Consider the following 144,179-nt stretch of genomic DNA (forward strand, 5'->3'; position numbering starts at 1 on the left):
ATGGCCCCTGCCACCGCAGATGGGTCCCTTAGCCAATGCTCTGCTCTGGAGTGATCTCTGAAAACAGACAGCCCCTGCCTCATGAAAGGGAGAGCCTGGGAAGAGGCAGCATCACACTGAAGGGATATGTCATCGGGAGGGCCAGGGGGCTTCCCTAGCGGCGCAGATGATCAAGAGTCTGTCCGCAATGCAGGAGACTGGGGTTGGATCCCTGGGACAGGAGGACCCCCTGGAGAAGGGCATGGCAACGCACTGCAGTATTCTTGCCTGGAGAATCCCATGGACAGAGGAGCCTGGCGGGCTACAGTCCAAGGGTTCACAAAGACGACACGACTGAGCGACTGACACTTTGCTCACTTTCACTAGCAGGCAGGACGATGAAGCGGGGGAGGAAGGGATCAGGGAAGGTGGTTCGCAGGTGGCGACATTTCAGCTATGACCTGATAGATGAGGAGAGGTTCACTGAGCGAGGGGTGGAGGCGACAGCGTATCGGCAGAGCAAACGGTATGTGGAAAGACCCAGGGGCAAGAGAGCGTTTGGCAGGAACTGAAAGGAGGCCTATCTGGCAAAGCTTGGGAAGCAGTGGGGACTGACTCTCAGCGGCTCCGTGGCGGCCTCTGGATGGTCCCCTACCTGTAACGCGCCTTCATGATCCCACACCATCTGGCCCTGCTGGCCTCCCTAACCTCATTCTGAGTCAGTCTCTTCTGAAGAGGGTAAAGCTAGTTTGGGATGGAGAAGTCTGAGTTCCCAGAAGAGCTCATCTACTCGGCATGATGATGTTCTGGGCCTGGTCTCCCTGTGGGCAGGGGACATTGCTGGGTCAACCCTGGTCTGGAGGGAATAAGCTGACCCCTGCAAAACGGTGTGGGCTGGGGCTGGGGGTGGGGAGTCGCTCCGGAGAGAGGGATCCACGTAGACTTTGCTTCGGGGCCTCTGCTCTGCACCTCCTTTCGTTGTTCTCAACCTTCGGGAGAGCCTCGGCAAGCTTCACAGCTCTGTCTCAGCTCTTACTTAGAACACCAACTCAAGAGCAGTGCCCAGAGTTGGGGTAAAGCAGATTGGGAAAGATGGGGAGACGCTTTGGAGATGCCAGGTTTAAGACAACCAGTGGGGCAGCAGAGACTGGGGGCTTAATATTTGTTATTTGGGTATTAGAAGGGTGTCTGACCTCTGCAGGTGGGAGAAGACAGGACACCTGGGTTCTTAGCGCATAAAAACCCACCTTTCCTGGTGCGTGTGGCTGGACCAGCCAGTATAGGGTCGTGGGGAAAAGGCACCCCCTAGAAATGCAGGAGCCGGGCAGGGCCCTGCAGATTGAGGATGACAAGTGTAGAGAGGCATGGGGAGTAAGAGAAGGAAGGCCAGAGCTCTGCGTATAGTCCTACCACCGGGGTCTGCAGGTGATGGAAGATGTTGGGGAACGCTACCAACGGCGCCGTGTTCCTGAAGCTACTCTCACTTTCACACAGATGTGAAAATCCTCAGAAAAGCTCGCTGGGTTTCATAAGTGAGAGGAAAACGTAGGGTTTGTCTGACCCTGATGCAGCTAGCAGAGGAAAAAGCAGGTTAGAAGTAACAGATAGCCCTGCCCTTGAGGCCTGGTGCGGGGAGGGGCATGGGATCTCTGCAGGGGCGGGCAGCCGGGTGCCTGGACAGGGGTTGGCAGTGGTGGCTTTGGGTGAGCAGAAGCCCCCTGGGCCTCAGGGTCCCTCCTTCCCTTCCCCGCTCCCCGGCTCCGTGGCTAAGTGGAGAGTTGGACGTGGTTGTGGGCCAACACCTTTATTCCGCCTGTGTCCCAGGTTCCCCAGGGCCTGGGGGAGAGGCTCGTGTGGTCTGGGTTGCAGCCCAGAGTCAGTCCAGGACAGGCGCATGGCACACCTTCTGGAGAGGCCGGAGACGTCTCACCAGAGGGTGTCATTTGGTCTGGGCCTTTAAATCCGCTTCTCTGCTGAGGGACGGCAGCTGCATCCCGGCCAGGGGGTGGAAGCCGGGGACCTGCTCTTGCTCCTGGATCTGGTCTCTCAGGCGCTGGATCTCCAGGCGCTGCATCTCGATGATTCTCCCAGTTTCTTCCTGCACATTCAGCCTCATGGTGGGAGGGACACTGGGCAAGTCCTCGCTGGACACTGCAGGGGACAGGGCAGGGTTAGGGTTGGGAGGTCTGTTCCCGGACTGCTGCCAAGGTTTTCGGAAGCGGCTTATCCTTCCTTCCCCCACCAGCCCCGACCCCCACCCCTGTACACGTTCATTGAGCACCTACTATGGGGTAGACACTCCCTCCCAGACACTAGGAATAAAGAGAGGAGCCATTTCACCGTCTAGCAGTGGAGAAGTAAAGGGGCACGCTTTGGAGTGATACGGCAAACGTAGAGCCTGACCTCAGCCCGGCCGCTCTTCTGACCCCCCCGGTCTGCCTGCCCTGAGGTCCCTCCATGCGCACTGTGCATCCCCCACGCTCCCCCGGAGAGAGGGTGCTGCTCTCCTTGTTGACGCAGCTTGGCCTCGAAGCTGCCTGTCCTCACGTAAACCTGCTCCTGGAGATGCCTCCTGCTGTGGTCACTCACGCATGTTCCCTGAGGATGTCCCCGGAGACTCTCAGCCCTCCTCCTGCCTCTGTGCTGCCATCCTCCTGAGCAGTGCGGGTGTCCACGGCTCATCCCACTGACGGCCTCGCAAGGCCCAACTCTCGGCATTAACGTGCTTGGCCTGCCCACCAGCTCTGTACCTTCCCTTCCCTCGTCACGTCCAGGGTGTTTCACCCCAGTGCTCCACTCTCCTCTTCTTCGGCTGAATTTAGAGCTCACCTTCTTGGACAGCTCCATGTTCTACCCACCAAATGGCCTCCTCTTAGATTCACTCCCTTTTCTGTCCAGTTAGACCCACGGTGAGTCTCTTCTGTCATCATGACAGCAACTTCGGTATTCTAGATGCCTTGTTGCTCTGCTCCCAGGTACCCTGCCTAGCCCAACCCCGAGATAACCCGACCATCCAGGGTCTCCAACTTCACACCTGGCCTGCTGCACACTACCAGTAAAAGTAACACGTGAGATTCAAATTCTCGGTTTCCAGAAGACGGACTTTATGTACATCAGCAAACTCTCATACCCCACAGTGGCACTCAGGAACTTCAATCCCTACTCCAACTCCTTTCTCCCACTTAGAAAGAAAATTGTGATAAAGTCTATGCAACATCACATTCACCCTCTTAACCATTTTTAAGTGTACTGTTTAGTAGTATTAAGTACATCCAAACTGTTGTGCAACCAGTCTCCAAAATTCTTCTCATCTTGAAAAACTCAAACCTCATACCCGTTATATAGCTCCACGACTTCCTAGCCTGCAGCCTCGGCAGCCACCATTCTGCTTTCTGTCTTTCTGAATCTGACGACCCTAGGCACCTCAGATCAGAGGAATCTTACGGTACTTGTTCTTTAGTGTCTGGCTTAGCAGAATGTCCTCAGCTTTATCTGTGTTACATGTCAGAATTTCCTTCCTTCTTAAGGCTGAATAATATTTCATTGCATTCTGTACCACATTTTAGGGCATCCCCAGTGGCTTAGCAGTAAAGAATCTGCCTGCAGTGTAGGAGCCACAAGAGACTCTCAGGTTCGATCCCTGGGTCGGGAAGATCCCCTGGAGGAGGGCATGGCAACCCACTCCAGTATTCTTGCCTGGAGAATCCCATGGACAGAGGAGCCTGGTGGGCTACAGTCCAAAGGGTTGCACTGAGTTGGACACGACTGAAGCAACTTAGCACGCACCCACCACATTTTATTTATCCATTCATCTATGGATGGAAATTTGGGCTGCTTCCACCTTTTGGCAGTGAATAACACCACTGTGAACATGACCCTGCTTTCACTTCTTTTGGGTATAAACCCAGAAGCGCAATTTCTGCTTCATATGGTAGTTCTATTTTTAATTTTCTGAGGAAAACACCGTATTATTTTCCATGCTGGCTGTACTGCTTTATGCTCAGATCAGGAGTACACCAGTGTTTCCATTTCTCTAGATCCTTGTCAATACTTTGTGTTTTCCAGGGTTTTTTGTTTGTTTTGTTCTTTCTTTTTGGTTTGGTTTGGTTGATAATAGCCATCCAAATGAGTGTGAGGCAGTATCTCACCGTGGCTTTGATTTCATTTCCCTAATTGTTAGTGATACTGAGCATTTTTCATGCGCTTGTTGGCCATCTGTGTATCTTGTTTGGGAAAAAAAAAGTGTCTGTTTAAGTCCTTTGCCCGTTTTTCAGTCAGGTGGTTTTCTTTTTTTGAGTTGTAGGAGTTCTTTACATATCCTGGACATTGACCCCTTATTAGACTTATGGTTTGTAAATGTTTTCTCTCATGCCATAGCTTGCCTATTCACTCTGTTGACTGTGTCCTTTGATGCCCAGGAGTTTTAAATTTTGACAGTCTCATTTATTATATTTTTTTCTTTTGTTGCCTGTGCTTTTGGCATCATATCCAAGAAATTATTGTCCAATCCACCCTCTCCTCTGCTCTTAACGAATGACTTTGCCACCTTCTTCACTGAGAAACTATGTCTCCAGCTCCCGTACCACAGTCAAGCTTCTCTGTCTCAGTGGGAGAGGGGTCTCTTTCCTATCCACTGCCGACCCCTTCCCTGGAGGAAAAGAACAGATGCTGATGGCCAAGGAAGAGAGAGATTGCTGACCAAAGAGGGAGTGGTCAGCAGTGGCCAGAAGGCAGCCTTGCCTTGGGCCTCTAAGTGGTCTGATGGGGCCAGCACTCAGCACGCATCCTTTCCAGGTGAAGTCTGGCTCCTTCTCTTTCTGCCTTTGCTCCTTCTGTCTTCTCTTCTGCTGCGGCTCCTAGGTTCTTGCTCTTTCTCGGCTCTTGATTTCTTCTAGACTCTTGACCTTTTATCCCCGCTGTGTTGCTCAGTGTTGCTGGTAACCGTTTCCTCAGTCAAGCCCTGGAGCCCCGGGGAGAGTAGCAACCCTGGGAAGGTACCGCACACAAAGGCCTATCAGCCTATCCACCTTCTTGGGCCTGCATCACTTGCCTTTGCCTAGTTTAAAACTTTTAATAAATGAACTGGTTAATTTTAAACAACTTGGGAATGTGTATTTGGGGGCTAACTTGTTTTGGTGGCCCCGTGTTCAAAATCAGAAGCCAGCCTTCTTCAGTTCAAGGCAGACAATTGGTAATACCTGTCTTCAACTAGTAGAGATGAAATCTCCCTTGAGTAAAGCTCTATGAAACAAGTGACATGATGTTTGATTAAAGGGCGGAAGTAACTGGGTTGGGGCTGGAGAGAGCCAGAAAGCAAGAGTGATAGGAGTTGACACTTGTTTGAGGTGGGGAATGGATTTGTGGAAATTTGTTAGACTTTTCTCTCAATTTCTGTCTATGTCTGACAGTTTCCACTGTATTGGGTTGGCCAAAATTTCGTTAAGACTTTTCTGAAGCGCTGATGGAAAAACCTAAAAAAAACTTTTTGGCCAACCCAGCAGCAATAAGAAGAACCTGGCTGTATCATACAGCATCCTGAGGAGGTCTCAAGTGGTTATTTGCTAGACTGCTCGGGCATATTTGAAATATTTTTTAAAAGAGAAGTTTCGCAATTGTTCACAGACGCATCTATGCATCACTTCTAACTGAAGATGGGTTCACCTCCAAGAAGTCAGGTTCTCAGCTATGTTGACACATGTGGTACTCTCGTGTCAGTTCTTTAGAGCTGATACTGTTCTTCTGGTTCTACTCACAGAGTTGACCTCTTAACTTCTCTTCAACTCGAACAAAAATGGCATGTGAGACACTTCTATATATGTATCATACATACGGGCTTCCCTGGTGGCTCAGTGGTAAAGAATCTGCCTGCAATGCAGGAGCTGTGGGAGATGTAGGTTCGATCCCTGGGTAGGGAAGATTCCCCAGAGCAGGGCATAGCAACCCACTCCAGTATTTTTGTCTGGAGAATCCCATGGACAGAGGAGCCTGGCAGGCTACACAGTCCATAGGCTCACAAAGAGTCAAACACGACTGGAGCGACTCAGCATGCACACACGATTTTATATAAATTATAAGGCTTAGGTATTATATATAAGGCTTACGTATTATATATAATACATAAGACTCCATGTATTAGGTTTCTCACAGAATTTAGTACCAGAGAAAGATTTGCTTTTCCAGAAAAAACGTCCTTTCTCCATACAAGAGCTATATAAACTATTACATTTTTCTCCTTTTTGTCTTGGCTATCAGAAATTCAGAGGAACTTTATAACCGCAATAATTAACTTATTTAACATTTCTAGGGTCATTCTTCTCACTCTCCCTTTAAATAGTTTCTGGTCCTTCTTTTTGCCTGTATTTTTGTTGTACAGGTCCACAATCCCTTACCCACAATTGTAAAATGCTAAAAACTTAAAAAATGGAAAGCATTTAAGACTCATGAACTTGAGTGTGAATATTCATATGTTTCTCTACAGAAAGACTAATATGTTTGATTTCAGGGCACTGCTCCAGACTCCTCTAGGGATGTTATGTGATGTATAGTATATATAGTATATCCTGAATTCTGAAACCTTAGCTAACCCCAAGGATTTTGGATTTGCGAGTGTTTGAATGCGGTAGAGTCCTCACAAAGCCTTTGGGGAGCGGGCGTGTGGCATGGAGAGGTGCTCAGGAGGCTGTGGGGTGGGTGTGACCTGATGCAGGAGGAAGCTTGGGAGAGGCAGCTTTGGAAGCCAAGAGGAGACCTGTTTGTGGCTGCCTCTGTCCCCTGGATCCCAGTGCCTATCTTTCTTGGCCACTGGTGACATTACCTGTCTCTGAAACCTCTGGTCGAATTTTCTTGGTCAGTTTCAGAGCTGCTTCAAGGTCATAGACTTGGGAGCGGGTGAACTTCAGCTCTCTGCGGAGCTCATTAATCTCCTTGATCAGGGAGACATTTTCCTATAGAAAAGGAGGAGGAGAGAGTGAGTATAGATGGGTAAGTGATCAGTGGGCACAGGACCTCCCCTGGTCTGGGGCTGAGGGTGTAGTGAAAAGGTCAGGGTTGGTCCTGGATCTAGATTACATCTCTGGTTCCTCTGGTGGCATGAGTCTTTATTCTGGCTCGTGGATTGGTCTCTTGAGGTATCAGCTGACTCACCTTCAGCTGGACTCTGGCAATGTAAGATACAGACAGTATGCACCATTCCCATCCATCCAGGCTCTTCCCATCAGTAGCGACAACAATGCTTTTCATGGATTTAACACACTGAAGTTTCATAATAACCCTCTGCATAGATTCTGTTACGACCACAGAATGCCGAGAAAACCGAGGTGATATAACTTACCCAAACTATACAGAGAGAGGTGATATAATTTACCCAAACTATACAGATGACGTGTGGCAGAGCCAGGATCCTGACCCAGTTTGGCCCCAGAGCTCAGAGCTCTTCGGTGCTGTACTCCACTTTGCTTTTTTCCATTCATTACTTGAAGAGCTTGGGGTCTGGTGAGGGGTCTGGGCACACTTTAGTGAGGTGGCCACCTTGCTGGGATGGAGGAGTAGGACGCAGAGCAAAGGCATTTAGCCCTGCCTGAGTGACCAGGATGGATTCCTAGGAACTGAACTGAACGGACACAGCAAACACTGGCCAAATCGACCTAAGACGGACCAGTTCCAGAAACACGCTGTGCTTCAGCTTGGGATTCCATCTTCAGAGTGGCGAGTGGGGAGTCTGAGCCCAGAGGACAGGGTGATCCTGAGCCAGTGGGATAAGCCTTCTCTGCTGGGAGGATGTGAACTGCAGACACCCTGGCAGGCCTTCCCTCCAGCGCCTCTTCATCTAAGCAGGTCAGATCTGCCTTCAGTTATAGTATATCACTTAATTTCACTATTCCTCATTTTTAAAAAAAGTTCTCCCTCTTGGATGAAATGCCCAATTATTGCCACTCCTTTGTTCTCTCAGGCTCAGCTTTGTGCCTATTTTTTGATAAAGTCAGCAGGTTTTCTCCTCATTTTTAACCCCTTTAAACAGCCCAAACCTTGGAGATACATAGCCCACATTTTCTTTCCAGATACTCTGTTTCCTCCCTGCTGACTTTATATCATGACATAATGAATTAAATATGTATTCATTGGATTCTAAGACCTTGGACTCTGCCTGACCCGTAAGAGGTTCTTAATAAATGTTTGTGGAAGGGATAAGCAAGTGAATAACTAATGCAAGATGCCAAGTTGAAAAAGATGAATGTTCCTAATGGGAAATTATAAATCAAGGGGTAAAGTCAGGGGAGACCAGATAGAAAGGAGTCTTCAGAGAGCCCCAGGGAACCCCTGGGGACACCAGCCTGCTCAGGGGCTCTCTCCACACTTCTTCTTAGTTGATGTCACTTAGTTTCACATCCTCTGCCTCATTCAATAAAGTAATAGTTATCAGAATAAAGATCAGAGACTAACAGTGCCATTTCCACAGTTCTCTTCAGGAACATTTTAAGGTACTTCTTCCTAGGCAATCTCTATTCATCATGTCACTCAACCCTGTTGACTTTGTGTCTGAACTGAATTTAGTGTTCATTCATCACCAGCTCTCAGCATCTCTCCTCTGCAACTGTGGTGGCCCCACGTGGAGCCCCTGCCATTCCCTCCACCCTGACAACCCTGTCGCCATGACTGGGACCTCTGGCTGCAACCTTTTGATATATGCATTTCTGACCCCACTGCCATCCCTGGACAGCTCTATGAGACTGGCCTCCTAGACGGGTCTCCAGAACATGGCTCGGTCCTCACTAGAGCATCACTGAGGCCCAGGACTCAGCGCAACCTGATTCCTCTGCTCTGTTCATTCATTCATAAAAATGGGAAGCCTATTAGGTGCTTATTATGCCAGACACGGGGGTCCAGTATGGATCCAGTGTAGAGAAGTGAGTGGGGGGTCACCAGTGTAAGCAAGCTTCCTTGTGGAGGCAGAGGGCAGGGAAGAGTGTTTCAGGCCCAGAGCTAAGAGGGAGCAAGCACTGAGCCTCCCAATTCTTTATGAGCTGAGCCACGAGGGAAGCCCAAGAATACTGGAGTGGGTAGCATATCCCTTCTCCAGCGGATCTTCCTGACCCAGGAATCAGACTGGGGTCTCCTGCATTGCAGGTGGATTCTTTGCCAACTGAGTTATCAGGGAAGCCCTTGATGATGATAACAACAAGAAAATAACTTCACGGCTGACTAGATTCCTGCACCATATCAGATACTTTGCATACACGACATCATTTGATCTATACAACCACCTTACGAGGAAGTTGTGATGAGATTCAGTTTCAGCAGAGGAATCCAAGGCTGTGCATGGAGGGCAGAGCTGGGATTCAGATTTGGTTGTGTCTGCCCACAGGCGCCTACCAGGCTCTGCTTTCTCACCATTGATGTACATCACCTCCGGCCACACTTCACACAGGATGATGGCCAAAGAAGCTCGGAAAAGTACAAGTGGGGCTGCCTTAGATAAAAGTACCAGACGGCTTTCTGGGGTGGCCCATGTTCTGAGGAGTCCAGAGGTCACGCTGAGGTCAACTGTATACGCCTTGAGTAGTTTTGTGAAATTACAACATGAATGCAACAGATTTCCTGAGCCTTCTGTTCCAGATCCCTCCTTGGTCAGGATGGTCTACAAAAACTCTTTTAATCCTTCAGAGCTACCCCCCCTCCCCCACTGCCCACAGCTCCTCTGGTAGGGAAAATCTAACCCTGATCCCCTGAGCACCAGGACTTGGGCTATGTGAAAGAGACACACTCAGGGATGCCAAGGTCTGTTTAGATAGAAAGCCTTCTGAACGAAGAGGCTATGCCAAGCTGTCCAGGACTGCCTTCGGTTGAGGACAACGCCAAAAAGCTCCAGATGGGAATGACATTGAACTCCAGACTCCCAGGAAGAAGGGCATGGAGAGGAAATGCCTAGAGCACCCCCTACTGGCCTACCTTGGGTTGACATCTTTAAGAATACAGCAGCGTCTGGTTAGCGTGCAAAAAGTAGGCAACAGATTTATTCCAGAAACTTGGGAGCCCCGCGTCCAGCGGTGCCCTTCCTGAGCCCACAGCTGGTGGGGTCGCCAATTGCCTAAATGCACAAGGGAACCATCTCTTTGTTTCTCTTTCAGCCTTCCTCTCACATCCAGCCTGACATTTCTATGTATCATCCCTACTCTGAAATGTCTTCTGACATCACAACCTTCCCTCCCAAGGCCTGGCATCTCTCTTTAACATGAGAATCATCTTCTAACGGGTTTTCCTGCCACCTGCCTTTCCCTACCGGTCTTTCCCTTCTGCCCATAGCGGTAACATTTCCAGAACAGACAACACCCCTACCTACTTAAGAAAACTTGGGTGGCACCAGCTTATAAGATAAACTGCATGCTTCTTGGTGTGACACAAAAAGCCCCTTCAATGTGACCCTAAGCTACCTACCATTCCCGCAGACCCTTCCTCCTTGCCCCCATGCTCTGCGATAAAGTTAGGTCAGAGGATTCCAGGGTCCCCAAACACCCCAAAGGTCTCACTCTTCTCTGTTTTCAGGTTGTATCCTTGGCCTGGAAGGTTCTTCCTCCGTTGCTCCTTGACCCCTTCTACTCACCATTCAAGGCCTAGCTCAAATGCCACGCCCCCTAGCTGAAGCCCGCCTCTCCAGTGCGCTGGCCAGACTACATGCCTGGTGTGGAGGAGTGACTGCTTGTGTCGGCCTCCACTCCCCTAGGGGAGCCCCATGAGAGTAGGCAAGTCTTCACATTCATCTGGCAACCCTCCACGGTCAGCTTGTAGCTTGGCATGTGAGAAGCTCGCAAATATGTATCCTGAATGAATAAAGTATGTGTCCTAGATATTTGTATTCTATTGCAAATCCTATTTTCATATCTGCAAGCATGCATGAGAATAAGTGACAAGCGCTCCTGTCTGAACATACAGATGAAACACTGACTTCATTCTCTGTGTCTTCTAACAAGTTCTCTCAGATGCCATATCTGCCCCAGCCTTCCTCGGCTCTTTGAGACTTAAGTGTCAGGGCCTTGGTTCCTGTAGACGAGTTCCTTACAAACATGTATCAAGGCAGCGGGTGCCCCAGGCCACCAGCTGGGAGGTCTGGAATTGGCTGCCTCCAGCTCACAGGTACCCCCAGTCCATGCTGTGATGGACTTCTAGGCTCTTCTACTGGATTTTGCCTTGGTTTTTGAGTATGTCTTTTGCTCAGGAGAAGTGAAGGAAAACTGCCTTTTTAGAACCCCTGTTTCGTACAGGGCCAGTGCCTGACGCTTTAGATTAGTTAGCTCATTCAATCCTCGCAGTCACTGGCTGAGGTTGGCATCTTCTCCTCTTTGTACAGATAGGAAGGTGGCTCCTGGAGAATTTGAAGAGTCGTCGCCCCTCCCCCGAACCTGCCAGCAAGAGTGGCTAGCAGGAGGATAAACTGGCTCTGAACTGAGACAAGGCTATGGTTCACCACCCCAATACCTTGCCTGGCCCTTAAGATCAAAGAAGGAAACAATTTTTATCATCTAGAATAGAGGTTTTCAAAGTTTCTTTTACGTCTTCCAAACAAAATCCTACACAGAGCCCACTGAAATAAGCAAGGAGTCTTCCTGGTGGAGGGGATGGTGGGGCCCCAGAGCCCTGCATCCTGAACCCCTCTTGCCCCCTGCGGTTGTCTGCGGCACTTCGATGCAGCATGCAGGTGTACGATGCTCTCCAGGGAGCTCCTTGTTGACGGCTTCTCTGCCTGCCATCAGAGTCCCCTGCTTGGGTGCCCTCTGCTTCTGCTCCCCGGACTCTCACCCTGGCTCAGCAGGGGTGGGCAGGCAGTCCCTGGGGAACGGGGGAGCCATAGGGGGACCTTCTGCCAGCCCTGCGCAGCCTCCTGCTGATGCTCTTACTCTTATCTATCCTGTGGTCTCCGCCCTCTTTCCTTTTCCTTCTTCTCCTGGGATTGATACTTGCTTTGGGGGCCTGGTTGGCACAGAGAGAGGAACCTAGCCCCTGGTGGACCCCTTAGGCCTGTGCTCTGGTGGTAAATCACAGATGAGTTCAGCAGTGTCACGAGCTGACAACCTCTCCTGTAGTCACCCTGGTCCCCCTGCCCTGCACGCTGCATTGCGGCGTCCACGGGGGCTCTCCATGCTAGGGAACACTCAAGACCCCTAGCAACGGCTCCGTGTATCAGCTGCTGCGAAGAATCCCATCCATTGGATCCGCTCCCATCTCTGGGCCTCTGGCTGCTGTCAGGACTCAGGAGCTGGGCCGTGGGCAGGGGCTGGTTGGAAGGTGGCATGAGGCCCAGCATGCCTGGGTCTGGCCTAGACTGCACTGTGCTCTTCCCAGCTGTGTTCGGAACTGATTTGTTTTAGTCTAATTGCAGCTCATCCCCATTCCGGTATTTACATTATAGCATTAAAGAAATACACATGTTAAAAGATATGTGTCTTATAAACGTAATTCTGATGTTTTCTCTTACTATTAATTCACATTAACTGCCTCAGATGATACTGATACCCAGATAGAAACTGGCAGCAAATCCTGCCTGGCAGCCTGATAGTGTACTGGAGTGGAAGCGGTAGTAATAGGGTAAGGCTCTCTGAAAAGCTCAAGGAAGGGTCCTGGGAGGCCTCATTAAATCAGGGGGAGGACAGCCCTTAGGGTTGGTGTGGTTGGCTCCGGACCCAGGAGGAGAGCTGGGACCTGAGGCATCAGAAAAGCCAGAGGAGGTGGGAGGCGACAGGCACGCTCCCGGGAGAGGACAAAAGATTTGGCCGTGCTCCCGGGAGAGGACTTGGCCAGCAGGGACCATATGATATGGGTAGCAGACTAAAAACAGCCAAACAGAAGAAGGTGAAGCAAGAGCTGGAAACAGAAAAGAGGAGATGGAAGGGAGCGACTCGGAGAGCCAAAGTCATGTGGACACAGGTCCAGAGGAAACGGGGGTCAAGGAGAGGCCTGAGGCAGGTGCAGGAGTGCTCTGCACGAAGACGAGGGGGTGGAAAAAGGAAACAGGTGCCTGGTGAAGAGAGACGGGGCAGAGACGAATGGGCCTTGAAGGGCAGGAGTGGGCACGGAAATGCTGAGAAAGCCTCCTTGGGTGGGGCTCTGGGCTCTGGTCACCGCCAGGATGAGCTCTGGGAGGTCAGAGGAGACGAGTCAAAGAAGGAAGTTTGGAGAAAGCTAGTGGCTCCCTCGGACGTTGGGGGAGCCCTGAGGACAGTGGGCTTGGAGGGGCCCTTGGCAGACTTTTTCGTCTCCGATGGCTTGGTCTCCGAGGGCGCGTGTGGGTACCTGCATGATGCGGACGTAATCTGTGCGGTGCAGCTCGCTCTCCTTGACCACCTTCTTCTTGAGAGTGGCCAGGTTCCTCTCCAGGTGTTCCCGCTGACGGGCGTACTCCTGCTGCAGGTCTGAGTTCAGCCCCGCAATCTCCACCTGGCAGGGCAGAAGGGGTGAGCCACGAGGGAGGGGAGAGCCCAGAGGACAGGGGCGAGCCGGAGTGGGAGGCAGAGCTCACCATATCTGCCCGCTGCACGTACTTCTCAAAGAGAGCGCGGACCTTCTCCTTCAGCTGCCGCGGTTCCTGGATGTAGGCCACGCAGTTGTGGAGGTCCGTCTTGAACCGTTTGACCAGCGCCTCCAAGTCCCGCTCCTGTGAGCAGAGGCATTTACTTCTGGCCCTGCAGGGACTCTCCAGGGACAGGGGCTGCAGCCTCATGGCTTCTTAAAGGGACAAGAAACACCTCATCTGGGACTCATCACTGACTGCCAGGGGCCACATGGGGCCCAGAGATCAGGAGGGGCACACAGGCCTGCGGGGGAGGCACTGAACCCCCATGCCCCTGGCCTGAATAGTTTCGCATCTTTAAGAGGCTGCATACACGGATTTCTTTATTGGCTCTGGATTTCTTCCAGGACCACAGGCCTTAAAAGACTAAAGGAAGTGCCACTGGCCACCTACTCCTTTCAGCGCCAGGATGGAGAGCACTGATTCCCTTCTGCGGATCCCAGGAGGGGGCCTCCTTGGCCCCCTGGGAGCTCATCCAGTGTTTCTCCTTCCTGAGGGTTGTTATGGATGAGTGGGTAGGGCAGATAATGACAAAATTGGGGAGAAAGGTTCATCTGTAAACTTGGGCTCTTCTACCACAGTCTCTCAGGTATCCACCCATCTTCCCCCACCCTTGACCTAGAGAGCCTCTTCTCTCTCTTTGCTCCTACAGCCCATTTAATCATGCTCCACAATTTTCTACCTTGCACGGTTAATTATTATGCATGTATCATAAGTCACCTGTTAACCTCTTCAGTTTGGAAAGGGCAAGATCTGTGTCAGTTCACATTGACAGCTCTGCAGCTTCTAGTATTATTTAGTCCAGAGTCAAGGCTTGATGTGGGAGATGGAAAAGTTCATTCTGATTCTACCAACACTATGAGGTGCTCTATGCCAGGGGGTGAGAATGAAGTGAAAGTGAAGTTGCTCAGTCGTGTCCGACTCTTTGCGACCCTATGGACTGTAGTCTACCACGTTCCACTGTCCATGGGATTTTCCAGGCAAGAATACTGGAATGGGTTGCCATTTCCTTCTCCAGGAGATCTTCCCGACCCAGGGATTGAACCCAGGTCTCCCGCATTGTAAGCAGACGCTTTACCGTCTGAGCCACCAGGGAGTGGGGGTGCAGCCAAGTCCTGGCCCAGGACCAGAAGACTGGGTTTCCAGCACTGGCCTCTATGTGCTGAATAGCTATGGGTTCTGGATGAAGTTTCTCATCTCATAATCTCTCTGACCTTGCTTTCCTTGTTTATTACATAGAGAGACCAGAACAGGTGACCTCTGAGGTCCCTTGAGCTTGCAGTTTTGGTAGTCAAGCCTTAACCACCTACTACAGAGGGCCTCTCTGAGCATGCTCCTTCCCAGGATGCACAAGCCAGTGTTGTACGTATCCTTATAACACTGCCTTCCACCTCCTTGATTGCTCTACCCAAAGTCATTTTATAGTCTCAGATGGATTCAGTCACATAAATTTACATGAGCCTCAAATAGGCCAGGGTTGTGAGCAAGTAACGAATGTGAGTTAAAATGGGAATGTATCTTAGCGATGGGCTGGCTCTGTCTCTTGGAAGCCAGCTGCCCATTGCAGACAGGTGCCAGCTCTTGCATCCAAGAGCTGCCAGACTCTGAAAATCCTCATACCTTCTGTCTCTCTCTGCGCATCTCCTGATCAGTGGCTCTTAATTTCTGCCACAGTTCTGTGATGTTCAGCTCTAGTTGTGTGTTCTGTTTATGGAAACGCTCCAGTTCAGCTTCCATCTATAGACAGCAGTGGAGAAAGAGTCAAGAATAAGAAAGTAAGTCACAGAAGACACACAGATGGCCAATGAACATGGGAAAAGATGTTCAACATCACTAATTGTTCAGTTCAGTTCAGTTCAGTCGCTCAGTCGGGTCCGACTCTTTGCGACCCCATGAATCACAGCACGCCAGGCCTCCCTGACCATCACCAACTCCCGGAGTTCACCCAAACTCTTGTCCATCGAGTCAGTGATGCCATCCAGCCATCTCATCCTCTGTCGTCCCCTTCTCCTCCTGCCCCCAATCCCTCCCAGCATCAGAGTCTTTTCCAATAAGTCAACTCTTCGCATGAAGTGGCCAAAGTATTGGAGTTTCAGCTTTAGCATCAGTCCTTCCAAAGAACACCCAGAACTGATCACTAACTGTTAGGGAAATGCAAATCAAAACCACAATTAGATATCACCTCATGCCTGTTAGAATGCCTGTTATCCAAAAGGCAAGAAACTATAAGGCTTAACAAAGACGTGGAGAAAAGGAACTTCTTATGCACTACTCATTGGAATGTAAGTTGGTGCAGCCTCTATGCCACACAGTATGGAGATCCCTCAAAAAATTAAGAATAGAAGTATGAACAGAAGGCCCAGCTATCCTACTTCTGGGTACTCATCCAAAAAATACCAAAACAGTAATTAGAAAAGATATGCACGCCTATGTTTACGGTAGCATTATTTATAATAGCCAAGATATGGAAGCAATCTAAGTGTTCATCAACAGATGACTGGATAAAGAAGATATATATATAATATATATATACACATACATACACATATATATACACACACACAATGGAATACTATTCAGCCATAAAAAGAATGAAAATTTGCCATTTACAATAACATGGATGGACCTTTAGGGTATTATGCTAAGTGAAATAAGTCTGACAGAGGAAGACAAGGACTGTATGATTTCATTCATCTTTGGAATATAAAAGACATGGGCGCAACTTAAATGTCTATCGACAGATGAACGGATAAAGAAGAAGTGGCACATATATATAACAGAATATTAGCCATAAAAAAGAATGAAATGATGTCATTTGCAGCAACATGGATGGACACAGAGATTATTATGTTAAGTGAAGTAAGTCAAATACAAATACCGTATGGTATCGCTTATATGTGGAATCTAAAAAAAATGATGCAAATGAACTCACTTATAAAACAGAAATAGACTCACAGACATAAACAACTTATGGTTACCAGAGGGGATATTAAGGGTTGGGGGGGATAAATTAGGAGTTTGGGCTTAACACATAAACACCACTATATGTAAAGTAGGTAAACAAGTATGTATTGTGTAGCACAGGCAATTATATGCAGTATCTTATACTGTGCTGAGCTCAGTCATGGCCAGTTCTTTGTGGCGCTATGGACTGTAGCCCACCAGGCTTCACTGTCCATGGGATCTTCCAGGCAAGAATACTGGAGTGGGTAGCCTATCCCTTGCCTCAGGCACCAGGTTCTAGTAGTCAGGAGTCATCAATTTATAAGGAATTCAAGAAAAGAATCCCTTCTCCAGAGGATCTTCCCAACTCAGGGATCGAACCCAGGTCTTCCACATGGCAGGCAGATTCTTTACCATCTGAGCCACCAGGGAAGCCTAAGAATACTAGAGTGGGTAGCCTATCCCTTCTCCAGAGGATTTTCCTGACCCAGGAATTGAACCAGGGTTTCTTGCATTGCAGGTAGATTACCAGCTGAGCTACCAGGAAAACCCATATCACTGAATGACTTAAGTATTCACTTGAAACTAATAGAACATAGTAAATTAACTACATTTCAATTGAAAAAAAGCAAAAAAACAAAGTAAATGGACACGCCAAGCACAAGCTACAGAAAGCAGAGTAGTAGCAGAGGGGGAAGGACAGGGGGAGGGCAACATGAATAAAGGGGAGCAACTGTGTGCTGACGGGTGGAAACCAACTCTGCGTGCTGTAGCGCATACGGAATTAGAGACATAGTGTTGTAACATGAAACTTACATGCCATTACAAACCAATGGTGCCTCCACGAGGAAAGTAAGAGAATGAAAATTATGTTTGAGAACTGAAGTCTTTCAGTGGGAGTATTTCCCCTACTACCAGGGCACCTCCCTTCTAGTTCCCCCTTTGGAACAAACCTTTCCTTTTATTCCTGGCCATCCTCGAAGCCCCCGAGCCCCTTGGCTGATATGGTAGCCCAGATCACGTGTTTCTATAGCCAGGCCCTGAATTTTTTCCCCTTAGTTTCTCTGTTCCTTCAACCTTCTTTTCTTGAATTCCTTATAAATTGATGACTCCTGACCACTGGAACCTGGTGCCTGAGGCAAGGTTCTGTGGACAAGCCCTTTTCTTGTCTACTCTGTGAAGTTGTGTGAGTGAATCTTGACTCTTTGGGACCACAAGTCAGTAGGGCCGACTGTAAAGCAGAAAGTTTTGACGGGACCAGCATGTAGGCATCCCCAGTCTAAAGCATCAAACAGGAAAGAGGAGGCTGAGAAGGGACCTTTGCCTCATCATTCTGTTGAAAAGTTCTTGAAAAGTTCAACTCAAGACTGTCTTATTTTCAAAAGAAAAAGAAGCTATCCGCGTGCTTCTGAAAGACTATTCACTGTTGCGTTGCTATTAAGCAAAGACCGGTGAGTGACAATCAGACCTTCTAATTAGGAGGAGACCAGCTGTAGGTGAGCGCTTCACAGAATTCCTGCCAAAAGCAAAGGAGTGCAGTCTGATTGACAGGCCAAATCTGGTGGACATGAGCATTCCTGTTGGAGAAGGAAATGGCAACCCACTCCAGTATTCTTGCCTGGAGAATCCTGTGGACAGAGGAGCCTGGAGGGCTGCTGTCCATAGGTCACACAGAGTCGGACACGACTGAAGCAACTTAGCAGCAGCAGCAGCATTCCTGTTATTAGAGAGGTTTGCTGACTATCATTTTTGGAGGGGGGAGGTTGAGGGAGTTTACAGGGTCTTTTCATGACTGGATGGAGGAACCTCTTTACTCTAACCCAGGCTCTTTGGTCAGATTTCAAGCTCCCCAGTCATGTTCTAGAGTACCAGCAAGCCCTAAGGAGCCACATCCTGGACAGGGAGGGGCAACGTTTAGAAGAATGTCAGCCTAATTACTGGAAGCATTTTGTATGGACAGAGGAGCCCTTTGACCCAATGCCTGGCATAAAGGTGGCACTCGGTAAATATTCATGTGAATGAATGAATGCATTGCAGATGTAGAAGGGCAAAGGGGAGCCAAGGGAGGGAGGCCTGAAACAACCTGCCTCTGGAAGAAGAATGATAAGATAAACATGCAATGTTTGCAGAGCTCTGTGGAGCCGCCTTGTAGAGGACACACAGCAAGTGTGGTTATTTGCACAGCTAACCAAAGAATGTATCTGTTAGAAAGGACTGGCCAGCTGTCAAAGGCATAGGGGATACGGACCTAAGTGAGAGGCAGTTTCTGTCTTCAAGAAGCCCTGGGTCTAGGGCGATTAGCAGGAAGTCAATGAGAAGTTCAGGTGGAACAGGATAAACATCGTCCGCGGTGAGGATAGAAAGAGCCCTGCGTGTGCACAGTGGAGGGTTGGGGGTGGCCCCCAGGGAAGGGATGCTCAGTCGGGTTTTGTAGGAGGAATAGGGTTTAGAGGGCAAGTTGGGAAGGAGAATGTCAGGCAGGGAGAACAGCCGTGCCCAGAAAGGACCAGAAGTGTGGGAGTCTGGTGCCTCTCTGCAGGCTGTGAGTGGTTCAGCCACCCTTGGACCTTGGAGGGGGTGCATGTGAGGAAGGGGGAGAGGGGGCTGGACAGATCAGCTGAGCTGGGTCATCCAGGACTCTAGGGCTGAGGCTCGAATGGTGAGAAGCTCAGACTCTATCTTGGCCAGAAGTTTAAATTGGTCAGAAGCGTGGCCTTTATCCTGAGAGTTCAGGGAGCCGCTGACAGGTCTCACCCAAGGTGTGGCATGGCCTGATGTGCACCTTAGAAGGTCTGATGGCGAGAGCAAGACTGGAACCAGGCAGCCAGTCAGGAGGTCGCCACTGTGGCCCAGGCGAGAGGCTGCTGCCCCAGACCAAGGAGATGGCCGCTGCAGGAGTGAAAGGGGACACTTCCTGGTGGGCCAGTGGTTAAGAATCTGCCCTGCAATGCAAGGGACATGAGTTCAGTCCCTAGTCAAGGAACTAAGATCCCACGTGCCTCGGGGCAACTAAGCCCATATGCCGCAACTACTGAGCCTACACCCTGCACCTGAGACCCGACATAGCTAAATAGGTAATACTTTTTAAAAAGAGAGAGAAAGGGGCTTCTCCAAGGTCTATCTGAATGCCTGTAGCTGGCTGTGCCTCTTTCTCTACAATCTTAAAGTCAGCAATGGCAGATTAGGTTAGAAAGGAAGTGATATGAGCAAAGCCTCAAACCACACTGAGAAAAAAAAAAATCTAGTTCACAGAAAAATTGTGAAATATGTTAAATTTGAGTCACTGGCTGGACAGCCAGGAGACTAGCCGGTATAGCGGAGCAAGCGTCCTGTTCCTGGTGGGGGAATTTCCATCTACTTGTCATGTGTTACTCATCCAGTTCAGAGATTCTCAATGGGGTGGGGCACTGGGGAGAGGCAGCTTGCCTCTGCAGGGGACACGTGGCAAAACATCTAGAGACATTTTTGGTGTCACATTGCGGGGGGTGGGGGGTGGGTTGCTACTGGTATCTAGCTGCTGAATATCCTACAAGGCACAGGATAGCCCCCCTCCCCCCCAACAAAGACTTATCCACCCCAGAGTGTAAAAAAAACCCTGCACTAGATGAAGAAATAAAAATGTATGAAGGAAAATAAGGTTCTGGAAACTCCTGCCCTAGGAAGAAGATAGTCATGACTCATCAAAGAGAAGCTGGAAAAGCATTGGGGGTGGGGGGGGGGGGAGGGAGTATTCCCCTTCCATGCACAGGTCTCACCTCTACAAAGGCACCAAGGACTTGCAGCTTCCTTCTTGTAGGGAAAGGAACTTCCAGGGAGGGATGCAGCAGGTGGGCCAAAGGTGTCTGACCCCCAGATGGAAGCCCCTGGGGAAGGAACTGGGCCCAGACAGCAGCCCTGGCTGAGACTGGCACCTGCAGTGGGGCTGGAGGGGTCCTGTCTGACTCATTCCCAAAGTGAGGGGGGCATATTCCCTGCTGAGGATCAAAGTCATGGTTGGTCCAGGTACTGAAGGGAAGTGTGTGGCAGTGGAAGACGACAACCTGAAATGCACTTAGCAAATGTCAGATGAAGTGGGGGGAGAAGGGAGGCAGTGATGGTCTGGGGCCTGTGGCACATTGACCTTCCAGGCAGGTGGGGCCCCTGCTCCTTCTTATCTGCTCAGGCTGCCATTCTTGGGCCCTGAGGTCATCCAAGAGTGGCAGGAGGCCACCAGGAAGCTACTCTGTGGCCGGCTGGGAACACTCTTCCTTATCCCAGAGGCCAGGGAGAAAGTCATCATCACAAGGACAAGTCCTCTGCGGATGCATCCTCCCTGGACCGATCGCACCATCTGGTCTCTTTTCTGGACCTCCTGGAGAAAAGGCTTTGCTTTCCTCTACAACAGCTATTGTGGAGCCAGTTCTAATGGGGCTGTCGGTACATCCTATACCTTTTATGTTTAGCTTTGCTCAGCACAGTTAGAGAAGATGGAGGGGGAGAAGGAGGCTGTTTCGGATAGGATGGTCAGGGAAGGCCTCCTTGAAGAGGGGACACAGGAGCTGAGATGTGAAAAAACTCAAAGCAGCCAGTTAGGTGATGGTCATTCTGAGAGCCTTCCGGGCAGGGGGAACAGACCTGCAAAGGTCCCAGATGGGGAAAGCATGGCTCGTCCGCGGAACCACCAGAAAGCCTGCAGGCTGGAGCTGGAGAAGGAGCCTGGAGATACGGCTGGAGGGGCAGGTAGAGAGGGGATCACACGGGGCCTCGGGGCCTCGGCAGAGTCTGAATTTTATTCTAGGTGGGTTGGGATACCACTGGGAGTTTGCTGTGGCCTCGATGCAGGGACCAGACTGGAGGCTGGGGTCAAGTCCGGAAGAGAGAGGAAGGAGGTGTGGATCGGAGTGGTGGGTGGCAGCAGAGGGCAAGGAGGGTTGGATCTGAAATATCATTTGGAGATCAATCAGACAGGCATCAGTGATTTGGATATGGGGGTTAACAAGGGAAGACCTTAGAAAGTGCCCAGAGTTCTACCTTAAGCACCTCGGTGTGGGTCTTGGTGCCACTGACTGAGAAATGGGGGAACTGGACAAGGGGGATGTTGGGAGTTTAGTTTCGGATCAACCATGGACCCCAGTCAGCTGCTCTCTGCCCAGCACAGGCAGGCTTCCGGGTGAACACCGCCTTAATAAGGAAAGGCAGCGGGGCCGAAGGGGAACACTTGTACCCTACTGGACTCTCGGAAGCCCTCTCTTTTCTCTGCCTTCATCCTGTTTGTTTCCCAGAACACACACTGCATTTTGCCATTCTCTTGCTCAAGAGGCTCTGAGGATTTCCTGCTCCTTATCAGATGAAGTCCAAACACCGCCGCCTCACGTAGGGCCCCCACCAACACGTTTAGTCCAAGAAAAAAAATGTCGAATCCAGAGGGATGTACTTTCTGGTGGACAAGCTGGTGGCTGAGTAGACATCGCCCCCTGGTGGCTGAAGCCTCAACGGCTGCGGTTTCCCTTTGAGGGCCGAGAACGGGGGCGCAGCCGGGAGTCGGGGGAGGAGCAGGGTTAAATCCCACCCAAGGGGCCGAGGGAAGCCAAATCTCAAAGCATTTTGCTTCTGCACCACTGGACCCCTCCTCAGGCCTTCCCTTTGACTTCCTGTGCGGAGTGGAGGCTGGTGTGGACCTTGGGAGCAGAGAGAGGCTGTGAGGAGAGCTTGCTTTCACCCCCGCAACCCCCACCCCAGCCAGGAATGGTCGGGACAAAGGCCAGGGTGTCCAGATGGCCTCTCACCTCTTGGATCTGTTCCTTCATCACCTTGATCTCATTCTCCCGAGGTTCTATTTGCTTCTTCAGCTCCTTTATTTTGTAGTCGAGCACAAACTTGAATTTCTCCAGTTCCTGATTTTTCTTTTTCAGATCATAGATTCGCTTCTCCTGTGGGTGAGAGCAGGCAGGCGTGAAACAGCCATCCGGAGGCCCTGGTATGGAATCCCTTTAGGCACAGCACACAAATCCCGTGACCTCCTGAGGGGACACAAATGGGGGCTCTGCCACCAGGGGCACCGCCGACTCCCCAGCTTCTGTGCAGACTTCAGTCACTCACTCACCCATCCGGACAGGTTGTGGCCGACTGCGTGGAAGAAAGCCCACCTGGACAGCACCTCTCAGCCCAGACGTGGTTCTACAATACGACCTTACGCTGCTACATCAGGAGGCAGGGTCTAATCCCTTCCCTCTGCATCTGGCTAATTTGTGGTCTGCTTGTAACCCAAAGAACGCAGCTTGAGTGATGCAGTGTGGCTTCCCAGGCTATCTCGGAGGAGACCAAGCGGCTTCCACCTGGTTCTCTTGGAACACGTGCTCTGGGGGAGGCCACCTGTTACTGTCAAAAGTCCCACCGCTCTGAGACCTGTAGGCGGGAGAGCTGCTCTGTCAACAGTCCCAGCTAAGCCCAGCATTCTAGCCATGCTGGCCAAGCGGCTGGAGAGGGGGCTGAAGAAGCCACATTGGCTGTTGGTCTTCAAGCCCACCGCTGCTGGAGTCACCCAACTGAGGTCCCACTAGGACCCAGACATCGAGGACAAGGACAAGCCATCCCATTGTACCCTGTCCAGATTCTAGAGCTACCAAGTCTGCAAGCATAATAAAACAGTGGTTTTTCACCACTGAGTCTTGGGGGCAAGGCAATGACAACTGGAGTGTAGACCTATCTGTTATTTATTGAACAGAGATCTTTTGCCAAGGTTACAAATTCCAAATAGAAACATGCCATAGTCCCCACCCTTAACAGGGAATGCACTAGCTGGGAAAGCAGATGTGCCAACAAGTATAAACCCACACGGTGACAGGTGTCGTAGAAGAGGCTGGCACACAGAAGGCATGGTGTGTACCAAGGGTGCCGAGGACTTGCATGAGTTAGGGTGGTGGTAGATGGGGGCAGTGAGAAATGGGGCTGGAGGGGAAGCGGGGAGGAAGGCAAGGGTCTAAATAGTTGAGAATTTACCCAGGAGGCCAGGAGCTGGTTAGCTATAGCCCTCAGGTCAAACCTGACCTTCTGCCTATTTTCATAAAGTTTTATTGGAACATAGCCAAGCCCATTCATTGATGTCTTGTCTATGACTGATTTTATGCTACTGGAGCGGAACTGAGCAACTGTGGCAGAGAAACCACACTGCCAGCAAAGTAAAAAATACTTACAACCTTGCCCTTCACAGAAAAAAAAGAAGGTTGCTGACCCTTGCCACATGCAGTTGAGAGCTGCGAAAGAATTTAAAGTGGGAGACTGAAATGATTACAGAGTGTGGAGGCAGGGAGCCTGGATGAGAAGTAGGGTGGAAGGCTGTTAGACCCGTTAGGCTGGTGCAGTTTTCTAGAGGTCTTAACCTCTTTCTTGTCAAACCCCTCTTTAATTGGGGGGGGGGGCACAAAAAATCAGTAGATTGGGGTTAATATATACACCCTACTCTATGTAAAATAGCTAACTAACAACTGAGCGAGCTCACTTTCACTTTTCACTTTCATGCATTGGAGAAGGAAATGGCAACCCACTCCAGTGTTCTTGCCTGGAGAATCCCAGGGACGGAGGAGCCTGGGGGGCTGCTGACTATGGGGTCGCACAGAGTCAGACACCACTGAAGTGACTTAGCAGCAGCAGCAAGGACCTACTTACAGCACAGGGAACTTTACTCAATACTCTGTAATGACCTGTATGTGAAAAGACTCTAAAAAGGAGTGGATTTACGCATATGGATAACTGATTCACTTTGCTGTACACATGGAACTAACACAACATTGTACATCAACTATACACCAATAAAAATGAATTAAAAAAACACTCTAAGAATCTGCAGAGAGCTTTGGCTCCTACCTAAAAAAATGCCCAGATATAAACGCAAATGCTCACTTGCAGAAATGACATGCAGGCACTGTCTCATTTTGTCTTTGTCAGACCCCCTGAGCACCCCATTCACAGGTGAGAAAACAAGGCTTGGGTCAGTTGCCTGAGGCTGCCATGTGGCCAGTGGAAAAGGCTGCCCGGGAACCTAGCTCACTAGGCAGAAACCCAGGTTCTCAACCACCCGGGAGTTGCATCCAAATAAGGCAACAAGGGCAGAGGGGATGAGAGGAGGGTGAGGAGCCTGGATCTGCTCAGGAGGAGGAGGTGAGATGTTGGATACGGAGGTGGTGTACCTCACAACAGGTGAGGCGTCTGTCTTACTGTTTTGTGAGAAAGCTATTCAGAAGAGTGATTTCACTTTCTGCGGTCCCCAGTGGTTACAGGGCTCGCCGCAGGGGAGTTCCTTTCTGATCAGGGGGACCACACGGGCGATGTGGTGGGTGAGCTGCCCCCAGTCCATGGGATGGTCACCCTGGGATGCCTGGCACAGAGGCGAGCCGGGGCCTGGCAGTCAGCACTCAGGTTCTTACCGCAGGTCTGTCACCTATAAACTGTTGCGACCCTGGGTGAGACACTTAGCCCTGGGAACCAGTTTCCTGAGCTATATAACTGGGTTGCTCACGGTCCCTGGCGTTTTGAGGGGAACTGAATGGGATGAATTGACAGCACTTAGCCCCGTGCCACCCACACAGTAGGCACTTCACTGACAGCTCATCCCCCATTGAGGTCAAAACGCAAGGAGTCTGTCTAGAGCTTTGTCCTCATGGCCTGGGTCCAGCGAGGATGGAGCTGAGGGGGGACGGAGGATGCGCCTTTACCTTATCTTGAATCGTCTCGTCTCTCTCCTGGATCTCCCGCTTGAGGCCCATGATGTCCTTCTCCAGGGACTTGATGACTCCTTGCAGCTTCACCTGCTCCCCCTTCAGGAGCTCAATGTCGTTGGTTCGCTCTTCAATCTCCTTCTGCAGGCTGCTGAACTAGGGGAGCAAACGGCAACAGCAGAGAACACCAGAGCCTGTGAACTCACCTCCATTCCTCCCCGCTGCCTGTAGATTTTCAGGAGCTCCTCATCGGAATTTGGGACTGTCAGGAATTTTCCAGGCCAAAGGGGCAATGCGGCCTTCTGTGCAAGTATATCCAGTCCCATCCCTTATGCAAGGGAGGAGTATCTGCCGTTAGAGCCTCCAGAGACCAGCTCCCCCGGCGGATCCAGAGTTTCCCACGACTGCACTGGTCGGGCTCCATGCGCCATCAAGGTCACAGATGAGTGACCTAAATGATGAGCCATCTTAGTCATGTCCAGGAAGGGAAGGCATGACTGCCCCTGGATTGACTAGTAGTGTGATTTCTAATAGGAAAGAATGTGAACTGGCTTTGCATTTGGCTTCTTTCGAACTGTGGTGCTGGAGAAGACTTTTGAGAGTCCCTTGGACTGCAAGGAGATCAAAGTAGTCAATCCTAAAGAAAGTCAACTGTGAATATTCATTGGAAGGATTGATGCTGAAGCTGAAGCTCCAATACTTTGGCCACCCGATGCAAAGAGCTGGCTCACTGGAAAAGACCCTGATGCTGGGCAAGACTGAGGGCAGAAGAAGGGGATGACAGAGGATGAGATGGTTGGATGGCATCACCAACTCAATGGACATGAGTTTGAGCAAATTCTGGGAGATAGTGAAGGACAGGGAAGCCTGGCATGCTGCAGTCCATGGGGTCTAAAAGAGTCAGACATGATTGAGCAACTGAACAACAACAAAGGCTAAATATTTAGGGGGAGGAATTGGCAATTCTATTGTGATCCACAGTCAAAGGCTTTGGCATAGTCAATAAAGCAGAAATAGATGTTTTTCTGGAACTCTCTTGCTTTTTTGATGATTCTGTGGATGTTGGCAATTTGATCTCTGGTTCCTCTGCCTTTTCTAAATCCAGCTTGAACATCTGGAAGTTCACGGTTCATGTATTGCTAAAGCCTGGCTTGGAGAATTTTGAGCATTACTTTACTAGCCTGTGAGATGAGTGCAATTGTGCAGTAATTTGAGCATTCTTTGGCACTGCTTTTGTTTGGGATTGGAATGAAAACTGACTTTTTCCAGTCCTGTGGCCACTGCTGAGTTTTCCAAATTTGCTGGCATATTGAGTGCAGCACTTTCACAGCATCATCTTTCAGGATTTGACATAGCTTAACTGGAATTCCATCACCTTCACTAGCTTTGTTTGTAGTGATGCTTTCTAAGGCCCACTTGACTTCACATTCCAGGATGCCTGGCTCTAGGTGAGTGATCATACCATCGTAATTATCTTGGTTGTGAAGATCTCTTTTGTACAGTTCTTCTGTGTATTCTTGCCACCTCTTCTTAATATCTTCTGCTTCTGTTAGGTCCATATCATTTCTGTCCTTTATCAAGCCCATCTTTGCATGAAATGTTCCCTTGGTGTCTCTAATTTTCTTGAAGAGATCTCTGGTCTTCCCCATTCTGTTGTTTTCCTCTATTTCTTTGCACGGATTGCTGAGGAAGGCTTTCTTATCTCTTCTTGCTATTCTTTGGAACTCTGCATTCAGATGCTTATATGTTTCTTTTTCTCCTTTGCTTTTTACTTCTCTTCTTTTCACAGCTATTTGTAAGGCCTCCTCAGACAGCCATTTTGCTTTTTGCATTTCTTTTCCATGGGGATGGTCTTGATCCCTGTCTCCTGTACAATGTCACGAACCTCAGTCCATAGTTCATCAGGCACTCTATCTATCAGATCTAGACCCTTAAATTTATTTCTCACTTCCACTGTATAATCATAAGGGATTTGATTTAGGTCATACCTGAATGGTCTAGCTGTTTTCCCTACTTTCTTCAATTTAAGTCTGTGGAAAATTTTTCAAGAGATGGGAATACCAGACCACTTGACCTGCCTCTTGAGAAATCTGTATGCAGGTCAGGAAGCAACAGTTAGAACTGGACAGGGAACAACAGACTCGTTCCAAACAGGAAAAGGAGTACGTCAAGGCTGTATATTGTCACCCTGCTTATTTAACTTCTATGCAGAGTACATCATGAGAAACGCTGGGCTGGAAGAAGCACAAGCTGGAATCAAGATTGCCGGGAGAAACATCAATAACCTCAGATATGCAGATGACGTCACCCTTATGGCAGAAAGTGAAGAGGAACTAAAAAGCCTCTTAATGAAAGTGAAAGAGGAGAGTGAAAAAGTTGGCTTAAAGCTTAACATTCAGAAAAGAAAGATCATGGCATCTGGTCCCATCACTTCATGGGAAATAGATGGGGAAACAGTGGAAACAGTGTCAGACTTTATTTTTTTGGGCTCCCAAATCACTGCAGAAGGTGACTGCAGCCATGAAATTAAAAGATGCTTACTCCTTGGAAGAAAAGTTATGGCCAACCTAGATAGCATATTGAAAAGCAGAGACAATCCTTTGCCAACTAAGGTCCATCTAGTCAAGGCTATGGTTTTTCCAGTGGTCATGTATGGATGTGAGAGTTGGACTGTGAAGAAAGCTGAGTGCCAAAGAATTGATGCTTTTGAACTGTGGTGTTGTAGAAGATTCTTGAGAGTCCCTTGGACTGCAAGGAGATCCAACCAGTCCATTCTAAAGGAGATCAGCCCTGGATGTTCTTTGGAAGGAATGATGCTAAAGCTGAAGCTCCAGTACTTTGGCCACCTCATGTGAAGAGTTGACTCATTGGAAAAGACTCTGATGCTGGGAGGGATTGGGGGCAGGAGGAGAAAGGGACGACAGAGGATGAGATGGCTGGATGGCATCACTGACTCTATGGACGTTGAGTTTGAGTGAACTGCGGGAGTTGGTGATGGACAGGGAGGCCTGGCGTGCTGCGATTCATGGGGTCGCAAAGAGTCGGACATGACTGAGCGGCTGAACTGAACTGAACTGAACTGGCAATTCTATAAAGATCTGTGAACTGAATGCCTCCTTGCCTGGCTGTCAGTGACTACAACCATCTCCCCTGCCTTGTAAACTAAGTGCCCTCTACTCCCAATCTTTCTCCCACCCACAGTGTCTGACCAGGAGCACCCCTGACTCCCTACGCTGAGGGCCTGAGGATACCTCCAGGAGCAGACTTTATCTATCTCACCTCCAAAGACCTCATTTCCACTTTAAGGGTTTAACTCTGAAAACTCTAAATCCCACTTGCCAATAAAGGAAAGCCCAAAGGGTTCCCCAGTGCCATGGTGAACCTCCCTGTCTCCTGTAAACAGGAGCGACTAGGATGAGCCCCAACGGTTACCCCACTGGAGGGTGTGGTAAGGATCTGTCTGCCTGTCTGTGCAGGGGGAGCCTTCACACTGGCCGGCACTGCTTTCCAAACCCACTTGCTGGAGCTGAGGACATTCAGGTGGGAATTCTGCCAGTGCCCGCCACCCCACCGGCCCCTACCCTGGGCAGAGTCACTGTTAGCTGACTCCGTGTCCGTCCACCCACCCCATGCTTTCTCTGCAGTGCAGTCCAGGCCTGCCCCCCATGCCTCTCAGAGACCAGCCCGGTACCTTCTTCCTCATGATGCCTGTTTCTCCTTTGAGTCTCAGGTTTGATTCCTTTTCATCCCGAAGCTTCTTCTCATATTTGGTCTTGATGTCTTGGATCTCACGGTCTTCATCTTCTTCAATCTGCTTCTTGGTCTCTTCAAACTCCCGCAGCTGCTGCCTGACATCCTCCTGTGCCTGGCGTGGAGAGAAGAAGAGTGTGAGCCTGGGGAGGTGGGGACAGGTGGCACCTTGGAGCTCAGAGGGCCCAGGGCAAGGTGAGCATCGAAGGCTATCACGGGGATGAAAGACCGAGTGTTAGCACAGAAATGGAAAACAAGGCCATGGGTCCACTGGCCCTTCCACTTTCTTCCTGTCCTGTCTGTCCCTCTCTCCCTACCAGATCAGGCCTCACGCTCCATCGCTTTTCTCCCTGTCCCATCAGAACACCCACCATTCCACCTCTGGCTTTCTTCACACTGACACCAGCACCTCCCTCTATCTTCCTTTCACTAAACTTGTGATACTTACAATTTTATATTTATTTCTGGAATTACTTGATTGTTTCTCCCATTAGATGTAAGTTCCCTGAGGGTAAAAACCTAGCCTATCAGGCCCACCATGAGTTCCCAGTGTACAATGCACACTGGCATACAGTAGGCACTCAATAAATATTGAGTGAATGAGTGGCTTTTTAATTTCTCCCCCTTCCCTAATCCAATCAGTACCACCCTTTCCACCTCTTGAATCCATCCACTTCTCTATGCCTCTGCCACTGCCCAGGCCCCCATTATCTCTTGCCTGGACTGTTTTCAGCCTCCCAGGGGGCCTCCTGCCTCTGGTCATGCTTCCCTCCAGTCTGATCTCATCCTCTAGTCGAGGGGAGCTTTCGAAACCACACACCTGGTCATGCTGCCCCTAACTTGAAAGCCTTCTCTGCCTCACCCTTGTCTACCTCAGGGTAGTCTGGACCCTTGAACCCGGTCCACAGACTCTCAGGAGGCAGGCCTGGCTCACCTCTCCAGCCTCAGCCATCACTGCCGCCCTGAGCTCCTGCCAGCGTGAACTAACTGCAGCTCCCCCAGTGTGCACAGTCCTCAGCGACAGGACCTTGGTACTCGCTGTACCTCCGGTTCCAGCCTCTTCCCGTGGCTTTCTCTGACATTTCCTCCAGCTCTCAGTTGAGGTATCATTTCCTGTGTGAAGCCTGTATATCCCCCATCACGTAATAAATGCCTGTTTGACACGGAGGCTCCACGATGGCAGGGCCACGTCTCTGTCCACCGCAGTGAATACCCAGCACAGTATACGGTATAGAGTTGGTGCTGAATCAGTAAAGGCCTAGAGCTCAGATGCTGGGAGAACAAGCTCTGCCTGGTGGAGCGTGGGGAGTGACTGGGGCAGGAGCCCTCCTTGCTCACTGCTGCCTGGAGGGGGACATTGTAGAACTCAGCAGAATCAGTGACTTTCTTCTGATTCTGACCCTGGCATTCTCCCAGGTTGCACATACCATCCCTTGACCGAGTGTTTTGCAGAGTGAGAGAGGCAGGTGGTTTTAAAACTGAGCTCAATGACCTCCTGACAAAGGCTTCTCTTGGCCAGACTCTTGCTGGATGGAAGTCTGGCCAGTGGACTCCCTCTGTAACCTAGAGGGGCCCACCAGCCCCTGCTCTTGATCTGCTAAAAAGTAGAAGAATCCCAGTCAGCTTAGTAAGATGACATTTGGGAGGCATCTCTCTAGGAAAGTTCTGAGTTGAAATCCTGCTGACTCAAAAGAGAAAAAGCCTTGTTATCACTGTGAGAGGTCTGGGGAGGAAGGCTGGCCTCTCGCTACTCTGGGAGGATCCATTCACCCTAAAAGCAGAGCCCAGTAGACTGAGATGTTGTTGTATAAGCCACACGGACAAAAGGGGTCTGGGGGCCGTGAGAACACAGAGGGATGCCTAGCCCTGTAAAAGGGGAAGGAGGAGGGTGAGGGGTTAGGGGAAAATTGTCAAGGAGTTGGCTCTTGTCCTGAGTCCCTGAGGGTGCACACCAGCAGCCAAGTGAAAAAGCATCATCCTGAGCAGGGCCTCAGAGGTTGGTGTAGAAGAATTCCGGAGGCTCCACATCATTGGATGTGGGAAGCTGGATGGGGCAACCGGAAATGGGGCTGGGCAGGTAGGCAGGGCAGCTAGGCAGCATTCCTCACACTGTAGAACTGGAATCAGGTGGGCTGGGGTGGGGGTGGAATTCTCTTGGCTCTCTCTCTGCTATCTGAGCTCAGCCTCTGCCAAGTCTGTGGGGCCTCCACCCTCTACTTCCTACTGGGTCCACCTCCACCGCCTGGGCAGTGTCCCAGTTCACCGAGGACGTCTGGATGCCGACTCAGCAGCTTCCCTGCCATCATCAGGGTGGTTACAGAGGACCCTAGATGTCTCCTGGTGCTGTGACCCTATCTTCCTGCACCCACTCTCAGGCCCACCCCCTGGAAACGGTGCCACCTCTGAGTCTTAAAATACAGGCCCTGTTCTCTGAGCACAGGTGACTTCTCTGTTGGATCCCAGGTATGCCACCCTGGGTCTCAACCTCACCACGTTCCCTGGCCCAGTCTCGATTCATCCACTGTCTCTTGGTTCCTTACTGACTCTGGCCTGGACCCAGTGGCTGGTTCCCAGCAGACCATTATTTTCACCACTTGGTGAAGCCCTGGCTCTGGGTCAGGGCTGCCCTGTGCCTTCCTTGCTCACACGTTTACGCTCAGAGCCCTGCTGTGGAAAAGCACACAGGCTAGGGGGGTGACTGCAGTCAGAATTAGTCCCAGGCAGCTAGGCCTTGAGCTACAGACCTGCTCATCCTCTTCTTGATCATTCCCTTCAAAAATCACTCCATATGGGGACTTCCCTGGTGGTCCAGGGGTTAACAATGTGCCTTCCAAAGTGGGTTCAGTTTCTGGCTGGGGAACTAAGATCCCATATGCCATGAGGCAACTAAGACTATGCACCGTAACGAAGACCCAGAGCAGCCAAAAAAAAAAAACACCAAAAACCCCCCAAATCACTCCACACCTTAATGACTCTCCTGCCCCCTCACTCTCAGAACACCATCTGCCAGAATTTTGTGTCAAAAAGGAGACCATCTGGCCTCTCTCAATTTTCTCCTCACCTCAGGAAATGAGATATTGCGGCAACCCCATCTGCTGGAACATTCGATGACTTTGCTCTGCCTGGACGCTCTCTCTTAACCTCCTGCATTTCCCTGTCTCCTGGTTAATCCCAGCTTCCATGCCTCCAGGATCTCAGTAGCTCCTACCAGCCTTTCCTGACCTTGCAGGCCAGCGGCAGGGGATGTGGGGGGTGGGTGGAGGGTTAGGAGGTGGAGAGGGGAGGTGCTCTGTGTCTGCGTCCCCAACTGTCCCATCTACATTTTAATGAACATTAGTCTGTGTGACCGCCTCTCTCACCCAACCGAGAACCTGGCCCCACATTTCACTTTGCTTGACCACCCAGCACTTATGCTGGTAAACCTGTAACACAGGTCTGTTTGTTGAGTCCGTGAAGGAATGATTTTATCTTGTGAGACATAAGGAGCTACAAAGGGTTTCAGGCAACCACCTTCCCCATGGCTCAGGTACCTTGTCTGTCTCCAGGTTCTACAGGCTTCTGCTAGAAAGCTCTCCCCGGTGAAGATAACAGTTAGCAGAGAACAATGGGGATGAACTTAGTCTAGCCAAGGAACTGCGGTCTGAAAGGCTGAGCACCTCCCCACTCAGGGAGGCCCCTAGCTGCCAGGGACACAAACACAGAAACAGCACAAAACAAGGCCACGAAGCACACTCAGGAAGGAAGGTGGGGAAGGAAAAGGAGGTCAACGAGGCTCCCCACGGCTCTCAGGGCTGTTCCTGGGCAAGGGCTGCAGGATGGCACTGTGAACAGGAGGCGCAGCTCGGCTTCCTGTGAGTACCTCTTCCAGGAGGGTGGTTTTCTCCTGCAGTTTGGCCTCATAAAACTCAGTCAGCTCCTCCAGGGCCTGGCTCTTGGTCTCATCGTTATCCCGAAGCTGCTTCTCGTACTCCTCTTGCATCCTCTGGGACTTGAGCTGCAACTCCTGGTACTTCTCATATTCCAGAAGCAACTTTTGGTTGTTGCAACATTCTGGAGAGAAGCAAGGAAGGTTACTTCAGGAGGGACGGTAGTGCCAGCCCCAGGGACACTCAGGAGCCTTGGCTGCTTTTCCGTTCCCTTCCAGCACCAGCTAGAGCTTCTGCTTCGACAGGCCAGATTCAAATGCACACCCATCTTCCTTACAGGGTCCCCACGCTATCGTCTTATAAAGCAACCTGATTCCCTCCCTTCGATGTTAGGCAGAAAGGTTTCCAGGAAAAGTGCAGAGGGATGTTTGGGGGTTCAGGGCCAAGAAAAATGTCCTGAGTATGTAAAACAGGTATCAGTGCCCCCATCTTTTGGAAGAGTAAACTGAGGCTGGGGTAGGTTAGGTGACTCCTAGAGCACCCAGTAAGTCAGGGTGAGTCTGGGACCCAGTGCAGCCTATTAGGTTCCAAACCCACACTTTTCTGTATCTCCTACTGGCACGCAGTAGCTATTTAACCTGTGTTTAAAGAATGAGTAAATACACGGGAATAAAAACCACAGTGAGCTCCAGGGGATAAAGGCAGGCTGTTCATAGACTGGGGTTGAATCCAGAGGGCTGTCGGACTTTGCCCCCAACCAACCGCCCTCTGCCCAGGGGTGGCCTCACCCAGGTCTTGCAATTCCCGGCTCTGTTTGTCCAGGAGGTCGTCCATGCGTTCACGATGGAGTACATCCTGCTTTTCTTTTTCAGTTTTTAAAACCTAAGACACAGAGTCAAATATCCTCATTTCTACACGTCTGCGGAAAGCACCACTGTGAGAAGCACCAATTGTATAAGTAATAGCCTCCTTCACTCACAAACACTTCCCAAGGCCTTACGTTGTTCTATGAACAACATTCAAGCTATCATTTTTATCTGTATTATAGTCTGCTCTGAAAGTTCTATATTATCTCTATACCGATCCCGTCTGTGAAATGGATCTTGTCAATCATGAGTTCAGTTTTGGACAGGCACCAAATGGATTTTTGGGTGGAAAAGGTAAGGATTGATTTGAATCCTCTGTTGTTAGCACATTGCTCTCAAAGGAAATCCTTGGATATGTAAATGCGTCAGCTTCTAAGAAAGTGTTTTCTTTAATGGAGCAGGAAAGCTCCTTGCAGACAGGGGAGGGACCTAACTTTGTACTCTGTGTACACAGGGCACCGATGTTTGTTGATTAAATGAATGAAATACTAAAGTTAACTGCCAGGGTGTTTTTAGACCCATAGAGATAACATAAAGAACCAAATACCACTTGAGCAAAAAATTGGCAGCGTTGGAAGAAGGGCCAGGCAGGTTTGTACAGAAGAGAGAAATCATTCCAGGAGAATCTTGGACCAATGTTATTGACAAGAAGGCCATTTAGACTAATTTTACTTAACTTACTGACAATCTGGAGATCAATATTCTGTAAGCTTTCTCTTTCCATACTTTATTTTTCTTGTTACTTTTCATTTTGCTATTAAGTCAGTCTCTCTTTATCAGAAAGGTAACATATTCTCCTGGTGGAGAATTTGGAAATCATAGAAAAGCATAAAGAACTAAATTCAAACTGTCCACAATCTCAACTTCCAGAGATGGTCATATCTTTATCTATTTTCTTAAAAATCGTTCTAGGTATATCTATTTTACCTCGTTAGTAGCATTCACCATAAGGAGCTTTTTATATTCTGCTTTTTTCTCTTTTTCCACTTAGCACTTTGCTCTACGCATTTCTGATGTTATCAACATTATCATATGTCTTATTGTTTGAGCGAGTGCTAGTTGTCTTGAGTGCATGTGAAATTTCTTATTTGAGGCTGTTGATTCAACAGACCTGGTTTTTTGTTTTCAAGGACTCCATTTCCTGGAGAAACTTGTCTGTTAGCTCCTTAATCTTCTCAGAATAGTTCATATCCTTTAGTCGAAGCTGATACTCATTCTCCATTTTTAATTCTTCCACACGAGTCTTCAGCTCCAACATAACCTGAGCCTTTGGGAGGAGGACACAGAATCAAGAACATTCACAGTGAGGCTGAATTGGACTATTTAAACCTGTGGCCTTGAGCTCCCTGAGACCTGCAGCTCTGCTCAGAGCATGCGTCATCTTTCCACATAAGACACAGATCAGACACCTGGAGACATATGAGCTTCTTCCTCTGTCTCCAAAACACCTATTCAGTGTGGAGCTCCATTGAGTGACAGGCATTATGCTAATAATGCACATCTCTCCTGCAAATATGCTTAAATGTCACCTGCTCAGTCAGGTCTACATGGACCTGATTTAATCCCGCTTTCTTCCCCTTGCTATTCCCATTCCCAGCACTGACTCCCCACCCCTTACCCTGCTCTACTTTTCATTATCCCCTTAGATCTTGGCACTCTTAAATGTTATGTATTATTTTGCTTATTGCCTTTTGTCTTCATCCCCCACAAGAATCCAATCTCCAAGAAGGCTGAGATCTTTGTTGGTTTTATATACTGATGTATTTCAGGTACCTAGATGGTGCTGAACACACAGTAGGCATTCAAAAAGTATTTGTTGAATCAGGGCTCCTGCCTCCATGCAACTTACCGGTTACTGAATCAGCCAGGTAGACATATCATTACCAATTGTGAGAAGTGCCCAGAGCCAGGCAGTGTGTCCCCAGGCTGGGCTAGAGAAGGACTGAGGGCAGATGCATTAGTTGAGGGGCCTTGCACAGTCCTGGTGGGCAATGGTAAGGGCCTGGCCAGAGGTCGGGGAGCAGATCAGAGTGGAACGATTCTGGAGAGGTTTTAGGGAATGGTACCTGATGTGGTGAAGATGAGTGAGAGGACTATGGGTGAAGTTCACCTCCCTTGACCAGACCATTCCCTGAGGGTTGCCCTGGCCTGGCTTGCTTCCCTGCTTTATCCTGGGAGCCCAGCACAGGACCAGCAACAGAGTCAGCACAAAATAAACACTTATCAGATGAACATGTGGCCCCAGGGGTCTTCGGGGGACGAGTGGGATACATTTATTGGCCGGAACCACAGGTTCTGACACGCCGCACTGGAAGCACTTGCTTATCCTCCTGCCTCTGTCCTTCTCCACGTGGCTGCTGCCGAGAAGTCTCTCCAGATGAAAGTCTATCAAGTCATTGCCTAACTCAGATCATCAATGGGGCCTTAGGAACCATCTCCAAAGTCTAAAACCTGCTATAAAAGCCCCCTCACCTCCTCTCTCTGCTTCAGCTCCAACCTTTCTCTGCAGCAGCCCCTCCACTCCAGCCCCACTAGCTAGGGGCCTCCTCCTCAGAGCACTCTCCCTCACCCATCTGCATACATTCATGTCCTGGAGGCTCTGTTCAAGGCTCACTTCCTCAGACACCAGTCTGCTTGGGTCAGGGTCCCTTGTTTGTGCTCTCACAGCACCGTTTCCTTCCTAACACTCACTACACATCTGATTCCCCCGGCTGTCTAGTGACTAGGACTCCATGCTTTCACTGCCAAAGGTGTGGGTGCAATTGCTGGCTGAAGAACTAAGTTCCTGCAAGCCATGTGGCAGGGCCAAAATAAATAAATGAATAAAATTTTACCCACACCTTCTCCCGTGATATAAGCTCCAGGACTGTCTATGTCTTTCATTTCTGTAATCCCAGATCTAGCACAGTGTCTGGCACATGGCAGATCCCTCTGCAAGTACTAGTTGGATGCATGAATAAATGAATGACTAATGACTAATTCAGCCTGGGTGAATCACAAAGTTACACAGAATATCAGAAAGAGGATAAAGAAAAAGTGAGAGTTGGGAATTCTGGGCAAGGTGACTTTTAAGGCCAGGTGAAGGAAGGGCCAGGAAGGTTGCTGGGGAGGAACAGTCAGTGGCTTTACAGGCAATGATGAGCGTGGGCGCATGGAGCCTGAGAAACAGGGGAATTTCAAGAAGTGAGGGGAACACACACTGGTCACTTCCGGTTGGCAACAGCGCTGTCAGGCCTAGCTGGGGGCGGGGTCAGGAGGGCCCAGACTCCTCAGGCTTTGGTGCAGCCTGGTGTGTCCTGTTTGGTGTCTTCTTCTCCCCTCTGGGAAGAAGAGAGAAAAGGGAGAAGGAGGAGGAGACACATGTGCCTGCCTGCAGGAGCTTAGACCCCAACTGTCACAGGCTCTCCCTCAGCCTTTCCTCCCATTTCCCTTTCCTGCAGAAAGTTCCAGGGAACTCCCAGAGTGATCTCCGGGAGTCCCCAGGGGACTATCATCCTACGATGGGGCCCTTTTGGCATTGCGGTCCTGCTGCTTTCACTTGTCGCTGTCCCTTGCGTGAGTGTGAGTTTCCTGATCACAGGGCCTGGCCTGTCTTTCCACACATGCAACCCCAGTGACCAGCAAACATCAGGTACTCAGTGAATGCACATTAAACTCTGTGTGAACGGCAGTGAGTGCACAGCTGTGCACGCGCTGTACGCCCTGAGAGAATACCACTCACTGGGCTTCTTCCTCGGGGAGCACAGGGCTCAGAGCACTCCAAACACATGTGATTGGACTGTTGGCTGGACCAACAGGAGGAAAGGCGCTCTGAGGCCATGATGATGGAAGTGGGCTGTGCATGAAGTCTGGATTGGTGCTCTGCGCCTACTCCTAACTGTAATAGCTCTGTGTGTAGTAGCGCCATGGACATGCCACTCAACCTCTCCAAGAGTATGTCCTGAAACATAGGGGAAAACAATAGTATCTTCTCCAGTTGTGAGATTTAAATGAGAAAACACTTATAATGTAATTAGCACAGTGTCTGATTTGTGGCAAACCTAAAAAAAAGGTTTGCTGTTGTTTAGTCGTTAAGTCGTGTCCAACTCCTTTGCAGTTCCATGGACTGTAGCACACGAGGCTCCTCTGTTCATTGAATTCCTCCAAGGCAAGAATACTGGAGTGGGTGCCATTTCCTCCTCCAGGGGATCTTCCTGACCCAGGGATCGAACTTGTGATTCCCGCATTGGTAGGCAGCTTCTTTACCACTGAGCCACCAGGGAAGCTCCCCCCCAAAAGGTTGGTTACTGGATATTATTACTTTTATTGTCTTACTATTGAAAGCAGTGGATTTCAGGACTGTAAAAGGTTCCAGATACCAGCTGTTATTTAAGTTTCACAGATACAACTGGAATATTCAGTGTGCCACGTTAATTTTGTAAGTATTTATCGACATGCTTGGCATGTGCTGGAAACTGTTGGTCATTAAAGTGAATTATGTCACAGTCCCTGCTTTCAAGGAGAAGGCAATGACACCCCACTCCAGTACTCTCGCCTGGAAACTCCCATGGACGGAGGAGCCTGGTGGGGGGCAGTCCATGGGGTCGCGAAGAGTCGGACACAACTGAGAGACTTCACTTTCACTTTTCACTTTCATGCCTTGGAGAAGGAAATGGCAACCCACTCCAGTGTTCTTGCCTGGAGAATCCCAGGGACAGGGGAGCCTGGTGGGCTGCCATCTATGGCATCACACAGAGTCGGACACGACTGAAGCGACTTAGCAGCAGCAGCACCTGCTTGCAAAGAGTAGGAGAGGAGAGCTAGGTCACAGGCTGAGAGCACAGCTCAGTGTAAGTCAGAGTGGCCACATGGCAGAGGCACAGGCGGGTGGGAAGGACACAGGGTGGTGGTGGTGGGGGTGCTCTGCACTGGGCACGGGTGAAGCCAGGCCAGGGAGGGGCTCTACGCCGGTCCCAGGACCCTGGACGCAGTCTGACAGGCAATTCCCCTGTTGCTCTTCGTCAGATCCAGTTCTTACCTTCTCTTCCATGTCTGTCTTGGTAACGAGCACCTCTTCAGCAAAGCCCACCTCCCTCTCTCGCTTGATTCCCCGACCATCCTTATCGAAGACCTTCCAGGTGAACAGGCAGCCATCCTCCGCAACGCTCAGCAGGAACTGGTCGTCAAAGGTGAGCGACATCTGAGGAGAACAAGCATGGTGAGGAGGCTTTCCCAGGCCGTGCAGACCAGGGCAGAGTCAGTGGTTGCGCAAGATCCCCACCCCATGCAGGCCCGGGCACAGCCTCCCAGGGAGGAAGATTCGATCTCAGAAAAGAGTGAGACAGGAACCCTCAAGGGCTTCTGGGAATGAATGAAAAGATGAGGCCAGTATATGTTCTCTGTGGATTTGGAATCTTTAGAGTCAATTATTAGGTACACGAAAGAATCAACCGTTTAAAAAAAACAAACCAATAATCCAATTAGGAAGTGGGCAAAAGATACAGAGACATCTCAATAGAGAAGTAATACAGACGGCAAATAAGCACATGAAAAGATATTCAATATTATTAGTCATTAAGAAAATGCAAATGAAGACTATGATGAAATGTCACTATATTCCTATCAGAACAGCTAAAATTAAAAAAAAAGTGATAATACTAAATGCTGGCAATGACGCAGAGAAACTGGATCTTTCGTGTATTGCTGAAAGGAATAGGAAACAGCTCGGCAGTTTCTTGAAAAACTAAATAAACATACTTGCAATATATGATTCAGCAACAGTATTCCTGGGCATTTACCCCAGAGAAATGAACTTGTGTTAACATAAAAGCCAGTATGGAATTGTTCATAGCAATTTTATTTGTAGCAGTCCAAGACCTATGGGGAAAACTCAAATATCTTACAAGGGGTAGACAGTAAAATCATTCCTGACCATGGAATTCTACTCAGAGAAAACAGAATAAAGTATTGATATATGAAATAACTGACATGGAGATCAAAAGTATTATGCTGAGTGAAAAAAAGCTCCTCTCAAACGGTCATATACTGTGTGATTGTGTGTTAGTCGCTTAGTTGTGTCTGACCCTTTGCGACCCCTGGACTGTAGCCTGCCAGGCCCCTCTGTCCATGGAATTCTCCAGGCAAGAATACTGGAGTGGGTTGCCATTCCCTTCTCCAGGTACTGTATGATTATTTTCCATTTCTATAACATTAACATCTTGATAATTTCATATATATACTGTATGATAATTTACATAAAATGATCAAGGTGTCAACGTTATAGAAATGGAAACTGAATTAGCGGTTGCCGAGGACTAGGCATGGTGGTGGGACTATGATGGGGGCAGGACGGAGCTCTTCGTGGTGCCGGAATAGCTCTGTGTCTTGCGTGCAGTGGTGGTTGCACATGTCTATGCATGAGAAACAATGACACGGAACCCCACCTTGTGTACCACGTCAGTTTTCTGGTTTGATGTTGTGCATCAGATGTAACTACTGGGGGAAGCTGAGTGAGGAGCACCAGGACCTTGATGCTATCTTTTAGATTTCTTGTGAATCTATAGTTACTTCAAAATAAGAAATGAAAACGGAAGTTATCAACTATGGAAACTCTCTTCTCACAATCACCAAAATGTGTCAAGAACTTAAAAAATGGCCATTCTCTTTCCCTCAGGATTCATTCTCTGTCTAGACATTTAGTCTTAGGAAATAATCAGAGACGCTCATAGGAATCTACAGACTAGGATATTCATGACCTCATGGGATAATTTAAATGCCCAGTTGTAAGAGATGAGTTTAATAAGTTATGATCCATCATTGCGATAGGATATTTGAATAGCTGCTAAAATCATGCTTTTGAGGAATATTTAATTGTACAAAAAAATGCCTACAATAGCACAAATTTTAAAAAAGCACCCAACAAAAGAGGACATACAGTATGATCTTAATTTATTTAAAGCATATGCACAAAAATGCAGAAGAAACTGCATCAGTATATTAATGATGATGCCATTAGGATTTTTATTCCTAAAATAAACATGTCTTGCTTTTATAATCAGGAAAGTAAACATCCACAAAATTTAGTGGTTCTAAAGCAAAGTGGGGAGATATGTGATAGTAATTTACTCTGGACCCAAGACTCAGGTTCATTACAGGAATGTTCTAGTTTATAATGAAAAAATCCTTTCCTAATAAGGATGTGTCTGCAGGCAAGTCAATTTAAAGTTTGGGACTTAATGAAAAACCTCAGGGGCTGGTATTGTTCAATTGGAGTTAAGAGAGGGAGGAGGGAGAGAGAACACATTTCCCAGAGCCTGTTCTTCAGGATCCCATTGTAAACATGGACACTGCTTTTTTCACAAGGGGGGATGGAAGGACAATTTACAAATGTGTGCTCATGTTATTGCCCTTGGGGACGGATGGGGGCTCATCTCCTGGGCTATGTCTCCTTTCAGTCCAGAACAACTCTGTGGAGAAGGACAGCTGTGAGCCATTAGCAGCTGGGACATGAGGGTGCTGGCCTGTAGAGGACAGCTGAGCAGGGCCCTACAGCATCTCTCAAATGGCCCATATTATTATGCAAAATAATATGATGAACAATAATCTTGTACATAAATCTTCAGGGGCACCTCTGACCACTTCCTAGGACAAATTCCTGGGGGTAGTTCAAACAGAGTATTAAGAGCCAGTAAGTGTTTACTGAAAACTTGGCTGGATTAATAAATAAGGGGAGAGAAAAGATGCTGGGAGGGAGAAGGGATAAAGCAGGTACGCAGCGGACAGGACCAGGTGGATCTCTCGAGAGCTGAATCTGGGACTGAACCCCAGGGAAACGGTCCCCCTCACCTTGGTCACAGGACCTGCGTGGGCCTGGTACTCATTGAATTCTTTCTGCAGAGGGAGCGGGTACTTCATCGCACGGATCGTTCCCACGGAGGTGCCCACAAACACCATGCGTCCGGAGTGGGAGATGACGATGGCTGTGTAGGTGACGTCAAATGCTGACATCTCTCGAATTACCTGAAACACAGCCAGCTCTGTTCAGGGCGAGGGGATGAACCGTGTCCCCAGTGTCCCCAGGTCATTCTCCTCCTTGCTTTTAATACCATCATTAGGGCAACTTCTGGATTTTAAAATGTGTGTTTTCCATCCCTTTTAGCATCTGGCATAGTGTCTAGCACATAAAAGGGCACAAACTAAATATTTCTTGGCAGCCTGACTGATGAGTAAACAGTTCTAGGAGTTAGGGATAACACTAAGGAAACTTTCATAAGACACCCAGCAGCGTTCTACTGCTTTTACAGGCTGTAACTCATTTAACCCTCACAAAAGCCCTTTCAGGCAGTTACTGCCATCCCTATGTTAAAGACGATGAAACAGAGACACAGAGATGCTGGGTAAGTTACCTCAACTCACCCACCTACACTCAGGCTCCCGAGAGTATGCTCTCGACTGCTATTCTATTGTGTATCTCAAACTAATAATGGGATGTGGATCATAAATTTATTCAGCAAATAGTTATTAATGTCCATTATGGGAACAAAACTACACTGTCAGGGAATTAACTCATTTCTTCACTCTTTAATTCACTCATCCACCCATCCATCCACCTATCTGTAGCCTACCAGGCTCCTCAGTCCGTGGGATTTTCCAGGCAGAAATACTGGAGTGAGTTGCCATTTCCTTCTCCAGGGGATCTTCCCGACCCAGGGATCAAAGCCGGGTCTCCCGCATTGTAGGCAGACACTTTACTGTCTGAGCTACAGAGCTCTAAGTTCTTATAGGAACAAAACTACACTCTCAGGGAATTAACTCATTCCTTCACTCTTTAATCCACCCATCCATCCACCTATCTGTCCATCCACCCTACTGTCCATCAACCCACCCATCCATCCAGCCATCAATTATTTACTGGGTGTTTTCTGTGGGCCATGCATTGTGCTACCTAGTAGGGATACCAAGAGATGGGAACCATGGCCCTCCCCTTAAGAAGCTTTGCTCTGGTGCAGCGCCGTAGAAACCACCACACTGGGGGCTACCTGGGGGCATACTGGAGAGATACCCTCCTCTGGGTTGGGCTCGTGGAGGACACTGCTCCTTTTCCAGGAAGTGTCCTTGCCAAGCTCTTCTTTCCTCCCTTAACTATTTGGGAGCCAAGGTGCATAATTTTAAAATTTCAGAGTTTGGGGATTTCCAAACAATTATGGAGGCAAGCTTAGGTGACAGCAATAACTACGGTTCTGTTTTTAGCCCATGGAAGTAGGTGCAAATCAAGGGTTAGAGTGTTTAGAGATGCTGCTGACCTCCTTCCCTGGAGGGTGAGAGAGAAGTTATAGTCAGCAAGCAAAGGAGGAATGGAAAAGGGCCCACAACTTAAGTGAGTCAGGTGGGCACTGGGCAGGAAATTCCAGAAGTAACAATTACTGAGCTGATCCTCTAGGAATGAGGAGGCAGGTGTTCTCCCAAGAAGAAGGGCCCTGTTCTCAGAGAACCCCTTTCTGCTGTAAACACAGGAAGCTGTCTTCGGCAGATGAAGGCAGCAGCCCAGAGGAGGGACAGGGGCAGACTCACTGAGGAATCTGCAATCTCCTTCAGAGTCTGGTCTGACCCAACAGCAAAGATGATTTTGCCATCAGGAGAGATGGTGACGCAGTTGTAGCTGCAGGACTTGAGCACGCATTCTGTCTCTCTCTTTCCTGTGGACAGACTCCATTCGTACACAGCACCATCTGTGCCACAGGAAATCAGCTTGCTGTCATCTGTATTCCATGCAACTGAACGAATCTACAGGGGATGAAGACATGCCCAGCTGGGAGTGCACATGTACACACTCTCTCTCTCTCTCTCTCACACACACACACCCCCCTCTCAAGGAGAGGAGGAGACCCCCTTACGTGATTCACTATGCTGAGGCAGAGTATCCTTTCCTGGTACATACCCTTCAGTAAACACAAACCATAGCTTTGTAGGAAAGTTAGCATTCTATTTCCTCAGACGTTTGCAAAATACTGAAGATTAAATACTCTCATTTCTGTTTCACTTTATGAATGTAAAGACTGAATCATAATAATTCCTATAATGCTGCAATCAATCATTGCTATGTTTTACAAAAGTTTTTATTTTGAAATAATTATACATATATATATTCAAAGGGAGTTGCAAAAATTGCATAGAGAGGGTACTTCCAAATGGCAGAGTAAGAACCTCAGCTGGCCTATCCCTTACATAATAGTAACTTAGAAATCATAAAAACAGTTATTTAGGGACTTCCCTGGTAAGAATCCCCTAAGAATCCACTCTTTCACTACAGGGGGTACAGGTTTGATCCTTGGTTGGGGAACTAAGATCCAGCACGCCTCGTGGTGTGGCCACAAAGTTTATAAAAACAGTTATTTAGAGTCTCTGGCAATTGTCTTAAGGGCATATAGAAAATGCAGAAACATTCACTCAGGAAAATGTACTCAATCTCAGGAGGAACAGAGACTGCAGGATATAAGTGCTGATCTGCTCTTTTACCCTCCTCATCCTCAAACACTTTATTCCAGTGTCCTCTGGGCAGCTGTAGCCAAAAGGTGGGGCTCCCTCTCTCCCCCAGAGCTTAGCCATTGGCTATGGTTTCATCCTGGGAAACCTGCTGGCATTTCTCATCCTCACCCAGAAGCTCTATTCCAGGCAAATGTGGCCAAGAGGACCTCATCTCCCTTCCCCTAGCCGGTCCCACCTGCTGGTGGAAACTACTCCAAGCGCAGAAGCATGAGGATACTGGTACCCCAGCTGCCCCTGCCCCAGTTAACTCAATGCGTGGGGGTTCTACACCATGAGGCGAGAGCCGAAGAGACGAGGGATCCCACCGCCTTTCCACCCGCAAGCGCCACACACGGAGTAGGCAGGTCACTCTTGGGAAATAAAGTCGCTACCCCTCCCTCTCCGCTCTGGTGCAGTGGAGCAGAACTTCTTCCCAGGGGGACGTTTGGTCATAAGACAATGAGCTCCACAGCTCTGCTGGAGGAGACTGACTTATTTGGAGCAGAGCATGGAGAATTTCATCCTATGGGCATCATCTAAATCGGTGGAGATCTAGCTGGAGGGCGGTTAAGAGAAGGCTGGAAATGGCAGAGCAGTAACAGAATTATTACAGGAAGAAGAAGGGAAGGAGACAGTCGAGAGAGCCCTTCCGGGATGAGAGACAACTGTGGGGATCAGGAAGGCTGAGGTATGTGCTATGCTGCACACACTCAGGAGAAATCAGGGCAGGATATGGGGACACTTGAAAGCATCTCCTATGTTGCACAAAAACCCACTGACACAGGATGGAAGCCACACAGGCACGAAGGGTTTAAACACAACATCTGACCAACACTAACTGAGTAATAAGCTTCTGAGCCAGGGGCATCTCCCAGGAAGTCAGGCTTAGAAATAACAGCATGCTTCTGCCTGGCAGCCTGGAAGGCGGGGTGCATGGCTGAGGCTGTATCCTCTCAGGTATAGTCAGAGAGGGAACCTCGAAACTACTAGTTTCTGGCTAAACATGGAGCAAAAGCATAAACTCCATGAACTGTGACAGGAAAATCACAGTTTTCTGTTTTCTAAACAAAAATCCAACAGTAAAAATATAACTGGGGAAGGGGCCTTAGGCATAATCTATGACTAATTAAGTGGCTTAGGTCAACCCAGGGACAAGCCCTAGGTAACCAGGCTAAAAGATCAAGAAAGAAAAACATCTGAGCAGCGACATCTGAGGCTGCCCACTGCAGGAGAAAAAAAGACTTCTCAGAATTAGTTTACCAAGTCACTGAACAAAACTGCCAAATAAAAACAACATTCTAACTTTTTCCCTTTTCCATTTTTGCAGCTCCCCTCTCTCATAGAGCGACTGGCTTCCATAGTCTCCAATACATTAACATCTCCAACACATTTTCTCAATCTCCTTCTAAGTAGCCAACCTCCTGACCAACTAGACACCTTTTTGGGTGTCCTTTTTAAATTACATTTTTTGATTGTTTCTCACTATTATGTAAAAATGGACTTAAATATAATCATTTCCAACAATATTCCCAGATTCACGAAGTTTGATAGTTTATCTGCAAATTCTCTAAATTTTCTACAAACTCAGTTATGCTGTCTGTGGTCATAGCTTTATTTCTTCCTTTCCAACCCTCATGCCTCTTATTTTGCTATGGTCTGAATGTTTCTGTCTCTCATCAGCCCCACCTCAATTCATATGTTGAAATCCTGACATCCCAAGGTGATGGTATTAGGAAGTGGTGCCTTAGGGAAGTGATTAGGTCCTGAGTTCTTCCCCTCATGAATGGGGTGAGTGTTCTTAGGAAAGGCTCCTTCCACCATGTGAGGCTATAGGAAGTCTGAAAACAGGAAGAGGGCCCTCTTCTGATCGTTTGATCTCGGACTCCCTACACTCCAAACTGTGAGGAAAAATTTCTGCTCTTCATAAACCAACCAGTCTGGGCTATTTGGTTATGGCAGCCCCATGGACTAATGTTGCGCTTCCCTGGTGTCTCAGATGGTAAAGAATCTCCCTGTAACTTGGGAGACCTGGGTTTGATCTCTGGGTTGGGAAGATCCTCTGGAGGAGGGCATGGCAACCCACTCCAGTATTCTTGCCTGGAGAATCCCCATGGGCAGATGAGCCTGGCGGGCTACAAGAGGTTGCAAAGAGCTGGACACGACTGAGCAGTGGACTAAGCACGGCACGGGGACTAATGTATATTTCTGTTCCGTCCCTTATCGCACTGGATAGAACCCAGTACAAGGCTAACAGAAGGCATCATGTTTTGTTCTCTGAATTTCACAGTTTCATAATCAAGTGTGCTGATTGTTGTAGGTTTTTAAAATAAATGTCCTATATAAGACTTTTAATAATAAAGTACATTCCCCATAATTTTAAGTGCTTTTTAAATCTGTTATGTTATGATACAGTTAATGTTATTGATTTATTCTATTTGGATTTATAGAGATAAGCATATGCTTTTTAATCCTTACTATATTAATGTGGTATACACTAATGATTTCAAAATCTAAAACAATGTTGTATTCCTAGAATGAATCAACATGGTCATGTTGCCTTATCCTTTTAACATATTGCTGGATTGGTTTGATGATAATTTATTTAGGACATCTTTATGTTCACAGAAAAGACTGGCTTACCATTTTCCTTTCTTGTGATGTCTTTTATAGGTTTTGGTATCAAAACTATGCTGGCCTCCTAGAACAATGTTGGAAGTATTTACTTAAGAAAAAAAAATTCGCTAGAAGAGGTTTTTTTCCCCCCAAGATTACTGTCATGCTTTCCTTAAAATTCGATATACTTCTCCAGTGATAGTTTTCCTTGTCAGGTTTTAAATGACAGATTCAATTTTTCTAGGAATTTGTCAGTTCATCTATTTATTCAAATTTATTTACATAAAGCTGTTCATAATACTCTCCTGTAATCTTTTAAAATGTCTATCAGACCTGTAGTGATAACTCCTTTTGGTTACTCATGTTGGTTACTTGTATCTTCTCTCTCTCTTTTTCCCTTAAACAATTTTGCTAAAGGTTTGTCCATTTTGAGCTTTCAAAAAACAAAGTTTGGCTTTGATGATCTATTGTGTAAATGTTCTCTGTTCCATCTTGCTCTTATCCTTATGATGTCCTTCAATTTGTTTTCTTTGAATTAATTTACTGTTCTACTTCTTATCTTTTTCCATGGACAGTTGTATCACTGATTTTCATCTTTGCCATTTTTCTAATACATGTTTAATGTTAAAGATTTCCCTGTATGCATGGTTTTAGCTGCATGCTCCATCTATATTTTTTGTTTGTTTTTGTATTTTCTTTTAATAGCACATCTGTAAACCTAACATATATCCCTGATTAGAGACAAGTGTTGTAAATTCTGGTAAAGTGATGGGACAAATGGCTGTTCCCCTGGGTTGGTGAGGTAGGGCTTCCTATGGGGATGTGCCTGGTTCGAGAAAGAGCATCACACTCACCTGGTGTGTGCTTTCCTCTACATCTCTGCAATCATACTGTTGGAGCGGAGGAAGCTCAGTAGCTCCCAATACACTTGTGCTTAATAGCGCTTATACTTACGACCTGTTAGTTGCTGAAGTCAATGGTCACTGACTTCTTTTCTGTCTGGAAACTAGTTCCCTGGCTTCTTTGATACAATCCCTTGATTCCAGGTTCTCTCTGTACCTTCATTTGCAGTCTCTCTCTTCTTTACCAGTCCCTTACATGTTGCTCACCTGTCTCCTGACCAAGATCTCAGATTCTGCACAAGCGCTTAGTGATCTAATCTATGCCTCTGACTTCCACTAACTACCACCTAATTCCCTGAACTGGGATTTTTAGCCCAGACTTCTTTCTGACATCTACTCTCACATACCACACTCCTGGACGCAGCAAACATAACACATCCAAAATAGAGCTTAATAGCTTTCTTCTCTCTGTCCCTACTATGAAAGCCATGGTTTAGTTCCTAGCTCCTCTCTCACCCTCACTTTCTAGCTGACGTCTTTCACTCCAGCTTCCCTTCCCTCTAAACCATTTTCAATACTGTCTGGAAAATTATCTTTCTGACCCTATTACTTGTTTTCTTAAATCCTTCCAGTTATTTCTCATCACCTACAGACCAATGTCCAATTCCTTGGCATGGCACACACACCCTCCATGATGCACCAAACTTTTCCAGCTCCTCTCTGTATCACTTCTCAGATGTGCTCAGTGTTCCAGCCCATAAGCCACAAACCACCGTCCTGTTCCATACTCCCACGCCCTCACCTGTAACACGCCCTGCTGCTGAGAATGCCTTTCTTTTCCCACTGCTTTTTCTATCTAAATTCACCTGCTGACTTCTTACCCTTTCAGTCTTTGGCGTCTCCCTTTTCTTCATGCTCCATATCCAGTTTACCTTCAGGTACTACTGGCTTAACTTCCTAAATATCTTTGGAATGCATACATTTCTTCCTATTGCTACCAGCTCCATCCTGCTCCAAAATACTACCATCATGTAGACAACAATCTCCTTACCACTTTACCCTCATCCCTTTCAATACAATCTTTACTCTGCAGCCAAAGTAATCTTGTAAAATGCAAATATGGTCATATCATTTCTTGGCCTGAGAGTCTTCAGTGATTTCAAGGAAAAAGGAGGATAAAGTATGTGCTGCGCTTAGTCGCTCAGTGGTGTCTGACTCTTTGTGATCCCACTAATTGTTACCTGCCAGGCTCCTTGGTCCATGCGGATTCTCCAGGCAAGAATACTGGAATGGGTTGCCAAGCCCTCCTCTAGGGGATCTTCTCAACCCAGGGATCCTGCATTGCAGGTGGATTCTTTACTGACTTAGCCACCAGGGAAGCCCAAGAATACTGGAGGTGGGTAACCTATCCCTTCTGCAGGGGATCTTCCCGACCCAGGAATGGAACTAGGGTCTCCTACATTGCAGGTGGATTCTTTACCAGCAGAGCTACCAGCGCCTATAAGATTCCATGAACAAGATTTCAAGAACTCAGGTCCTGCTAACCTCACCAATCTTAGCTCACGCCAAGTTTCATTCCTGATACCTATGTTTCAGTACCACAGATAGTTCCTCCTCTCCATCTCAGGGTCTTTGGATCCCTATCAGCAATTATTTGACCCATTAGGTTTGTCTGGTTAATTCTGACTCACTCCTTAGGACCATGCCTTTGTGAACATACCAATCTCCATCATGTCAACTCCTCATCACTTCCTCTTCTAACAACCCATATTCTTCGTTCATTGAGTTTTCTACAGTTAGTACTTAAATCTGAATGTGCATTTGTTTTATTGTCTTTTCCCTCAACTAGACAGGGACCTCTGAGAAGAAAAGAATCACTTCTCTTTTGTTCTCTTATATCCCATTGGCCAGCATGATGTTTGACTCTGTGCCCTTGTTTCCCTGGGCCCTGCTCACTCACTTACCTTCCCTGTGTGTCCTTTCAGGTTTGAGATATTCTCTAGGCTTGTGGTGGAAAAAATGTGAATCACGTTCCCATTGACTGCAGCAAACAGGTGACCTCCATTGCTAAAGGAACACTGCAAAGAAATGCAGGGAGAGCCCAAGAGTGAAAGAAAGAGCGGTTTACCTGGAGGTTGTAGTTGAGAGCTTCTTTTCCCAGAGTTCATGCTGACACCATGTGCAGGACTGGGAATTGGGGGAAGGTGTAAATAGGACTCAGAATTGGCCTATTTGATGTCACTATTCCTATAGCTCATACTGGCCAAGACGCTGACACTACCATGTGCATGAATCATGAAGCTGTTTGGATCAGAGAGTGGAATACTCATTCATTTTGCCTGTAGAAGAAGTTTCAGAGTGGGAAAGTGATTCTTTACAGCTCTGTCTTGTTTCTGTACGTCATCTTCGGGATGGGGATGGGGGAAATCAGATGGGCTGCTACTGTCTTTCACTGTTGCTCATTTTCCCTGATCCCTCCCAGTTGCCAACCCTGTCCTCCCAACTGTGACTCTGAATGTGTGACAACTTTCTTTTCAATGCTTAAAAAACATTACTTCACAGTCCCAGAGAGGACAGATTGCAGGTGGGATCTCACACAGTTTGGTTCAAAGATGTACTCTGGTGGGCAAAAAAGAAAAGGGATAGGACCAATATACTCAGTAACTTTGGTGGAAAAATTGGATTTTTCTTAAGCCACTAAAATTCTCTAAGACATTCTTTGGTCTACCTCTTCAGCTGTGTTAGTTCGTGATATTTCAACTCTGACTTTCCAAGATACTTACCTCCAGAAGTTCTTACCTCTTTGCACCCTCTGATGGAGTATTCCTTGAAAGAACGTATATCACCAATAAGTAGATTCATAATGCGTAGTTTGTCAGCAAACCCTACTACAATGTAGTGTCCAGATGGGTGAAGGCTGATTGTATAAGCTTCTTCTTGGTATTCCTTAAATAGTTCCAAAGAACTGTGAAAAAGATACATTACTGAATAAAAGTCTAGCTGACTTAAGTCCCTTGAGCATTCCATTGTATCTGGTATGTATTTTTATAATGGCATTTGAGATACTTTATTACTTGTAATTATTGGTGCCTCTTTTTCTAGATTTTGGTTACTTGAGGATAGTGTTCAGCAATGAGTATGGCATGTGAAGGGACTGATCAAGGGGTGTTTAGGGATGTTGAAGACACAGCTCCATTCAGATCTCCAACTCAGAAGTATTGCACAGTTTTTTCCCTAGCAGCCCCAGCAGCTATATGTAAAAGCAAAGAAGTTATATTCTGGGGCCAATCTAGGCTGGAGATTCTCAGGGAAGCTGTGGCTGGAGGATAAAATCGCTGGAAGCTGAGGGTTGTTGGGGCAGTGATCAGGATTGAAAGGAGGAAACAATGATCTGGAGAGCTCCATGAAACAAAGAACCCATCCAGTGGTGGGGGAGGGGACAGGGCAGTGGCGAGGGGACAGGAAAGGTCAAAGGACACAGGAGGATATGGAAGGAGGTGAGATATTGGTTTCTTTATGTCCCCAGGGCCAAGAATAGTGTATGGGACATAAGTAAACACTTCATAAAGTACAAAGTGATTTTCTAGCTCATCAGGTCAGTTCAGTTCAGTTCAGTCGCTCAGTTGTGTCTGACTCTTTGCGACCCCATGAATCGCAGAACGCCAGGCCTCCCTGTCCATCACCATCTCCCGGAGTTCACTCAGACTCACGTCCGTTGAGTCCGTGATGCCATCCAACCATCTCATCCTCTGTCATCCCCTTCTCCTCATGCCCCCAATCCCTCCCAGCATCAGAGTCTTTTCCAATGAATCAACACTTCGCATGAGGTGGCCAAAGTACTGGAGCTTCAGCTTTAGCATCATTCCTTCCAAAGAAATCCCAGGGCTGATCTCCTTTAGAATGGACTGGTTGGATCTCCTTGCAGTCCAAGGGACTCTCAAGAGTCTTCTCCAACACCACAGTTCAAACGCATCAATTCTTTGGCGCTCAGCCTTCTTCACAGTCCAACTCTCACATCCATACATGACCACAGGAAAAACCATAGCCTTGATGAGACAGACCTTAGTAGGCAAAGTAATGTCTCTGCTTTTGAATATACTATCTATGTTGGTCATAACTTTTCTTGCAAGGAGTAAGCATCTTTTAATTTCATGGCTGCAGTCACCATCTGCAATGATTTTGGAGTGCCAAAAAATAAAGTCTGACACTGTTTCTACTGTTTCCCCATCTATTTTCCATGAAGTGATGGGACCAGATGCCATGATCTTTGTTTTCTGAATGTTGAGCTTTAAGCCAACTTTTTCACTCTCCTCTTTCACTTTCATCAAGAGGCTTTTTAGCTTCTCTTCACTTTCTGCCATAAGGGTGGTGTCATCTGCATATCTGAGGTGATTGATATTTCTCCCGGCAATCTTGATTTCAGCTTGTGTTTCTTCCAGTCCAGCGTTTCTCATGAGGTACTCTGCATATAAGTTAAATAAGCAGGGTGACAATATACAGCCTTGACGTACTCCTTTTCCTATTTGGAACCAGTCTGTTGTTCCATGTCCAGTTCTAACTGTTGCTTCCTGACCTGCATACAGATTTCTCAAGAGGCAGAATTTTCTACAGTTTATTGTGATCCACACAGTCAAAGGCTTTGGCATAGTCAATAAAGCAGCTCATGAAAGAGTGAAAAGAGAAAAAGGAAGTCTGACGGACTTGATTTTTTTATAAATGGTTTCCAGCTGAAAGCTTCTAAGTAATTAAAATTGAAAACTCTCTAAAATAATTTGCATGGAAAAATTTAACAACCAAAATCTTGCATACCCCAGTAGCAAAGCCTTTCATTTCTTACTTTGATTCATAATTCCAGAGGCGGACGGACCGATCCACAGAGCAGGTGGCAATGAGGGGTTTGCGGATGCAAGTATCTAGACCAGTGATGGATGCCGAGTGCAATGGGTACATCAGATACTCAAAGTGGGCAGGCTCCCCCTGGAGAAATCACACAGAATCAGACTGAGCAGAGGAAGCAAAAGACTGGCCAGGCACTCCAGCTCTCATTACTGCTTATGGATGTTAATTAGTCCAGATGCACAGAAATCAGACTGTGGACAAGTTGTTTTAACATAATCCATATTTTCCCATGCTATTATTATTTTAAAACATTTTAATGGACATAAAATATTTTATTCTATAAATATACCAGGATTTAATTTATCCATTCTTCTACTGTGGGAATGTTTAGGTGGTCTCCAAATTTTTGCTATCAAGGGGGTAACATGGACTAAATATTCTTGCAAGTAAGTCTGTGTATCTCCCTGATTACTTCTTTAGATATTGTAGAGTAAGTGCCTGACAGTAAGTTTTTGAGTCTCAAGGCATCTATTTCAAAGGACCTCCAGCTTGAATAAACATATTGCAGTTATATGATGCAGTTACCAGCAAAACAACCATCTAAAGAATTGCTGCTCCCACCCTTGAAGATCCCTTTTGTAGAAAGCCCTGGATACTTAAATAACTGACTTCTTGAATGATTCCACTCTTCCTGTACCCTAATTCCCACACTCGTGGCTAAATGAGCATTAAATAAATAGTGAACTCTTGAAACCCTGACACCCCATCCTCAAACCCTGATAAAAGCAGAGCCCCTGGCCCACCCTTCCCTCACTGCATATGGCCCTTGGGCATGCTGTGTGCCCTCCAGGACCTCTGAGTAAGAAATCTTGTTCCTCAGTGTTCCCTGATGGATTTTTCTCAAGTGCATCCTTCAATTGTAATAAGAACCAAAAGGGCCTGTCTGGCCCCAGCACTGGCCCTGGTGGGGGAAGTGTGTGTGGGGCTTGCTGGGAGAGATGCAGCCGTGGGTGAGTGCCTCCAGCATTCCTAGCTGATGGCTTCACTACTAACAGGTTGGGCCCCACATAACAGATACATTTCTAGAAATAGAATACAGGGCAAAATGGTCTGGATGGTGTTAAGGATCTTAATGAGTACTCCCAAATTTCTCTGCAGAGAGACTGTATGAGTCCATCAGCTGCAGCTAGGAGAACTGGGTGAATGATTTTAAGTTAATATGTATCATATTGCACCAGTCTGCATGTTACATGTAGATTTCAAGTGTTTGTTATCAGAAGCATTATACCTGGGACTTCTGCATGAGAAGTGATGATTGGGAAACTCAATGAGGTGTATATACTTTGCTCACAAGCCAAGACATAGGCTGAACTGGCAAATCCCTCAAATTCAGACCCTTCCCCACTTAGAAACTACCTGCATCTATTCTACCGCCCTCTGCTATATCAGAAAGAGGTGCAGGGCTGTCAGAAAGAGGGGGTGAAAAGTAAAACTGAAAGTCACTCAGTTGTGTCCAACTCTCTGCGATCCCCATGGACTATAGCCTGACAGGTTCCTCTGTCCATGGGATTTCCCAGGCAAGAATACTGGAGTGGGTAGCCATTTCCTTCTCCAGGGGAATCTTCTCGACCCAGGGATTGAACCTAGGTCTCCCACATAGCAGGCAGATTCTTTACCATCTGAGCCAACAGGGGGTAGGCACAGACTATGTCCATTCTCCACCTGGTTCCCATACTTTCTCTAATATCTTCAACCTCCCTGTCTCTACTAGCACATTCCTAATAGCTTTCTTCCCCCTTGAAGGCTGAGCAAGAACTAACAAGAACTAATGTGGGGAAGAGGAGAGTGTGAGTGCCCCATGCAGAGGCAGGAATGCTGATGCCTTTGGCAGAAGGACCATGCAGAGTCCTAGTGATCAAAGGGCCCGTTCTATCAGGTGGAGTGATGGGATGAGGCTGCAGAGCGCAGCCCGGGCCAGACATCACCCAGCCCCGTGCTCCTAGTCCAGTTCTTCTCAGAGCACCGGAAGGTCACCGAGGGGCTGAGGCTGTGACGACGGTGGAGGTGGTGGAACATGTGAATCTTGCGACAACCACATCTGGGCTTTGAAAAGATCACTCTGGCAGCCGAACAGAGTATCATTCGGGGGCCTAAGGGTGGAGTGTACATGTGGAGACAGGCAGGAGACTTACACATCCTGGAAGTGAGAGTGAAAACACTCCACTCTACGGGAGATCCCGCCCTCTGGTCTGGCTCTCTCCTTTCCAGGCAACCTTCCCTCTGAGAGGCACGCCTAACAGCAGGGAGAGAAGCTCTATGCAGTGAGCTCACCCCTCTCCATGGAGAAAGCAGACAGACTGAAGATCCAGCCATCAAATCAGTCCTTTCTGAGTCTTTGTGAATGAGGTCCCCCCACGTGGAAATGATAAAAATGTCTTAGTCTGGGGTATATGACAGAATAAGTTACATATTAGCCTACAAGCTTTTAAATACACTCAAATCTCCCTTGTGTTGAAACAAAAGCAACTCTCTCTTTTCCACCTTATCTCTGCACCTCATTCTGTGAGGTCAGTATTACCCCAATACCAAATGCAGACAAAGGCATCACAAGAAAACCACAGACCAACGGCTGTTATGAATGTAAATTAAACATCAGATAAGAATAAGTGCTGACAAAAATACAGAGAGATTAGAACACTCATACACAGCTGATGGGAATATAAAACAGTTCAGCACTTAGGGGAGAACTATCTGGCTGTTCCTTAAGTGGTTAAATATGGAGTTCCTGCTTGACTCAGGAATTCCACTCCTAGATATATACCCAAGAAGAATAAAAACGTATTTCCACAGAAAAACTTGTACATAGATGTTTATAGCAGCAGTATTTGTAATATCCAAAAGGTGGAAGGAACCCAAATATTCATTAACTGATGATTAGACCAACAAAAATGGTATATCCATGCAATGGACTATTATTTGGTTATGAAAAGGAATGGAGTACTGATACACGCTCGCACATGAATGAAACTTGAAAACACTGTGCTTAGTGAAGGAAGCCAGTCACAAGAGTCTACATATTGCTATGAAGCATTCAGAAAAGGCAAACCTATAGAGACACAAGACATTGGTGACTGGCTAGAGCTGGGGGGAGGCAGATGGGATGATGGGAGCAATAGCTAAAGGGCATTTTTTTTTTTTTGAGTGAAGAAATCTTCTAAAATTGATGGTGGTAATGGCTGCATAACTCTATGAATATACTAAAAACCATTGAATTGTACACTGTAAGTAGGTAAATTGTATAGTATATGAGTAACTCAATAGTGTTATTATTTTAAAAACCATCATTGCTGAGAAAGATATATTAAAACCTCCTGTGATTGTAGGTGGTTTATTTTCCTTGTTGTTCTGCCAAAGTCTGCAGGCTATATTTTGAGTCCATGCTATTATCTGCATACAAATTTAAAACTGTAATGTCTGCTTGATAAAATGAACCTTTTATAAGTACAAAGTGCTTCTTTTTTATCCTTTTTGCTGCAATATCGACAGTGTATTCATACTGGCTTCATTTATTATTTAAAAACAAAAGCAATGATAAATCTTTACACATAAACGTCTCTGCACAGGAGCAGGTACTGCAGTACATTAAATACCTGAAGTACACTTGCTTGCTGAGGAAAAGATAGGTACAATTTAAATCTGAGAGGGACCTCCAAGGTGTTCTCCAAAGAGCCTCAGTTCAGTCACTCTGTCGTGTTTGACTCTTTGCAACCCCATGGACTGCAGCACGCCAGGCTTCCCTGTCCATCACCAACTCCTGGAGCTTGCTCAAACTCATGTCCATCGAGTTGGTGATGCCATTCAAAGAGGCTACAACAATCAGATTCTGGCGTCCCCCACCCTGGCCCCCTGCGGATGTTGGAGTGCTCCTCCAAGGACATATTGAAATTAGAGTTTCTTTTGCTTTGTTATGAAGGGGTGAATGGGCTTATGCTCAGGAACTGGATCAAAATTTGCCCAGTGGTGGCCCGTCCCCAGGCTGGCAGGAAGCGCTGCTGGCGAGACTCACCTTGCTGATCTCCGTCAGGGACATGGTGATGCTGTAGAGCTGGCTCTTGCTGGTGCTGGCGATCAGCGTCTCCTCGGAGGGGCTGAAGCACATGCAGAGCACGTCCTGTTTGTCCGACTGACTGGGGTCATTGCTCTGTGGATCCACAGGAATCTGCCCGAGACACAGGACGGCGGTCAGCAGGCCTCTGCATTGTCAGGTGTCCTTGGACTTTAAGATGCTCTCAGATACTCGCAGCTTTCAGAAATTTCCTTATCACCAAAGCCCGATGCCCTGCTCAGCCCTCATCTTCTGGGCTTTCCTAGAGCCTGCAGCAGTGACCTGGGCACCTTCCTCCCCTGAACGCCTTGGACTCTTGTGCCGCCCTCCCTCTGCGTGGAGTTGTCTTGCTCGGCACCTCCTAGCCCGTCCTCATGAAGTCTACTCCCTCTGCTCTCTCTGGGCAGCGAGGGCCCTGGGAAGCCTTCCCTGACCGCCCTGGGCTGCGTGGGCCCTGACAGTCCCTCACTGTGCCCACAGCACCCAGGAGTTCCCTCTGTTGGCCCACGTGTCACACTGCATAGAGTGGAATAGGGCTGTGGACCGGGGACCTTGTCTGTTCCCTCTGTGTCCTCTGATGCTTGGAGCAGGGCCTGGCACATGTCAGGCGCTCAGTGACTGCACGGTGTGGCCTCGCACCCTCCGCAGTGAGGTCCGTGGGGGAAGCGCCACATCCAATGTGCCCACCTCAGGCCCCACCCTGGAGCCTGGCCCCTGACAGGCGACCGACAGACGTTTGTTGACTGAATGAGTGAACGACCTCGCCTTCTCAGTGTCCTGCTGGGTTCTCATCCTGTCTCAGTCTTGAAATTGGGAAACACTAAGTAGTCATGTATGGATGTGAGAGTTGGAGTATAAAGAAAGCTGAGTGCTGAAGAACTGATGCTTTTGAACTGTGGTGTTGGAGAAGACTCTTGAGAGTCCCTTGGACTGCAAGGAGATCCAACCAGTCCTTCCTAAAGGAAGTCAGTCCTGAATATTCGTTGGAAGGACTGATGCTGAAGTTGTAACTCTAATACTTTGGCCACCTGATGTGAAGAGCTGACTCATTGGAAAAGACCCTGATGCTGGGAAAGATTGAAGGTGGGAGGAAAAGGGGACAACAGAGGATGGGAGGGTTGGATGCCATCACCAACGTGATAGACATGAGTTTGAGTAAACTCCGGGAGTTGGTGATGGACAGGGAAGCCTGCCATGCTGCAGTCCACGGGGTTGCAATGAGTTGGACACAACTGAGCGACTCAACTGAACTGAACTGCATCCAGTGATGACACAGATGTTTAATCCACAGATAACCACCAGGGTGAGCTGTTTCCTTAATGAAGAGACACAGGTTTGCTACATTCAGCAACTCATGTGAAGTCACTCAGCCAGGAAACCTTGAGTCAAGTCTAAATCACTCAATGTGTGTTTACCACTCCATATCCAATGCCTTCAAATCGCCCACACCGTGTATTAATATCACAGGCAGATCACTTTTCTCAAGCATAGTGCTTCTCCACTGAAAGCAGCATGCCTTGCCCGTTTACACACTCACTCCTCAGGCTGGCGTTTGCCATCTTTTCACCAGCCTTGGTCCTCTCGTTCCCTTCAAGTGACTTAAGGCCCCTCCGCTGGGGAACAGATATCTCCCAGACACACCACTGCTCCCTGTCAGGGGTACCTTTGCTTAATTTGTTCCCGTTACCTGGACTTCCTGATCTGTTTCTTCCTGTCTAATGTTACCCATCCTCTACAACCCCTCTTCAGTGATGACCTTCAAACACTTTGAAACCTTCCTGGTTCTTCCCCAACCAGGTGAAATCTCTCTCCACAGAAGTCTGTATCATTTCTTCCCCAAATATTTACTGAATGCCTGCTGCATGCCAGGTGAAAGTGAAAGTGAAGTTGCTCAGTTGTGTCAGACTCTTTGCAACCCCATGGACTGTAGCCTACCAGACTTCTCTGTCCATGGGATTTTCCAGGCAAGAGTACTGGAGTGGGTTGCCTTTTCCTTCTCCAGGGGATCTTCCTGACCCAGGGATCGAACCCAGGTCTCCCGCATTGCAGGCAGACGCTTTAACCTCAGAGCCACCAGGGAAACCCAGGTAGTTTTCTTTTTTAAAGATATTTATTTACTCATTTGGCTGTGCTGGGTCTTCGTTGTGGCCCACGAGATCTTAGCTGTAGCGTGCAAACTCTTAGCTGTAGCAAGTGGGATCTAGTTCCCTGACCAAGGATCTAGAAGCCAGGTCCCCTGTACTGGAAGTGCTGCTGCTGCTGCTGCTGCTGCGTTGCTTCAGTCGTGTCCGACCCTGTGTGACCCCATAGACGGCAGCCCACCAGGCTCCCCTGTCCCTGGGACTCTTCAGGCAAGAACACTGGAGTGGGTTGCCATTTCCTTCTCCAATGCATGAAAGTGAAAAGTCAAAGTGAAGTCGCTCAGTCGTGTCCAACTCTTCGCGACCCCATGGACTGCAGCCCACCAGGCTCCTCTGTCCATGGGATTCTCCAGGCAAGAGGACTGGAGTCGGGTGCCACTGCCTTCTCCATTGGAAGTGCAGAGCCTAGCGACTGGACCACCAGAGAAGTCCCATATCAGGTGGTGTTCTTGATGGTAAAATATCCATATACATTACGGGAACACTGAACTTGAAGAGAAAACAATTTGCCCAGGTTCTCCCCCAGGATTCAGATCCAGAGCTCCCTATTTCTATACCGCAACTCTGTCCAGTCCATCCTAAAACTGCCCTCAGGACAAATGGCTGAGTCCCGTTGTGCTCTGCCCTCAGCCTCCTTTCCTGCGTCAAACGCTGCATCAGTGCTCTGCTCCTGGAGGACAGACGCCAGCTGGACCCCAGGATTGCTGCTTCCTCCCCTCCTTACCCGGATCTCCCTGCTCTCATGGTAAAACTCCTTGTCTTCCATCTTCTCAAACAGCAGAACTCTCCCTGGCCCAGCAGAACAGGCAAATCCCTTTGAATAGGCTGCGATGGCAAACACCTGGGGCAGCGACAGCTGGCTGTGGCTGCTGGTCATCATGACCTGCTCGTAGGAAGGGACCGGGGAAGTGACTGCTGGAAATTCAATCAGGCTGGAAAAGAAAATAGCACACACAGATAACAGAGACGATTCCAAGGAGACGAACTGTGCCAGCGATGAGAAAGAAGGACTGTCCTTGGGTGTGGGAGTGTGGCTCAGATGGTAAAGAATCTGCCTGCAATGCGGGAGACCCAGGTTCCATCCCTGGGTCAGGAAGATCCCCTGGAGAAGGGCATGGCAACCCACTCCGGTATTCTTGTCCAGAGAATCTAATGGACAGAGGAGCCTGGCAGGCTACAGTCAATAGTGTAGCCAAGAGTTGGACACAACTGAAGAGACTTAGCATGCATGCAGATGGGAGAAACCACTCAGCATGAGCCCCCTTCCCATGGCCTAAATGTGCCCCTTTGGCTGGGAGTGCTACTGGGGCTCCATGGGAGATGGAAGGTTATACGCTTATATGGAAATCTTGCAATCCTCTGTGGTCACTGTTTTTATTATCATACTCATTTTGTTGTTTAGAAAAAAGTGGCTCAGAGGGGTCATTTCCAAGATCACACAATTAGTAAGGGGAAGAGCTGAGATTTAAATCCAGGTTTTGGCTTCCTTCCCTCCCTTCCCTCCCTTTCCCTTTCTTTCCTTCCTTCCTTCTCTTCTTCCTCCCCTTTCCCCTCCCTTCCTTTCTTTCTCTTTCATTCATTTATGCATATTTGCATTCACTCATTCATTCATATAACATTTACCAGAGTTATGTTAACGACTCTGTGAAACAATGATAAATAAGTTGACCCAGTTCCTAAGCTGATGGTCTAGGGGGCGTATGATAAGGACTCTCAGGGACTGCTGAGTAGGATGGCAGTGGCCGGTTATCAGCTAACAAGAAAACCTAAGGACAGATATAGAAGAAGAACAGCTGTCTGAGATGAGCAGAGGCTGAGGGCTCCCAGCTGAGACCGGAAGGACAGAGAGGGATGTGGCAGTGTCCAGAGGAGTGGGGTCAGTGTAGGGGCAGACTGAGCCCAGAAGTAGGAGACTGCATGAGGGATATGCGGTAGACAGAGGCAAGCGCTGATGCTGCAGATACAGAGAAGTGTCAGAGCAGCAGGGACATGCGGGCCAAGGTCAAGAGTGAGCTTTATCCTTGGAGTCCTGGACTCACTCAAAGATGGAGAACACAGCAACCTGGAGGGAAATGGCCTTATTAGGAAGTTCTCAACATAATCGTGACAAAAAGGAAATGTCATTGGCATGGGAGTGGTACAAATGGGTGAACCCAAAGACACTGAAGAAGAGGAATCTACAGGGTGTTGTCTTGATTGCAGGCTCAGGTACTGGGATCAGACATCTGGCTTTGAATCCTGGCCTGTTACTTAACAGTGCTGTGATCCTGGGTGAGGCATTCAACCTCTTAGAGTCTACGATATGGGTGTGATAATAATATGTACTACGTAGGGTGGGTAAGGCTTAAACGAGGTTATGCACAGAGCGTCTAGGGCAGTCTCTAGACCACACAATGGTGCTGTCCAACATGAGTGAGAGATGACTATGATCGGCTGCAGCAGAGTTGGAACTGGCAGCTTCATCCTGAGCCCCTTCTCTGGTCCATACACTTCTGTCACATCGACTGACATTTCCTGGTATTTCCTTATTAGTCTGCTGCTTCCTATCGAATTATAAGGTCCTAAGGACGGTGTCCCCAGCATTTAGCAAGATGCCTTGCACATTGCAAAGGCTTGATGGATATTTATTTAATTGATTTAGTAAACTGGGAAGCCAGTAGAAAACATATTTTCAAAGATAGGTAGTTTTGAAGACTAAGTCATACCAGTCTGTGAAACTGTTAGTTGTTCAGTTGTGTCTGACTTTTTGTGACCCTCATGGACTCTAGCCCACCAGGCTCCTCTGTCCGTGGAATTCTCCAGGCAAGGATACTGGAGTGGGTAGTCATTCCCTTCTCCGGGGGATCTTCCCAGCTCAGGATTGTCTCCTGCATTGCAGATGGATTCTTTACCATCTGAGCCACCAGGGAAACACTTATAAAATGAGGTTAGGTATAAAAATAAAAATAGTTGTATCTAGGTTATGGTTATAAACATCAAATTTGACCCTGAATATGGATGAACACTAGAAAAGATAAAGGAATGATTTTTAAAGAGTGCTGTTTTAGGGGTGTTGCTATTGGCAAGATGAGTGCGTTTTTCTAAGAGCTCCAGCCCAGAGGGCGTTGTTACCTCTCTGATTCCTGGATCACCCCCAGGTTCTTTGTCTCGCTGGTGGGCTCCTTGACCACGATACTTGTCTCCCAGCGTTGATCTCCAGATTCAAAGAGGAAGAGTCTGCCTGTATCAGTGCCAGCAATAATCTTGTCATCAGACACCCAGGTGTGGGCGAGATAATTTTGGGGTTCTCCCCTCTGAAAATTAGTTTGCTTCAGGGTTCCCTCGGCAAAACGGAGAAGCTTAAACATCCCATTTCCAGTGATACAAATCTGCGTGTTATCCTGGGGATTGAAGCTCACCTGTAAAATATGAAAGAATGAAAGAAAATGAGACATAAAACTAAACTTGATGGAATTATTTCCCATTTAACTAATTATTAGTTAGTCCAAGTAGTTTTCAGGATCCTTTCAGTTCAGTTCAGTCACTCAGTCGTGTCCGACTCTTTGCGACCCCATGAATTGCAGCACGCCAGGCCTCCCTGTCCATCATCAACTGCCACAGTTCACCCAAGCCCACGTTCATCGAGACAGTGATGCCATCCAGCCATCTCATCCTCTGTCGTCCTCTTTTCCTCCTGCCCCTAATCCCTCCCAGCATCAGAGTCTTTTCCAATGAATCAACTCTTCGCATGAGGTGGCCCAAAGTATTGGAGTTTCAGCTTTAGCATCAGTCCTTTCAAAGAACACCCAGGACTGATCTCCTTTAGAATGGACTGGTTGGAGCTCCTTGCAGTCCAAGGGACTCTCAAGAGTCTTCTCCAACACCATAGTTCAAAAACATCAATTCTTTGGCACTCAGCCTTCTTCACAGTCCAATTCTCACATCCATCCATGACTACTGGAAAAACCATAGCCTTGACTAGACGGACCTTTGTTGACAAAGTAATGTCTCTGCTTTTGAATATGCTGTCTAGGTTGGTCATAACTTCCTTTAAACATCACTAAATCATATAATTTTAAGACATATTTGATAAGAGGACAGATCTATGTCCATTATATTTATAGGGTCCATGAGTCAAATTAGGAAACCTTCAAAAGTCATCTGATGAAGACCAAAAAGCAGGATGAGCAGGTCTTGACAATCACCATACTCTGTGTTAGCAAAACAGAATGAAAGTTCAGCTAAAAACAGACAAATGAGGGTCAGGCAGGTTTCTGTGGCCTGTCCAGGGAGAAGGAGTCACATGTCAGGGACTAGGCCTCCTTTACCTTTACCCTCATCCCCATTTGCAGTCACAGTCAATCTGTCACCCACACTGGATGGTGAGCACCTGTAGGGGCTGTGCCTTTTTCATCTCTGTATCCCCAGTGGCAGGTTCAGAGCAGGCATCTGGTGAATGTTTCCTGAATCTGTTTGAGACAAGGTGCTCCCTGCTCTGACTAGGATGCTGTAGCATGCCTTACTTGGAGAAGGAAATGGCAACCCACTCCAGTATTCTTGCCCGGAGAATCCCAGGGATGGCAGAGCCTGGTGGGCTGTTGTCTATGGGGTCGCACAGAGTCGGACACGACTGAAGCGACTTAGCAGCAGCAGCAGCATGCCTTACTATGACCTGGATGAAATAATCTTCAGGCTCTACTTGTCTTTGCTCTGATTCTGTAATCACCAAGCAACCTGTTGATTAACAATTTCACTTCTCAAGGGAGGAAACACACTGGATAGATGATGTGTGTTCTGGTTGTGACATGCTGGTTCACACGCCAGCCTCTTGTGAGAATAACAGAGTCTGTGCCTAAGAAGCTGATTAGCCAGTATCTCTGAACCCGAACAGAATTGTGCGTGGACCTGTACAACTGAGCACTAGATCTCAGACCAGGTTGACTGCTCCAAGCAAAGCCTCCTTGGGACCCAACCAGCCTCCTGACACATCCTCTGCATTTTACCTTCAGAGCACAATAGAAACTTCTGCTCCTCACATAACTGCAATTTCATGGATAGCTTCCCAAACATTTACGACCTCACACCACTTTCCTGAAGTCTTCCCACTGCCCAGAAATGCTTCCCAGTAGAGGCCAGGTCTGGGGAGAGAGAGCAAATTGATCAAATTGCCTCTGAACCTGACTTGTGACTAGTAAGCAGTTCTGGGCCAAAATAAAGAACATAGACCCTAGGGTCAGGGAGTCCTGGTTCTGCTAAATTGTTGGAGCCTCAGTTCCTTCATCTTTAAAACAGAGACAATAATTATGTATACTTTATATAGGGTTGTTTGGCAAATTCCCAAATGCATTTTAAGAAATCAGCACTATTCCTGGCACATAGAAAGCATTCAGTGAGAGACAGCTTGTACTATTTTTAAATAATTTGCATAATATTTGTTATTCTGGGAAGTACCTGATAGACAGCATTGTTCTGAGTGTCGATTCTAACAATGGCCATGACTTTCTGTTTTTCCCACAGCCAATAGACAAGGTTTGATTCTGGAGGTGAAGTCTGAGTCAAGAGGTATTTGGAGTCTGGAGAAAAAGCCATGCAAATGAACTTCTGAACTGGGAAGTCAAAACTATTAAGGATTTTGCGCTTCCGGCAGGGGATGGCTGACAGTTCATAAATGGTGATGACAGGTTTATCTTGCACCGTCTCCGAGACAGCGAGGTAGCGCCGATTGGGACTGATAGCCAAGGCCAACATGCCCTGACTCTTGTCTGAGCCTGCAAACAGAGGAGAGGGGCTGATGAGGGGCGACCATGCATTCACTGAGATTCAGCACAAACCAGGCACCGTGGTGGGTGCTGCCGAGGCAACAGGAGAAAAGTGCAGAAACAGGTAACCGTTGATCCCTGTATCCTTCAGTACAGCTGTGCCTTGGCTATTTTGAAAATAACTAGGATGGGCCCCTCACTGAGGCCGTGGTGGGAGAAGTCAGGGAAGGATTCCTAAAAGAGGACAAAGTGAGAACAGGATGGGGGTGGGCAGGTCAGGAGGGGCAAAGGTGTGGACGTGAGAAAGGGTGTAGATGGTGGGGGAACTACACACAGTGCGCGATGGCTGAGCATCCTCTGTGAGCCACGGATGACCTAGATGGGTCTGGAAGGTGCAGCAGGGTCAGATAACAGGCCTTTATGCCCTAAACAGCCAGCACTCCATATTCTTCCCTCACTTTTCGCTCAGTCATGTCCGACTCTTTGCGACCCTATGGACTGTAGCCTCCCAGGCTTCTCCATCCATGGGATTTTCCAGGCAAGAATACTGGAGTGGGTTGCCATGAGTTTCGTAAACTCCGGGAGTTGGTGATGGACAGGGAGACCTGGTGTGCTGCGGTTCGTGGGGTTGCAAAGAGTCGACACAACTGAGCGACTGAACTGAACTGAAATTCATTTATATATTCCTTTGTCCACTGTATTCATTTATTTGTGTATTATTGGGTTTCTGGGATATTTATTCTAGGACTAGCTTATTTTTGTAAGCATATCTTTATTATGTGTTTGGATACCTTGCAAAGTACAATCTCAAGGAAAGAGGGAGAAAAAAGGAAATGATAAATTTGATTCTGGATATATTGTGTGTGAGATACGTACTGTGGAACTTTCAGGTAAAGAGGTCTTAGCAGGCAGCTTGATATGATGAAAGCTAGGGGAGAAGTTTGGACTGAAATACAGATCGGAGGTAAAAGTCATGGTGGGGCGTTGAAAGTGTGAGTGTAGACAAGACTGCCAGGGGAAGGCAATGGACAACAGGTTACTCCCCTCCTCTGTGCTTCTGTACCAGGGCTGTGCCTGGCCTAGCAGGTGTCCTGCTCATTTACATAGTCCCAGTGCTCATTTGAATACATACCTGTCCCCACTACAATGCTGAGAGCTCCTGGAGGCCACGGGCCCTGGCTTTCTGGCTTATTCATTCTTTTAATCACTAGGGCCTGACTCCCCAGTGTGTGCTTAACATGTGCTGACTGATTGCAGTTTGTAAATACTTTTCTGTTGTTTTAACCTAGTTGATGACTGACTTCTCCTTGAAATATGTTTACCTCCTATATGGATTTCCTCTTTTTGGCTACTCCTCCAAAGACTCTTTTCCAGGTTCTTCCTCATTTCCTGGCACTAAATGTAGGAAGGCCCCACAGCCCAATCTTTAGCCTTCTTTCCTTTCACAAACACATTTACTCCCTGGGTGATCTAATCCATTCTAAGGATTTTTTTAAAAAATTATTTTTTGGCCATGCTGCAAGCATGTAGGATCTTAAGTTCCCGGAACCCATGTCCCCTGCATTGAAAGTGCAGAATTAACCACTGGACCACCAGGGAAGTCCTCATTCTAAGGACTTTGTATTTCACCTCTATGCTAACAACCTTCAAGTTTTTATCACCAGCCAGGGCCTCTTTCTCTTGAATCCACAATTGACATCAATTGAAATCGAAAAAGTGTTAGTTGCTCAGTCGTGTCTGACTCTTTGCTACCCCATGGACTGTAGCCTGCCAGGCTCTTCTGTCCATGGAACTCTCCAGGTAAGAATTGACATCGACGTGCTCACTTAAGATCCTATCTGCATATCTAGCAGGCATCTCAGTCTTCCCATGTCAAATACTAACATTCCACACAAAACCTGCTCCTTCTGCAGTCTTTCCTGTCTCTATTAGCAGCAACTCCATCCTTTCAGTTGCTCAGGCCAAAACCCTTGTTTCTTCCTTTTCTCTCCCAACTACATCAGGTCGATGAGGAAACCTGTCACCCCCACTTTCAAAATAGAGCCAGGCTTTGATATCTTTTCACCATCCCTGTTACCTGCTACCTGCTCCAAGCCACTATGTTCTCCCACCTGGATTACAGCAATGGTCCTTCAGCTGGTCTCCTATTTCCTCTCTTGCCCTTCCTTAAATCTATTCTCTGAACAGTAGCCAGAAGGAACCTTTTGAAACATAAGTCAGATCATGTCGCTCTGCTCAGAGTCCTCCATCCCAGCTTCTCATTTTACTCAGAGTAGCAGCCCTTGATCTCAAAGCCCATGTGATGTCGCTCTGCTTACTTCTCTGCTTCACCTTTCACTCCTCCTCCTCTATTCACTCTGCTCCAGGCATACTGGGTTCTTCACTATTCCCCTAACACACTCAGCACCCTCCTAACCCAGAGCCGAAAAGATGAAAGGTAAATGCGGAGTGTATCAAAGACATACTATAGGAGAATATATTAATAAGTTTGAGTAAGGTTGATAAATTTGATTTCATTAAAACCAAGAATTTCTGTCCATCAAGATACCATAAGGAGGAAGAAAACACAAGCCCCAAACTGGGAGAAATTATTTGTAGTATGTATATATCTGACAGAGGATTAGCATACAGAAAATATAGAGGGACCATAAATCAGTAAGAAAATTACCCCCCAAAACATAGAAAATGGATAAAAGATTTAAACAAGACATTGCACAGAAGATTAATCAGGAGTAGCCCCTTAATCATGTGAAAAGATACTCATCCTCATTGGTAGTGGGTCAATGCACAAAGCATTAGAAGTAGAACAATAGCAAGCGGTGGTGAGGTTGTGGGGTAACAGCCGTGTGAACTAGTACTGCCACACCACTGTTTTGGTGTGTGCCCTGGAGAATCTCTGCACAAGTAGATGAGAACACTTGAATGCAAGAATGCTTACAGCAGCCTGGTTTGAAATAGCAAAAAAAATGAAAGTGAGAGTCACTCAGTTGTGTCTGACTCTTTGCAACCCCATGGACTGTAGCCTGCCAGGCTCCTCTGTCCACGGAGTTCTCCAGGCCAGAACACTGGATTGGGTAGTTGTTCCTTTCTCCAAGGGATCTTCCCAACCCAGGGGTCAAACACAAGTCGAACCCCATGTGATTGAACCCTCATTGCAGGCGGATTCTTTACCATCTGAGCCACCAGAGAAGCAAAAAAAAAAAAAGAAAAAATGTTGGTTCTCAAATATTCATCAACACTAGAATGGATAAATATACTTGAGACATTAGAGTCATATGAGGGAATACTGCATAGTAATAAAAAGAACTCAGTTAGCATGTACAAAAGGCATGAATCCCACAGTATGTTGTTATACAAGAGAAGCAAGTCACAGAATACATACACTACCATTACATTTATATGAAGTTGGAAAGTAGCACAAACAAAAACAATATCTTACATAAGGCCAGACAGATAAATATGTGGTAAAACTATACAGAGAAATAAGGGAATAATTACAAATTCCAGGATGGAGTGAGAGTGGGCACATGGGAGATGAATGGAGTCAGGGAGAAACACTGGAACTGGTAATGCACTATTTGCTCTCCTTTTGGTAGATTTTCAAAGCTTCATTTTACTATAGTTTTTAAAATACTACACATATGTAGTATACAGTCTTTTGTATGCATGTCACAATAAAAGAGGTTGAGCGCAGAAAACAGTGGAAAAGAGTGGCGAAGGTATGGAAATCATGTATATCATTAGCAGGACCAATGTGAACAAACCCAAATGTTACAGTATACGAATGGTTATTTCTGACCTGGGGTAAAATCTCTAGTGTTTTCATCATAAATGGATTCAAAAGGTCTGTAATGAAAGTGGTGTACTCTAGAAAACTGTTAGAGAAGTCAAAAAGCAGCCCTGGTGATGGCAAGGAGAGTGATAATGAAGATGCATGAAACTCTTCAAAAGAATTTTTTTCCATTAGATCACAGTGAAAATAAGTACCTTTAAATTAACAGGATTTTACATGTGACTTTATGGAAGATTCATTAATCTATACATTAAAATAAGGCAAGTAGACATGTATTTCTTCTACATCTATAAAGCTATATGTATATTCAAGTTGTCCAAAAAAGTTTTCTTTCAATCGTCCTTTTGGGATTATGGTGTTACATTTGGTTCACACGGTTACCTAGGTGTCAGATTGGAAACAGTTTTACCTGGAATGAATTTTTGCCATTTCTGATCCACATTGTACTTCACACAGTGATTTCCTGAAGGAAATATAATGATCTGTTCATCGAAGAAGAAGACATTGTTGGACACGTGGGATCGAAGACCAAAAACATGCAGCGACTGAGCTACCACAGTGGACATGGTCGGGTAGTTCCGCTAAAGATGCAACGCAGCTAGTGAGCACGGACACGCGCGAAACCCCGCCCACCCGGCCGCACCCGCCCCGCGACAAGCCCGTGGCTCCGCCTCCGAACTGCTCCTCCGCCCCCTCCCCTTAGCAATCTCCGCGGGTGCCCCAGACCCGGCTCCTGCGTCTGCTCGTTCCTTTCGCCCTCGCGGCTTCCTGCTCCTCTGGACAACCCCCAGGGATCTCTCCCACCTGTAAGCTTCTGCTCTCTGTATCAGCAGACCACGCGTGTGTCCAGTGTACTACCCCTACGAATCCGAAGCAACCCGGCACTCACCGACGCCGGAGCGGTTCCTATAGCAACGGCAAGCCGGAAGTATGTCAGCACCCGGAAGCGGAAGTCTTTTGCTCAGAGAGCTCAGGAGCCGCTGTTTGGTCCCGTGCCGTTCGAGTCCACGTGGGTCCGCTGCAGGAGGGCAGGAGGCTGTAAAGCGGCAGCGGCGAGGGGCGCCCTTTTCCAGGCGCGGGGGGCTCGGGCTACTCCGCGTCCTCCGGTAGGTGTGGACTCGCGCGCGGTGAGATGGACACCCCCCCGCTCTCAGGTTCGGACTCCGATTCTGATGACTCTCTTGTCACAGACAGAGAGGTAGGTATCATCCGAGCTCGCGCGACTGCGCGAGGAAGAGGGTTCCTCACTCTCCCGTTTTCACCGGAGAACGTGCCCTGTAGTTGCAGGAGGCGTTTTCCCGAGGGCTTCTGAAGCCAGGCCTCAACGTGGTGCTAGAGGGGCCGAAGAAGGCCTTGAACGACGTGGTGAGTTCGGGCGCCCGGTCGGAGGATGCTAGACTTGGGATGCGCGCGAGGCACTGTTGTGCTCCAGAGACTGCGTTCTAGTTCTAGGAAGGACACAACCTGCGCATTGCCAAGAGTGTCAACTACCTGTCGGGGTCTTGGAGGCTGGCACTTCATTTGTTGGCCTGTTATCTTTTTGTGAGCTTGGTGTCTGAATTTCCTAGAATGGCCTGAAGCAGTGTTTGGCTGAATTCAAGCGGGATCTGGAATGGGTTGAAAGGCTTGATGTGACCCTGGGTCCGGTACCAGAAATCAGTGGACCTCAGTCAACATCCCAGAACCAGGATCCGAAAGCTGTTGATCCAGAAGATGACTTTAAGCGTGAGATGAGCTTGTATGTATGCTTTCAAGTGTGGGAAAGGTTGTGGGTCCCTGTGCTAGAGAGTGGGGAGAGGGTGGAAGCCGTGAGCATGTGTTCCTCCGAGGTGTCCTAAGCCTGGGAGTAGGGAGGAAAGCTTCTTTGGACTAAGGAGTAGGAGATGCTCCGTGGTTGAGAGAAAGGCCCCGTGGTCCAGCAGTCACAATTTAAAGTCCAGTTTATTTTCAAATACTAAGTTTTAAATTTTTTTGTGCAGTTGATTATGAGAACAAAACGTTGCTTATGTGGGATCCTTATATAGACTTTTTTTTTAGTGACTAAATAAGAATGTGTAATTGGCATTTGTAAGTTAGTGAGCACTTCTAAAGTGGTCATTCTGTTAAACTACTAATTCATTTTAAGCAATACTCCCCACCCCTTTTAAAAGAGTGTATATCTAAATTTCTCCTGAGTTAATGAGGTTTTATTACCATTTTTGTTTGTGTGTGTGTTCTTGCTGGTGGAGGTCAGGTGTTGCGGGCTCTTCCGACCTTGGATACCTTATGAGAGGCAGTCAGAAGGATGTAAGACCTCTCTGCCTTAGCTTATTTCACACTTTGTCCTACATCTGCAGCTACCGTCAAGCCCAGGCAGCGGTGCTTGCAGTATTGCCCCGCCTCCATCAGCTCAAAGTGCCTACCAAGCGGCCTACGGATTATTTTGCAGAGATGGCCAAGTCTGATCAGCAGATGCAGAAGGTAAGAAATGGAAAAGGTTTTCTCTGGAAAACTGAAGCTTTGTACTTAAGTCTATACAGCTGGCTTGTCTCCCTTAATGTTCAAACAAACAAAGGCATAACCACATTAATAGGGAGCCAGTTGTCAGAGGAAAATTATTATCTCAGTTATCTATGTCAGATTCATGCTAATCAACACCAGTTGGACAAATGTAAGGTTGACTTTTTCCTAATAAAAACAGTTAAGGGAGAAAGATAATGTAAGAAGTGTGGTCCCTAAGATAAAGATGATCTTTATGCATCTCCTAGCTGGCATGGTCATGGCATGGTGTTTGGAAGAGACAACAGTTCTTTCCTGCCGTTGCCGGGGCAGCATTATAACTTGTAGTCAGTTACCTTTCTCTGAGCCTCAGTTTTTCTCTGCTCTAGAATGAAGGATTAATATATGGCTCAGATTTGGCATAATTTACAGTTAGGTAAGTTAAGTTAAGGCTAGTTAAGACTATGGTTTTTCCAGTAGTCATGTATGGATGTGAGAGTTGGACTACAAAGAAAACGGAGCGCTGAAGAATTGATGCTTTTGAACTGTGCTGTTGGAGAAGACTCTTGAGAGTCCCTCGGACTGCAGGAAGATCCAACCAGTCCGTCCTAAAGGAAATCAGTCCTGAATATTCATTGGAAGGACTGGTGCTGAAGCTGAAACTCCAATCCTTTGGTCGCCTGATGTGAAGAGCTGACTCATTGGAAAAGACCCTGATGCTGGGAAAGATTGAGGGCCGGAGGAGAAGGGGACGACAGAGAATGAGATGGTTGGATGGCATCACCGACTCAATGGATATGAGTTTGAGTAAACTCTGGGAGTTGGCGATGGACAGGGAGGCCTGGTGTGCTGCAGTTCATGGGGTCGCAAAGAGTTGGACACAACTGAGTGATTGAACTGAACTGAGTTGAACTGAACTGAACAGTTAGGTAGAATTTGGTCCTTATTCAACTTTGAGAGGCAGAGAATTACCAATGTCTAATCCAAGATATATCTAAATAGTTCCCTTGGGTCTCAAGCTGGATTTTCTTGTCTCAGTGGTACTCAAGGAAGCTAATCCAGAGACGAACCCAGACCCATTTCTGCACATTCAAATTCATAACTGTTCATTCTTTAACTAAAATGTATATGTTTAATGCAAACGGCTAGGTACCTGATATCTGTTTGAGTTTTTATAGTGCAGTTGGTATACTGGAGAAGGAGGCTAAAGTTGCATACTGGTTTCACCACAGTCTGCAGACGGTATGGATGGAGAGAAGTTAGTCTTTTCTCCTGATTCAGAGGCAAGCAAGCTGTTTTGTTTAATAGAGCAAACAGCACACTGGGAATAAGAAGGTCACCTTGATGTTGTGGTTCCAAGGCTGAGACTTTTGGTGTCTTGAATAAAGGTGTTAGCTTTGGGGCCTTTTTGTCCTTGTGTATGAAACACAGGGCTTGGAGTAGATGATTCACAAGGTTCCTTTGAACTCCACAGTGTGTCTGCTCCCTGCTGCATGCACCCTAAGCAGCTTCCATGCCATTTTCAATTAACATAAGCTGACAACATTTTGTGTTGTAGATTCGACAGAAACTGCAGGCTAAACAGGCCGCCATGGAGAAGTCGGAAAAGGCTAAGCAGCTGCGAGCACTTAGAAAATATGGAAAGAAGGTGGGAAGGACAACAGACAGGGATGGGGCCAAGGGTGTTTGTCCATAGATTGCCTGGTCTGAGTTGGTTCTGTGCCTGGTGTGTGTTCCATTGTGTGTTTACTATCTCATAGCAGCGTGGGTTGCTAGTGTCCACAAACACAATCCCTCCTGGACACCTCTGTGTCACCAGAAGTATAAGCGAGTCAGGCACTTTTCTGGGCTGTACTTTACATACTTGTACTGTGAAGAGCTGGGTCCAGATCAGTGGTTTCCAAACCTGACCTCCCAGCACAGTCTGATGGGGGATAATTTTGTTTGACCAGGGAACACTGGGCAATGTCTGGAGGCATTTTTGGTGGTCAACACCGTGGAGGGGAGTGTGCAGTTGGCAGCTTGTGGGTGGAGAGCAGGGAGGCTTCTAAACATCCTGCAATGCATAGGACAGGCCATGCTTCCCCCTGACAAAGAATGATCCTGTCCAAACTGTCATAGTGTTGGGATGGATAAATCCTGCCTTAGAGTTTAAGCATCTCTTTTTATCCTTAAAGTTTTTTTTGGTTTGTTTTTTGGGGGGATTGTTTTCTCTGTTGATATTTTCATGCCTACCAGCAGGGTTTAGGTATTTAGTCTGCCCAGATATAATTAGGGTGAGAATTGGATGTTGACGTAAACATGATTTGTGCAGTTTTGTAGCAGGTTGTGTCATGGGTAAGAATGCAGACTGCCTGGGTGTGAATCTCATCTCCACACTTGCTGTGTGCCTTAGGCAAATTATAGTGTCTCTGTGGTTCGTTTTGGGGTCATAACAATTTCTGCTTCACCGGGTTGTTGGGATGAGAAATTGAGACTCTACTTAGAGCCTTAACGTGGTTGTGGCACACAGTCAGTGCTCAGTGGTGGCACAGCCTGGTCACTGAGAGACTGTAGACATTTGGAGTGCTGGTTTGGAGTGGGTGTAACAGTCCTGTGTCCACATCCAGGTGCAAACAGAGGTTCTTCAGAAGCGGCAGAAGGAGAAATCACACATGATGAGTGCCATTAAGAAATATCAGAAAGGTGAGTGTCTTCTCTCATAAGGCTGCAGGGGAGCAGGGGTACCTGCTGATTCTATCAAACACATCTGAAGGCTGGATTGATTTGGAACTATTGGACCTCACATTTGGGAATGGTGTGGGGAGCAAGATGTGCCTCTTAATACCAATTCCATAAGTAACATCCTTCTTTTGAAGTTGAATCTTTTTTTTAAAACACTGTGGTGCTGATCAAAGTACTTCACTCCCAGGTTTCTCTGATAAACTGGACTTCCTTGAGGGAGATCAGAAGCCTGTTGCACGGAGCACGAAAGAAGGAGCCAAAGGCCAGCAAATGAAGAAGGGGTGAGTGCTGCATTCTGTTTTGGTGGCGGTGCATGCAGGGCCGCAGTTCCTGGTGTGGCCTCAGTTCCTGGTGTGGCCTCAGTGCACGGAGTGTGGCTGTGCCTGCGGCCAGACCTGTGGGCCCTGTGATGGGCCCGTTCAGCCACATCAGTTCTTGAAGGTTCAAGTGAGGTGATTTCAGTGAATACGCAGTAGAAGTTGATTCCTCATGTGTGAGGGTTGTGTGCAGACCTAGTGTTCTGATCTGGGTTCTGTCTCTCATTAGGAGGGTAGTTTTGAGCAAGTTACTTCACCTTCCTAAATGTTATTTTCCTCATCTGTGAAAATGAAAAAAAAAATTGTAAATACCTCTTATATTAGAAAGATTAAAAGGGATAATTTTGGATATTATTATTGCTTCTTTTTGTTCACCTTTATGCATTCCTGGACACCCATCCTGAGGAGAATGATTATATCTGTATAATATAGTCCATGCTGTGATAGAGGCATTGAGGGAGAAGTCTGGAAGCCCATTTTAGAAATATGTGACATGGTCCAGGGGTCAGAGTCTGGGGATGGCTTCCTGGAGAAGGGTTCACTGGAGCTTAGTCTGAAAGATGAGTAGGAATTAACCAGGAGAGCAGGAGAGACATGGGTTTGGGGAAGATGGAAGAACATGAATGAGCAGAAGTGTAGAGATGAGAACAGCAGGTTTGTGCGTGAGAAACAGCCAGCATTTGGTGTCATGGGGGTTACCGTGAGGCAGGGAGTGGTGAGGTGTAGCTGGCAGGACCTGGGCTGATTGCAGGGCAGTGTTGTGAGGAGCCTGGGATATTTCCAGCAGTCAGGGAGGTGCTCATGGGCTTTACTTAAAGTGGTGAGCAGGTCATGTTCATGTTTTCAATATTACAGTGGTACTTGTGTAAGTGAGGGAGGCAGGGAAATTGATCAGGGGACCGTTAAAAAGTCCAGAGAACAAGGATAATGACCTGAAAGTGGTAATAGGGGTAGAGAAGAGAAAATTGGTTGAAGAAATACTCAAGAGGTCAAATTAGCAGCACTCAGTAATTGAGCTGGGTGAAGAGAATGAAAGAAGGAATTATAATCCACTCTAGGTTATAGTGTGGGCAGCTGAGTATATGGTAGAACCACCAACCTCAAGTTAGGCTGTAGATACAGGAGGTGAAACCAGTCTAGGAGGGAGGTGACTATGACTTCGGATATGGTGAATTGAGATTCCTGTGGGATGATCGGTTTTAACATGTATTACACTTGAACATTAACTGCGTTTAATATCCTTGGGAGGACTAGGAACAACTGAGGGTGATTTAATAAGATTTAGTTTAAAAATGGGGCTTCCCAGGTTGCTCAAATGGTAAAGAATCTTCCTGAAATGCAGAAGACCTCGGTTTGATCCCTGAGCGTGGAAGATCCCTTGGAGAAGGGAATGGCAACCCACTCCAGTATTCTTGCCTGGAAGATTCCATGGACAGAGGAGCCTGGTGGGCTACAGTCCATGGGCTCTGAAGATAAATGATGAGCCACATGATAGATCTTTCCCTGATTCTTGCTTTGTTTTCCTGCTCTGGTGGTTAAGGCTGTAGGTAGATGATCTTGTCTGGGGAGTTTATAGAGTAGAAATACTGGGTCAAGGATGAGATTTTGGGTACAGTAGTATCTACAGGCTTCGTTTACAGAGAGGAAACTGAGGGTATGGTTGGATTGTAACATTTGTCAGGATTTGCAGTGTTGAGGGTAACCTATAAGACTGCTTTTTTTCCAGGCCTAATGCCAAGAGACGCTATAAAAACGAGAAGTTTGGTTATGGTGGGAAGAAGAAAGGCTCCAAGTGGAACACTCGTGAGAGCTATGATGATGTATCCAGCTTCCGGGCCAAGACAGCTCATGGCAGGGGCCTCAAGAGGCCTGGAAAGAAAGGACCAAATGTGAGTATGGAGTGAGGGGGCTGAGCAGCCTCCACTCCCGCCCCTCCCTTCCCCCTCCCTTTCTTTCCTTGTGTCCAGACCAAGGCCAACTGCTGTGTGAACACACGTGGTATTTCCTTTTCTGCAGAAAAGACCTGGAAAACGGACAAGAGAGAAAATGAAGAGCAGAAGACACTGAACAAGCCGCATCTTTGTATACAGCCACCAAGAAAAAGAGATAGGGACTTGGGATTTCACAAGGCAATTGGATCCCTTCTGTTAGCTTCTTTTTGTAAAAATTCTTTCAATAAACTAAAGAAAAATTTTCAGAGAAATATATATTCTTGGTTAAAAACCCAGGACTAAAAGATTTAGAGGTTACTTTTACATATTAAATAATATTGCCATTTAATGATAATAAATAAACGAGCCCTGTGGAGGTTAAAAGCATGGACTCTGGGGCCAGACTGCCAGGTTTGACACCTGGCTCTGCTGTGTGCTTGCTGTTTGACCCTGGGCAAGTTGATTTTTCTGTGCTCTGTCATCTCTATATAGACATGATAATAGAATCTACCAAAGAGGGTTCCTGTCAGCAGTGAGTTAATATGTGCAAAATGCTTAGCACACTGCCTGCTGTGTAATGAAGAGTACATATCCTCGTGGGATTATTTTGCTGGGTGGGGTGGTTCTCCATAATGTCTGCTGAGCCATGTGGTGTGTGTTTATTTGAAGTACTCCAGTGCCGGCTTGGAGCTGTGTGCAGGTTGAACGTTGTGAGCAGGCCATGTTTCATGTTGGGATTTTCTCTGTCTTGAGAGGTAGGAAGGGAAGACAGCTTCCCACCCCTCACCACACCCCGCCCCCGCCCCCATTCCAGTTTAGACATTTTGAGGCTACAAATATCTGAGAACTCTAGATGCTTAAGCAGAAAAAACAACTCATTTTTGCATGGTCTTCTTGTAGCATCATTGGTACCTAAAAGATCTCTCTGGTTTCCTATGATACTGTTCCTAGAACAAAAAGAATGAGTTTAGTTCTTGTAAACTAATTTCAGTGAACAAAAGTCTAAGCACATAGGTCATATTCTCAGAAGACCACAGTGTTTTACCCCAGCCTGTTTTGACAGTTTGTACAATAGTAGTGAATAGGGTAATGAATAGTAATTCCAGTTAGGAGCCTTAGTGTAAGAAACTTTGAATTATGAGTGGAACATAGGAGAGTTTTAAGATTGACAGAGTTTACACTAGTAGGGACAAAAGTAAATTACTGATTTGAATACTTCTGTAGGGTTTGGATGATGTACCTTCTTTCCTTTTTTTTTTCTTTTTATAACATGGAATCACTTAATTTCAGAGATATACATTATAGAGCTTATTTATATCACTTTATCATTCCAACTCTTAAAGTATAATTAGGCTACATTCAGTATTAGCTCTCACGTTGCTTTAAAATGTAATTCCATGCATGGAAGGATGGGTAGGATGCTAGTAGTTGCCATGACCAAGACCAGGCTGTTCTTGCTTTGTACCAATATGTGCGGACTTCAGCTGTCAGGATACCGTATCAATAGCAGTTCCTGGACAACACTGTTCACCTTTCAGTTACCAAAGTATTGTTAACCGAGTAACTGTGGAAAGTAGAGATTTTGCTGCTGGCTCTTCAGTCCATGAAACCACTGCCTAAAAGATACACAATGGTTAGTGACCCCAAATTGCTTCTGTCAAAGTCTGTGGGTGATGGGTCACTGCACGTGTTACTCAGTGCACGCACAGGTGGCAAAGAGAGCAGTTCTGTTGCCTCCTCATCTTCAGCAATAAACCCACATGGCATTTCATAAAAGTGAGTAACTGGAAGAGGGAATTGACCAAAGAAATGGAAAGTGACAAAGTTGGGAGTAAAATTGAATAGGACGCAAATGGAGTTATGGGAGGAATGTGTTGCCAGGGAATGGAGACGTGGCTGCTGTTCCAGGACTAAGAAGAGATGGGGCGAGAGAGCTAGTGATGTGAACTGAAACAGAAGGAGGGAAATGGTGGAGAGGACGGTGTCCCAGAGGAAGTCACCCTGGCAGAAAACTTCACACTAAAGGGACTCTTGGAGGTGTTTTGTGACATTGAAAGTACAAATGATACAATGTTGAAAGCGAATCTGATAGGGATAGAGTAGGATAGTTTACAAATCCCACTAGAGGATTGAAAATAGGTAATTTTAAAGGAGTTAGGGAGATTTGTAAGTTAATGACCACTCAAGAAAATCCAGTGATCTAGCAACAATCTGTCCTTTATTGTGCCCATCTTTGCATGAAATGCAATACAGGACAGAAATGGATGGACCTAACAGAAGCAGAAGATACTAAGAAGAGGTGGGAAAAATACACAGAAGAACTGTACAAAAAAGATCTTCAAGACCCAGATAACCATGATGCTGTGATCACTCACCTAGAGCCAGACATCCTGGAATGCCTTAGTCAAGAGGGCCTTAGGAAGCATCACTAAGAACAAAGCTAGTGGAGGTGATGGAATTCCAGTTGAGCTATTTCAAACCTGTGAAATTGCTGTGAAAGTGCTGCACTCAATATGCCAGCAAATTTGGAAAACTCAACAGTGGCCACAGAACTGGAAAGGTCAGTTTTCATTGCAATCCCAAAGAAGGACAATGCCAAAGAATGTTCAAACTTGCACTTATTTCAGATGCTAGCAAGAAAATGCTCAAAATTCTCCAAGCCAGGCTTTAATAGTACGTGAACCATGAACTTCCAGATGTTCAAGCTGGATTTAGAAAAGGCAGAGGAACCAGAGATCAAATTGCCAGCATCCGTTGGATCATCAAAAAAGCAAGAGAATTCCATAAAAACATCTTTATTGATTATGCCAAAGCCTCTGACTGTGTAGATCACAACAAGCTGTGAAAAATTCTTCAAGAGATGGGAAATCCAGACCACCTTACCTGCCTCCTGAGAAATCTGTATGCAGGTCAAGAAGCAACAGTTAGAACCAAACATGAAACAAAAGACTGGTTCCAAATAGGGAAAAGAGTACATCAAGGCTGTATATTGTCACCCTGCTTATTTAATTTACATGCAGAGCACATCATGTGAAATGCTGGGTTGTATGAAGCACAAGCTGGAATCAAGATAGCTGGGAGAAATATCAATAACCTCAGATATGCAGATGATACCACCTTTATGGCAGAAAGTGAAGAGGAACTAAGAGCCTCTTAATGGAAGTGAAAGAGGAGAGTGAAAAAGTTGGCTTAAAACTCAACATTCAGAAAACGAAGATCATGGCAAATAGAAGGGGAAACAATGGAAACAGTGACAGACTTTATTTTCTTGGGCTCCAGAATCACTGCAGATAGTGACTGCAGCCATGAAATTAAAAGACACTTGCTTCTTGGAAGAAAAGCTATGACCAACCTAGACAGCATATTAAAAAGCAGAGAGACTACTTTGCCGACAAAGGCCCATCTAGTTAAAGCTATGGTTTTTCAGTAGTCATGTATGATGTGAGAGTTGGACTACAAAGAAAGCTGAGCATCGAAGAATTGATTCTTTTGAACTGTGGCACTGGAGAAGACTCCTGAGAGTCCCTTGACTGCAAGGAGATCAAACCAGTCAATCCTAAAGGAAATCAGTCCTGAATATTCATTGGAAGGGCTGATGCTGAAGCTGAAGCTCCAATCTTTTGGCCACCTGATGCAAAGAGCTAACTCATCAGAAAAGACCCTGATGCTGGGAAAGATTGAAGGCGGGAGAAGGGGGCAACAGAGGATGAAATGGTTGGATGGCATCAGCAACTCGATGGACATGAGTTTGAGCAAGCTCTGGGAATTTGTGATGAACAGGAAAGCCTGGCGTGCTGCAGTCCATGGGGTCATGAAGAATCGGACACGACTGAGTGACTGAATGGAACTGAGCAACAATCTACACTACCTTGAAGGAAGACCAGGTGCATCCAAGTGCCAGGCACACTCAAGCCACAAGTCCTGATAGTTAAATTTCTGCCCCTTCCCCACACCAGTGCCTTAATGTGTACCTACCTGGAAGCTCTCTAAACCTCATGACCAACCTAGACAGCATATTAAAAAGCAGAGGCGTTACTTTGCCAACAAAGATCCATCTAGTCAAGGCTATGGTTTTTCCAGTGGTCATGTATGGATGTGAGAGTTGGGCTGTGAAGAAAGCTGAGTGATGAAGAATTGATGCTTTTGAACTGTGGTGTTGGAGAAGACTCTTGAGAGTCTCTTGGACTGCAAGGAGATCCAACCAGTCCATCCTAAAGGAGATCAGTCCTGGGTGTTCATTGGAAGGACTGATGCTAAAGCTGAAACTCCAATACTTTGGCCACCTGATGTGAAGTGCTGACTCATTTGAAAAGACCCTGATACTGGGAGGAATTGGGGGCAGGAGGAGAAGGGGATGACAGAGGATGAGATGGCTGGATGGCGTCACCGACTTGATGGACATGAATTTGAGTAAACTCCAGGAGTTGGTGATGGACAGGGAGGCCTGTGCTGCGGTTCATGGGGTCGCAAAGAGTCGGACACGACTGTGCGACTGAACTGAACTGAACCTGGGAGCTCCCTATACCCTGCAGTCTAGGGGCTTTATGGAGATTTCACTATGTGGGCATTATTGATGAAATCATGGGCCATCAGTGATTAGTTCAATCTTGAGCTCCTCCTCCCTCCCCAGATTTTGGGTGATGGGGCTGGAAGGTTTAAGTTTCTAAGCAAGGTTTAGTCTTCCTGGGGAGCAGCCCCAATCCTGAAACTATCAAGAAGCTGCCAAGACTCGCCTCATTAGAACAAAAGACCCTCCTACCGCCTCTATCACTTAAATTACAAAGGATTTAGGAGTTCTGTGTCAGGAACCATGACAAAGATCAAATCTCTTTCTATGATATCACAAGTCACCGCCTGGTCATTGACCACGGATTCCTTACGGCAGACGCACTGTAACAGTCATGAGATACTGCACACTTCTAGATCTCCACATAGTCACTAATAACTGATCTGGCCCATCCTTGGATGAAAACGTCCGTCAGGGTGGGGCCACTCAGGACTGCAGCTTCCATTCAGTCTTGGCAATTTCAAAAACAGGACTGACCTCAGCAGTATATAGCTTCACTCTTCAAGGTATAAGTCAGCAACAGCCAGATGGAAGATACACGGAGAACAAGGTATTGGGCAGGTGTGGGGGAAGTGATAAGTGGGGTGCACAGAATGTCCGTGCAGTCCTTGGGTGAGTAACTCTCCCAGCACTTCTGTGTGTTCAGCTGCCTGGATGGTCCCTGGTTCTTTCTTCCCAGAACCTTCAAATGGTACCATGTGGGGGTCTTTGGGGGCCAGTTCTTTAGAGCTGGCTCATTTTCCCAAAAAGGAGCCCTCTGGCTTCAAACCCAGGGTAAAAATGCAGCCTGGTGGGTGAGGGGGTTCATCCCTCCTTTCGCAGATGTTCACTGATTGTTTTCAGGCTCACACTTACTCCTAGCCCACGTCTTAGTGTCTCCGAGCCCTGGCCTTTGCCCATTCCTCCAAGAATAAACCTCCAGTGTGGGAGCTGTTAAGCATCTGGCGCTGGGGTGTGCGATGGGACTCCCAGCAGACTCCCTCCCTCCTTCAGTTCCTTGCCTCACACGCATTCTGTCCAGAATCCTGACCCCTCTCCAGAGATCTGGGGGGATAGGACTCTGTGCTCAGAGGTGCCCCACTCAGCTCGCATTTTGTGGTTTCCTCCACCCTCTTCCACCAGCTTTCCATCTTCTAAGCATTGGCTTCAGTTGTCTTGGTTGCTAATGTTTCTCATTTATCTTTTAAAAATCAATTTATTGTTCTTTTATCGGGGTCTAGAAGGCAGAGGAGATATTGTATACACTTAGTTTGCCATCTTTAACTGGAATTCTCTTCCCTGGTTTATAAGATTAAGGACGTGGACTGGTGAACTTGGGCAGAAGGGAGAAATGTGAGATTCTGGACACAGAAGTAGTCAGACCAAGGCTAAAAAGTATCTTTATTTACCTGGGCAGCACACACTTTGGGCATTAATGACAAGGATTGCCAGCGCTGAGGGAATACTACTTGTGGCGATCATCTTCTCCCAAGCTCCACATTTTAGCCTTGTACAGAGTGATGTCTTTGTAGACCTTGAAGTGGTTCAGCCTGCGGTCTTCATGTTGAGGGTTGACCTAGAGAGGAGGAGGCAGATGTCAGAAAGAAACCTGTGGGGAAGGGGGAAGACCTGGTCTTGTAGGGACCTGGACTTGACTCGGGTCCCAGTCTCCTGAAGTGCGGCCCCTGGTGCTTTTTCTTGCTAAACCCTGTTTGTGAAATGAAGGTGACATAATCAGAATTGAAAGACAAGTGTGACAGGAAGTTCGTCAGGTTCTTCAAGTCTATTCAAAATCCTGTGTTTCTTTCTTAGGAACAGGAGCCCTATATTGTTTAGGGAGATCATACTTTGCCAACAAAGGTCTGTCTAGTCAAGGCTATGGTTTTTCCAGTAGTCATGTATGGATGTGAGAGTTGGACTGTGAAGAATGCTGAGTGATGAAGAATTGATGCTTTTGAACTGTGGTGTTGGAGAAGACTCTTGAGAGTCCCTTGGACTGCAAGGAGATCCAACCAGTCCATCCTAAAGGAGATCAGTCCTGGGTGTTCACTGGAAGGACTGAGGTTGAAGCTGAAACTCCAATACTTTGGCCACCTGATGCGAAGAGCTGACTCATTTGAAAAGACCGTGATGCTGGGAAAGATTGAGGGCAGGAGGAGAAGGGGATGGCAGAAGATGAGATGGTTGGATGGCATCACCGACTCGATGGACATGAGTTTGGGTGAACTCCGGGAGTTGGTGATGGACAGGGAGGCCTGCGCTGTGGTTCATGGGGTTGCAACGAGTCAGACATGACTGAACGACTGAACTGAACTGATGCTAAAGACTGCATTTCCCAGGCTCCTTGCACTTAGTGGTGTTTTCCCAATCAATGACACAAATATGTTGCTAGCATTCACATTTTCCAGAGAAGGGGACAGAATTTAGAGATGTAGGTGACATGCCCAAGACCACTCTACTAACAGCTGGGAGAGCAAACTCAGGCCATCTGACATCAGCAAGCTTTGTTTAATCCACACTTAGCAGTATTCACTTTGGACCAGGCACTGTGTTCTAAGCACTGTCTCATCTAATCCTCAGAAGTTTCATGAGAGACATGCTGGATTATCTCCATTGTACTAGGAGGAAGCTTAGTCACAGAAGAGCTTAGTCACATCCCAGGGTCACACAGGGACCAGCCAGAGTTCAAGTTCAGGCAGCTGGCTCCATACTCTGTTTCTTTAACCACTGCTGGATTACCCCTGACCTTTCAAGTAAAGGAGACCCACTTACCAAGGGCTCAGAATCCCATCCAATCTCTTGACCTTCAGTCTGTGTCTCTGGGTATTTCTTTCTTGGTCCCTGGGCAGCATGGTGGATAAGATTTAGAAACCTGGCTGGGAGATGAGGCAGGGGTTACAAAGGAGTCAGGTTTGGGGACCAATGAGAGATGCTGTGCCCTTGATTCTGGCACATCCTCCTGACAGGCAGAGCATCAGCCTCCAAGGCTTGCCTAGACATCAAGACACAGGCATCTGGTTCTTCCACGCATCTCTCAACAAACATCTGTTGAGAACAAACTCTGTGCCAGGCACTGTTTGGGCCCTGGAGGCAGAGCAGAGTGAGGTAGACATGGTTCCTGGTCTCCTGGTAATGTAGACTGGGTGAGAGGTCAGGGGATGCAATATACAAGTATAAAAACAAACCCGACATGTACTCCCTGCTGTATTTAAAGTGGGTAACCAACAAGGACCTACTGTATAGCACAGGGAACTCTGCTTAATGGCAGGTGACAGCCTGGGTGGGAGGGGAGTTTGGGGGATAATGGATACATGTGTATGTGTGGCTGAGTTGCTCTGCTGTGCACCTGAAACTACCACATTATTAATTGGTTATGCTCCAATATAAAATGGAAAGTTAAAAATAAAAAGAAAAACAAACCGCATAGAGGCAGGCAGTGATGCACACTGTGAAGACGGGAGTAGGCCCGGGGGCAGGGGGAGGCAGGGCTGGCTACTTAGGATGACGAGGGGAGGCCTCTCCGGATGCCTTGCCGGTGCCAGCCCTGAGAGAGGCAGAGGAGGAGCACACCACAGGCAGCAAGAACAAAGGCCCTGGGGCATGAGCAAGTCTGGGCAATGAAGCTGCCGAAGAGACGGTGAGGAGCTGGACTATAAGAAGTGAGGTCAGATCCTTGTGGATTGAAGTCAGCATGGCTCCCAACACCAGGTATGTTTCTAGCTCTACACCTGAAGGACTTAAGTAGATTTCATTTTCAATCTACCCTATCCAGTCTCAGTTTGAGGGAGGTAGTCTGACAAGGGGAAGAAGCTGGCTTGTAGTCAGACATTCATGGCCCTTCTACTACTAGCTTGACAGGTGGTGTAACTTCTCTGGGCCTCACTTTGCTCATCTGTAAAATGGGAGGAAGATATCTACCTCAGCAAGATGTTCGAGAATGGAATTTAAAAAAAAGGACTTGGCCCTGGGCCGATCTTACCCTGAATAAACGCGGCTTGTAATGAAGTCCTTACCACCTGCTATTTTCCTTATTGCTACAAGTCCCCAGCTGCTATCCTTTGCTCTAGCCAGGCTGGTGTCTCCCCTACAGATGGAAACCTCACTTCCTTGTTCTCCGTCAGCCTATTTCCTTGTCTGTCTCCACGATGCTGTGAAATCCTCACTCCTCCTGCCCACCCACACTTCCCACCCTCTTTCCTACAAAAATCACACATCCTGCCTCAATCAAACTCCACCCTAAGAAGGTAGAGGGGAAGGAGAAAAGCTTGTCAGAAGAGTCAGTCTTCCTATCAAGTATCTTCTTCCCTCATTCTTAAATGTGGCCCCACTTACCCGTATTATCACAGCCATGCCAAACTACTCCCAGTTCTTGGCCATGCTGGTGTCTCATTTCTGTGCTTTCCCATGTAACCAGAATGTCCTGCATTCTTCTACACCTAACATACCCCACACCTCACCTTCTCCAGGAGGACTTTCCAGAACTTCCCTGTCTGAAGTGGGCACCTGTTTCCTATGCTGCTGCCATCCCAGTCTAACTCTCTGTTTACCTGGGTATTTACATGTCTGTCTCTTTGCCTATGGTATGACATTCCCAGCCCCATTCTAGTGACTATCACAGGGTAATAATGAAAATAATATTAATAACATGTCCTGATCACCATGTACCAGATACTTTTTTTTAACATAATACTGTTTATTTAACTTCAAAAATATTTCAGCATTTTAAATATACAAAAAAAAAAACAAAAACAGAACGTTGCACTTCATGTTTAGATAGAAGGTTCTTGAACTTTCACTGGTGCTGTGGCTCTTGGCTTTGCTGACAATGAAGAGTTCTACGTTTTTTTTTTTTTTTTTAAACAAACAGTTTAAAACTATGGCACTTCAACTAAAAAGGATCCAGAACACTTCTCATGCCAGCTGCCCCCTGCCCCCTTTTCCACAGCTAAGAATGGCAGTAAGATGCTGTGTCACTATATACAAAAACAAGACAATCTGAAGCTAAATGGATGCCCACTGTGGTGTTCACAGGTCCAGCACCACAGTGCACGCCCTGAGCTATGCCCTCTCCGGAAGGCATCGCCCCCACAGCCTCCACACCAAGCAAGGAGCTTGACGTCAAGAGTGTGTCTTGGTTGCTTTGTTCTTTGTACAAACTATAGATATGTACGGTTGAAAACTCAGAATTTCTAGTCAATGACCATAGGATTAAAACACCACCTTACAGATTTTTTAAAAAGTGCCAGAAACATCTTTAAGCCTTGTCACACCAACAGCAAAGTGCACAGAGTGAGAAGACAAGAGCCTTTTCGTTTTAAAAATATTTGGAAATATGCACAACTTTGATACAGTTTCCGGGTGCTCCAGATACCCATGGCCACTTCCTGTAAACCACTGACAATGCTAGAGCACTTGGAGAGACTACGATGTGATCATGATCCAATCGGGTAGTTAAACCTAATGAGGGAAACAGACCCATCTTGGACGAGAGGTGTGTCAATCACAGTGCTCCCTGCTCTAAGGTATTCACAAGAGGAAGATGCAACAGCTTTTCAAATTTATCCTCCTCCTCCTCCCCTTCTTCCTTCTTCTCCTCTTTGTCTTCCTCTTCCACTTTTTTCCGGGCATCTTTATCAGGACCTTTGGCGCCATCAACTTCCATTTAGACCTAGTCTGCGACTCCTTCTCACACTTCTCCTTCAGCTTTGCTGCCTTGTTGGTGTATGGCTGCTTCTCCCGGTCACGTAAGTTACTCCACATCTCGCCCAGCTTCCTTGCCACATCTCCAATAGAGATGCCAGGGTTTATACCCTTGATCTTGGGGCGGAATTCAGAGCAGAATTGGAAAAATCCAGATGGTGGTCTCTTGGAGGCATTAGGGTCCCTCTTCTCCTTGCCTCCCTTAGCTGGTCCGTAATCCTTCATTTATCGATCACAGGGCACTTTATCCGCCTCTGCCATTTCACTGAATTTAGACTTCTCTTTCCCAGACACAGTCTTCCACCTCTCAGAGCATTTCTTGGAAAATTCAGCAAAATTGACAGGGACCTCTGGGTTTTTATTCTTATGTTCCTCTCTGGACGTCTGCACAAAGAAGGCATAAGCAGTCATCTTGCCCTTTGATCTCTTGGGATCACCTTTAGCCATCTTGACTGTACTGTTTGCTAGTCTGGGCAGCGCGGGGCCCTAGATACTGTTTTAAACACTTGCAATACATTGTTTGATTCTCACAACACCTCTAAGAGATAGGTTCAGAAATGTTAAAAAAAACTTGCCCAAAGTCACACAGTTAATGAATGGCAGAACCAGGATTTGAACTCAGTTAGTAGAACTCCAGAACCTGTGCTTGTTATCAGCTAAGTATTGGATGGATGAACAAACGCAATGTCAGGGCCATGAGGAACATGTTTTTTGGCTTGACAGTTAATAAACTGGCAGTTTTGAAAATGTTGGTTTCTCGTGAGTGTTGTCAGGATGAGTTCAGCTTTCAGATGATCAAACAGAGGACTGAGGCCTGCCCTAAGGAACCACTCCCCAGAGAGTCTCCCAGCCGGCTGCCTCTCTATCTCTGTCTCAACGTCATTCTCAAATCCTGGACTTACCGTCTGCAGGTTCTTCCAGGTTATCATGCCAAGACATGGGCTTTCTGGTGATTGTGTGAACTAGAGGAAAACAGCATCATAGGTTCAAGTTAAAAAAATGTCTCCCTGGCCTTTCTAAGACCCTCCCTATGCTGGATACCCATTTAGCATTTTGTCAGTGTCTGTCCAGTGTCAGATATTATGCTGGGCACTAGGGCATAGGATCTTCAAGGACCTCACAATCTGAGAGGCACTGTCCTGATAATGGCCACCAGCCATGTGTGGCGACTTGAATTTGAGTAATTTAAATTTAATACAATTGAAAATCAGTCCCACAGACTCATTTCAAGTGATCAACAGCCACATATGGCTACTGGCTGCCATTCAGGGCAGCACAGACAGAGAACATTTCCATTATTTTGGAACGTTCTCTTGGACAGACTGGCCTATGGAGATGTAGATGTATCAGGCAGCCAGAGACAGTGATATATCCCCAGGAGGCCGTGTTGTACCAGGTAGAGGATCCACAGACATCTAATCAACTCATAACTACCAATGCAGTGGAGGTAGGGCTGCGAACAAGACAGAGAAGGTCCCTGTTCTCCCTGAGCTTTCACTCTACTTGTGGCGACACTCAATAAACAGATATATAATATCAGGCAAATATAAGTAAGATGCACAACCGCATAGAGCACATTATATGGATAAACCCATGTTGATGGTGGGCAGAGTGTGGGTGATGTGTCTCTAAAGACAGACAGAGGAGCAGAGTCCTGAATAAACTTGCTGTGTGAGATACATGGGGAAGATCCAAGAGTGAGCTTGGTGAGTGAGAGAAATATCAAGGAGCAGAGTAATTCTGGTGGAGGGAGCTGGGTGGATGGAAGTAGTAAGTGAGCAGAGGCCAGAAGGAACCAGTGGTCTCCACGTGTTTTATCCCTATCTCCCACCAGTAAGAAAGACAAAAACTTCCACATGTGTATATTGATACAGTCTCTATGCTCTATTGTCATATATTAACAAAGCATCATTTCTTTCTTTATACATAAGTATAATGATAGGTATAAATTCTAATATTTCCTCACTTAACCCCAATGGATCATATTAATCATGTGCCCAACGATTGTGAGCTGAGAGACCAAGCACTTTTCATAGGAAACCTGGACACTGCTGGAGGGGATTATGAAAATTGTTGAAATGGGCCAAGCTTAAACAGAATTGGGTGTTAAGTGCTTTTCTTGAAATTAGTAGTTGGGGGCTCCAGAGGAAAACCAGGTTATCTTAAGCAAAATGAAGATATACATTTTCTGTACTCTCATCCCCCATCCCCAGCCCCCAAAGGTAAGTTATGTGAGGAGGTGGTTATGCTTAAATAAATGACTGTCCTAATTATTTCACTGCATAAATGTATATTTAAATGTCAATGGTATACCTTAACTATATGCAAATCTTATTTTAAAATAATGACAATCCATTTCGTCCAGGACTGGGGGGGCCTTTTCCCATTGGAAGAGACCCTGATGCTAGGAAAGATTGAAGTCAGGAAGAGAAGGGGACGGCAGAGGATAAGATGGTTGGATGGCATCCCTGACTCCATGGACATGAGTTTGAGCAAGCCCCAGGAGTTGGTGAAGGACAAGGAAGCCTGGTGTCGCAAAGAGTTGGACATGACTGAGTGACGAACAACAAGGGCTAGAGGAGAATTCAGAAAGAAGAGAAAGTGAAGAGGTGGGGAATAGCGTGGTGATTTAGGAAATCCACGCATTCAGATATGGTGGGACAGAAAAGAGCCTGTGGATTCTGCAGAACAGACACTAAAATGTTTATTAAAGGAACAGGGTGCGGGTAAAGGGGAACTGGGATAAAGCTGGGTGGGCAGCAGAACCACATCCGCAGGGGCCTTACGTTCTGATCAGGGTAAACCTCAGCTCAGAAGCTGTGGGGCCTCTGAGACTGGATGATCGAATCCCCTTTAGCACAGTTCTCACCACTTATGGTATAGGGGAGGGTTGGAGGGCTGGGCCTGGAGGGAGAAAGAGAGTTAGGAGAGCATCAGATCAATGCAGGCAGGAGTGAGGAGGGTCCTGCTGAGGCTTCAGAGGCCGGATGGAGAGAGGGCCCAGCTAAGTGAGGACTGGCAGTCTTGCGTGATGGCGTCTCCCACTGAGGCAGAAATGTGGGAACCCGTCCTGTGAGAGAAATGCTAAGGAAAGAAACAGTACGGTGCCTACTGAGCTGTGTGGAGAGAGAGAGAGACTGAGGATGACTCCCAGGCTTCTAACTAGGGAGAGAGAATGGCTGTGGTGCCTTGTGCTTAAAATAAGATCTTCTGGAGCAGCCACAGGTGGGAGAGGGGTGCGGGATAAATCGGGGAAAGGGAGCTGGGAGGTGGTTGTGGACGTGGGTCTGGGTCTCCATTTGAGACTCGGTGGCCTTTAGAGGGAGCTGATGTTACAGGACCAGATGAAATTGGCCCAGGAATGTGCAAAGTGAGAAGAGTTGGAGTGGGGCCATCTAATTAGGGGGCATGTTGGGTCTTGAGTCTGTGCCGCTTAAATTTTCTGAAGGTCTTCAGACAATATAAGAAGATGGAAAGAAATGCTTTAACATATTAACAACAAACCAAAACATATGCAAAACAAAACACAAAACCCTGCAAAATATTTCAAAAGCAAATTTTTAAAGAACCTTTCAAATTTGTTACAATAAAATATTTAATCAGGATGTGGATGCATTTAACACATCTATTTGATGGGATGGGGAATGAGACCCCCTCCCCAACCCCAAAGTCATAGTTCTGGAATGTTGAGACTAGGGGCGAGGTCAGAGGAGGCGTCTCCTACTGGGCTCCACCCCGCACCCCCTGCTCCGCACCCCTGCCGGCTCCTTCCCGCGGGGCGCCCTCTTTCCCTTCCTCCGTCCGGTAGCGCCCCTCACCCTTGCGGAGTGGATTCACGTGATACTGCGTGTAGAGTTTCTGGGTTCGTAGCTCTTTGAGGTACAGTTCCCGCAGGATCTGGTTCTGGTGGACCTCATCTACGATCGCTTTCTCCTTCTGGTGTCCAGCCATGGCCTTGGCTCTGCTGTGTCCAGTCAGTACAGCGCCCCCTCACCTCGTCAGACGCTCACCAAGTGCCAGGCCAAAGGCTGTCTCCAGGCAACAGAGTCCCAAGCCGTCTCCAGGCAACCGGTCCTAGCTCACCCGCCTCCCTCAGACCTCGCTCCTGCTCGCCCATCCCCCACCCCCAAATCTTAGAACGCCCTCTTTAGGCGCTCAACCCACCTCCCCCAGCTCCTCAGGACATATCTAGCCTGGTTACAGAACTGCTGTCCGACACTTCCAGAAAACAGACTCGCCATGAAGTGATCAGTCAATCCTAGAGGAAATCAGTCCTGAATATTCATTGGAGGGACTGATTCTGAAGCTGAAACTCCAATCCTTTGGCCACCTGATGCGAGGAACTGACTCATTGGAAAAAAAACCCGGATGCTGGGAAAGATTGAAGGCTGGAGGAGAAGGGGATGACAGAGGATGAGATGGTTGGATGGCATCACCGACTCAATAGACTTAAGTTTGAGGAAGCTCCAGGAGTTGATGATGGACAAGCAAGCCTGGCTGCTGCAGTCATGGGGTTGCAAACAGCTGGACACAATGAGCAACTGAACTGACTGATGAAGTGACAGACCGAAGATGTAATGGGCTTAGGATTCAGCCTCACCTTGACTAGTCATTTCCTAAAAAATATTTTGGAAGGAGTAACAAACCTCTCTACATTAAAGCACATGTCCAAAATTGAGAGCCTCTATGTTTATCTCTGCATGTAAGTTAAATAAGCAGGGTGACAATATATAGCCTTGACATACTCCTTTTCCTATTTGGAACTAGTCTGTTGTTCCATGTCCAGTTCTAACTGTTGCTTTCCTGACCTGCATATAGGTTTCTCAAAAGGCAGGTCAGATGGTCTGGTATTCCCTTCTCTTTCAGAATTTTCCACAATTTACTGTGATCCACACAGTCAAAGACTTTGGCATAGTCAATAAAGCAGAAATAGAAGTTTTTCTGGAACTCTCTTGCTTTTTCGATGATTTCGTGGATGTTGGCAATTTGATTTCTGGTTCCTCTGCCTTTTCTAAAACCAGCTTGAACATCTGGAAGTTCACGGTTCATGTATTGCTGAAGCCTGGCTTGGAGAATTTTGAGCATTACTTTACTAGCATGTGAGATGAGTGCAACTGTGTGGTAGTTTGAGCATTCTTTGGCATTGCCTTTCTTTGGGATTGGAATGAATGACCTTTTCCAGTTCTGTGGCCACTACTGAGTTTTCCAAATTTGCTGGCATATTGAGTGCAGCACTTTCACAGCATCATCTTTCAGGATTTGAAATAGCTCAACTAGAATTCCATCACCTTCACTAGTTTTGTTCATAGTGATGCTTTCTAAGGCCCACTTGACTTCACATTCCAGGATGTCCGGCTCTAGGTGAGTGATCACACCATCCTGATTATCCGGGTCATGAAGATCTTTTTTGTACAGTTCTTCTGTGTATTCTTGCCACCTCTTCTTAATATCTTCTGCTTCTGCTAGATCCTTGCCATTTCTGTCCTTTATTGAGCCCATCTTTGCATGAAATGTTCCCTTGGTATCTCTAATTTTCTTGAAGAGATCTCTAGTCTTTCCCATTCTGTTGTTTTCCTCTATTTCTTTGCATTAATTGCTGAGGAAGGCCTTCTTATCTCTTCTTGCTATTCTTTGGAACTCTGCACTCAGATGCTTATATCTTTCCTTTTCTCCTTTGCTTTTTGCTTCTCTTCTTTTCACAGCTATTTGTAAGGCCTCCCCAGATGGCCATTTTGCTTTTCTGCATTTCTTTTCCATGGGGATGGTCTTGATCCCTGTCTCCTGTACAATGTCACAAACCTCCGTCCATAGTTCATCAGGCACTCTATCAGATCTAGTCCCTTAAATCTATTTCTCACTTCCACTGTGTAATCATAAGGGATTTGATTTAGATCATACCTGAATGGTCTAGTGGTTTCCCCTACTTTCTTCAATTTCAGTCTGAATTTGGCAGTAAGGAGTTCATGATCTGAGCCACAGTCAGCTCCTGGTCAGACACGACTGAGTGACTGAACTAAACTGAACTGATGTTTATCTCAGAAACATGGCGAGGTTTCCCATGCATAAAGACATTCCTCCCCATATCACCCATATGATAAATAATATAGACAGGATAACCCTTTCTTAACCCTAAAAGAAACTTAGGAACTTTACAGTTTATTTATTTAAAATTTTAAAGTTGTGGTAATACACATAGTATTTGCCATCTGAACCACTTTTAAGTATTGTAGTTCAGCACTGTGAGGTATAGTCACACTATATGAGTTTGTGAAACTCATCTCCAGAAAGTTTTTATATCCATTAAACAACTCCCCATTGCCTTCTCCCCTTAGCCCTTGGCGGCCACCATTTTACTTTTGCTATGAATTTTACTCCTCTAGATACCTTATTTAATACAGTTTATATAAGAAAATAAAACTAAAAGTAGCCCTAGAATAAAGAAAGGAGCCACCCCTGGTTTTAAGGAGCACCAAATGCTGACTCCAGGGCCTGTTGTCTTCTCCCCAAGTACACTCCATCTATCCACCCATCCATCCCTCCATCCAGAACAGTGTGTTCCCAGTGAGTTTAGGTTTGGAGACACAGTGCTGAACATGACAGATGGGTGGACATGTCTGCAGTTTCCTGAGCCCAGCAAGCAACATCATGATCCTTGCTTTAGCTCCTGCTGCTCCATCTCCTTGGCCTGGAAGGCTCTTTTCCCTGTTGTCTGTCTGGGGAACAGTCACCTAAGGTTTATAATGAGTTCACATGTAATCTTCTTTCAAAAACCTTTCCAGACTGTATAGCCCCTTGTCCAATTTTTCTTCATGCCATGCTCAACCTCAACTCTGCAGTTCTAGAATAGTAAACTTATTTTATAGAACTAAGTTACTTGAGGACAAGAAATGTATCTCGCCATCTCTGAATTACCAGTACCTGGCACAGTATGTACGGATGCAGGCTTTTGGCAAATGTTTGCTGGCTGACTGGATGTCCAACCAGATGGCACTGTGATTTTCTTCTGTTTACACTATTATATAAACCTTTACATCATGCTGAAATGCAAACAGATTTCATCATACCTGGCTGAGTTGGAGAAGAACCTCTGTTACTTGTCACTGTGATTCATGCCTGGGGCCCTTTTTCTATCAAGAGTCTGACAACTTCCCGTGGTCTTCAGTTCAGTTCAGTTAAGTCACTCAGTCGTGTCTGACTCTTTGCGACCCCATGGACTGCAGCACACCAGGCTTCCCTGTTCATCACCAACTCCCAGAGCTTGCTCAAACTCATGTCCTTTGAGTCAGTGATGCCATCTAACCACCTCATCCTCAGTCATCCCCTTCTCCTCCTGCCTTCAATCTTTCCCAGCATCAGGCTCTTTTCCAATGAGTCAGCTCTTCACATCAGGTGGCCAAAGGATTGGAGTTTCAGCTTCAGCATCAGCCCTTCCAATGAATATTCAGGGTTGATTTCCTTTAGTACTGACTGGTTTGATCTTGTAGTCCAAGGAACTCTCAAGAGTCTTCTCCAACACCACAGTTCAAAAGCATCAATTCTTTGGCACTCAGCTTTCTCTACAGTCCAACTCTCACATCCATATGTGACTACTGGAAAAACCAGAGCTTTGACTAGATGGACCTTTGTTGGCAAAATAATGTCTCTGTTTTTTAACATGCTGTCTAGGTTGGTCATAGCTTTTCTTCCAAGGAGCAAGGGTCTTTTAATTTCATGGCTACAGTCACCATATGCAGTGATTTTGGAGCTCAAAAAAATAAAGTCTGTCACTGTTTCCATTGTTTCCTCATCTATTTGTTATGAAGTGATAGGACCGGATGCCATAATCTTAGTTTTCTTAATGTTGAGTTTTAAGCCAGCTTTTTCACTCTCTTCTTTCCCTTTCATCAAGAGACTCTTTAGTTCCTCTTCACTTTCTGCCATAACGGTGGTATCATCTGTGTATCTGATGTTATTGATATTTCTCCCGGCAGTCATGCTTCTAGCTTGTGCTTTATCCAACCTGGCATTTAGCGTGATGTACTCTGAATATAAGTTAAATAAGCAGGGTGACAATATACACCCTTGACATACTCCTTTCCCAATTTGGAACCAGTCTGTTTTTGTTAGGATTTTTATTGGTGTCTGAAGAGGATTGATAAAATTACGATGAAGGCAAAACACAGAAAATAGTAAGATAACCAGAGTCTGCTCATGGTTAAAAAAATCATCATAGAAAAGGACTCCTGCCAAGAACTGAACTTACTTTCAAGCTGAATATTGTTTGCCCATCATCTTGAATTCACTAGATCCACCAGGTAAGCCTTCTGGGAATCCACAATCCTGGCAATTCTGAACTGTACCAGGTCTATCCCGGTAGTAGAGAAATCATCTCTCCAGGGTAAGATCTGTGAATCAGCAGGTCTGGTTGGGATTGGCTGGAGTGTTGGTGAGGACCAGAGTCCAAGGAACTAAAAGAAAGGGCAGTAGGGGGAGTAGGGGCACAGATAAAGGAGTAACAGGAAAGGGGAGCAAGATGACCAGTGGTAAGCAGTTGATATGGAAGAGACAGGGAAAGAGCTGGACGTGGATGTCATTAAGGGAGGGTGGCAGGAAGGGGTGATACTAGTCAGAGGAGGGAGATGGGTAGGCCTGAAGTGTGAAGGAGGTGGATGGGGCTGCGGAGTAGGCTGAGGGCTAAAAGACTGAGGAGGCAGGGAGGAAGGAGCTTTGGGTAATGAGAGCAAGAAGGAACAGAAAGAGGAGGTGGAAGCTGGGCGTGAGATGGGGAAACTGGAGGTAGCTTTCTTGTCATTGTTTCAAATGGCATATTTCTAGTTACTCATCTTGTGAAAGTAAACTGGCAGAAGCTCACACCTGCTCCAGAAGCTATTTGATACACTACCACTGGCACCACCCCATGTTGGAATGCCCGTTATGAAGCGTACATACTCCTCCCTTTGGAGCCAATAAGGAGAGTCCAGCAACCAGAGCAATGGTCTCAGTTTCTAGGTTGAAGAGTGGTTATGGGAAATGGCAAAGAGGATAAATGGAGTTATAATAGTAGCCTCTATTTCTTGGGATAACATACAGTTTTGCCCCTCAGTAGGCAGAGATTGCTCCAAGGGCTAGGATAGAGTTGGGAGTTGGGACCTAGGAGAATGGATCTAAAGCAGAAATGGTCAAAGTGGGGGAGAAGTCAATGCCCCTATATATTTAACTTACTACATTTTACAAAGCCTTCTCACATCATTTATATCACTCCATGAAAATGAGGTAATCAGAGTAGGTGACAAAGCAGGTATAAACTAGAATATGGGTCAAACGTCAGGAAGTAGGGGGCATGCAGGAGGGAGCACAGGATGACACAGAATACCGACGGTCAGTATGGCCCCTTCCCATGTTCCAGAACAGAATCTTGTAGGGGTGCTTTCAAGCAGAACTTTAAAATATAGCTTTCCTCTTGGTCCTTGTGGTCCCTTGGTGTTTTGCCTGACCCTCATATGGAATCAGAGACACAGGGTCAACGCTGACAGGATGACTGCCCAGTCCTGAGTGTCTAATAACTAGGTTTGGACTTTCCTGTTCACTACCCAAGGCACCTAACTCCATGTCAGGTGATTTAGGAGGCTACGGCAACTCCCATTTCCATCTGTCTGATTTATCAGTTCTCTCTGCTTAGCAGTCCTGGTTTCTCTGATCATTGTCCAGATCATAATTCCATTTGGTCACCTATTCTCTTTTATAACATTATATTCTGATTGTTCTCTCTGACCCAGTATCCTTGCCTCCCATGTTTCACACAACTTTTCATTGTCCTCTCTGGAAATCTAGCTACAGGACTGGGAAACTTGCCTGTTTTCTTAGACTGTTTCTTCATTGTTTGCATCTGCCGGCTCTAACTGTCGCCTGCATCTCCCTCGAGGACGTTGTTTCCCTTGTACATCTCTGAAGTTGAGATGGCTCATTTTCTCAAACTCTTAAGATGCTTCAGGGTGAGAATGAGGTGTATTCTCCATGTTCCTTTTGACTCCTTCTAAACCATTATTCCTCTCTTCCAATTAGAACATCCCTTGCTCTTTAGAAGCTGGTGCTACCCACCAGCATTTCCCTGGTACTTTCACCTTCAGATCTCCTGGATACTCTTTTTCTATGAAAATTTTATACTTGTTGTAAAGTCAGTTTTGAGTATACTATCATGTAAGAATCGAATCGCCAGTCTATGTCCGACGCAGGATACGGCATGCTTGGGGCTGGTGCACGGTAAAAAAAAAAAAAAAAAAGTCAGTTTTGAGTCCATCCTCCTTAAGGACTCTAGTGTCTGTGTAGATGACCTCAATGCTCTGGCCTCTCTTTTCTTTGATTTCTTTATCACTAAAGTTCATAACCAACACTCTACTTTCAGCCACCCGTGGTCATACCTGATCTTTTCCACTACTCAAGAATTATCTGGGGACTTTCCTGGTGGCCCAGTGGTTAAGAATCCACCTTCCAATGCAGGAGACATGAGTTTGATTCCTGGTAGGGGAACTGAGATCCCACATGCTGCAGGACAACTAAGGCTGTGCTCTGCAAGTACTGAGGAGGTATGCCACAGCTACAGAGGCCACGTGCTCTGGAGCCTGGCTGCCAAAACAAGAGAAAAGCCTGCACACCTCCTCAACGAAGGCCCCCCATGTTGCAACTAAGACCCAACACAGCCCAAAATAAATAAATATTTTTTTTAAAAAGTAAAAATTACCCCACTTTTGAAATCACTTGTTCAGACATTGTATTCTCTGACCACACTACCTGCTCGTACATTGTAATCATTCCATTTTTCCCACTTCCCTGGGGCCACTGATTCACTGACTCTTACTTCGTTTTAATCTGCGAACTCTGATTTCCCTGACTTTATTTCTCTCCTTACCCACTTCAGAATCTATGATTCAAAATGTCAATGACTTTCTTACCCTAGTTCTAAACTCTCCTGCCAGAATATCTTTTTATTGCATTTTCTTAGTGGGGTACCCCTACCTGAGTGATTCCAACTATTTGACTTCCTTGTGTTGCTGAATGCTACTGGAAAAAAATTTTTATACAACCTGGAATATTGGTACTAAATTAATAGTCTGACTTCAACTGTATGCTAAACAATATCCACAAAAACCAATACCGATGAGAATGTTCATGTTGAGAATGTTTACTTATTACAGTAAACAAATGGAAAACAACATATATAATTATAAATAAGGATTTAAATAAATTATACCACAGTCACACCATGGAATATGAAAAGGAAATATCCAGATGCAAAAAATAAAGAGATGTAAATACTTTAGGTGTTCGTATGGCAGTCTAGAATGGAGTGGGTGGTGGAATAGTGAATTTTGAGAAGTACTAGGTAGGGGCTTGCAAAGAGTTGACTCATTGGAAAAGACCCTAATGCTGGGAAGGATTGGGGGCAGGAGGAGAAGGGGACAACAGAGGATGAGATGGCTGGATGGCATCACCGACTCAATGGACGTGAGTTTGAATGAACTCCGGGAGCTGGTGATGGACAGAGAGGCCTGGCGTGCTGTGATTCATGGGGTCACAAAGAGTAGGACACGGTTGAGTGACTGAACTGAATTGAACTGAAGGGGCTTGGTAATGCCTATCTGGGTGGAACTAAAATTTTATTTACATCACAGGGAAATGATAAGGTGTCTGACTGGGATCTTAGTATTAAAAAGTTTCTCTTGAGATGTTAAAATCCCATGTCTACCTCTTGTACTGGTTTTGAGTCCAGAATTTAAACTACATTATGTAGAAACCTACAGCCAATAATTACATTAGTGGCAGGTCAATATTACCTCCAAGGTATTAGGAAGCTGCAAAGCTTTTCACTCTGTAGGAACACTACAGGCCACTGTAGTGCAGTCTATAACTCATGCCACAAGTTCTCCCAATAGGAAAATTCCTCTGAAGATGAGTTCACAATCCAAAATTACAAGACACATGAGTAAGCAATTCATGTGAGCAATAGCAGATACAACAAAGAGAATATTTATACATACTTCACAAGAAACTTGTAATTAAAATCATAAAATAAGGACTTGAAAGTCTAAAAAAAGAATGATACTAAAGAGCAGATGACAGAAAAAAAATCAAGAATGAAAAGACTCAATGGATAGGATACACTTTAGATGGCACGCCACTCTCTAACACCAGAATGAAAGCTATGGTGATTCAAACAATAATAAGAAAATCTCAGTGAATAGGATAAACTTGACATTGACATTAGATGTCACTGAAGAGCAAAAGAGAGGATAAATGTGAAGGAATGTGCACATTCTGCCTGTTTGTATAATGCTTTGAAACTTGACTTGGTACTTTGGTCTCTGCCCTTGTGAATATTATACTCTGAGGGAGAGGCAGACAGAAGAAGAGTTATACAAATAAATATAAATCCCAATTGTTAGAAGTACTAAACTGGAGAGATGCATGGTGTTACAAGGGCATTAATAGGTACATTTAGTCTAGTTGGGTCTGGGAAGGTTTCCTTGTGGAAGTGAAGTGTGAGATCCTAAATTAGGAGTTAACCGGGTCAGGAAGATCTCCTGGAGGGGGTCATGGCAACCCACTCCAGTATTCTTGCCTGGAGAATCCAGTGGACAGAGAAGCCTGGTGGGCTACAGTCTATGGAGTCACAAAGAATTGGACATGACTGAAGTGATTTAGTATGTAGAGGAAATTAATGGGAGGAGGGAATAATATAACAAGTTCCTACAGTCAGAAGGAGCATGGCATGTACAAGGAACAGGAAGGTCAGTTGGGCAGAAAGCAAAGGAGAAGCATGTGGAGAATTAACTGAGTCAAATCACAGGCTTTGGAGGCCACCTTAGAGCTTTGTTCTTTATTTTAAAAACACTGGAAAGTTAATAAAGTATTTAAAACTGAGGATGGTGTTCTAAAACACATTTTTAATGGATCATTCTAGCTTCAGTGTGGAGAACAGATTATCAGGTGAATATATGAAGATATAGACTTCTTTTTTTTTTTTTAATACTTATTTGACTGAACCAGGTCTCAGTTTTGGCACTCAGGCTCTTTAGTTGCAGCATGTGGGATTTTTAGTTGTAGCATATGGTGAATGATAGTGCAATAAAGAAAGGATGATATTTTTGGATGATGGTGAAAATGATAATGAGAATACTAATGAGGTGATGAAGTTAGATGATGATGTAATGTGTGATGAAAATAACAGGACAATGGTGGTGGTGCAAGTTAAGGTACCTTGGGTGTGTGAGTAACTAAGGTATGCACTTGGGAAAAAGTTAGGTAAAAGTTTTAAAAAGTTTCTTGAGGTGCCTCTGAGGGACACGGAATCATTTCTGCTTTTTCTGCTTAGCTGCAGCTGTTGGCTCAGAGGTTTAATAAGCTGAAGTTCTTAATGATGCTTCTCCCATATTCTTAAGGACTGAATTTAACAAGCCTCCCAGGGCTTGTTACCTCAGAGCAACTCAGCTGTGGATTAATTGGGCCACAGCCAGGAAGTTGCACTCCTGGGGCAGAGGGACCCAGGAGTGGCTGCCAGTAACTGGAGAATAGACTTAAAGACATAGCAGGATGGGGAAAGAGGAAGAGTGATCAGCGCAATATTTTTAGCTTAATTGGGATTAGAAAAGCATAGTTTTCTATAATTGACAGTTCTTGCGTCCTCCTGGGAAGTGTCAAGCTAATGCAGAGCTTCTGGGGAATTCTCAGTAGCTCAAAGTCTGGGGCCTTTGATTTTCCTTGGGAAGCCACATCACGAACCTAAGGCAGCCCCCTAAATTCAGGTAGCAAATCCTTGCTGAGAAGTTTCACCACCTTGAGATAAACTTGCCATGCTGTTCAGTTACTGAAGACCAGAGCTATCAGAAGCCTGAAAGGTGGCAGTGATAGCCTGGTTACATGAGGAACCACTGCAATGTTTTTTCATGGCTGCTATTTGTAATTTCTTTTATTTTGTCTCTAATTATACAAGTTAACATTAATACACTCATTGTAAACATTCAAACAATAAGTAAAAGTCCCCTTTGATCTTCAATATTAGTCTCCACATCAGAGGTTAAGTCTGCTTCCAGATTTTAAGAAAATTTGCTTTAGCAGAACATACTGATATCATAACATAATAATAATACAAATGACATACTGTTTTTACTGCTGGGTCAAAAGATGCATGCGTGCTGTCGCTTCAGTTGTGTCCAACTCTTTGCAACCCTATGGACTGTAGCCCATCAGGCTCCTCTTGTCCATGGGATTCTCCAGGCAAGACTAATGGAGTGGGTTGCCATGCCCTCATCCAGGGGATCTTCCCGACCCAGGGATCAAACCTACATCTCTTACGTCTCCTGCATTGGCAGGCAGATTCTTTACCACTAGCGCCACCTGGGAAGCCCAAATCAAAAGATATACATACTTAAAATTTTTTCAGCTTTACTGAAGTACAATCGACCTGTAAAATTGTAAGATATTTAAAGCATATACCATGGTGATTGGATGAATGTATACAGTATGAAGGGATTCCTCCATCTACTAACTCATGTATTTATCTCTTTTGTGTGTGTGTGACAACATTTAAGTTGTACTCAGCAAATTGCAATTATATAATACTGTGCTAGCAACTATAGTCATCACTTAAAAAAAAGTCATGATTTCTATTAGATCTTCAGACTTTATTCATCTTACAGCTGAAAGTTTGTAGTACACTTTTACAAAACTCTCCCTATTTTCCCCTTCCCACAGCTCCTACAACAAGTTTTCCACTCTCATTTCTGTGCGTTTAATATTTTAAAAGTGAAATATGTATGATACTATCCAGGATTTGTCTTATTTCACTTAGCATGATGCCCCAAAGTCCATCTGTATTATTGCAAATGGCAAGACTGCCTTCTTTCTGATGGAGGAATAATACATGTCCCTATGTATCTGTCTATCTATCTACCTATCTATAGCACATCATCTTTGCCATTTAGGTTGTTTCCATATCTTGGGTATTGAGAATAATGCTTCAATGAGTATGGAAGTGCAGATATCTTTTTGACATCCTCTTTTTATTTCCTTTGGATATATACCCAGAAGTATGATTGCTGGATCATACGGTAGCTTTTTCTAAAAAAAATTTGAGAACTCTCTGTACAGTCCTCCATAGTGGCTGTACCAACTTACATTCCTGCCAACAGTGCACCAGGGATCCCTTTTACCCACATCCTTGTCAACACTTGTTTTCACATGTCTATTTGATGAAAATCACCCTAACAGGTGTGAGGTGATACCTCATTATAGTTTTGATTTACATTTTCCTGATGATTAGTAATGCTGAATCAATATACAAGTAACTGTTGGGCATTTGTATGTTTTATTTGGAAGAAGGCGCACTAAGCGCAGGCGGCTGCGAGCTAGCGAGGAGCTACCCAACGTCCGAGGTCAGGGGCAGTGGCCTAGAGTGCCAGGCTGCGACGGCGCGGGAACGGCCGAGAGGAGCTACCCTGCATCGGAGGTCAGTGGCGGCTGGGAGGAGCTACCCGGCGTCCGAGGTCGGGGCGGCGGGCTGGAGGAGACACCCCACGTCCGAGGTCAGGGGCGGCGGCCAAGAGGAGCTACCCTGCGTCCGAGGTCAGTGGCAGCCAGGAGGAGACACCCCACATCTGAGGTCAAGGGCGGCCCGGAGAAGCCACCTTGCTCCCGAGGCCAGGGGTGGTGACCCTGAGGAGCCACCCTGAGCCCGAGGCCAGGGGCGGCAGCTGGGAGGAGCAACCTGAGGAGCGGTGGCTGTGCAGGCACAGGAGGGCCTAGAGGAGCTATCCCACGTCGAAGGTCAGGAACAGCAGCGGTAAGGAGATACCCCTCGTCCAAGGTAAGGAGCAGCGGCAGTGCTTTGCTGGAGCAGCTGTGAAGAGATACCCCACGCCCAAGGTAAGAGAAACCCAAGTAACATGGTTGGTGTTTCAAGAGAGCATCAGAGGGCAGACACACTGAAACCATACTCACAGAAAACTAGTCAATCTAATCACACTAGGACCACAGCCTTGTCTAACTCAATGAAACCAAGCCATGCCCACGGGGCAACCCAAGATGGGCAGGTCATGGTGGAGAGGTCTGACAGAATGTGGGCCACTGGAGAAGGAAATGGCAAACCACTTCAGTATTCTTGCCTTGAGAACCCCATGAACAGTATGAAAAGGCAAAATGATAGGATACCAAAAGAGGAACTCCCCAGGTCATTAGGTGCCCAATATGCTACTGGAGATCACTGGAGAAATAACTCCAGAAAGAATGAAGGGATGGAGCCAAAGCAAAAACAATAACCAGTTGTGGATGTGACTGGTGATAGAAGCAAGGTCTGATGCTGTAAAGCAATATTGCATAGGAACCTGGAATGTCAGGTCCATGAATCAAGGCAAATTGGAAGTGGTCAAACAGGAGATGGCAAGAGTGAATGTTGACATTCTAGGAATCAGTGAACTAAAATGGACTGGAATGGGTGAATTTAACTCAGATGACCATTATATCTACTACTGTGGGCAGGAATCCCTTAGAAGAAATGGAGTAGCCATGATGGTCAACAAAACAGGCTGAAATGCGGTACTTGGATGCAATCTCAAAAACGACAGAATGATCTCTCTTCGTCTCCAAGGCAAACCATTCAATATCACAGTTATCCAAGTCTATGCCCCAACCAGTAACGCTGAAGAAACTGAAGTTGAATGGTTTTATGAAGACCTACAAGACCTTTTAGAACTAACACCCAAAAAAGATGTTTGACCACGTCTGATTTGCCTTGATTCATGGACCTGACATTCCAGGTTCCTGTGCAATATTGCTCTTTACAGCATCAGACCTTGCTTCTATCACCAGTCACATCCACAACTGGTTATTGTTTTTGCTTTGGCTCCATCCCTTCATTCTTTCTGGAGTTATTTCTCCAGTGATCTCCAGTAGCATTACTATGAACAAAGCTAGTGGAGGTGATGGAATTCCAATTGAGCTATTTCAAATCCTGAAAGATGATGCTGTGAAAGTGCTGCACTCAATATGCCAGCAAATCTGGAAAACTCAGCAGTGGCCACAGGACTGGAAAAGGTCAGTTTTCATTCCAATTCCAAAGAAAGGCAATGCCAAAGAATGCTCAAACTACTGCACAATTGCACTCATCTCACATGCTAGTAAAGTAATGCTCAAAAATCTGCAAGCCAGGCTTCAGCAATACGTGAAAGCGTGAACTCCCTGATGTTCAAGCTGGTTTTAGAAAAGACAGAGGAACCAGAGATCAAATTGCCAACATCCGCTGGATCATGGAAAAAGCAAGAGAGTTCCAAAAGAACATTTATTTCTGCTTTATTGACTATGCCAAAGCCTTTGACTGTGTGGATCACAATAAACTGTGGAAAATTCTGAAAGAGATGGGAATACCAGACCACCTAACCTGCCTCTTGAAAAATCTGTATGCAGGCCAGGAAGCAACAGTTAGAGCTGGACGTGGAACAGCAGACTGGTTCCAAATAGGAAAAGGAGTACGTCAAGGCTGTATATTGTCACCCTGCTTATTTAACTTATATGCAGAGTACATCATGAGAAATGCTGGACTGGAAGAAACACAAGCTGGAATCAAGTTTGCCGGGAGAAATATCAATCACCTCAGATATGCAGAGGACACCACCCTTATGGCAGAAAGTGAAGAGGAGCTAAAAAGCCTGTTGATGAAAGTGAAAGAGGAGAGCGAAAAAGCTGGCTTAAAGCTCAACATTCACAAAACGAAGATCATGGCATCCAGTCCCATCACTAAATGGGAAATAGATGGGGAAACAGTAGAAACAGTGTCAGACTTTATTTTGGGGGGCTCCAAAATCACTGCAGATGGTGACTGCAGCCATGAAATTAAAAGACGTTTACTCCTTGGAAGAAAAGTTATGACCAACCTAGGTAGTATATTCAAAAGCAGAGACAGTACTTTGCCGACTGAGGTCTGTCTAGTCAAGGCTATGGTTTTTCCAGTGGTCGTGGATGGATGTGAGAGTTGGGCTGTGAAGAAGGCTGAGCGCCGAAGAATTGATACTTTTCAACCATGGTGTTGGAGAAGACTCTTGAGAGTCCCTTGGACTGCAGGGAGATCCAACCAGTCCATTCTGAAGGAGATCAGTCCTGAGATTTCTTTGGAAGGAATGATGCTAAAGCTGAAGCTCCAGTACTTTGGCCACGTCATGCGAAGAGCTGACTCATTGGAAAAGACCCTGATGCTGGGAGGGATTGGGGGCAGGAGGAGAAGGGGACGACCGAGGATGAGATGGTTGGATGGCATCACGGACTCGATGGACGTGAGTCTGAGTGAACTCCGGGAGTTGATGATGGACAGGGAGGCCTGGCATGCTGTGATTCATGGGGTCACAAACAGCCAGACACGACTGAGCAACTGAACTGAACTGAACTGAATCCATTTTTAAATCAGATTCGTTTTTACCCCTTTTTTGCTATTGAGCTGTATGATTCCTTTATGTATTTTGAAAATACTTCCTTATCAGATGAAGTCAAAGTGTTAGTTGCTCAGTTGTATCTGACTTTGCAATCCGCATGACTGCAACCCGACAGTAACCTGCCAGGATCTTCAGTCCATGAGATTTTCCAGGCAAGAATACTGGAGTGGGTTGCCTTTTCCTTCTCCAGGGAATCTTCCCAGAGATAGAACCCAGGCAGATTCTTTACTGCCTGAGCCACCAGGCCTGCAATCCCTTATCAGATATGTGATTTGCAAATATTTTCTCCCAAAATGAAGGTTACCTTTACATTTTGCTGATGGTTTCCTTTGCAGTGGAGATTTTTAGTTGATATGGTCCCACTTTTTAATTTTTTGGCTTGTGTTTAGGTCATATCCAAAAAAATCCTTGCCAAGACCCATGTCAAGGAGTTTTTTTTTTTTCCTTCTAGGATTTCTATGGTTTCAGGTCTTACATTTAAGTCTTTAATCCACGTTGAGTTCATTTTTGTGAGTGGTATAGGTAGGAGTTTAATTTTACTCTTTTATAGATGAATATCCAATTTTCCTAGCATCTTTTATTGAAGAGATTGGTTTTGAGGATTGTCATTGAGTGTTTTTGGCTCCTTTGTCAATTACTAGATAACTGTATGTGCATGGGTTTATTTCTGGGCTCTCAATGGCTTTCCATTGGTCTTTGTGTCTGCCTTTAAGCCAGTAACATGCTGTTTCAGGTACCGTAGTTCTTTTTTTTTTTTTTTTTTTTTAATATATAGCTTAAAATCCCTGAAGGAGGGCATGGCAACCACTTCAACATTCTTGCTTGGTGAATCCCAAGGACAGAGGAACCTGGCGGGCTGCAGTCCATAGGGTCACAGAGTCGGACATGACTGAAATGACAGCATGTGCAGATAGCTTAAAATCAGAAAGTGTGATGATCCATTCTTTGTCTTCAGGATTACTTTGGGTATTTGGGATGTTTTGTGATTCCATACAATTTTAAGATTGTTTTTCTACTTCTGTAAAAATGCCATTGGAATGTTTATACAGATTGCATTAAATCTATAGATAGCTTTTTGTAGTATTGATGTTTTAACAATATTAATTTTTCCAGTCCATGAATACAGGATATTTTACATTTATTTGTGTCTTTTTCAACTTCTGTCATCAATGTCTTGTAGTTTTCAGAGTTCACCTCTTTGATTAGATTTATTCCTAAGTATTTTTTGTTTTTTTCTTTGATACTGTTGTAAACAGAATCATTTCTTTTTCAGAATATTAGTTGTTAGTGTAAAGAAATGCTACTCTTTTTTTTTGTCTGTTAATTTTGTATTCTGCACTTTACCTAATTCCCTGATTAGATCTAACAGCTTTTTGATGGACTCTTTAGGATTTCTCTATATAAAATTATGTCATTCACAAACAGATGCAGTTTTACTTCTTTCTTTCTGATTCCAATGTCTTTTATTTCTTTTTCTCGCCTGATTGCTCTGGCTAGGAATTCTAGTACTATGTTTAATAGGAGTGGTAAGAGAGGGCACTCTTTTCTTGTTTACCAATTACTTAAAACATTTTTTTTCGGCCAACTTCATGAGTGAATTGACATCTTGTTTATTTTGAATGTCACTAATTACTAATGAGATGGACATTTAAAAATTATTGACTACATTATTTTTATTTTTTATAAATTACTTATCATATAATTGGTACACTTTTTGAAATTAGTTTTGTTTTTAAATGTATATATTCTGAGAATATATTCTTTATGCATTGTATGTATTGTATATACTCTTACATGTTATGCATACAGACCTCTTTTCTGTATAAAATGTTATAAGTATGTGTGTTAGTCGCTCAGTTATGTGCAGCCCTTTGCGACCCCATGAACTGTAGCCTGACAGGCTCTTCTGTCCATAGAATTCTCCAGGTAAGAATACTAGAGTGGGTTGCCAATTCCCTTCTCCAGGGGATCTTCCTGACCCAGGGATTGAACCCAGATCTCCCTGCATTGCAGGCAAATTCTTTACTGTCTGAACCATCGGGGAAACCCATGTTACAATTATTTTCTCTCATTTTATTCATTTTTTCTTTTGAGGTTTTTGCTATTTTTTTGTTGTCAAATCAATCAGTCTTTTTCCTTATGGCAGTGTATGAGATCTTACTTAGGAATTAATCTACATCTTAAAACTATAAAAAATATTTTACATTTTTCTTGTATACTTTAGCTCTTTAATTTATCAAGAATTAATTTTTTGTTGTGGGATGGGAAAGAGATCTAATATTTTCTCCAGGATGAGAGCTAATTGTAAAAATGTTTATTAAAAGTATATTTTTTACCCAAGTGATCTGAAATTCCATCATTACTATATGCTAATGATCCAAGGAATTATGACTTTAATTTGAACTCTACTTTTTTTGGATCAGTTAGTATGTTTTCCTATCTTTCCTAGCAGGACAAGTTTTCTTTTGTCATTTTCTCTTTTTGCTATTTTTACATATTTTATGTTCTACAAGAACTTTAGACTCAGCTGATTTCCATAAATACATTTTTGGGACTTAGTCTGGGTTTTGAGTTAATAAATTGCAGAAGTGACTTACTTACAATATTGAAGTTTCCCATTCATATATATTCTGCATTTATTTATTAGTAAAATTATATAGCTTTCTTATATATATCTTAAATAAATTTCTTAAATTTTTCTTAATATCAAATAAAATTTTTTAAAACTATAATTTTATCACAATTATAAATATTTTCCTTTACATTGGTAATAATTGGAAGGTATTTTATCTTCATTTTCTTTGTTCATCTTATATGTAGTCTTATTTCTTGAATCTAAAAACATAGGACATGCATTAGTATATTTTTTAATTTGGAATCATTTTGCATTCAATAGGTAAACCCTACTTGGTTATGATACATTATTATTTTAATATACTGCTACATTTCAGTTAATATTTGTTTAAGTTTATTTATATCTATTTATAAGGGAAAGATTGTCCTTTAACTTTCACATTTTGTATGATCCTTCTTTCTTTGCGTGTTACAATAACAGTCTTGTAATCTAGGAAGCAGCCATCTTTTCCTATATTCAGGAACATTTTGTGTTAACATGGGAAGAATCTGTTCTGTAAAAGGATTAGTAGCATTCATTTACAAAACATCTGCACCCCAAAACTTTTTAGAAAGTATATATACTTGATTAACATACTAACTTGTTTTCTTGGTCTCTTCTGAGATCTTACTTCTTGAGAGATTTGATCAGTTAAATTGTTCTAAAAAACTACTCATTGAATCTATATTTTAAAATTTATTGGTTTGAAATTTTATACAGTACTTAATTCTACTGAATTAGTTCTAACAGATTTTTGGGTGAAGTCTTTTGTTTTATAGATACAGATATAGATTATACCTGCACTATATACATATAATCTGAAAACAGATACAATTTTTACTTTTTCTTTCCTGATTTTCTTGTCTTTTATTTCCTTATTTCTTTTTCTTGCCTAATTGTTCAGGCTAAAATTTCTAGTACTCTGTTGAATAGGAGTAGTGAAAGTAGGTACACTTGTCCTGATCTTAGAGGAGAAATCTTTCAGCTTCTTACCATTGAGTATATTAGCTGTGGGCTTATCCTGTATGGCCTTTGTTATATTGAGGTATATTCCATCTATACCTACTTTACTGAGAATTTTTATCATGGAAGATGTTGAATTTTGTCAAAAGCTTTTTATACATCTATTGAAATGATCATATGATTTTTACCCTTCATTCTGTCAATGTGATATATCACATTTATTAATTCGTGTATATTGAACTATTCTTGCATCCTGGAATAAATCTCACTCGGTTATGGTATATGATCCTTACATTACGCTGTTGGATTTGATTTGCTAGTATTTTTGCATCTATATTCATCATCTGTAATCTTTTCTTGTGGCATCCTTATTTGATTTTGGCAAGGTATTGCAGACCTCATAAAATAAGTTTGGAAGTGTTTCCTACTCTTCCGTTGTTGTTTTTTAAAGAGATTGTGAAGGATTGGTGTTTAGTCCTTCTTTGATATTTGGTATTATTCACCCAAGAGGCCATCTGGTCCTGGGATTTTCTGTGTTTGGAAATGTTTGATACTGATTCAACATACTCTTCTTATTGGTTTGTTTGGATTTCCTATTTCTTCATGATTAATTCATGGCAGGTTATATGTTGTTAAGAATTTATCCATTTCTTTTAGGTTATCTAGTTTCTTGGTATATAATTGCTTATAGTAGTTTTTTTTATAATCCTTTGTATATTTGTTCTGCTAGTTGAAATGTCTCCTCATTCATTTATCATTTTGTCTTTTCTCTTTTTTCTTAGTTAATTTAGCTAACATTTGGTCATTTCTGTCTGACGTTTGGTCATTTCTGTCTATCTTAAAATATAGCCATTAGTTCTGTTCATCTTTCTTATTGTTTTTCTGATATGTATTTCATTTATTTCTGCTCTAATCTTTTTTATTTCCCTCCTTCTTTTCACTTTGGGCTTACTTTGTTCCTTAGAGTATAAATTTAGGTTGTTTATTTCAGATTGTTTTCTTTATGTAGGCATTTATTACTGCTATAAACTTTCTTTTTAGAACTGCCTTCACTGTGTCCCATAAGTTTTGGTATGTTGTGTTTCCATTTCACTTGTTTCAATATATTAAAAAAAATTTTCCATTTGATTTCTTCTTCAGTCCATTGGTTGTTCAGAAATATCTTGTTTAATTTTCATATATTTGTGAATTTTCCAGATTTTCACTTGTTATAAATCTCTAGTTTCATACCACTGTGATTGGAAAGGTATTTGGTATCATTTCAGTCTTATTAATTTTGTTAAGACTTACTTTGTGACCTAATATATGATCTATCCTAGAAAATGTTTCATGTGTGCTTGAGAAGAATGCATATTCTGTTGCTGTTGAATTGAATGTTCTCTTAATAGCTGTTAGGTTCATTTGGCAAAAAGTGTTAAAATGTAGTTCTAGTCAAGTATCTCCTTACTAATTATAGTCTGGATGTTCTAGCCATTGTTGAAAATGAGGTATTGAAGTCTCTTATTATTATTATATTGCTATCTGTTTCTGACTTTGGATTTCTCAATATTTCCTTTATATATTTAGATGCTCTGATGTTGAGTGAATATATATTTATAATTGTTATATCTTTTTTCTTTTTTTAATTGAAGTATAGTTGATTTATAATGTTGTGTTAGTTTCAGTCATACAGCAAAGTGATTCCGATATATCATGTGGTAACTCTAGTTTTAGTTTTTTAAGGAACACCCATATTACTCTCCATGGTCACTGCACGAATTTACATTCCCACCAATAGTGTACCAAGGTTCTTTTTTCTCCGCAGTCTCTCCAGTGTTTATTATTTGTAGACTTTTTGATGATGGACATTCTGACCAGTGTGAGGAGATACCTCATTGTAGTTTTGATTTGCATTTCTCTAATAATTAGTGATATTGAGCATTTTTACATGTGCTTGTTGGTGATCTGTGTATCTTCTTTGGAGACATGTCTGTTTAGATCTTTCCCTCATTTTTTGATTTGGTTGTTTGTTTGTTTTTTGATATTGAGCTGTATGAGCTGTTTGTATGTTTTGGAAATTAACCCCTTGTCAGTCACATTGTATGCAAATATTTTCTTCCATTCTGTAGATTATCTTTTTGTTTTGCTTATGCTATCCTTTACTGTGCAAAAGCTTTTAAGTTTATTTGGGTCCCATTTGTTTATTTTTGCTTTTATTTCTATTATTCTAGGAAGTAGATCCAAAAAGATATTGCTATGATTTATGTAAAAAGTGTTCTATGTTTTCCTCTAGGAGTCTTATAGTATCTAGTCTTACATTTAGGTCTTTCTTTTTTTTTAATCCATTTGGAGCTTATTTTTGTATACAGTGTTAGAGAGTGTTGCAATTTCATATTTTTACAAGTAGCTGTCCAGTTTTTCCAGCACCACTTATTGAAGAGACTGTCTTTTCTCCATTGTATATTCTTGTCTCCTTTGTCATAGATTAATTGACCATAGGTGCATGGGTTTATTTCTGGGCCTTCTATCCTGTTCCATTGATTTATATTTCTATTTGTTTGTCAGTTCCATACTGTTGAGTTTACTGTAGCTTTGTAGTATAGTCTGAAGTCAAGGATCCTAACTCCTTCAGCTTTGTTTTCCTTTATCAGGCATGCTTTGGCTATTCAGGGTCTTTTGTGTTTCTGTAAAAACTAAAATTTTTTGTTCTAGTTCTGTAAAAAATACCATTGGTAATTTGATAGTAATTGCATCGAATCTGTAGATTGCCTTGAGTAGTACAGTCATTATGACAATATTGATTCTTCTAATCCAATAATATGGTATAGCTTTCCCTCGTTTGTATTACCTTTGATTTTTTCAACAGTCTTATGGTTTTCAGAGTACAGGTTTTTTGTCACCTGGATAGGTTTATTCCTAGGTATTTTGTTTTTTAAGATGTGATGGTAAATGGGATTGTTTCCTTAATTTCCCTTTCTGATCTTTTGTTGTTAGTGTATAGAAATGCAAGAGATTTCTATGTATTAATTTTGTATCCTGCAAATTTACTGAATTCATTGAAGAGTTCTACTAGTTTTCTGACAGTATCTTGTGTGTAAATGTTTTAGAACCATTTTAATATAATTATACATATCTGCCAAATCCAGGAAGCAAGATTTATACATATATAACTTTTCCAGTTAACATCTGCAAGTCAAAAATTCATCAAGATCAGAGAACTGACCAATGTTTATTTACTGCTGTGCTTGCCAACAGTAAATTACAGATGAATTAGTGTCCTGCGTTTCTTTTCTCTCACTCTCCATGTCCAGAGACATTTTGTTGTGAAGTTTCAGTGCAGCTCATCTCCAGACAAAGGTAATCTTTTTAGATAAGAATTCACTTACTCTAAATTTACTTATAATTAAACCTATGTAATCACAGAAGAACCCCTGCAGAATTGGAGTTCAAGGTTGCATATAATAACAGGAGATCACAGTTTTGAAGTCTAGTACAGATTAAAAACCATAGATATACCATTTATATAAGATGATTATCTCTTAAACTACATATTGAATCCTTAGGAACATTATGTTTTACATATAGTCATGGATCTAGAACAAGCAGTTGGACAATTCCAGCCCTAGAAAGTTTTTCAGTACAAATTACAATTTGGTCATCAAATGGGAGTTAGTTTAAGACACTGTCCATTCCTAAGATTCAACCAAATGTTGGCTAAAACATTGGAACACCTCTGCTAAAGAAAACTATGTCCTTCCCTCCTTTCCCTCACAATTTAGTTTTACTTGTTTATTTTTGATGGTATTTGGTTGCACTCTGGTAATGTTTTTAGGACTTTCTATGTAGAATATCATGTCATCTGCAAACAGTGACAGTTTTACTTCTTTTCCAGTTTGAATGCCAGTTTTTCACTGTTAGGCATGATGTTAGCTGTAGCTTTGTCATATATGGCCTTTATTATGTTGAGGTATATTGCCTCTATACCTGCTTTCTGGGGAGTTTTATCATAAGTGGGTATTGACTTTTATCAAAAATTTTTTCTGCATCTATTGAGAAGATTCTTCAATTTGCTAATGTGGTGTATCACAATGATTGATTTGCAGATATTAGAAAACCCCTGCATCCATGGGGTGAATCCCACTTGATCATGGTGTATGATCCTTTTAATCTACTTTTGGATTTTATTTGCTAGCCTTTTGTTGAGGATTTTCACATCTATGTTTGTCAGTGATATTAGCCTGTAATTTTCTTTCTCTCTTTTTTTTTTTGATATCTTTGTCTGGTTTTGGTATTGGGGGATTGTGGTCTCGTTGAATGAGTTCAGAAGTGTTCCTTCCTCTGCAGTTTTTAGCAATGATTTCAGAAAGTTATGCATTAACTCTCCAGTAAATGTTTGGTTTCCCTGAAAATTATAATTGATATCTTAACTTATGGCCATCTAATCTACTGAAACTGTGAAATGCTGGGCTGGAAGAAGCACAAGCTGGAATCAAGATTGCCGGGAAAAATATCAATAACCTCAGATATGCAGATGACACCACCCTTATGGCAGAAAGAGAAGAGGAACTAAAAAGCCTCTTGATGAAGGTGAAAGAGGAGAGTGAAAAAGGTGGCTTAAAGCTCAACATTCAGAAAACGAAGATCATGGCATCTGGTCCCATCACTTCATGGCAAATAGATGGGGAAACAATGGAAACAGTGTCAGACTTTATTTGTTGGGCTCCAAAATCACTGCAGATGGTGATTGCAGCCATGAAATTAAAAGATGTTTACTCCTTGGAAGGAAAATTATGACCAACCTAGATAGCATATTCAAAAGCAGAGACATTACTTTGCCAACAAAGGTCCATCTAGTCAAGGCTGTGGTTTTTCCAGTGGTCATGTATGGATGTAAGAGTTGGACTGTGAAGAAAGCTGAGCACCGAACTGATGCTTTTGAAGTGTGGTGTTGGAGAAGACTCTTGAGAGTCCCTTGGACTGCAAGGAGATCCAACCAGTCCATTCTAAAAGAGATCAGTCCTGGGTGTTCTTTGGAAGGAATGATGCTAAAGCTGAAACTCCAGTACGCTGGCCACCTCATGCGAAGAGTTGACTCATTGGAAAAGACTCTGATGCTGGGAGGGATTGGGGGCAGGAGGAGAAGGAGACGACAGAGGATGAGATGGCTGGATGGCATCACCAACATGATGGACGTGAGTTTGAGTGAACTCCGGGAGTTGGTGATGGACAGGGAGGCCTGGCTTGCTGCACTTCATGGGGTTGCAAAGAGTTGGACACGACTGAGTGACTGAACTGAACTGAAACGAAACTTAATTCTAAGAGTATACAAAAATTTGCTCTTGTTTGTCTTCATTCCCTCCTGTATATTTGTTTTCCTATTGTCATACAGATTGCATCTTTGTATGTTGTGCACCCTTTAACACAGATTTATAATTATTATTTTATGCAGTTGTCTTTATGCATGTAGTGCTTGCTAGCAACAGATTCTTTCAATTCTTGTTTGTTTGTGAATACCTCAATTTATTCTTCATTTTTGGATGATAGTTTTACTGGACACAGTGGGGCTCCTGGGCACAAAGATTTTCTGTGTCCCCCATTTTTTTGGTTACTGGAAATAGCCTTTGTTCAGCCTCTATGACCTTTCCTGAGTTCCAACTTAGAACTTCCAACTTGGAAATTTCCAAGTTGGACCTTTCCTGAGTTCCAACGGGCAGATCAAGCAGTTGCTATTTAGAAAAGGGAAGGGATGCAAGACCAGGGAGAAACAGTCAAGAGAAACAATAGTGCAGCCGGAGCAAAGTCTTGTTTCTCCATCAAGGGACACACACAAGAGTGTCTTTAAGTTGTTTTGCAGATACTGAAACACCCTCCAGGAGGGAGAAGTTAATGATCGACAGTGGTATGCTGCCCACAAGCTTGTGGACCACAGACCAGGTGGAACCTGAATGTTGCTGATGCTTGACTCCTACTTACCTCACGACCAACCCATCAGAAGAATGTCCGAGAGCCGATCACTTCCTCTTTGGACCATTACTATAAAACCTCTCACAATCCTCTCTAAGTTGAGATAAATGTATTTTCAAGTCAGGACCCCACTATATCCCCCTTTTGCCTGGCAAAATAATAAAGCTATCTTTTTCTACTTTACCAAAAGTTCTATCTTCCAGATATGATTCAGTACTGGTGTACAAAAAAACCTGAGCTTTGGCATCATTAGAAAAAAAATAAAACAGAAAAAGGAAGACTTTTAGGGAGTGGTAGGGACTCAGACTGGAGGGGTCAGGGAGCTGGCTAATCAGTCTTGAGTACTAGATGTTGGAGTTTGAAGTTGATGTTCACACCTTGGGGGATTCAAAGGCACAGAGAGCTCATTAGGAAGGCACTGGGTTTTCCTCATAGGAATTAAGGCCCCCAGGAGGAGAGTTTTGAAGGAAATATCCTCAGACTCCTGACCCATCCCTCACACAGAGCCCAACAGCAGGTAAAGAATGGCGGGGGTGCAGCAGGGGGGCCCACAGTTTGGGGCATCCCGTCCTCTGCCTGCCCTAGTTTTCTCTACTGTCTACAGATCTTCACACCTGCATGTCCTTTCATGTCTGTGCTTCTTGCTCTATCCTTTGCTTCTCTGTACATCTCTTCTTCCCTGTCTCTCTGACTTGCCTTTTTGTTTTCTCTCTGTCCAACTGCCCTTTCACTCTGTCTTTATCTGAGTTGCACAACTCCCTCAAGGCATCTGGCTTCCTGCTGCCAATAGCAACATAGAGGAGGAGGAGGAAGTGTTGTTGGGGAGACTGAAGCAATTAGGATTTTTAGGATATGGGAAAGAAGGAAGGGAGCTGCAAGGAGATCTCAGGGGAGTCAGGGATTTGGGGACCACCTTAAAATGGGATGTTTCTCTAAGGATCTCTTATTGAGGAGTGGGGAGCAAGACAGGCACCTACCACAAGATACCTGCAGTCCACTGATGCTCTCTGTCATACTCAGCAGGGATAGGGGACTGAGTGGGCTTTTGGAGCCTGCTAATCTATCCCCTATCCCCACTCCCCCGATTCTTCTCCGCTAAGCACCCCGTGCTCTTTCCCACACACATTCTGCACCATACCTGAAGAGACTTGAAGAGAACGGAGGTCACAGTGAGTGAAAAATTGCTTCTAGCAAATGCTGTAGCAGGGGGTGGAAGTCACAAGTGAGAAGTTACTGCAGTGCTCCAGGAACTAGGCATTAGGAACAAAGTTATATAACAAAGAGAACAGAGAAGATGGGAAAGTTCTTAGCTCTTCCATGTGGATCATGACTCTTATTTCTCTACACCAGGAGAAGGATGCAGGACTTCCTTTTGGGAAATCGCAGCTCTCTTACTGAGTTTATTCTTCTAGGATTCTCTGGCAACACAAAGATAAATGTTATTCTATTCAGCGTTTTCCTTTTCCTCTACCTTGTCACCCTTCTGGGCAATGGGCTCATTATCACCTTGATTCACAAGGATTCCCGCCTCCACACACCCATGTATTTTTTTTCTTAGTGTCCTGTCCATTCTGGATATGGGGTATGTCACCACCACCGTGCCCCAGATGCTGGTACATCTGGTTTCCAAGAAAAAGACCATTTCTTACGTTGGATGTGTGGCCCAGATGTACATCTTTCTGATGCTAGGTATCACTGAGTCTTGGCTTTTTGCAATCATGGCTTATGACAGGTATGTAGCCATTTGCCACCCCCTGAGGTATAATGTCATCATGAGCCCTTTGCTGTGTGGGTTAATGGTGGCCTTCTGTGGATTCTGGGGTACTAGTTGTGCCCTGATATACACCGTCTCTGCTATGATTCTTCCTTATTGTGGACCCAATGAGATAAATCACTTCTTCTGTGAAGTACCTGCAGTCTTGAAGTTAGCCTGTGCAGACACATCTCTCAATGACCAGGTGGGCTTCATCTTGGGCTTCATCCTTCTGTTGGTCCCACTCTCCCTCATCATCATTGTCTACATCAATATATTTGCGGCCATCGTGAGAATCCACTCATCCCAAGGGCGACTCAAGGCCTTCTCCACCTGTGCCTCCCACATCACTGTGGTCACCATGTTCTCTATTCCATGTATGGTTATGTACATGAGACCTGGATCAGAGGCCTCCCCAGAAGAGGACAAGAAGCTGGCTCTGTTCTACAACGTCATCTCTGCCTTTCTCAACCCCATCATCTACAGCCTGAGGAACAAAGATGTGAAGAGGGCTTTCCTCAAAGTGACAGGCTGGGGCAACGCACCAGAATGAAATCACAGAAGCTGGGGCACCAGCAACAAACCCAGAACACAGCCTACATGGCCTCTCCATCCAAATCCTTTCGAACATCCCTGGATACACCTGATATATCAGTTGGCTAGATTCAGTGGGGCTGCAAATCAGACAGAACACCTGAAGGGCTAAGGCAGTGGGTGTCCCTCAAGCACAAAGGCACTAGACAGTGGACTCCATGTAGGCAAGCCCCATGTTTGATTCATCTCTGTATCACCAGTTTATAAGATCTAGCAAAGAACTGGCATAATAAAATATTATTTATTAAAATAATAAAAATATTATTTTTATTTTTTATTACTAAATGAACACAAGACTGGGTGCTTGAGCTCTGGACTCATGAAATAAGTTCAAATTGATGGGGACAAGATGACTTCCAGATTCCCAGATCAGTGACCCAACTATAGCTTAATCAGGGACAAGTTCTGAAGTAAGACTAATTTAAGAGAACTAGATGGTTGTCCTATAAAATAGAGTCCAGGGATGTAATAAAGGTCAGTTTTCATTGAGTACTATTAAGAGAGAATGAGTTTAGGGCACAGAAAACCTCATGTCACTAAGGAAAGGAACTCTGTTTTAGTGAAGGGATATTTGTAGAAGGGAATAGAATCTCCTAGTTATTGGGTGAAAATCTCCTCCCACCCAGACACTTTTATAATGTATTTTCAACTTTATTGAAGTACACTGACATATAATGAACTGTAGGTATTAAAAGTAAATATTCTGATGAGTTCTGAAGCATGAATATAGCTGTAAAACCATCGCCATAATAAAAATCATCATAACCACAATCCCCCCAAGTTTTCTTGTGAGCTTTGCAATTCCTCTGTATTAGTCATCTATCTATTTCTATGTAACAAATCACCTGTCCTAATTTTATGTCTTAAAACAACAAACATTTATTTTTTTTTCACACTTACTGAGGGTCAAGAACTTGAAGGAAAGTTTGCTGGGTCCTCTGGATTAGGGGCTCTCAGAAGATTGCAATAAAGGTATCAGCTGGAAGAGTCGGTCTTCTAAAGTTAACTGGTGAAGAATCTACTTCTAAGCACAGATGACTGTTTGCAGGGTTAAGTCCTGCCAGGCTGTTGGATTGAGGGTCTCATTTTCTTCCTGACTATTGCTCAGTTCATTCATCACTTCCTTTCCTGTGGACCTCTCCCTATAGCAGTTCTCCATGTGGCAGCTGGCTTTATCTAAGCAAGCAAGATCCAACCAATCCATTCTGAAGGAGATCAGCCCTGGGATTTCTTTGGAAGGAATGATGCTAAAGTTGAAACTCCAGTACTTTGGCCACCTCATGCAAAGAGTTGACTCATTGGAAAAGACTGATGCTGGGAGGGATTGGGGGCGGGAGGAGAAGGGGACGACCAAGGATGAGATGGCTGGATGGCATCACTGACTCAATGGATGTGAGTCTGAGTGAACTCCAGGAGATGGTGATGGACAGGGCGGCCCGGCTTGCTGCAGTTCATGGGGTTGCAAAGAGTCAGACACGACTGAGTGACTGAACTGAACTGAACTGAACTGAACTGAAGCAAGCAAGAAAGAGAGCAAGAGAGAGACTGTGAGAAATGTGGAAGCCAGGATCTTTTGCAGCCTAATCTTGAATGTGACTTCCAATGACTTTGGGGATATTCATGAATAGCAAACTAAGGGGTTTAGCACAGACTCAAGGGGAGAGGATTACCTTAGACACGAATACCAGAATACAAGGGTCATTGGTTCATGCAAACTTCTCCCTTGTGACTCAGACTCTTGCTGCTACTCAAGGAGGGGTCTATGGTTGAGTGTCACCAGCATCACCTAGGAGTGGTTAAGAAGTACAGAATCTTGGCACCCTACACACCTTTGGGATCAGAATTTCACTTGAAAAGATATTTCAGGTGATTCTTATGCACATTCGAGTTTGGTAACAATGATTTAGCCAACACTGCAAGGACAGTATCAGACAACCTGTGTCAGTAGACATGTAGTGTAACTACAGCTTTTTTGTTGTTGTTGTTAAAAAATGTTTGTGAAAATTTAAGCTCAGAGTGAATAAAGCCTTTTAAAAACTAAGAGGAGAAACGTAAACTTCCTTGACACAGGTTTGGCTCCAGGGTTTCAGGTAAGACTGATCTTACATTCCCCTGTCTCTGAGATTTTATTTGTCATTTATATTGAGTCAGTCATTTGACACTGTAATTATCTTGAGAAAAACCTGAATTTGGCTTCTGTCCACCTTGTTTGTAACTCTCACTTTATTTTGTTGAGAAGAATAAGAAAGAGTAGCATATGGTTATCTGGAATTGGCAGAAAGAAAGGGGCTAGAGTATTGACATTTTATTATCTTATCTCAAAGAAAGGCAGCTTGTTTTGGTCCTATTTCCCTGCCAACTACCATCCATATCTTCACTTTCCTCGGGAAAAATTTTTTTAGAAAAAGTTGTCCATACTCTAATTTTTGTCCTACAGTCTTCTCTGAAAACACCATTTAGGTTTGACTCTTACTCACACATTAACACTTCCTTCACCACTACCTCAGTTCAGTTCAGTTCAGTCGCTCAGGCATGTCTGACTCTTCGCGACCCCATGAATCGCAGCACGCCAGGCCTCCCTGTCCATCACCAACTCCCGGAGTTCACTCAAACTCACATCCATTGAGTTGGTGATGCCATCCAGCCATCTCATCCTCTGTCATCTCCTTCTCCTCCTGCCCCCAATCCCTCCCAGCATCAGAGTCTTTTGCAATGAGTCAACTCTTCGCATGAGGTGGCCAAAGTACTGGAGCTTCAGCTTTAGCATCATTCCTTCCAAAGAACACCCAGGACTGATCTCCTTTAGAATGGACTGGTTGGATCTCCTTGCAGTCCAAGGGACTCTCAAGAGTCTTCTCCAATTTGTATGGAAATACAAAAAACCTCGAATTGCCAAAGCAATCTTGAGAAATAAGAATAGAACTGGAGGAATCAACTTGCCTGACTTCAGGCTCTACTACAAAGCCACAGTCATCAAAACAGTATGGTACTGGCACAAAGACAGACATATAGATCAATGGAACAAAATAGAAAGCCCAGAGATAAATCCACACACATATGGACACCTTATCTTTGACAAAGGAGGCAAGAATATACAATGGAGTAAAGACAATCTCTTTAACAAGTGGTGCTGGGAAAACTGGTCAACCACTTGTAAAAGAATGAAACTAGATCACTTTCTAACACCGCACACAAAAATAAACTCAAAATGGATTAAAGATCTAAATGTAAGACCAGAAACTATAAAATTCCTAGAGGAGAACATAGGCAAAACACTCTCAGACATAAATCACAGCAGGATCCTCTATGATCCACCTCCCAGAATTCTGGAAATAAAAGCAAAAATAAGCAAATGGGATCTAATTAAAATTAAAAGCTTCTGCACAACAAAGGAAAATATAAGCAAGGTGAAAAGACAGCCTTCTGAATGGGAGAAAATAATAGCAAATGAAGCAACTGACAAACAACTAATCTCAAAAATATACAAGCAACTTATGCAGCTCAATTCCAGAAAAATAAATGACCCAATCAAAAAATGGGCCAAAGAACTAAATAGACATTTCTCCAAAGAAGACATACGGATGGCTAACAAACACATGAAAAGATGCTCAACATCACTCATTATCAGAGAAATGCAAATCAAAACCACAATGAGGTACCACTTCACACCAGTCAGAATGGCTGCAATCCAAAAATCTGCAAGCAATAAATGCTGGAGAGGGTGTGGAGAAAAGGGAACCCTCCTACACTGTTGGGAATGCAAACTAGTACAGCCACTTTGGAGAACAGTGTGGAGATTCCTTAAAAAATTGCAAATAGAACTACCTTATGACCCAGCAATCCCACTGCTGGGCATACACACCAAGGAAACCAGAATTGAAAGAGACACATGTACCCCAATGTTCATCACAGCACTGTTTATAATAGCCAGGACATGGAAACAACCTAGATGTCCATCAGCAGATGAATGGATAAGAAAGCTGTGGTACATATACACAATGGAGTATTACTCAGCCGTTAAAAAGAATTCATTTGAATCAGTTCTGATGAGATGGATGAAACTGGAGCCGATTATACAGAGTGAAGTAAGCCAGAAAGAAAAACACCAATACAGTATACTAACACATATATATGGAATTTAGAAAGATGGCAATGACGACCCTGTATGCAAGACAGGAAAAAAGACACAGATGTGTATAACAGACTTTTGGACTCAGAGGGAGAGGGAGAGGGTGGGATGATCTGGGAGAATGGCATTCTAACATGTATACTATCATGTAAGAATTGAATCGCCAGTCTATGTCTGACGCAGGATACAGCATGCTTGGGGCTGGTGCATGGGGATGACCCAGAGAGATGTTATGAGGAGGGAGGTGGGAGGGGGGTTCATATTTGGGAACGCATGTAAGAATTAAAGATTTTAAAATTAAAAAAATAAAAAAACTAAAAAAAACTAAAAAAAAAAAAAGAATAAATAGTAAGATGTTACATATAAAATAAAAAAAAAAAGAGTCTTCTCCAACACCACAGTTCAAAAGCATCAATTCTTCGGCACTCAGCTTTCTTCACAGTCCAACTCTCACATCCATAATGACTACTGGAAAAACCATAGCCTTGACTAGATGAACCTTTGTTAGCAAAGTAATGTCTCTGCTTTTCAATATGCTGTCTAGGTTGGTCATAACTTTCCTTCCAAGGAGTAAGCTTCTTTTAATTTCATGGCTACGATAACCATCTGCAGTGATTTTGGAGCCCAAAAAATAAAGTCTGACACTGTTTCCACCGTTTCCCCATCTATTTCCCATGAACTGATAGGACTGGATGCCATGATCTTCATTTTCTGAATGTTGAGCTTTAAGCCACCTTTTTCACTCTCCTCTTTCACTTTCATCAAGAGGCTCTTTAGTTCCTCTTCACTTTCTGCCATAAGGGTGGGCTCATCTGCATATCTGAGGCCATTGATATTTCTCCAAGCAATCTTGATTCCAGCTTGTGCTTCAACCAGCCCAGCATTTCTCAAGATGTACTCTGCATATAAGTTAAATAAGCAGGGTGACAATATACAGCCTTAACGTACTCCTTTTCCTATTTGAAACCAGTCTGTTGTTCTGTGTCCGGTTCTAACTGTTGCTTCCTGACCTGCATACAGTTTTATCAAGAGGCAGGTTAGGTGGTCTGGTAGTCCCATCTCTTTCAGAGTTTTCCACAGTTTACTGTGATCCACAGAGTCAAAGGCTTTGGCATAGTCAATAAAGCAGAAATAGATGTTCTTCTGGAACTCTCCTGCTTTTTCAATGATCCTGTGGATGTTGGCAATTTGATCTCTGGTTCCTCTGCCTTTTCTAAAACCAGCTTGAACATCTGGAAGTTCACAGTTCACGTGTTGCTGAAGCCTGGCTTGGAGAATTTTGAGCATTACTTTACTAGCATGTGAGATGAGTGCAATTGTGCATAGTCTGAGCATTATTTGGCATTGCCTTTCATTGCAATTGGAATGAAAACTGACCTTTTCGAGTCCTGTGGCCACTGCTGAGTTTTCCAAATTTGCTGGCATATTGAGTGCAGCACTTTCACAGCATCATCTTTCAGGATTTGAGATAGCTCAACTGGAATTCCATCACCTCCACTAGCTTTGTTTGTAGTATTGCTTCCTAAGGCCCACTAGACTTCACATTCCAGGATGTCTGGCTCTAGGTGAGTGATCACACCATCGTGACTATCTGGGTCATGAAGATCTTTTTTTGTATAGTTCTGTGTATTCTTGCCACGTCTTCTTAATATCTTCTGCTTCTGTTAGGTCCAGACCATTTCTGTCCTTTATTGAGCCCATCTTTGCATGAAATGTTCCCTTAGTATCTCTAATTTTCTTAGGAGACTGGAATGCAAAAGTAGGAAGTCAAGAGACACCTGGAATAATAGGCAAATTTGGCCTTAGAGTGCAGAATGAAGCAGGGCAAAGGCTAATAGAGTTTTGCCAAGAGAACGCACTGGTCATAGCAAACACCTTCTTCCAATAACACAAGAGAAGACTCTACACATGGACATCACCAGATGGTCAACACCGAAATCAGATTGATTATATTCTTTGCAGCCAAAGATGGAGCAGCTCTATACAGTCAGCAAAAACGAGATCAGGAGCTGACTATGGTGGAGATCATGAACTCCTTATTGCCAAATTCAGACTTAAACTGAAGAAAGTGAGGAAACCACTAGACCATTCAGGTATGACCTCTAACTCAATTAAACTAAGCCATGCCGTGTGGGGTCACCCAAGATGGACAGTTCATGGTGGAGAGATCTGACAGAATGTCGTCCACTGGAGAAGGGAATGGCAAACCACTTCAGTATTCTTGCCTTAAGAACCTCATGAACAGTATGAGAAGACAAAATGATAGGATACTGAAAGAGGAACTCCCCAGGTCGGTAGGTGCCCAATATGTTACTGGATATCAGTGGAGAAACAACTCCAGAAAGAATGAAGGTATGGAGCCAAAGCAAAAATAATACCCAGCTGTGGATGTGACTGGTGATAGAAACAAGGTCCGACGCTGTAAAGAGCAATATTGCATAGGAACCTGGAATGTCAGGTCCATGAAACAAGGCTAATTGGAAGTGGTCAAATGGTAGATGGCAAGAGTGAACGTTGATATTCTAGGAATCAGCAAACTAAAATGGACTGGAATGGGTGAATTTAACTCAGATGACCATTATATCTACTACTGTGGGCAGGAATCCCTCAGAAGAAATGGAGTAGCCATCATGGTCAACAAAAGAGTCCAAAATGCAGTACTTGGATGCAATCTCAAAAATGACAGAATAATCTCTGTTCATCTCCAAGGCAAACCATTCAATATCACAGTAATCCAAGCCTATGCCCCAACCAGTAACACTGAAGAAGCCGAAGTTGAACAGTTCTATGAAGACCTACAAGACCTTTTAGAACCAACATCCAAAAAAGATGTCCTTTTCATTATAAGGGACTGGAATGCAAAAGTAGGAAGTCAAGAAACACTTGGAGTAACAGGCAAATGTGGCCTTGGAGTACGGAATGAAGGGGAAAGGCTGATAGAGTTTTGCCAAGAGAACGCACTGGTCATAGCAAACACCCTCTTCTAACAACACAAGAGAAGACTCTACACATGGACATCACCAGATGGTCAACACCAAAATCAGATTGATTATATTCTTTGCAGCCAAAGATGGAGAAGCTCTATACAGTCAGCAAAAACAAGACCAGGAGCTGACTGTGGCGGAGATCATGAACTCCTTATTGCCAAATTCAGACTGAAATTGAAGAAAGTGAGGGAAACCACTAGACCATTCAGGTATGACCTAAATCAAATCCCTTGTGATTACACAGTGGAAGTGAGAAATAGATTTAAGGGACTAGATCTGACAGACAGAGTGCCTGATGAACGTATAGATGGAGGTTCATGACATTGTACAGGAGACAAGGATCAAGACCATCCCCATGGAAAAGAAATGCAAAAAAGCAAAATGGCTGTCTGAGGAGGCCACACAAATAGCTGTGAAAAAAAGAGAAGCAAAAAGCAAAGGAGAAAAGGAAAGATATAAGCATCTGAGTGCAGAGTTCCAAAGAATAGCAAGAAGAGATAAGAAAGCCTTTCTCAGTGATCAATGCAAAGAAATAGAGGAAAAGAACAGAATGAGAAAGACTAGAGATCTCTTCAAGAAAATTAGAGATACCAAGGGAACATTTCATGCAAAGATGGGCTCAATAAAGGACAGAAATGGTCTGGACCTAACAGAAGCAGAAGATATTAAGAAGACATGGCAAGAATACACAGAACTATACAAAAAAGATCTTCATGACCCAGATAGTCACGATGGTGTGATCACTCACCTAGAGCCAGACATCCTGGAATGTGAAGTCTAGTGGGCCTTAGGAAGCAATACTACAAACAAAGCTAGTGGAAGTGATGGAATTCCAGTTGAGCTATCTCAAATCCTGAAAGATGATGCTGTGAAAGTGCTGCACTCAATATGCCAGCAAATTTGGAAAACTCAGCAGTGGCCACAGGACTCGAAAAGGTCAGTTTTCATTCCAATTGCAATGAAAGGCAATGCCAAATAATGCTCAGACTATGCACAATTGCACTCATCTCACATGCTAGTAAAGTAATGCTCAAAATTCTCCAAGCCAGGCTTCAGCAACACGTGAACTGTGAACTTCCAGATGTTCAAGCTGGTTTTAGAAAAGGCAGAGGAACCAGAGATCAAATTGCCAACATCCACAGGATCATTGAAAAAGCAGGAGAGTTCCAGAAGAACATCTATTTCTGCTTTATTGACTATGCCAAAGCCTTTGACTCTGTGGATCACAGTAAACTGTGGAAAACTCTGAAAGAGATGGGACTACCAGACCACCTAACCTGCCTCTTGATAAAACTGTATGCAGGTCAGGAAGCAACAGTTAGAACCGGACACGGAACAACAGACTGGTTTCAAATAGGAAAAGGAGTACGTTAAGGCTGTATATTGTCACCCTGCTTATTTAACTTATATGCAGAGTACATCTTGAGAAATGCTGGGCTGGTTGAAGCACAAGCTGGAATCAAGATTGCTTGGAGAAATATCAATGGCCTCAGATATGCAGATGAGCCCACCCTTATGGCAGAAAGTGAAGAGGAACTAAAGAGCCTCTTGATGAAAGTGAAAGAGGAGAGTGAAAAAGGTGGCTTAAAGCTCAACATTCAGAAAATGAAGATCATGGCATCCAGTCCTATCAGTTCATGGGAAATAGATGGGGAAACGGTGGAAACAGTGTCAGACTTTATTTTTTGGGCTCCAAAATCACTGCAGATGGTTATCGTAGCCATGAAATTAAAAGACGCTTACTCCTTGGAAGGAAAGTTATGACCAACCTAGACAGCATATTGAAAAGCAGAGACATTACTTTGCTAACAAAGGTCCATCTAGTCAAGGCTATGGTTTTTCCAGTAGTCATTATGGATGTGAGAGTTGGACTGTGAAGAAAGCTGAGTGCCGAAGAATTGATGCTTTTGAACTGTGGTGTTGGAGGAGACTCTTGAGAGTCCCTTGGACTGCAAAGAGATCCAACCAGTCCATCCTAAAGGAGGTCAGTCCTGGGTGTTCATTGGAAGGACTGATGCTAAAGGTGAAACTCCAATACTTTGGCCACCTGATGCGAAGGGCTGACTCATTGGAAAAGACCCTCATGCTGGGAAAGATTGAGGGCAGGCAGAGAAAGGGATGACAGAGGATGACATGGTTGGATGACGTCACCAGCTCAGTAGACATGAGTTTAGGTATTCTCTGGGTTCGGTGATGGACATGGAGACCTGGCATGTGCAGTCCGTGTGTTCGTAAACAGTCAGATATAACTGAGAGACTAAACTGAACTGAACTGAAGATTTGAGAAAGTCCTAACTGCCATACAGTCAGGGCTTAGACTACTTACTATTGTTTGGTTGTACAAAATATGAATATTATTTTAGGTAAATCTGTGCTCCCACTAGCAATGTATGAAATCCATGTTTCGTTGTATACTGGCGAACTCTGATATGTTGTCTTAAAAACTCTGCCAGTTTCTGAACATGAACAAGTGTTTTCTCACTGTTATATTATTTGCATTTCTTTGGTGCCTACTGTGGTGTGATTTCCCCAAATGTTTATTAATTATATGATTTTTTAAAAAAAGAACTGTTGTCAGTTTTCCTGATTGTTTATATTTTCTTTCCAATTTGTCAAAGCTCCTTCTTTGTTAATGATTTTATTCATATGTCTGTATGTCTGTTGCAGTTATGTGCCCTGTGTTGTTATTTGCCTTTGATTTTGCTTCATTATTTATAAAACACTCTAGCACCTGGATGGTAGAATTGGATATTATGTTTGGGGATGTTTTGAACGTGCACCCTTGGCATGGCCTATGTCCTCTCATGGAGGGAACAGACATTCATGTTATATTTTTTGGTCAGCCTAGCTGATTATTTTGCAAGGAATTTCGTAGGCAATGAACATTAGCAAGAGGCTTGGAAAGATGAACCCAAGGGGGCAACATGTTAGCTTATGGGACAAGTTTCCAGAAACTCATGGGAATTGCTTTGATGAGTGCTGAAGTTCCTTGGCACCTAGCAGGCAGTAAACATGCGTGATGCTCAGTACATAACCCTGCAGGTCTATGAAACGGGAAAAAACGATTCATATTTGTAAAGATTCTGTGAGAAATAATCATTGTTTCAGGGAAAGTCCCTTCAAGCAAGAGAGAACAGAGCAAAAACTCCCCACTAGATATTTAACCTCTCTCTCTTAATTCTCTAATTTTTGCATCCAGGGGTTGTATTCACCTCCCCCAAACCCCCAATTTCTCTCATCCTTAAGTGGACAAAGTCCCTTCTCCTTGAGACTACCCAAGAGAGGCTATAGTTTTCAAAAAATAGACACTATTATTAGTAGAAACAAGGAGAAAGGGGAAATCAAGAGTATAAAACTAGAAAATAACAGAAACAAATGGTGGTAAAAGAGAATTTTTCACTTTCTCAGACAACTTCGATTGACCCTAGATGATCTAACTGACACAGCTTGTGAATGGGTTATATAGGTTCATTTCCTCCTCCTCAAGTCCCTTCTGCACCTTAGAATCTCCACTTAACCATTTCTGAGTTTCTCCTTCTTCCTCTCTCTCCCCCTCCACCACCCATTTTTCCCTTTCTCTCTAGAGATCCAGTCACTCCCACAGACCAGGAAGATCATGGCCATATAAGAGTTGGTAATTCATCCCTGAATAAAAAATTTTATAAATTAAAACTAACATTTGCTAAAAAATTAATGTAGGACAATTCTGTACCTTTAGTGTATTATCACATTTAATCATTACAACTTCCTTGTGAGGAAGAGATCTAAACCTTAGAATTAAGTTAAATGAGCTGCAAGAATTCACGTGCCTAGTGAGTGGTAAAGCCAAGTCTCTCATCCTGGTCTGCCTGGCACTAGAGTCCAGGCTCTTGACCACTGTGTTAGATCTGGATCCTCTTTGTCTCAAACCACAGCACCGTACATAATGCTGATGACCAAGCACCCTGTTCTCTCCCACAGGCCCAGGGTGAACAGTTAGCTATATGAAGACCAGCACTTCAGGTCTCATGAAAGTGTGTTTGAGGAGTTGATGAGTGTGTGTTCTGCATTGTATGGCTCCCCACATCTTCATCTTTAAAGCATTACTCTGGGGCCCTGACCCTTCCCATCAGTTTGAGGAAAGCATTTTTCACATCCTTATTCCTCAGGCTGTATATGACAGGGTTGAGGAAGGCTGTGGCAATGTTGTAGAAAAGGGCCATTTTCTTGCCACTGTTTGACCAAGCCAGGGCCCATATATGTGACGATGCATGGAATCGCAAACATGGTGACCACAGTGATGTGGGAGGCACAGGTGGAGAAGGCCTTGACCCGCCCCTGGGCTGAGCGGATCTTCATGATGGTGAAAAAGATGTTGACATAGATAAGGACAATCAAGGAGAGTGGGACCACAATGATATTGAAGCCGGTGATGAAGTCCACCAAATCATTGAGGGATGTGTCTGCACAGGCCAGCTTCAGGACCGCAGGGACCTCACAGAAGTAGTGGTCAATTTCATTAGGGCCACAGTAGGAAAGGCACATAGCAAAGAAGGTATAGGATAGACCACCCACTACACCATAGGCTGCACAGATGCCCACCATGAGGAGGCACACCCAGTGGCTCATGATGACCTTATATCGGAGAGGGTGGCAGATGGCCATGTACCTGTCTATGGACATGATGGAGAAAAGCCAGGACTCAGTGATTCCACAGAAAAGGAAGAGGTATATCTGGGCCACACATCTAGCAAAAGAGATGGCTCTCTTCTTGCTGAGAATATGCACGAGCATCTGGGGCACAGTGGTGGTGGTGTAGCACATGTCCAGCATGGAGAGGACACTGATGAAGAAGTCCATGGGCGTGTGGAGGCGTGTGTCCTGGTGGATGAGGGTGATGAGGAGGCTGTTGCTCACAAGGATCAGCAGGTAAAAGACTAGAAAGAAGGTGAAGAGCAGAGGATCGGTCCTGGGGCTCGAGGCAAAGCCCAACAGGATGAATTCTGTCACAGTGGACTGGTTGAGTTCCTGCATTGTGCTCTGCCTGTTTAAAGATTTTGAGGGATATGTAATTTATTGGGTTTTGGTACTAAGGAAATTTCACACTCATTTTTTCATTTATGCTTCTTAACAGGAAGTTTGGGCTAGCAGATGGGACACTACTGGAGAGGTCCCTGTAGTAGTTTGAATGGTGTCAGCATTTGGTTCTGGATTAAGTTATGGTCACGATGATGAAATGTTGAAGGCCAAGTCAAGGAAATGCTGGGTGCTGTGTTCAATTCTGTCTCTTCCTTTCCAGAGACAGCTTTGCTTTTCTCAGACTTACTCGTTCCATTTATGATTTCTCTTGGGACAACAGAGGTTTCTAAACCTTGGTTTAAAGATCAGGATTAGAACTATTACACTCATAAAATGGGTTAAACTTCTCATCACTGTTAGGATTATCGTTAATGTCAGACTTTTTCTGGTGAACAAAACTTTACCGTTGTTCATTAATTATGTCATTGATTCAACACAGTTTTTGCCAAATGCTTACTATTTGTTGTAAATCAGGGCAGGCAAGGAAGAGTTACAAATGATATGGGTAGGAAAATGATTTCATGCAATCTACCAAGATAAATTCTAAGTATGTTAAAGAGTGAAATGCAAGAAATAATATAGTAAGACAATCTTGGAAAAATATATGGGTGAATATTTATTTTATGGTGGTAGAGATGCCTTTAAGCATCAACTGATTGTTCCAATTCCTTCAGCCTCTTGGTGTTGACTCTTATTTCTAATAACCAAACAAAGCAACATAGCTCCTCATCGGACCTGCTGTCTCTTTCTCAGTAGTTTTGAGGGCTCCTTGTGATTCCCAGGTCATTTTGCTCTAAAATCCATTGTCTCATTGAATCCTTGACCCACCTTGCTGCCTTGCTTGTGTGGGTACTGAACTTTTCAGTGGTTCATCCCCATGCTCTTTCTTCATCATGTCCCCAAACCTCACTAACACAAGGATGATATATGTAAGACTTGTCCTAAAGGTATGGGTAAAAGGAAAGATTTATAATGCAGCACAGAACAGAAAACTCTTTTTTTAAATGAACATTTAATGCTGTATGGGTCTTAAGTTTTCTGTGCAGCACTTCTTCCTATATAGCTCCCAGCCAGCTGGCAGGTGACTGGAGACTGGTCTACTTCTTGGAACCTCCTCCCATCTCCCCTTGTCTCCCTGTTCTAAGACTCTCCTTACTCCTTTTACCTGGGCCATGAGCCACGAATCCAATGCTTCCAAATCAGTGCTTTCAAACTTCACTGTGCTTCAGAATTACCTGGAAGACATGCCAGATGCTGCTGCTGCGTGTCATAAGGAGATTTGAATTGGAAGATGGGATTGGAGAGTGAGAATTTGCATTTCTAATAATTTCCCAGGTTCTTCACATGCTGGGAGTCACAGTTTGAAAACTGATCTACTTAATGGTAAAGAGAAAGTTGGTGCTTCCTGAATTTCCCTGTCTCCACATGATGCTCAATTGCATTATGCTCATGGCATATCCCTTACTTAAATGTCACTATTCAGTGTTTTCATTCTTTCACTTAAGCATAAGAATAAAGAAAGAAAGGTAGAAAAGGAAAAATAAATATTGTTGACAATATAAGTATAAAAAATAATTTTTTCTTTAAGTTAAAAAAAGAATAATAGTTGTATATGTGGGATACAAGAAAAAGCAAGGGAATTTCATAAAAACATCTACTTCTGATTCATTGAAAACACTAAAGCCTTTGACTCTGTGGATCACAACAAACGGTGGAAAATTCTTAAAGATATGGGAATACAAGACCATCTTACCTGCTTCCTGATAAACCTGTATGCAGGTCAAGAAGTAACAGAACCAGACATGGAATAATGGACTAGTTTCAAATTGTGAAAGGAGTACATCAAGGCTGTATATTGTCAGTCTGCTTATTTAACTTCTCTGCAGAGAACATCATGCTAAATGCTGGGCTGGATGAATCACAAGCTGGAATTAAGATGGCAAGAGAAATATCAACAACCTCAAACATGCAGATGACACCACTCTAATGCAAAAAGTGAAGAGGAACTAAATAGCCTCTTTATGAGGGTGAAAGAGGAGAATGAAAAAGCTAGCTTAAAACTCAACATTCAAAAACCTAAGATCATGGTATTGATCCCATCATTTCATGGCAAATAGATGGGGAAAAAGTTGCAGCAGTGACAGATTTTGTTTTCTTGGGCTCCAGAATCAATGCAAATGGTGACTGCAGCCACAAAACTGAAAGACACTTGCTCCTTGGAAGAAAAGTTATGACAAACCTAGATACTGTATTAAAAAGTAGAAACATCACTTTGCCACCAAAAGTCTATATAGGCAAAGCTATGGTTTTTCCAGTAGTCATTTATGGATGTAAGAGTTGGACCATAAACAAGGCTGAGTGCCAAAGAATTGAAGCTTTTGAATTTTGGTGCTGCAGAAGACTCTTGAGAGTCTCTTGGATAGCAGGGAGATCAAGCCAGTCAATCCTAAAGGAAAACAACCCTGAATTTTCGCTGGAAGGACTGATACTGAAGCTGAAGCTCCAATACTTTGGCCACCTGATGCGAAGAGCTGACTCATTGGAAAAGGCTGGGAAAGATTGAGGGCAAGAGGAGAAGGAGATGACAGAGGATGAGGTGGTTGGATAGCATCACTGACTCAATGGACATGAATTTGAGTAAACTCCAGGAGACAGTGAAGGACAGGGAAGCCTGGCATGCTGCCATTTACAGAGTTGCAAAGAGGTGGACATGACTTAGTGACTGAACATTTACAACAATGTGGCATACAAGTTATTAAAATGATTAGAATATAAAGGTCATTTCTTCACAAAGAAAAGACTAATAACCAAAATTGAGATATGAATAATCAATTCACAAAAGAAGAGATTCATGAATAATGAACCCACAAAAGTTTAAAGACTGCCTGTTAAAACATCAATGAAACAGCCTTGAACCTATACATTGGCAAAAATTCTTTCTTTTAAAATGATAATGCCTGGCATCCAGTTTACAGTAAAGGAGACATTCTTGTATATTGATATGAAAATTCATATGGGAAATAAAGGACTGTAATCTTTCTGCAAGAAAATTTGACAGTATGTAACTTCACCATTAAGAATTTTGCCTAGGGAAAAACGAGACATGTTGGGAGAGAGTTGCGTTGGAAGGCACAGTCTTAACCACTGGGCCACCAGGGAAGCCCCCAGAGATACTGTGAAGATGGAATATATAGGGATTTAACTTCTTCGTTCAGACTAGCTGGGTAAAAGGATGGACATGAGAGTGAAAGATCAGAGATGGAGGAAGACATGCTGGACCTAGACAAGATTGGAAGAGGACGGAAGGGAGAGCTTCTCCTTTTGTCCAACCTCATCTCCTCCACTGAGTTACACTTGGGAATCAGCTTATATAGCTCAATGCAAGTACATTTACTGCCTAAGATAAAAGTGTTTTGGATAGGAAACAAGTCCTAAGAGAAAGACAATTGAACAGGTCCTGATTGGTGAGAAACTGCCCAGTTTTTACCTCCAGCTTGTTCTTTCAGGGTGAGGGTAGAGGAGATGTAGCTGACAGGACTCTGCCCCCTAAGGACAGCTTGACCTTTGATGAGTTTGTGTCTTTGCCCTAAGTAGAGCCTGGGGACTGGGTTTTACCTTTACTTTCCTTGGCTGACTTGTGTGTCCTAAGGCCCAGTTGCTCGAACTCTCTGAACCTCAGGTTCTGACCCTGCCACTCCAGGTGTGATAATGACCTGTGACCAATGAAAAAACAGAAATGAATCATGTGATTGCCAAGTCCTTGTAGGGATAAACCTCCAGATTCCAAATTGGCTGGATTTGGGGCTAGAGATGCCAGCCTTGGCTTCTTGTTAGGATGTAATAGAAATCACAGAAAATTTGTTTTTGTTTTCATTTTGGACCCTTATACTTATCTTTTACTCAAATATCGACTCTCTTGCAGCACAAGCTAGGGGACAAAAGACTCAAAGTAATTTTGAATTTTCACTTTTGCTGTTTACTGCTGTCACTCTGAGCAAGTAATTGTTTCTCACCTGTGAAATAAAACAGGAGGTTCATTGCAATAATACATGGTTCTGTCAAGTTCTGAAGATATGTTTTTCCTCCCTTCCCCTTTCTCCAGCTCTCCCTTCCCATACCCTCCTCCAGCATTGTCACAGGCCTGCAGGGACCAAAAATGACCCAGTGCATGCTCAGTGTGTGCATGCTCCATCACTCAGTCATGTCCAATAAACAGACAAAACTAGAAAGAAACAAAAGCACAGAGAATGATGGGGAAAGATAGAGAGGCCCCGAAGGGAGGGAGAGACACACACAATTGGGAAGAAGGCAGAGAGAGGCACAGAGAACCAGAATCTGCAAGTGGGCTACAGACAGGGAAAGAGGAAAATTAATAATGGGAGTATAACTGACATCAGTGGGAGGAGAAGGAGGGGGCTCAGCAGGAGGAAAAAGGTGGGACATTGTTTCTTCTTCTCTTTGTGAAAGAAGAAGTAAAAAGACTACAGGAAAGGGGCAAAAGACATGGAGACCCAGTTGGAGAATCGGGGCGGTGGGGAGGGGGGGGGCAAAACATGGTGAAGACACAGATGAAGAAAGATACAGGGAGACAAGGGAGAACACAGGAAGGAATATTAGAAAAGCTGGGAAGGTGCTGTGTGAGCCAGGCCTGCAAGAAAAGGCACCAGAGGGCAGAGCAGGGCAACTGGAGCAGCAAAGAGCCTGCAGAGGCCAGACAGGGGAAAAGAGAGACAGGCAATCTACAGGGCAGGGGGAAAGAGGCAGGGGCAAAACCAGTCTCCCAGGGAGAGAGGAGATGGAGGGGAGGGCAAGAGCAAGAAGATGGGGTGACTGCAGGCAAGGGGGAGCTGAACAGAAGGGTGGAAGCAGAGGGAGCCGGAAGGGGAGGGAGATTCACAGACAGCGGAGGATGAGGGCAGAGAAGTGGGTTCCAGGGGGAGACCCAGAGAAAGCCTGCAGGGACGATCCTTGTGAGCCAAAGAGGCAGGTACAGAGCGAGGAGAAGAGGAGAGAAGCCGGGAGGCTGGAGACGACTGAGCTACAGGCAAATCCAGTGGCATAGCAAGCAGGAAACCAATGTCAAGAGGCCAGAAAAAAGAAAGGCCCAGAGTGAGCTGAAGATCCAGTCAGGCAGAACACCAGAGCTACACACTCAGAAAGACGATCAGAGAGATGAATGAAGTCTTTGGATGCAGAGAAGCCCAGAGACAGCAAACAGAAAAAGAGGCAGAAGGAGACACGTGGAGAGGGATGGAAAGTAAGAAAGAGAAGGAGAGGCAGAAAGAGAGAGATAATAATAGACCCAGAGACAGAGGAAGGAATAGATAGATGTAAAGAAGGAAAGAGGCAGACTCAGCCAAGGAGGTCCTCACATAGATGTGGGGAGAGAAAGCAAGGTGAGCAGGAACAATGGGCCAGGTCCTACCTGGAGCTTCCTGCAAGTCTGGGGGTGGCCAGCAGTTGCAGCCTGGCTTACTCCCCAGAATGTTTGTGGGTACTGCTGTCCTGAGCTTATAACCATACAGGGAAGGGAGCTGTGGGAAAAGCTCCCTCAGTCTCAAGGGACCACTCCTGGGCGACATGTGGCCCCAGGACTCTAGCCAGGAGCTAAGTTCCTGCAGTTCCTTCTTGCTGGGGTGGAAGCCCCAGGCTCCCACTCAGGAGCATCACCCCTGCTCAGACTAGGCCCTTCGGCAGGCCCACGGAGGGCAGGGGGGACATAAGGCTCACCTGGGACAGGAGTGTGGATGCTGGAAAGGAGGCATGCTTGGGAACTCAGGAAGGACCCTGAGGGCTGGATCTTTTCTCAGCTGCTCCTCCTTTCACAGGAAAAAGAAAAAAAAGAGGCCCCCTGGGAGGTGTAGGGTGATGCAGGCCATGAAATTGTCCTCTCCTCCTGCCAGGGTGCATCCCAAGGGCTGTTTTATCCATTAAAAACTGTAGGAAAATTTTCTAGGGCCCTAAAGCTTTAGTCTACAGACATATTAGAGTCACAAAAGATATTATCAACTCAGAGATAGGGACCCCACACAATAAAAAGTGGTCCTCTATTAAATACAACATTTTATCAGTTAGTCAGTGGCAACTCATTAAACCCACATATAATCATATCGGAAGTGATATATTAATTATCTTTGATGTGGGACATGGTACATTCTTTTGTATCCAGTAAATAACAGTGCCCACGAAGGGTTGAAACTACCCAGTGCCTCCTGGGTTTCAGCCCCGTGAGGGTGTGTTCTGTCATTTCAAGTATTTGGTGAGAAGCTCTTCTCAGAAAGGAGAGAAGGGACCAGGCTCCCAGTGTGGCCCCTCACTTCACAAGGTCTGTAGCACGAAGGACTTCAGACAGGTAACAGGAAGAACTTGCCTCCTGCAGTTTTGAGTGAGGCAGTGGTGAAGCCTTTTGGAGCGTCCTTTGTGATATCTCTGACCAAGGGGTAGGGAGGAGTTCAGTCCTGCCTAGAGGGCAAAAGAAAACTCAGGCTCCATCCTTCCTGAGCATGAGAAAGTCCCCTGCCCACACACACCCCAGGGAAACTAGAGTTACAATTATTTCTTGGCCAGGTATTTCCCCACAGGAGCCAGACTGGGCTTAAGGTGAAAGCTGGGAGCCAACAGGGGAGAGCTGATGAGAGTGGAGCCCAAGAGGTTAGCTTCTGGGACAGCAGGCTGCTTAGGCTGGGCCACTTGGCTCATTCTAGCCCCAATTGCACTCTATACTCCCCAGATGAAATCTCTTCCCTCTCCTCCTTACTGGTCACGCCTATGACCACACAGAGTGCTGAGTGCTTCCTCTTAGGTGATGGTCTCTCTCCTGCTCCCCACTCTCCTGATCCTGACCCCAGAACAGAGTCCATTGCAGCACTGACCAGGTCATCCCCTTTTCCACTCAAGGGGAGCTCAGGGTTTTGTGGCATCCATGTCCAGGTAATTCTGACTTTAGCTCCCTCTGAGACTCTCAGGGCTGAAGGCCTTTACCTGCTCCAAAGGGAAGCGCCAGACCAGGGGACTCCTCACACCTCTGGAGGGCTGTTTCTTTCCTCACATTCTACTGGACCAGCCTGAAAAGCCTTCTCCCAAGCTGTCTACCTCAAGGAATGAGGGTTTCCAGTTCTGTGCCATTCACATGGCGGCTGTAGCTATCTTTCTAATCTGCAGCTCTGATTTTGTTCCCCCTGTCCTAGAGGCCTCATTGGTTCCCACCTGTGGAATTTAGTCTCAACTCCTTATTTCAGATGTCAAAATCCTTCTTGCTCTGAATCTTGTCCATCACTCCAGCCTTCCTTTTTGCAGCTCAATGAAGCCTCTGACGAATGTTCGTCTAAGAAAAATCATAAGGAAAAGACTCATGAGTTCATTAAGAATTCTATTTGTTCAAAGTCATTATTTTATTCATCAAAAAAAAGAAAGGAATACTTCTTAGGAGTGAAAATAATGAACATGGAAAAAAAATTAAAACCTATATTGAGTGAAAAAAAATCAAGGTACAAAAGAATATATATACTGTGTAACTCAATTTTAAAAATTATGGAAACAAATAATAAATTATCTAAGAATTGTGTTATGTTTCTTCAAAAATATTAATGAAAGCACTTAATAAAATTAGACCTTGAAATATTAACTATAGTTCTTCTTGCTTCTTCTGTCTGCTCTCTGGTGAATGAGGCAAAGAGGCTTGTAGAAGATTGCTGATTTGAACTATGATCTGGCAGCTGCCTAATGAAAACCACATCACAGAAAGTTAATCAAAATGAAAATGACAGAGGGTTATGTCCCAGATTTAGGAACAAGCTGCTGCTAAGTCACTTCAGTCATGTCTGACTCTGTGCGACCGCATAGACAGCAGCCCACCAGGCTCCCCTCGTCCCTGGGATTCTCCAGGCAAGAACACTGGAGGGGGTTGCCATTTCCTCCTCCAATGCATGAAAGTGAAAAGTGAAAGTGAAGTCACTCAGGCGTGTCCGACCCTCAGCGACCCCGTGGACTGCAGCCTTCCAGGCTCCTCAGTCCATGGGATTTTCCGAGCAAGGGTACTGGAGTGGGGTGCCATTGCCTTCTCCATAGAAACAAGCTAAAATTCCAGAAAATCAACTAAATGAAGTAGAGATAGGCAATCTTTCAGAAAAAGAATTCAGAATAATTATAGTGAAGATATCCAGGACCAATGGAGAAGCAATGCAGAAGATGCAAGAAATGTTTACCAAAGACCCAGAAGAACTAAAGAACAAACAGAGATGAATAATACACTAGAAGGAATCAATAGTAGAATAACTGAGGTGGAAGAACAGATAAATGACTGGAAGACAGAATGCTGGAAATCACTGCTGAAAAACAGAAAGAAGACTGAAAAAAAGTGAAGGCAGCCTGAGAGAACTCTGGGACAACATTAAATGCACCAACATTCACATTATCGGCATGAAGGAGAAGAGAGAAAGGACATGAGAAAATATTTGAAGAGATTATAGCTGAAAACTTCCCTAACATGAGAAAGGAAATATTCAGCCAAGTCCAGGAAGCACAGAGAGTCCCAGGCAGGATAAACCCAAGGAGGAACACGCTGAACAGATAATAATCAAACTGACCAAAATTAAAGATAAAGATAAAAAATTAAAAGCAACAAGGAAAAAACAACATAACATACAAGGAAACACCCAGAAGGCTATAAGCTGATTTCTCCATCGAAACTCTACAGACCAGAAGGGGATGGCACAATATATTTAAAGTGATGAAAGAGAAGACTCTGTAACCAAGAATACTCTACCCAGCAAGACTCTTGTTCAGATTTGATGGAAAAATCAAAAGCTTTACAGACAAGCAAAGGTTAACGGAATTTAGTACCACCAAACCAGCATTGTAGCAAATGCTAAAGGAACTTCCCTAGGCAGGAAACACAAGAGAAGAAAAAGACCTACAAAAAATAAAAGTCACTAACTTGTGTCCGACTCTTTGAGACCCCATGGACTGCAACATGCCAGGCTTCCCTGTCCTTCACTATCTCCCAGAGTTTGTTCAAATTCATGTCTATAGGATCATACATATTAATAATTACCTTACATGTAAATGGATCAAATGCACCAACCAAAAGACATAGACAGGCTGGGTGGATGAAAATATGTGTATGTATGCATTTCTACTTACCACATCACTCTACTTAACACCTAAATTGTATGTAATTATTTTATACTGTTAGGTTAATCATGTTTCCATTATGACTTGCAATTTTAATTATCTTTTATTTATTTATTTTTGTCTGGCTATTGATTGTGAAAACTGATAAACCTCTTTTATGATTGTGATTGGATTTGTGTTTTAGATGCTCAGTTGTGTACAACTCATTTTGACCCTGTGGGCTATAGTCCACCAGTCCCCTCAGTCCATGGAATTCTCCAGGCAAGAATACTGGAGTGTGTAGCCATTCCCTTTTCCAGGGGATCTTCTCAACCCCAGGATCAAATCAAGGCCTCCCACCTTGTGGGCAGATTCTTTACCTTCTTAGCCACCAGGAAAAGCCCCATGTAACTATTATTCATTTTAATACAATTGTATCATAATTGGTCAACAGAAGATAATAGAATTCTATTTCACTAAAACTACCATTTAATAGAAAAACCTGTAATCACTTTAAAATCCAGATGCACATTAGAATTATCTTGGAAGTTTTTGAAAAATACAAATGCCCAGTTATTGTTTTCTTTCTCCAAAGCTCCAGATGTGATTCTAATGAGCAGCCATATTTAAAAACTACTGAATTATATATCTTTCACTTTTAGCTAGTTTGGTTCACTTTTTTCTATTTCATATTCAGTACTCCCATTTCATTTAGTTTGTTTCCTAATTTCTCTCTCATTTTTTGTTGTTCTTTCTCAAACCTTTACCAAGTGTAGTAGAAAAGCTATTATATACATATATTACTAAATAGTACAGTTAATATTAATTAATATTAAATTCAATAATAATTAATATTAAATATTAATTAAACATATACATTCAATATATATTTTAGAAAACTTACGAATTTTTGCCTGGCTAAAAGTTTTATGATTTTTTGGTTTCATTTGTTTGACTAAGATGAATAGAATGCTAGATTTCTGATTTATATTCACTCAATATTTTGATGTAGTTCCATTTATTCTGGCATCTAGTATTACTGCTAATGGCAAAGGGCATGGCAACCCACTCCAGTATTCTTGCCTGGAGAATCCCACGGACAGAGGAGCCTGGCAGGCTGCAGTCCATAGGGCTGTAAAGAGTCGGACACAAATGAGTGACTGAGCATGCATTCATTACTGCTAAAAGTCTAGAAAGCTTATTATCTTGGTGATTAAAAAAAAAATTTTTTTTTTGAATGAGGCTTGAAACTTCTGATCCCATTCTGAAAATATAAAGAAATACTATGTTGTAAAAATAAAAAACAGTCAATGCTTACTATAGGGTTTTAATCTATTGTACCTGTCACTTCCAGAGAATCTCCCTCTTCTTTGTTTATTTTGGCTTCCTCTGTTTGCAAGTCTCTTCAGTGTCTAATTTCCACCCTGACACAAGGAGGAGAAGGTGATTACTTATTTACGCTCACTTGTTCAGTTGTGCTATGGCGAGGGAGGAACACTACAAACAAATATCACTAGTGTGTGTGGGGACTACTTGCAGTGTATGGACCACACTGGGTTTGCCCCAGCTCACAGTGCCTATGCTTTCCCTCTCTACACTGCTCAGGCTCCAGGTTGCTCTGAAGGGAAACTGTCCAAAGCGGGTGCTGGGTTGTGTGTTCTTCCCAGGTCTAAGCTGCTCAGGTTCAGGTTCTCGGGTACTCCACAAAGACACAGACTCGGTTGGGCTTGTGTTTTGTGTTCTTCCCAGTTCCGAGGAGCTCAGGCGACCAGATATTTGGTGAGTGCACTATTCCAGGTGTACAGTGTGTCTTATCACCTCCCCAGCCCCAGCTGCATGATTTCCTGGATGCGCCATAAGAGTGCCATCTCAGGTGTGCTGTGTGTCTTCTCTGGGGGGCTGAACTCAAATGGATGAATTCTTAGAAAACTATAACCTTTCAAAACTGAACCAGGAAGAAATAGAAAATCTTAACAGACTCATCACAAGCACAGAAATTGAAACTGTAATAAAAAATATTCAAACAAACAAAAGTCCAGGACCAGATGGCTTCACAGATGAATTCTACCAAAAATTTAGAGAAGAGCTAACACCTATCCTACTCAAACTCTTCCAGAAAATTGTAGAGGAAGGTAAACTGCCAAACTCATTCTATGAGGCTACCATCACTCTAATACCAAAACCAGACAAAGATGCCACACACACAAAAAAAGAAAACTACAGGCCAATATCACTGATGAACATAGATGCAAAAATCCTTAATAAAATTCTAGCAAACAGAATCCAACAACATATTAAAAAGATCATACATCATGACCAAGTGGGCTTTATCCCAGGGATGCAAGGATTCTTCAATATTCACAAATCAGTGTGATATACCACATTAACAAATTGAAAGATAAAAACCATACGATTATTTCAATAGATGCAGAGAAAGCCTTTGACAAAATTCAACATCCATTTATTATAAAAACCCTCCAGAAAGCAGGCATAGAAAGAACATACCTCAATATAATAAAAGCCATATATGATAAACCCACAACAAACATTATCCTCAATGGTGAAAAATTGAAATCATTTCTCCTAAAGTCAGGAACAAGACAAGGGTGCCGACTCTCACCACTACTATTCAACATAGTTTTGGAAGTTTTTGCCACAGCAATCAGAGAAGAAAAAGAAATAAAAGGAATCCAGACTGGATAAGAAGAAGTAAAACTCTCACTGTTTGCAGATGACATGATCCTCTACCTAGAAACCCCTAAAGACACCACCAGAAAATTACTAGAGCTAATCAATGAATATAGTAAAGTTGCAGGATATAAAATTAACACACAGAAATCCCTTGCATTCCTATACACTAACAATGAGAAAACAGAAAGAGAAATTAAGGAAACAATTTCGTTCACCATTGCAAAGAAAAGAATAAAATAGTTAGGAATAAATCTACCTAAAGAAACAAAAGACTTATATATAGAAAACTATAAAATACTGATGAAAGAAATCAAAGGTGACACAAATAGATGGAGAAATATACCATGCTCATGGATTGAAAGAATCAATATAGTGAAAGTGAGTATACTACCCAAAGCAATCTATAGATTCAATGCAATCCTTATCAAGCTGCTGCTGCTGCTAAGTCACTTCAGTAGTGTCTGACTCTGTGCGACCCCATAGACAGCAGCCCACCAGGCTCCCCTGTCCCTGGGATTCTCCAGGCAAGAACACTGGAGTGGGTTGCCATTTCCTTCTCCAATGCATGAAAGTGAAAAGTGAAAGTGAAGTCGCTCAGCCATGTCCGACTCTTAGCGACTCCATGGACTGCAGCCCACCAGGCTTCTCTGTTCATGGGATTTTCCAGGCAAGAGTACTGGAGTGGGGTGCCATTGCCTTCTCTACCTTATCAACCTACCAACAGCATTTTTCAGAGAACTAGAACAAATAATTTCACAATTTGTATGGAAATTAAAAAAAACCTAGAATAGCCAAAGCAATCTTGAGAAAGAAGGATGGAACTAGAGGAATCAACCTACCTGACTTCAGACTATACTACAAAGCTACAGTCATTAAGACAGTATGGTACTGGCACTAAGACAGAAATATAGATCAATGGAACAAAATAGAAAGCCCAGAGATAAATCCACACACCCATGGACACGTTTTCTATGACAGAGGAGGCAAGAATATACAACGGAGAAAAGACAATATCTTTAACAAGTGGTGCTGGGAAAACTGGTCAACCACTTGTAAAAGAATGAAACTAGAACACTTTCTAACACCGTACACAAAAATAAACTCAAAATGGATTAAAGATCTAAACATAAGACCAGAAACTATAAAACTCCTAGAGGAAAACATAGGCAAAACACTCTCTGACATAAATCACAGCAGGATATCCTCTATGACCCACCTCCTAGAATACTGGAAATAAAAGCAAAAATAAACAAATGGGACCCAATTAAACTTAAAAGCTTTTGCGCAATGAAGGTAACTATAAGCAAGGTGAAAAGACAGCCTTCAGAATGGGAGAAAATAATAGCAAATGAAGCAGCTGACAAAGAATTAATCTCAAAATATACAAGCAGCTCCTGCAGCTCAATTCCAGAAAAATAAACGACCCAATAAAAAAATGTGCCAAAGAACTAAACAGACATTTCTCCAAACATACAGATGACTAACAAACACTTGAAAAGATGTTCAACATTACTCATTATCAGAGAAATGCAAATCAAAACCACAATGAGGTACCATCTCATGCCAGTCAGAATGGTTGCTATCAAAAAGTTTACAAATAATAAATGCCAGAGAGGGTGTGGAGAAAAGGGAACCCTCTAACAATGTTGGTGGGAATACAAAGTAGTACAGCCAATATGGATAACAGTGTGGAGATTCCTTTAAAAGCTGGAAATAGAACTGTCATATGACCCAGCAATCCCACTACTGGACATACACACCAAGGAAACCAGAATTGAAAGAGACACATGTACCACAATGTTCATCACAGCACTGTTTACAATAGCTAGGAAACGGGAGCAACTTAGATGTCCATCAGCAGAAGAATGGATAAGAAAGCTGTGGCATGTATACCAAATGGAATATACAGTTCAGTTCAGTTGCTCAGTCGTGTCTGACTCTTTGCAACCCCATGAACTGCAGCACACCAGGCCTCCGTGACCATCACCAACTCCCAGAGTCCACCCAAACCCATGTCCATCGAGTTGATGAAGCCAATCAAACATCTTATCCTCTGTTGTCCCCTTCTCCTCCTGCCCTCAATCTTTCCCAGCATCAGGGTCTTTTCAAATGAGTCAGCACTTCACATCAGGTGGCCAAAGTATTGGAGTTTCAGCTTCAACATCAGTCCTTCCAATGAACACCCAGGACTGATCTTTAGGATGGACTGGTTGGATCTCCTTGTAGTCCAAGGGACTCTCAAGAGTCTTCTCCAACACCACAGTTCAAAAACATCAATTCTTCGGTGCTCAGCTTTCTTTATAGTCCAACTCTCACATCCATACATGACCACTGGAAAAATCATAGCCTTGACTAGACGGACCTTTGTTGGCAAAATAATGTCTCTGCTTTTTAATATGCTGTCTAAGTTGGTCATAACTTTATTTCCAAGGAGTAAGCATCTTTTAATTTCATGGCTGCAGTCACCATCTGCAGTGATTTTGGAGCCCCCCAAAATAAAGTCAGCTACTGTTTCCACTGTTTCTCCATCTATTTCCCATGAAGTGATGGGACCAGATGCCATGATCTTCGTTTTCTGAATGTTGAGCTTTAGGCCAACTTTTTCACTCCCCTCTTTCACTTTCATCAAGAGGCTCTTTAGTTCTTTTTCTGCCATAAGGGTGGTGTCATCTGCATATCTGAGGTTATTGATATTTCTCCCTGCAATCTCGATTCCAGCTTGTGCTTCCTCCAGCCCAGCATTTCTCACGATATACTCTGCATAGAAGTTAAATAAGCAGGGTGACAATATACAGCCTTGATGTACTCCGTTTCCTGTTTGGAACCAGTCTGTTGTTCCATGTCCAGTTCTAACTGTTGCTTCCTGACCTGCATACAGATTTCTCAAGAGGCAGGTCAGGTGGTCTGGTATTCCCATCTCTCTCAGAATTTTCCACAGTTGATTGTGATCCACACAGTCAAAGGCTTTGGCATAGTCAATAAAGCAGAAATACATGTTTTTCTGGAACTCTCTTGCTTTTTTGATGATCCAGAGAATGTTGGCAATTTGATCTCTGGTTCCTCTGCCTTTTCTAAAACCAGCTTGAACATCTGGAAGTTCACAGTTCACATATTGCTGAAGCCTGGCTTGGAGAATTTTAAGCATTACTTTACTAGCAAGTAAGATGAGTGCAATTGTGCAGTAGTTTGAGCATTCTTTGCATTGCCTTTCTTTGGGATTGACCTTTTGCAGTCCTGTGGCCACTGCTGAGTTTTCCAGATTTGTTGGCATATTGAGTGCAGCACTTTCACAGCGTCATCTTTCAGGATTTGAAATAGCTCAACTGGAATTCCATCACCTCCACTAGTTGTTCATAGTGATGCTTCCTAAGGCCCACTTGACTTCACATTCCAGGATGTCTGGCTCTATGTGAGTGATCACACCATTGTGATCTGGGTCGTGAAGATCTTTTTTGTACAGTTCTTCTGTGTATTCTTGCCACCTCTTCTTAATATCTTCTGCTTCTGTTAAGTCCCTACCATTTCTGTCCTTTATTGAGCCCATCTTTGCATGAAATGTTCCCTTGGTATCTCTAATTTTCTTGAAGCGATCTCTAGTCTTTTTCATTCTATTGTTTTCCTCTATTTCTTTGCATTGATCACTGAGGAAGGCTTTCTCTTCTCTCCTTGCTATTCTCTAATTCTCTGCATTCAAATATTACTCAGCTATTAAAAATAATGCATTTGAATCAGTTCTAATGAGGTGGATGAAACTGGAGCCTATTATACAGAGTGAAGTAAGTTAGAAAGAAAAGCAACAATACAGTTTATTAAGGCATATATATGGAATTTAGAAAGATGGTAACAATGACCCTATATGCAGGACAGCAAAAGAGACACAGATGTAAAGAACAGACTTTTGGACTCTGTGGGAGAAGGTGAGGGTGGAATGATTTGAGAGGATAACATTGAAACATGTA

The 144,179-nt window shown here is 44.8% G+C and overlaps 3 protein-coding genes and 3 pseudogenes across 3 annotated transcripts; 2 read left to right on the forward strand and 4 right to left on the reverse strand.

Annotated features, from left to right (window-relative positions):
- Positions 1-1,918: 1,918 nt before the first annotated feature.
- CFAP57 (cilia and flagella associated protein 57) lies at positions 1,919-68,795 on the reverse strand. The gene is made up of 22 exons (XM_068961777.1): positions 68,639-68,795; positions 64,129-64,445; positions 61,810-62,096; positions 59,423-59,630; positions 56,519-56,671; positions 52,451-52,590; positions 50,413-50,578; positions 49,578-49,691; positions 43,205-43,417; positions 41,480-41,653; positions 38,673-38,834; positions 34,767-34,922; positions 33,578-33,671; positions 32,783-32,973; positions 28,865-29,038; positions 25,171-25,329; positions 22,246-22,389; positions 15,158-15,274; positions 13,487-13,621; positions 13,261-13,404; positions 6,794-6,923; positions 1,919-2,130 (listed from the first exon to the last, which is right to left on the reverse strand). Exons 1-22 carry the CDS (start codon positions 68,793-68,795, stop codon positions 1,919-1,921), a joined length of 3,747 nt encoding a protein of 1,248 aa, XP_068817878.1.
- A 413-nt stretch (positions 68,796-69,208) lies between these two features.
- Positions 69,209-75,883, forward strand: EBNA1BP2 (EBNA1 binding protein 2). The gene is made up of 9 exons (XM_068965901.1): positions 69,209-69,427; positions 69,511-69,594; positions 69,798-69,967; positions 70,566-70,689; positions 72,266-72,355; positions 73,317-73,392; positions 73,619-73,712; positions 75,475-75,637; positions 75,765-75,883. The coding sequence occupies exons 1-9, from the start codon at positions 69,362-69,364 to the stop codon at positions 75,813-75,815; spliced, it is 918 nt and encodes a 305-aa protein (XP_068822002.1). The 5' UTR covers positions 69,209-69,361; the 3' UTR covers positions 75,816-75,883.
- A 5,807-nt stretch (positions 75,884-81,690) lies between these two features.
- CFAP144 (cilia and flagella associated protein 144) lies at positions 81,691-89,876 on the reverse strand. The gene is made up of 4 exons (XM_068966774.1): positions 89,744-89,876; positions 86,828-86,887; positions 82,998-83,101; positions 81,691-81,801 (listed from the first exon to the last, which is right to left on the reverse strand). Exons 1-4 carry the CDS (start codon positions 89,874-89,876, stop codon positions 81,691-81,693), a joined length of 408 nt encoding a protein of 135 aa, XP_068822875.1.
- On the reverse strand, positions 85,726-86,372 carry LOC138073613 (high mobility group protein B3 pseudogene; annotated as a pseudogene).
- Positions 89,877-115,254: 25,378 nt separating the features above from the next.
- Positions 115,255-116,203, forward strand: LOC138073355 (olfactory receptor 2A12-like; annotated as a pseudogene).
- An 11,239-nt stretch (positions 116,204-127,442) lies between these two features.
- LOC138073806 (olfactory receptor 2D2-like) lies at positions 127,443-128,373 on the reverse strand (annotated as a pseudogene).
- Positions 128,374-144,179: the final 15,806 nt, after the last annotated feature.

Source organism: Capricornis sumatraensis, chromosome 2, assembly GCF_032405125.1.
Source record: "Capricornis sumatraensis isolate serow.1 chromosome 2, serow.2, whole genome shotgun sequence".
In the NCBI taxonomy this organism is placed as follows: domain Eukaryota; kingdom Metazoa; phylum Chordata; class Mammalia; order Artiodactyla; family Bovidae; genus Capricornis; species Capricornis sumatraensis.

Bases quoted from the DNA above. Each gene is read 5' to 3' on its own strand.
- CFAP57 (XM_068961777.1), bottom strand. From the start codon at position 68,795: ATGTCCACTGTGGTAGCTCAGTCGCTGCATGTTTTTGGTCTTCGATCC. The intron at 52,591-56,518 runs GTGAGTCTCGCC...TGATTTCTCCAG, and splicing joins CCCTGACGGAGATCAGCAAG to GGGGAGCCTGCCCACTTTGA. The intron at 13,405-13,486 runs GTGAGCTCTGCC...CTGCCCTGCCAG, and splicing joins ACGTGCAGCGGGCAGATATG to GTGGAGATTGCGGGGCTGAA.
- EBNA1BP2 (XM_068965901.1), top strand. From the start codon at position 69,362: ATGGACACCCCCCCGCTCTCAGGTTCGGACTCCGATTCTGATGACTCT. The intron at 69,428-69,510 runs GTAGGTATCATC...CGTGCCCTGTAG, and splicing joins CTCTTGTCACAGACAGAGAG to TTGCAGGAGGCGTTTTCCCG. The intron at 72,356-73,316 runs GTGGGAAGGACA...GTCCACATCCAG, and splicing joins TTAGAAAATATGGAAAGAAG to GTGCAAACAGAGGTTCTTCA.
- CFAP144 (XM_068966774.1), bottom strand. From the start codon at position 89,876: ATGGCTGGACACCAGAAGGAGAAAGCGATCGTAGATGAGGTCCACCAG. The intron at 86,888-89,743 runs GTGAGGGGCGCT...GTTTTCCTCTAG, and splicing joins CGTGAATCCACTCCGCAAGG to TTCACACAATCACCAGAAAG. The intron at 81,802-82,997 runs GTAAGTGGGTCT...CCTCCTCTCTAG, and splicing joins GATGGGATTCTGAGCCCTTG to GTCAACCCTCAACATGAAGA.